Source organism: Saccopteryx bilineata, chromosome 1 (genome assembly GCF_036850765.1).
Source record: "Saccopteryx bilineata isolate mSacBil1 chromosome 1, mSacBil1_pri_phased_curated, whole genome shotgun sequence".
Taxonomy (NCBI): Eukaryota; Metazoa; Chordata; class Mammalia; order Chiroptera; family Emballonuridae; genus Saccopteryx; species Saccopteryx bilineata.
Genome location: NC_089490.1, coordinates 191,573,453 through 191,717,631, shown reverse-complemented (window position 1 = coordinate 191,717,631; position 144,179 = coordinate 191,573,453). Strand labels below are relative to the sequence as shown.

General features: G+C 42.2%; 2 protein-coding genes, 1 non-coding gene and 2 pseudogenes across 9 annotated transcripts; 4 read left to right on the top strand and 1 right to left on the bottom strand.

The window, feature by feature from the left end:
- Positions 1-16,210: 16,210 nt before the first annotated feature.
- On the top strand, positions 16,211-40,714 carry NOCT (nocturnin). The gene is made up of 3 exons (XM_066233101.1): positions 16,211-16,788; positions 36,936-37,205; positions 38,300-40,714. The coding sequence occupies exons 1-3, from the start codon at positions 16,608-16,610 to the stop codon at positions 39,133-39,135; spliced, it is 1,287 nt and encodes a 428-aa protein (XP_066089198.1). The 5' UTR covers positions 16,211-16,607; the 3' UTR covers positions 39,136-40,714.
- Positions 19,311-19,463, top strand: LOC136321420 (U1 spliceosomal RNA; annotated as a pseudogene).
- Positions 40,715-43,576: 2,862 nt separating the features above from the next.
- ELF2 (E74 like ETS transcription factor 2) lies at positions 43,577-143,902 on the bottom strand. 7 transcript variants are annotated; one of them, XM_066233084.1, is made up of 10 exons: positions 143,640-143,902; positions 118,449-118,533; positions 117,032-117,264; positions 89,271-89,436; positions 58,787-58,900; positions 55,723-55,860; positions 52,210-52,296; positions 47,384-47,576; positions 46,069-46,413; positions 43,577-45,767 (listed from the first exon to the last, which is right to left on the bottom strand). In XM_066233084.1, exons 3-10 carry the CDS (start codon positions 117,101-117,103, stop codon positions 45,140-45,142), a joined length of 1,743 nt encoding a protein of 580 aa, XP_066089181.1. In that variant the 5' UTR covers positions 117,104-117,264; positions 118,449-118,533; positions 143,640-143,902; the 3' UTR covers positions 43,577-45,139. The 7 variants fall into 7 exon arrangements, with proteins under 7 accessions (XP_066089181.1, XP_066089175.1, XP_066089179.1 ...); XM_066233078.1 differs by having other exon boundaries at positions 55,723-55,896; positions 143,640-143,900; XM_066233082.1 differs by lacking the exon at positions 143,640-143,902 and adding an exon at positions 143,163-143,182 and having other exon boundaries at positions 55,723-55,896.
- TRNAG-ACC (transfer RNA glycine (anticodon ACC)) lies at positions 86,054-86,129 on the top strand. The gene has a single exon. It is a non-coding gene; the product is annotated as a tRNA-Gly (tRNA).
- Positions 127,542-128,389, top strand: LOC136319437 (inorganic pyrophosphatase 2, mitochondrial pseudogene; annotated as a pseudogene).
- Positions 143,903-144,179: the final 277 nt, after the last annotated feature.

Genomic DNA, 144,179 nt, shown 5'->3' with positions numbered 1-144,179 from the left:
GTTGACAGGGGTGCAGGCCAGATGCGAAACAGCCCCATCACCACCAGGACCCCTCGTGGTGGCCTCAGCTCCCTCCCTCCGTCTTCCACCAAGGCAACCATTCACCTCTCCTCCTTCTCTACAAGTTTATCAGTACAGAATGATAAATGAAATCATATAGTATAAAATCATATAGTAGAGAGATTCATGCAGGTTGTATGAGTATCAGTGTTGGGCAGATAAAATATATTATGCTCACTTTGTTAATTATGGAGCTGCCCACGGGGAGGCCATTGCCCAGGTGATATTAATGTGTGCTGGGGGCTGGCTGTGGGCAGGCAGGATCATTGTAGCCTGGGGCTTGGTTTTGGGATTAAGCCTTTCCCACCCTTTTTAATGTGAAGTGGTACAATCCTATCATGCCTCAGATAAGTGACTTTGTATTAGAGACTTCCCTATTTTGTATATTGGATTAAAGGTTTGGATTTCTAAACTATAAAATAGGGGCAGAACGGGATCTTGCTCTCTTGGTTCCTGAGATTAGCATTAGAGAGCAGAGAGCAGAGAAAGGCCACGTGGAGGAGGCCAGGAGAAGCAGCCAAGACGGCGGAGTGTTGAGTGAGAAACCAGTTAGTGCAGAGTTTATGCAGGGAGAAGGAAGGAGATGGGGAACAGAGGTGAATAAGTCTGGTGAGCTCGGATAAGTCAGTAGCTTTGTGAGCACTGAATGTGAGTGGGTTTTGGAACCCAGTGTGTGTTTTTACTTGCCCGCCGGGTGCAAGCTAGAATTAAAGATGATAGCCTACCAGTTTTTGGCTCCGTTGTTTCTTTACCGACTGTCCGAATCCAATGCGAACCTGCATGGGCCAGGCTGCTGTGTTGGTGACCCTGGCAACTGGCTTTACATTTGGCGTAGTCGGCAGGATTCGATACAGTTTGGTATGGAGCAACCACCACCTTTGAGTGGTGGAGTAGAGGACTGCCTGCTGTTATGGTTCCCCATGGCTGTCCTTTTGGGGACCATAGGCTGGCTGACTTTTACAGCCATGCGTGAGGAAACTGAGAGCTCTGTGGAAGAGGCTGCCCGGGACCTGCCAACCGAGCAGTGGAAGGAGCTGGAGCAAATGCGGGAGAAACAGATGCTGACCCTGGAGCTGGAGGAAGTGCTGGAGGAGGCCGACCAGGTTCGTGACATTCACCTGGAAATGGTGCAGCCGCTGGAGAAGAAATCACAGGTTCGTCAGTTGCAGATTGCCCTGGATGTTGTGGAGAGCCAACAGCAGCAGGAGGTCGGGGCTGAGGCTGAGGCTGAAGCTGAGGCCGGGTCCGGAGCTGCAAGGTCTGCGGAGCAGAAGGTGGCAGTGGCCCGGGGCTCGAGCCCGGCAGCCGGAGCTGGTGTTTTCAGTTCCTCTTTGGAGGATGAGGAGAATCGGGCTGGAGTTGCAATCCGCAGTCTCCATAAGATGGGAGCCCAGCTGCAAGGAGCACCTACTACGGCCCCGGTTGGTCTGCAATTTTGGGACATAGGGCTAAACGTTATCATGCCCTCTGGAGCAGAAATGAAAATGCTGACTGCCATTGTCACATGCCCCTCTTTGGGACAGTGCCAGGATGGCAGGGATGAGGGGGGTGGCTGAGGTCTTATGTGCATGGACTGATTTCCTGGACTATGACCGGAGTGGGCATTGGCTCCTTTGTTGGATGGACTTACGAATTACGGATTTTGGACAATGTGAAATACCCTGATGGGGGTGGGGGGCGGCTTTGCTAGAAGCACTCCCCTGCCCCAGGAAGCTTTTCCCATGGCTACAAAGAAGGCCGAGGACATTTTGTGCTTTGGGCAAAGTGCTCAGATATTGGTGAAATGTACCTTGTAATTGTTGAAATTGTACGATTTGCCACGTTGTTGTATTTTGTGTAATGCGTCTAATTTCCTTGCACAGGGATGCCGGTGATGTAGATTGTGGGTAGTAAAGTGAGCATAGGGGTAGATTGTTGTGCAGATAAAATATATTATGCTCACTTTGTTAAAGATGGCGCTGCCCACGTGGAGGCCGTTACCCAGGTGATATTAATGTGTGTTGAGAGCAGGCTGTGGGCAGGCAGGATCATTGTAGCCTGGGGCTTGGTTTTGGGATTAAGCCTTTCCCACTCTTTTTGATGTGAAGTAGTACAATCCTATCATACCTCAGATAAGTGACTTTGTATTAGAAACTTCCCTATTTTGTATATTGGATTAAAGGTTTGGATTTCTACACTATAAAATAGGAGCAGAACGGGATCTTGCTCTCTTGGTTCCTGAGATTAGCATTAGAGAGCAGAGAGCAAAGAAAGGCCACGTGGAGGAGGCCAGGAGAAGCAGCCAAGATGGCGGAGTGTTGAGTGAGAAACCAGTTAGTGCAGAGTTTATGCAGGGAGAAGGAAGGAGATGGGGAACAGAGGTGAATAAGTCTGGTGAGCTAGATACCTTTGATTCTAGGAAACTCGGATAAGTCAGTAGCTTTGTGAGCACTGAATGTGAGTGGGTTTGTAACCCAGTGTGTGTTTTTACTTGCCCGCTGGGTGCAATCTAGGATTAAAGATGATGGCCCACCAGTTTTTGGCTCCGTTGTTTCTTTACCAACTGTCCGAATCCAATGCGAACCTGCATGGGCCAGGCTGCTGTGTTGGTGGCCCTGGCTACTGGCTTTACAATCGGTAGTTCTCTCCTTGTGTTGCTAAGTAGCATTCTACTGTGTGGACATATCACTAACTGTTTAACCATTTACCTGTTGGAGGACATCTGGGTGGTTTCCAGGTTTGGCCATTACTAATAAAGCTGCTATAAACATTCATGTACACATTTTTATACACAAGTCCTCATTTCTTTGGGATAAATACCCAGGAGTGCAATTACTAATTTACACCAAAGTATTTTCATTAAAAAAAAAAAAAAAAAAACTATAAATGATTTTGTAATTTCAATTTCAGTGTCTATATGTCCATTGCTGGCATATAGAAACCAATGGATTTTTTTATGCTAATCTTGTATCCTGTGACATTGCTGAACTCACTTAGTTCCAAGAGGTTTGTATTTATTTATTTATTTATTTATTTATTAAAATTTCTGGAGATGTTTTGGAATTTTATACCAAGAAGATCATGTTACCTGCAAATAGAGACAATTTTATTTTTTCCTTTGCATCCGTATGCCTTTTATTTCTTTTTCTTGTGTTATTGTCCTGGCTGGAACTTCCAACACTATACTTAGATAAAGTATCTTTGTCTTGTTCCCAGTACCTATTAAGGAGTGCTATGGGCTAAAACTGTGTCCACCTCCACCCCCCCCTTCCCCAAAAGTCATATGTTAAAATCCTAACCCCCAGTATTCAGAATGTGACTATACTGTATTTGGAGATAGCACCTTTAGTGATGTAAATATGTAAATGAGGTCTTTAGGGTAGGCCCTAATCCAAGGTGACTGGTGTCCTAATGAGAAGAGATTAGGGCACAGACTCATAGAGGGAAGCCACCAGCAAAAACAGACATCAGCAGGATGAGGCCTCAGAAGAAATCACCCCTGCTAACCCTGTCATCAAACCTCCAAAACAATGAGAAAATAAGCTTTTGTTGTTGAAGCCACCAAGTTTGCAGTAGTTGATTACGGCAGTCCTAGAGAAGGGGGAAAGCATGCATGCAGCTTTTCATCTTCAAGTAAAACATTGACTGTAGGTTCTTCATGAAGGCTCTTTAAAAAGTTCTCTTCGCCTGACCTGTGGTGGCACAGTGGATAAAGTGTTGACCTGGAATGCTGAGGTCACTGGTTCAAAACCCTGGGCTTGCCTGGTCAAGGTACATATGGGAGTCAAGACTTCCTGCTCCTCCCCCCTTCCTCTCTCTCCCCTCTCTGAAATGAATAAATAAAATATTTTTTAAAAAAATGTTTAAAAAGTTCTCTTCTATGCCTATTTTTCTAAAAATTGTTATCGAGCACGGGGGTTAGCTTTTGTGCAATGCTCTTTCTGCATCACTTGATAGGATTGGGTGATTCTTCTTTAGCCCATCAACATGGAGGATTACATCTGATTGTGTAAAGCCAGTATCCGCAACCACCCTTACAACCGCCTGGCACATGTAGGTTTGCATTAGATTCAGACAGATGGTAATGAAACAATGGAGCCAAGAACTGGTGGGCCATTAGCTTTAATCTTAGCTTGCACCCGGCAGGCAAGTAAAAACACACACTGGGCTCCAAAACCCACTCATTCAGTGCTCACAAAGCTACTGACTTATCTGATGTTGGGCAGATAAAATATATTATGCTCACTTTGTTAAAGATGGCGCTGCCCACATGGAAGCCCGTCGCCCAGGTAATATTAATGGGTGTTGGGGGCAGGCTGTGGGCAGGCAGGATCCTTGTAGCCTGGGGCTTGGTTTTAGGACTAAGCCTTTCCCACTTTTTTTGATGTGGGGTGGGTAATCCCATCATGCCCCAGATAAGTGACTTTGTATTAGAGACTTCCCTATTTTGTATATTGGATTAAAGGTTTTGATTTCTACGCTATAAAATGAGGGCAGAACGGGAGCTTGAGCTCTTAGTTCCCGAGATTAGCATTAGAGAGCAGAGCAGAGAATGGCCACGTGGAGGAGGCCAGGAGAAGCAGCCAAGATGGTGGAGTGTTGAGTGAGAAGCTAGTCTGTGCAGAGTTTTTGCAGGGAGGAGATGGGGAACAAAGAAGAATGAGGCTGGTGAGGTAGACACCTTTGATTCTAGGAAACTCGGATAACTCAGTAGCTTTGTGAGCACTGAATGAATGGGTTTTTTGTTTTTGTTTTTTTTGTGTGTTTTTTTTATTCATTTTCAGAGAGGAGAGAGAGAGGGAGAGAGAGAGAGACAGAGAGAGAGAAGGGGGGAGGAGCTGGAAGCATCAACTACCATATGTGCCTTGACCAGGCAAGCCCAGGGTTTTGAACCAGCGACCTCAGCATTTCCAGGTCGATGCTCCATCCACTGCGCCACCACAGGTCAGGCAGAATGAATGGGTTTTGAAGTCCAATGTGTGTGTTTACTTGCCCGCCAGGTGCAACCAAGGATTAAAGATGGTGGCCCATCAGTTTTTGGCTCCATTGTTTCTTTACCGACTGTCCGAATCCAATGCGAACCTGCATGGGCCAGACTGCAGGCCATGGCCACCTGCTTTACATCCGAGTTTCCTAGAATCAAAGGTTTCTAGCTCACCAGCCTTATTCACCTCTGTTCGCCAACTCCTTTCTTCTCTCTGCACAAACTGGCTTTTCTTTCAGCACTCCACCAACTTTGCTTCTTCTCCTGGCCTCCTCCACATGACCTTTCTCTGCTCTGCTCTCTAATGCTAATCTCAGGAACTGAGAGAGCAAGCTCCCGGTCTGCCCCACTTTATATGCAGAAATCAAAACCTTTAATCCTATATACAAAATAGGGAAGTCTCTGATACAAAGTCCACCCTACATCAAAAAGTGTGGGAAAGGCTTAGTCCTAAAACCAAGCCCCAGGCTACAAGGATCCTGCCTGCCCACAGCCCGCCCCCAACATACATTAATACAATCACACCAATCCCAAGCAATCACCTGGGGGACAGGCTTCCAAATGGGCAGCACCATCTTTAACAAAGTGAGCATAATATATTTTATCTGCCCAACACTCACTTATAGTTTGCATTGAGTTTGGGGGACAAGCTGTAAGCTAGCAAGACTCATAACCTGAGTCTTAGTTTGAAAACTAAGCCTTTCCCACCCTTTTAATATTAAGATCTTTTCAACATCTTTCTAATACTAAGATCTTCTCAAAACTAAGCTTTTCCTCACACCCTTGACTGTTGCATGATGTAGGTTGGTGCTCTCTTATGAGGAATCGCATTTATGGCTCAGATAAGTGACTTTGTATCAGAGACTTCCCTATTTGTATATTGGCTTAAACGCTTTAATTTCTACACTGTAAAGCCAGTGGCCGCGACCATCATCACAGCAGCCTGGCCCATGCAGATTCGCATTGGATTCGGACAGTCGGTAAAGAAACAATGAAGCCAAAAACTGATGGGCCATCATCTTTAATCCTAGCTTGCACCCAGCGGGCAAGTAAAAACACACACTGGGTTCCAAAACCCACATTCAGTGCTCACAAAGCTACTGACTTATCCGAGTTTCCTACAATCAAAGGTTTCTAGCTCACCAGACTTATTCACCTATGTTCCCCATCTCCTTCCTTCTCCCTGCACAAACTCTGCACAAACTGGCCTGTCATTCAACACTCTGCCATCTTGGCTGCTTCTCCTGGTCTCCTCCATGTGGCGTTTCTCTGCTCTCTGCTCTCTGCTTTCTAATGCTAATCTCAGGAACTAAGAGAGCAAGCCCCTGTTCTGCCCCCATTTTATAGTGTAGAAATCAAAACCTTTAATCCAATATACAAAATAGGGAAGTCTCTAATACAAAGTCACTTATCTGGGGCATGATGGGATTGCACCACCCCACATCAAAAAGGATGGGAAAGGCTTAGTCCTGAAACCAAGCCCCAGGCTACAAGGATCCTGCCTGCCCACAGCCCACCCCCAACACACTTTAATATCACTGTGGTAACGGCTTTCACGTGGGCAGCGCTATCTTCAACAAAGTGAGCATAATATATTTTATCTGCCCAACAATCCACCCCTATGCTCACTTTACTACCCACAATCCACATCACCGGCATCCCTGTGCAAGGAAATTAGGCACATTACACAAATTACAACATGGCAAATCATACAATTTCAATAATCACAAAGGTACACTTCACCAGTCTCTGAGCACTTTGCCCAAAGCACAAAATGTCCTCGGCCTTCTTTCTAGCCATAGGAAACGCTTCCTGGGGCAGGGGAGTGCTTCTAGCAAAGCCACCCCCCATCCCCATCAGGGTTTTTCACATTGTCCAAAATCCATAAGTCCATCCAACAAAGGAGCCAGTGCCCACTCTGGTCGTAGTCCAGGAAATCAGTTCATGCACACGGGGCCTCAGCCTCCCCCCTCATCCCTGCTGTCCTGGCAGGTCTTACACTGTCCCAAAGAGGAGCACATGGCAATGGCAGTCAGCATTTCTACCTCTGATCCAGAGAGCATGATAGCATTCATCCTATGTCCCCAAAATCAGAGACCTACCAGGGGTATAGTAAGTACTCCTTGCTGTTGGGCTCTCACCTTCTGGAGACTGCGGACCACAACTCCAGCCCAATTCTCCTCATCCTCCAAAGAGGAACTGAAAACACCAGCTCCCGCTGCTGGTCTGAAGCCCCAGTCTGCCACAGCCTTCTGCTCCACAGACCTTGCAGCTCTGGACCCGATCTCAGCTTCAGCCTCAGCCTCAGCCTCAGCCCCGGCCTCCTGCCGCTACTGGCTCTCCATAATGTCCAGGGCAATCTGCAACTCACGAACCTGTGAATCCTCCTCCAGCAGTTGCTCCATTTCCAGGCAAATCTCGCAAACCTGGTCAGGCTACTCCTCCAGCTCCAGGGTCAGCATCTTTTTCTCCCGCGTTTGCTCCTGCTCCTTCCACTGCTCAGTTTGCAGGTCCCAGGCAGCCTCTTCCACAGAGCTCTTGGTTTCCTCACACATGGCTGTAAAAGTCAGCCAGTCTGTGGTCCCCAAAAGGACAGCCATGGGGAACCATAACAGCAGCCAGTCCTCTACTCCACCGCTCAGAGGTTGTGGTAGCTCCTTGCCGATCTGTATTAATCCTGCCAACTACGCCAAATGTAAAGCCAGTGGCCGCAGCCATCATCACAGCAGCCTGGCCCATGCAGATTCGCATTGAATTCGGACAGTTGGTAAAGAAATAATGGAGCCAAAAACTGGTGGCCATCATCTTTAATCCTAGCTTGCACCCAGCAGGCCAGTAAAAACACATACTGGGCTCCAAAACCCACTCACATTCAGTGCTCACAAAGCTACTGACTTATCCAAGTTTCCTACAATCAAAGGTTTCTAGCTCACCAGACTTATTCACCTATGTTCCCCAACTCCTTCCTTCTCCCTGTACAAACTGGCTTCTCTCTCAGCACTCCGCCATCTTGGCTGCTTCTCCTGGCCTCCTCCATGTGGCCTTTCTCTGCTCTCTGTTCTCTGCTCTCTAATGCTAATCTCAGGAACTAAGAGAGCAAGCCTCTGTTCTGCCCCCATTTTATAGTGTAGAAATCAAAACCTTTAATCCAATATACAAAATAGGGAAGTCTCTAATACAAAGTCACTTATCTGGGGCATGATGGGATTGCACCACCCCACATCAAAAAGGATGGGAAAGGCTTAGTCCTAAAACCAAGCCCCAGGCTACAAGCATCTTGCCTGCCCACAGCCTGCCCCCAACACACTTTAATATCACTTGGGCGACGGCTTCCATGTGGGCAGCGCCATCTTTAACAAAGTGAGCATAATATATTTTATCTGCCCAACATACACTATAAAATGAAGCAGACTGGGGACACTCTTGGTCAGATCCTGCCATCAGCATTGCAGAGGAGAGGCAGCCAAGACGGTGGAGTGCTGAAGGAGAAGCCAGTTTGTGCAGAGAGAAGGAGATGGGGAACAGAGGTGAATAAGGCTGGTGAGGAGAATAGAAATCTTTGATTCTAGGAAACTTGGATGAGTCAGTGGATTTGGGAGCCCTGAATGGAAAGGGAAGTGTTTTCCCACTGTGTGTATTTCTTGCCTGCCAGGTGCAAGGTAGGATCAAAGGTAATGGCCCACCAGTTCTTGGCTCTGTTGTTTCATTACCGTCTGTCCAAATCAAATGTGAACCTGTATGGGCCAGGTGGCTCTGATGGTGGCTGTGGCTACTGGCTCTACAGTCTTCATTACTTTATTCTTTTGACTACTTACTAATGGACATATTTCCAGTCTTTGACAGTCTATGAACTAAATTGTGTCCTTTGCCCTCAAAATTCATATACTGTAGCCCTAACCTCCAATATGACTATATTTAGAGATTAGGGCCTTTCATAACGTAATTAAGGTTAAATGAGGTATGAAGGAAAAAAGGGGTTCTGTGGAAAGTATCCTCAGGATAATCTGATCATAAATTCCTAACTGAGCAAGTCATGGTGGATAGTCATTCCCAGACATAAAACTTTATAGGAAAAGTTTCATTTTTGCCCTTAAGCAAGTCCTGTCCATTGTTTTTGCGCATTTTGGTAAACACACCTTTGAAATAGGCTCGAACCAACCTCAAGAGAGCATGTAATCTATGACGTAATCCCTGTCTTCCTTTCCTATAATCTTCCCTATGTCTCCTCCTTCATTTTAAATGCTTAAAAGAAGGTGCAAAACTATTTTTCTCCCATGCATTTAAGATCTTGCTCCCTGGTAGATAAAGTGGCTGCTCAGCTGCCCTCTCGAGAACAATGCAGGCCCAGAGAGGGAGGGACAGCTAAGCCAGGGTACAGACAGTTTGGAGGAGCGGTGGAGCCATAACAGACGGAGGAAATTCTCTTGTGCCAACAGATGCAGCCACAGCAGCCGCCTTTGCCCAAGGCCCTCTGATTAGTCTATATAACCCCGGCCCCACCCCTCCCTCAGGGCTGACACCCTTGGCTGCTCTCAGCCTGCCTGCACCCAGGCATTTTTAAAATAAACTTTCCTTTTTGGAACACACTAGCCTTGTGTTTCCTCAGCCCGTGGTTTCTGCCTTTCACTCCCCAGCAGATGTTGTCAGTTTGACTTAGTTAAACTCATAAAAATTCTCTACGGGTTTGAACACTTTAAATCAGGAGTGCCCAAACTTTTTACACAGGGGGCCAGTTCACTGTCCCTCAGACCATTGGAGGGCCGGACTATAAAAAAAAAAACTATGAACAAATCCCTATGCACACTGCACATATCTTATTTTAAAGTAAAAAAACAAAATGAGAACAAATACAATATTTAAAATAAAGAACAAGTAAATTTAAATCAACAAACTGACCAGTATTTCAATGGGAACTATGCTCCACTGACCACCAATGAAAGAGGTGCCCCTCCCGGAAGTGTGGTGGGGGCTAAATAAATGGCCTCAGGGGGCCGCATATGGCCCGTGGGCCATAGTTTGGGGACCCCTGCTTTAAATCAACAGAGGTTACAAGGCATTAAAAAAGAAAACCAGCCTGACCTGTGGTGGCGCAGTGGATAAAGCGTCAACCTGGAAATGCTGAGGTTGCCGGTTCAAAACCCTGGGCTTGCCTGGTCAAGGCACATATGGGAGTTGATGCTTCCTGCTCCTCCCCCCTTCTCTCTCTCTCTCTCTTTCCCCCTCTCTAAAATGAATAAATAAAATCTTAAAAAAAAAAAAAAAAAAAAAAAAAAGAGAAAACCACAGGTCCAAAAGGGCATCACTGCACTAAAAACCCACCACACCTAGACTTACTACCTGATCTAATTGCAGCTTCAGTCTCTCCCGGAGATGTGATCTTAATCAAATGGTCTGGTCCAGCACCAGTAAGGTCATCAGTCTCTCCCAGAGTCCTCCTCCTCCATCCCCCATAGAAAGAAAAGGCAATCTGCAAGATGAAAACCCTTCCCCCTCTCTTCACTCAGAGATGTCCAGGGCCCTGGCAGAGTAGTCAGTTAGTGAGAGCATCATCATCCTCATACACCAAGGTTGCGGGTTCAATTCCTGGCCACAGTACATACAAGAGTCAACCAATGATGCATGAGTGAAGTGGAATGGCAGATTAATGTTTCTCTCTCCACCCTTCCCTAAAAATCAATTTTAAAAATATATATGTCCAGGCCCAAAACTAATCCTTTCTTTCCTAATAGCTCCCTTGCTTCATCTTTCTTCCTATAAAACTTTCCATTTTGTACAATTGCTCAACACGCCCTCCTAGTTGCCAAAAGGGGTCGCCAGGTCCTTAAAGCTAATTAGATCTTCAAATGCACCCAGTGGAATTTTGTTTTTTAACAAAGGGTAGGGCCTTTGTCCAGTAGGATTGGAAGCCTTACAAGAAGAGGAGAGGAGGTTTCCTTCCCCTGGAATTTGCCTGTGTTCTTTTTATACGGCTTCACGTCTGAGAGCTGAAGTTAGATGTTCATAAACAGAGCAACTGCCCAAAGTGCTGGGCAAAGAGCAGTGCTAAGCAGAAAGTCTCATGAGTAGAATAACTATAACTGAGGCCCTGGCTGGGTAGCTCAGTTGGATAGAGCATCATCCCAACATACCAAGGTTGTAGGTTCGATCTCTGGTCAGGGCACATACAAGAATCAACCAATGAATGCATGAATAAGTGGAACAACAAATCGATGTTTCTCTCTCCTTTATCTCTCTCTAAAATCCATCAGTAATGAAAATTTTTTAAAAAGAAAAACTACAACTTCCATGTATATTGGCTCCTTCTCTGCAACTTATATTTTGAGGTTGCTGCAATTTTAAGAGAAAAAAGACAACTCACCTGGTTCCTGATCCCACTGTTCTCTCATAGGTCTCCTGCCCTCTGGCCCCATTACCCACAGCAATCTGGTTTCCACCATCACTGGCCTGTCTTACAACTATGAGATACAAGCACCTTCTTCTTCTTTTTGTGAATGTTTTTAAATTATAGTTGACTTAACTATAGTTTCAGGTATACAACCTTGCGATCAGACACTCTCATAACTTACAGAGTAATCACCCTGATAAATCTAGTTCCCATCTGACACCAGACATTGTTATTAAGATACATATTATTGACTGTATTCCTGTGCTGGACTGGACATACCCGTGACTACTCTGTAACTACCCACTTGAACTTCTAAGTCCTTTCGCCTTTTTCACCCAAAAGCCGTCTTCTAATTGTCAACTCCAATTAATTCAGTCCCCACCTTGACCTCTTGGGAGTGTTCATCACTGTTACACCCTTCTAGAAACCCATTCTCTTACCTCTAAGACACCAATCTCTTCTTGTTTTCCTTCTCTGACCAGGTCTCAAGTCTCTTTCCCTTCTACCAGTCCTCCAAGGTACCTGGTCCACAGGAATTTCATCCTTAACACTTTTCTTTTTTCACTTAAAAGACTTTTGGTGGGTGATCTCATCATCCCTGGCTGTAGTTACGGAACTCTCAGAGGTGTTGAGCCCTGACCCTGCTACGAACTCCAGGTCCACAGTTTTATTTACCTGCAAAGTGACTCCACCGGGGTGTTCCCATCGTGATGATATGTGCCCATCTTACTCAGCATTGGTCCTCCTCTGAGGAAAGCATCTCCAGCAGTTTTCCTGATGTGGTACTGTTACCCACCAGTCACCCAGTCACCCTGAGCCTGTCCTCTCCTCCCTCCCTGGCCCCTTAGACATCTGTTCCTCACCCTGTGGTCTCCATCCCCTCCACAGTTCTTAAGCTCATCTCTTGTCCACCTTCACTGCCCCCAATTTATCTGGGAGTGAGCCCTGAGGGACAAGGCGGGATATGCACCAGGATCACCTGAATGGGGGGCGGTCTTTTTACCTAAACACCCGCCCTGCCTGCGCTCTGCCTATCTGCACTGCTTCTCCTCTACCCTGCCTTCCACACTGCCCACAGAAGGAGCTTCCAAAACCGCAACCCTGACAGTGCAACGTGTCTGCATCGTCTTTCAAAGGTCCCCAGAACACCCAGGATAGAGTCCAAACTCCTCTGAAAACCCTTCATGTGTTCCTTCTCGCCCACAGCTTCCATCTCATCTGCCCATCCGTGCTGCGCACTGGGAAGCAAGCCTTATCCAGCGTGGTGGTGCTGACTGTTCCCAGCGCAGCCCTCCTGCCCCTGCCTTGCTGTTCTCTCTCAGGGGACACCCTGCCTCATCCCTTTCTGATTGATTGGATGTCACCTTGTTCAAAAGCTTCTCCTGACTTCTGCAGACAAGTAGGCATTTCCTCGTCTGTGTTTCCACAGTACCTATCTTGTTCACACCATGAATCTATATTTTTTTTAATATTTATTTTTTTAAGATTTTATTTATTCATTTTAGAGAGAGGAGACAGAGAGAGAGAGAAGGGAGGGAGGAGCAGAAAGCATCAAGTCCCATATATGCCTTGACCAAGGAAGCCCGTGGTTTCGAACCAGCGACCTCAGTGTTCCAGGTTGACGCTTTTACCCACTGCGCCACCACAGGTCAGGCCATGAGTCTATCTTCAGTATCAGATATTATAAGTGGTTGTGTTTATGGAATATCTCACCCACTCACCTGTAAACAGACTTCATTCAATTCATTTTCCGTACACCCTTACATAATATGTACTAAACAAAAGCCTACTGAATACAGTTTTAAAGTGATAGTTTTAATTTATATTTTTCTGATTGCTTAAAGTAAGTGTAGGGGCCCTGGCCGGTTGGCTCAGCGGTAGAGCGTCGGCCTGGCGTGTGGAGGACCCAGGTTCGATTCCCGGCCAGGGCACAGGAGAAGCGCCCATTTGCTTCTCCACCCCTCCGCCGCGCTTTCCCTCTCTGTCTTTCTCTTCCCCTCCCGCAGCCAAGGCTCCATTGGAGCAAAGATGGCCCGGGCGCTGGGGATGGCTCTGTGGCCTCTGCCCCAGGCACTAGAGTGGCTCTGGTCGCAACATGGCGACGCCCAGGATGGGCAGAGCATCGCCCCCTGGTGGGCAGAGCATCGCCCCTGGTGGGCGTGCCGGGTGGATCCCGGTCGGGCGCATGCGGGAGTCTGTCTGACTGTCTCTCCCTGTTTCCAGCTTCAGAAAAATGAAAAAAAAAAAAAAAAGTAAGTGTTTAAGCCCTGGCTGGATAGTTTAGTTGGTTGGAGCATCGTCGCAATGCGTAAAACGTGGTAGTTTTGACACCCCCCCCCCCCCCCCCCCGTCAGGGCACATACAGGAAGAGATCAGTGTTTCTGTCTGTCCATCTCTCTCCCTTCCTCTTGGCTCTAAAATCAGTAAATAAGTAAAAATAAAGTAAGTCTTTAATATATAACAAACCAATATCACTTTCAGGATAACATGCTCTGAATTCTTTTTAATAATGACATGTTACAGTCGAACAGTACTTTTAACTATTCAAAACACTTTTTCCCCAACACTTGATTTCCAAACATATGGAAAAGAAAGAGAACTGTAAATGAACACCCCTATACCCATCAGGCATGCCTTGGAGATACTGCAGTTTACTTCAGACTACTTCAATAAAGTGAATCCTAATGTTTTTGTTTTGTTTGTGTTGCAGCAAGTAAAGCAAGAATTTATTGGCCATGCCGGAATACACTCAGAAGAGACCAAGCAGGCAAGCCCAGAGAATGAGTGCTCCTCCGTGAGTTACAGAGCTTGGGACAGTGAAGCAAGGAAGGGCCTATGAAAGAAGCGACAGGAGAGAGCCTGGGCAGGTTGCTTTGGCTCACTGGAAAGTCAGAGAAAAAGGGGCCTTGGAGACAGGAATCGGGAGCCAGCCCCAGATGTGCACCGCTGCCCGCTGCTCCCCCAATTTGCGAGTTTCCTGGGTATCCCAGAGCCTAGGGCAAAGACAGAGGCAAGGAAAACAGCCTGGGGAGAAGAAGAGGAGGGGGGAGGAAGAGAGGGAGGGGGAGGAGGGGGGAGGCAGAGGGGGAGGAGGAAGGAACAGGCATGCTCCCAGAGGAAGAACCCTAAAGTTTTTGCTGGTGGAAGGTCTTCCTTCCTTTCAGTTTGTTTAAAAAAAAAAGGCAACATTTGTGAAACCCAATACACAATGAAGCAGGATAAAGTGAGGTATGCCTGTGTCTGCAAAACACTTTTATGGGCTAATTTTAGTATGACCTTTTATTTCTAATGACGAAGGTCTGATTTTACCTGTTTTATGGCTAAGGAAACTGAAACTAAGAAAGAGGGTTTAATGACTTGCCAAGGAGCTTGCCTCTGTGGAGTTGTAATCTAGTGCCAATGGATTCATCCACACCTCCTAGGCATTAGATATGTTGATGCAAGGTCTGAACCTACAGAGTATTTTGTAACAGTTCATTTGAGCCAAACTGATGACATGCTGGGGAGCAGGATTTCAAATGCTCCAGAGAAGAAGTTTTGCAGTTTCTTTTATGCATTTGAAATGATGGAGGGGGGGAGGGGGGGCAAAGCCAGGATAGAATTACAGGATAGTTAGCAAGATGACTACTCTCTTAAGGGTAGCTACCATTTATTTCACAGGTGGGCAGCCTAGATGCATAGAAACAAAGAATAGAGCTTGCTTAAGGCAAAGGTAAACTTTTTACTAAAAGGTTATGTGCCTAGAGAGTGTGACTACCCAACATGACTTCCCAAATTAGAAATTTATAATCAGATCACCCTGTCGGGTTACTTTCCATAGAACCCCAGGTCTGAAAAAATAGGATAATCAGCAAAACCATGGGATAACCAACAAGAAAATGTTTGTAGCTCATAAGTCATTCAGCGAAGTATCCAGTCTTGGGTACCCTGCTCCTTATCACACTTCCATTCCTGGTTGGTCATCATTTCCTGCCTGATCGGTTTCTTCCTTTCAGCAGGTCTAGAATATCTTTCATCTCAGCTTGTCTACTCTTTCTTTATATGTGCCAGAGATACTGACCTGCAATTAAAACAGGGACCTAGTCACATTCTTGTCCAACTCACCAAACATAGCAGCTCACCATTTCCTACCAAATTAAGTCTACTATAATCTCTGCCTTCTCACAATGTAACCCACCCAAATATGTTTTCTTACTCCTTAGCTTCCATCCGACATAACTAAAAGGAGTTGTTTTCCCAAATACACCCTTGGCTTTCTGCTTATTTCCTTTCTTCGTGTATAAATTACCATGAGGCCCCTCTCAAATTCCACACGTGCAAATTCCTCCACGTTAAGGCCCCGCTCAAATGCCAATTCTCATAAACCTTCTAGAAACTCCAGGCCCGTTATAAACCCTATTGTGAGACTTGTGGCATTTTCTGGCATCGATCTTAATTTACCCTGTAGAGAGTTATGGTCTGATTTCTCTTAAGACCTTGTGCCCCCTTTGCCTGAATAAAATATCCTTGAGAAAAGGGGCACTCATATTCGCTATATATAGCCCACGCACACAGTAGGTGCTTTATCATGCTTAATTTCATTTAACGTAACATATTCCATCGGAAGGGTTGGGAACGGACGCCCTTAGCTGTAGTCACACACTCACTCACACGCGCACGCACACGTGCCCCCAGAACCCCAGCCCAGGAACCATCTCGGAACTCCCAGACTGTGGGCGTTTCCATTGCAGAAAGCGGAAGGGGCGGCGCGTTTCTTTAAAACCGCTCCATCAGATACCTTTTCCCTTAGACCTCCTACAACCTCTCCTCTACCACCATCAGAGGACGTCTCTCCTTTCTAAGTAAAATTACCTCGGTCTTTGGGACCCCAGCCTGGTCGCTCCGGGGTCTGGCCCCACGAGTTCCCCCTCCGGGGCCCGCTTGGTAGCGCTCGCTTTGTCAGCGCGTCGCGTTCATCGGTTACCCTCCAGGTCTGGTTCGCAGCCGGCAGTGCCTCCGCCGCCACCGCCGCCGCAGCAAAGCGCGCTGGGCTCCAGCCTCTCCCGTGGGCTCGCCTGCCCAGGACTCCTCCCAGGGTCTGAGCGGGGCGAGAAGGAGCTGGGAGCCTCCGCTCGGACCGTCCCGAGAGCCCGCTCACTCGGCTGTGCTCCGTCCCTCCGGCGCGCGAGGGACCACGCCGTGGAGGCAGCGGCGCCCGGCATGTATCAGAGCCCGCGGCGGCTCTGCTCCGCCCTGCTGCAGAGGGACACGCCCGGCCTGCGCTGCCGCCCCGGCCCCGGCCCGCGCCACCAGTCGTCCCTGCCGCCAGCCGCCGTCAGCCCAGCGTCCCCCCGGCTCCTGGCGGCGGCCTCGGGCGCGGCGACGTTGCGTCCCGGAACAGGTGAGTGCACGGCGGCTCCGGGCGGAGGACGCGCCTGGAGACGGCGCGGAATGAATGAATGGGAGCCGGGCTGCGGGCGGGCTGTGGGCTGTGGGTTGCGGGCTGCGGGCGGGAGGCTCCTGTCCCGCTCTCCGCTGCCCCCTGGCCTTTCCCTGCCTGGGACTTGCATCTGGAAATCGTGTTCAGGTTCATTGTGTTTGATCCTTGGGTGCCGTGCCTTCAAGATTTTTAGCCTGGAGCTACGTTTAATTTCCCCCTTTCTGAAGCCAAAAATGATTTGTGTTGGCTTTACGTCTTATTGCGCTAATTATGGAAACATTATGCTAAAAAAAAAAATCATTGAAAGTTACACTTATTTGACCACGGGGCTTACACGGCTTCTATGAGTGTTGTTTTTTTTTTTTTAAGTATGTTAACAATATTATAACACGGAATGACTCATATTACATCTGTTTGGATTTTTTTTTTTTTTTTTTTTTTTTTTTTTTTTTGAGCCTTCATCCTGAATACGTCATTCTGTGTCCTGGAGTCAGAGTTTGTCGAGATGATGCCTTCCTTTTATACATCACATACCTTGGACTTCCCCTCTTTTGCCACCTCGGTGGTTTGTGCCGAGGACACTACTGTGGCCACAAATTGCGCACAAGTTTAATCCTACTTTTAAAATGAGAAACTTTTTAAAATGAGAAACTCTCTTTCCAACTGGCGGTTACTTCATCACACACACAAAAAAAGTGTATTTTGGTTGTGCTCAAGTGAGGCTATTATTGCCCTTGCAGACATTTGTGTAACCATCGTATGCTATAAATATCTACATTTCGCTCCAAAAGTTTTGAAATCGTTCTAGAAAAACAAATTGAAAGAATGTGTTCAATGTGGCTTTTTAATTAATGAAAGTGATCATCAAAAATGTGACTGAAGCCAAGAGTACACTCTATTCAGATGACTGGCATATGTTAGGCTGAGGCATATACTTTTACAATTAGGATGTTCCACAGGTAACAGAGATTCTGAACTCTATATTGTTCTTTTAAAAGGGTGAACTTGACGGTCATTGAGATTTTTCCCTAGTTCTGTGGGATTGGCATACGGTGAAATAACTGTTAGAATGGGTACCACCTTACAACTTAGTTTTTTCTTCCTGACAGAAGTTTGTGAGAGGAAGTGTGTTAGGTTTGGGGTGGGAGAAGTAAAAGAAAACCAGTTGGTGTGGCCAGTACCAGCTTCCATAGAAGCCCTTCGGGGGAGAGTTTGTCCGTAGGTCCACCTGGAAAACACAGAGTTTGTGTAATACGTAGCTGTGCTGTTAGCTGAGGGAAAACATGGCACAGAAGCGTGTTCAGAAAACTTTATCAAGTCCTCTGAAACCACGTAGTCTTGCAGATAAGGAAATGATTGTGGTCCTTAAACTATTTCCGACGGTTATTACAAAATCTAGGCAACTTTTCTGTTTTCATGCATTTTTAGCTTCATCTACTTCTTAGAACACTAGTTCTCTCACTGATCACAGTCATAACAGAAATCTGCTGAATGTCTCACACACGGTAGGTACTTCTTTATAGGAGGTAACAGACTGTGAGCCTTAGTCTGCCTTTGAGGGTTTCACAGTTGCAGAAAGAAATAACTAATGAGATTAAACACCTTTTATTCTAAGAGATGAAGGTTTACATATGGCACAAGGGTGTAGGAAATAAGGAAGTCCCTTTCAGCCAAGGCCATATTCTCAGGCTCAAGAGGTTGCATGCTGCCCTGGCTGGGTAGCTAGCTCAGTTGGTTAGAGCATTGTCCCCATACGCCAACGCCAAGGTTGCAGGTTTGATCCCCAATCTGGGCACATACAAGAATCAACCAATGAGTACATAGACAAGTAGAACAACAAATTGATTTCTCTCTGTCTCTCAAATAATTTTTTTTGGTTTTTTTGTGGGTTTTTTTTTTACAGGGATAGAGAGAGAGTCAGAGAGAGGGGGGATAGATAGGGACAGACAGACAGGAACAGAGAGAGATGAGAAGCATCAATCATCAGTCTTTAGTTGCGACACCTTAGTTCATTGATTACTTTCTTATATGTGCCTTGACTGGGGGCCTTCAGCAGACTGAGTAACCCCTTGCTGGAGCCAGCAACCTTGAGTCTAAGCTGGTGAGCTTTTTGCTCAAGCCAGATGAGCCCGTGCTGAAGCTGCCGACCTCGGAGTCTTGAACCTGGGTCTTTCCACATCCCAGTCCAGTGCTCTATCCACTGTGCCACCGCCTGGTCAGGCTCTCAAATAAAATTTAAAAAATTTTTATAATTGAGTTTTCTTGGGGTGACACTAGTCAACATAATTATACAAGTTTCAGGTGCTGTATCCTATAACACATCTCTGCTCACCCTTCAAGTCGCCATTCTTCCACTTGCCCCTCCCCTAGCAATCACCACACTGCTGTCTGTCCGTGAGGGGGTTTTTTTTGGTGGGGGGGGAGGACATCTTTTTTTTTTTTTTTACTCTATTCCTCTACCATTTAAAAGTTTTTTTAACTGCATACTTACTTGGCAGGGGAGCTGCCATGATCAGGGAGGTGAGTTGCTCAGGACAAGGCTCTGTGGGTGTGCTGACCCCTGCGATTTCCCCAGATGTGGGAAACCCGACTGCAGAATTTGTGGTAGTGGGGGACAGCTTTTCCATTGTCCTCTGGGGAATAAAACAAAAAGAAATGTTGCATTTGAACTGGGCCTTGAAGCCTGGTTAGGATTGAAAGAGATCAAAAGGTTTTGTTTGGAAGAAGCCAGGAGCAAAGGGGTAGGGGGTGGGGCATGGATGCAGCAGCCTGAGGGAATGCACCTTGCAGAGCACCTTCCCCTGAGAGCCTCAGGGCCAGCATCAGGTGCTCTCAAAAACATGGAGGCTCATTGCGCTGCCTGTGTCTATTAAACAGAATCGTTATTGGTGGGTTCCAGATTCCATATTACTTAACAAAATAACTACCATAATAAAACTCCAGGTTACCCCCAGCCTGTGGTGAAGCAGTGGATAAATCATCGACCTGGAAAGCCGAGGTCACTAGTTCAAAACCCTGGGCTTGCCCAGTCAAGGCACATACAACAAGCAAACAATGAACAACTCAAGTGAAGCAACTATGAGTTGATACTTCTCACTTCCCTACCCCCTCTGTAAAATTAATACATTAGATCTTTAAAAGAAAAAAAAAATAACTCCAGGTTATTCTTACGTATCCCAAAGTTTAGACATGTGGCAAGAGAAGACTTCAAGGAGCTAAAAGCTACTGTTCTCTCCAGAGAGTCTTGAGGATTGGGGGGTATGAATAGTAAGTCCCAGCACCTGACCCCTTTCTGTGATCAATTCCTTCCTAACTTTGCCCCTTGGCCATCAGAGGTCACCGGAGAGATGACTACGGTCCTTTTTGGAGTCATCACATGCTAGTTACTCCAAAGTAAAGAGGACCTTGGAGATGATCTCAGTGTTCTGCCACCTTTTCTCACGAAGTGACTGCAGCCCCATAAAGAAACAGCAGTTGTTGCCTGACCAGGCGGTGGCACAGTGGATAGAGCATTGGACTGGGATGCGGAGAACTCAGGTTCAAGATCCCGAGGTCGCCAGCTTGAGTGCAGGCTCATCTGGTTTGAGCAAAGCTCACTAGCTTGGACCCAAGGTTGCTGGCTCGAGCAAGGGGTTACTCAGTCTGCTGAGGGCCCACGGTCAAGGCACATATGAGAAAGCAATCACTGAACAACTAAGGTGTCGCAACGAAAAACTGGTGATTGATGCTTCTCATCTCTCTCCATTCCTGTCTGTCTGTCCCTATCTATCCCTCTCTCTGACTCTGTCTCCGAAAAAAAAAAAAGAAATAGCAGTTGTTGCTTGACCAGGCAGTGGCGCAGTGGATAGAGCGTCGGACTGGGATGCGGAGGACCCAGGTTTGAGACCCCAAAGTCACCAGCTTGAGCATGGGCTCATCTAGTTTGAGCAGGGCTCACCAGCTTGGACCCAAGGTCGCTGGCTCGAGCAAAGGGTCACTTGGTCTGCTGTACCCCACCCCACCCCAGTCAAGGCATATAGGAGAAATCAATCAATGAACAACTAAGGAACCGCAACAAAGAATTGATGTTTCTCATCTCTCTCCCTTCCTGTCTGTCTGTCCCTATCTGTCCCTCTCTCTGACTCTCTCTGGCTCTGCCACAAAAAAAAAAAAAAAAAAAGAAATAGTTGTCACAGTCGCTATCCTGGACAAAATGCAGTCCGGAGTCATCGTGGACTTACAAACACTGCCCTCCAGGTCCCTGCTCCTCAGACAGTGGAGGGTTGGCTGGCTGAATGAATTGCTGTTCTTCACCACTGCAATGTGCTACTTTGCTCTTAGCACAATTTTAAGAGCAAATACCAGCTCATTTGAGGAGACGGCTTTATTCAGTATGTTCCCCAACTGAGGAAGCTGCTTAGGAGACAGAAGAAATGGGAAAGTGTGTAATTACCAAGCTCAAGCTCCTACAGAAATAAATTGCTTTCCTCATGGGAGAACTAAGGTATCATTTCCCTGTAGCGTTCAGTGGTAAGAGTTTGAATACTGCAAACTATCTGGCTTTTGAGTTAATAGCCATTAGTTCCACAATCCCATTCAACACACATACATGAACATTCCCAGGTCACATACACGCTGTCTCCTAACACTGGACTTCACCTAGAAGAAAATAAGATGCAATGATAATCGACTGACCTGCAAGCATTGAACACAGTGCATTTAAATGGCCAAATACACTGTCTCATGACTAATTGCAGCAGGAATTGAGAAGAAAGAAAAATCAGTGTGGCTGGATTTGGGGAGGAAACTTTGCTTTCAACAGGTGAAAGGAGGGAGAGAAGACCTCGCAGTGTCTGGAAGCAGGTGACAGGTGTGGGGGCAGTGACGAGCTCGGACAGAAGACAGGTGTTCCCGGAATCACCTGGGACACCTGTCACTATACAGTTTCTGCTCCTTCAGCCGTCTCCTGGACTTTGCTTTGGGGAGAAGCCAGGTGAGGTTGTGTGTTCACCAAGTAGCCCAGGTGCATTTTCCAGGAAGCTTGGGGAGTAATTTGTAAGCCCACTCCTTCTTTGCAAAGATATACTGATTCCTGGAAAGTTTGAGAAAACTGGGATCGGATTCTGGAAAAGTATTAATAAGAACTGCAAGCTTGGGGCCTAAGACATTTCAGGAGACCCTGGAGGAAGAATCTTGACCTGAACAAAAACAGGTGTTAAGAAAGAGAAGGAAAGGGAAGGACTTAGTGTATTTTTGGAAGTTTGGGGATAACTGGAGGTGGAAGTAACGGGCATGTGTGGGTGACCTACTTACAGAGTGATTTAGGGGGATAAATATAATGTCGAGGGTTTCTGTGATGTCCATGGAAAGGAAGTGAGTGAGGCAGTTCTGTTCTGGTTTCCAGGAAGGAGGAGGGAGGGAGGGAAGGAGGGAGGCAGAACAGTGCTGTGAGAAGTCACTACTCTTTTCACAATTCATAGACCTTGATCACCACTTGAATGGTTATTGTACTGGAATAAACAGATTCAAAGATGACATTCGCAGGTGTTTGGCTCTGTAGTAGAACCACCTGTAGTTTGATGAAAAACAGCTAAAAAAGTTTGGATTTATTTTTATTTTTAGATGGGGGGGGGGAATGGGCTTTCCCACAGGAAGGAGTGAGACCTCAACTGAAAAGCTAGCTGTCGTCTTGTCTCTGCGTGGTCTCAAAGTGACACTTGAAGCCTATCAGCTACCATGAGTTCATTGACGGGGATGTGGGCAGGAGCGCCCCGGGGAAAAAGCTGAAGAAAATTGTCACCATCAGAATTGACTGTTTCTGTCAAGTCCTTTTTGCTCCTTCCACTATCCAAAACAATGGGCGGGCCCCACTGAGATCTTCTGAAGTGTCACTGTCTGCAAGTGGCTGGGCATCTGGCCACTAAAGTATAGCCCAGGGGACAGCCACTTACTGACAACCCAGGCGGACAGCCAGGGAGGACACTTGTGTTGCTAAATTCTTAAGATGCCTGCTAGAAGCTTCTTATTAATAAAATTTCTTATTTTCTTAAGTCCCTGAAGTTACTGGCAGCCAAAATTACAGTAAAGAACTGTTGCAGCAGGATGTGTGGGTAGTGCCTGAGGCTTGGCACATACTCTCCCGCTGTCTTCCTGTCCCCTGACTGCACCCCCAGCACTCCGGCAGGGCCCTTTGCAGTCCACTGACCTGCCTGGGACTCATGGCACCTTGTCCAGCATCTGTGTGGAGTGAATAACTTCTCAGGTTCTAGTGACACCTCAGATATAATATATGATATATAGTTTTCTGTTTCCCTTTAACGCTTTGCTTTCTTGGATGTTAATTAACTGTCATAAAAAGATGGCAAGAGGAAGATGTCATCTTTCAAATGAGAGATGAGATTTAATTGATTTGGCTAAGATGTGTTTATTCTACACATGATTTCTTTCATGATTTTTTTAAATAAAAATTTTTGGCTTTTTACAGAGACAGAGAGTCAGAGAGGGATAGATAGGGACAGACAGATGAGAAGCATCAATCATTAGTTTTTCGTTGCATGTTGCAACACCTTAGTTGTTCATTGATTGCTTTCTCATATGTGCCTTGACCGTGGGCCTTCAGCAGACTGAGTGACCCCTTTCTCGAGCCAGAGACCTTGGGTCCAAGCTGGTGAGCTTTGCTCAATCCAGATGAACCCGCGCTCAAGCTGGCGACCTCGGGGTCTCGAACCTGGGTCCTCCACATCCCAGTCCGACGCTCTATCCACTGCACCACCGCCCAGTCAGGCTTTGTGGACTCAGTTTTGAGTTTCTTCAGGCTTCCTTCGGAAGAACCATGTTTCATTTCCCTTTGGTGGCTTGTAAATATTTTAGGGTTTGTAGATCGTAGATCTCTGTTACAGCCACTCAGCCCTGCCATTGTAGGGCAGAAGCCGTCCTAGATAACACATCAACTTAATTCATGGGCACTGAAATTTGCATTCCATAGAATTTTCACGTGTCATGAAATAGTATTGTATTTATGTGGTCCCCCCACCCGCCCCCAACTATTAAAAAATGTGCAAGCTCACAGGCAGCGCACATGCACAGGGCGCCAGGCAGATTGTGGACCCCTGGTCTAGAGGGAAGGACTCTGTGCTATCAGGATGATGTTCCTTTCAGCTTTCATATTTCCATTCATGCCTGTAAGAGATGCAGCATTTCCTTGAGTCTCCCAGGAATGTTACAGGTGGGCATTGTGTCCTGACTCACACCTGAGGTCAGAGTGGACCGCAGTTGTCCCACCAGCTTCCTTCCGTTCCTGTCTTCCCACATTCACTTCAGAGCATTCTGCCAGAAAAGCCCAGCTTGTGCAGGTGCTGGGCAGCCACCTAACGGCTGAGCACCAAAGAAACGTATACCTAAGCTTTTGTTGTGGAGGGGTTTCTTCTTCCGTGGTGATATTTTTCAGAGGCACCTGGCCTGCCTTGTTTGGAAAGCACTTTGGCATTCTAGTCTTTTCTGTGGCTGCTGCCTAGCAAAGAAAGGTCATCGGGATTGTCACTGTGTCTAGGTGCTTGTATTTTTAGACACATTAGGTTGAAAGTCCTGACCCTTCACTTGATATCTCTAGCAGTGCCACCCGGGGCGTTAGACCCTTCTGTACACTTCGTGCTGTGACAGCAGTGACGTCGGCAGGAGGAGGAGGTGGACTTCGGCCTCTGTGTATTCCCACGTGTGCTCTGGCCTGACTCGGTACAGTCAGAGATGCTGGTGGGCAGTCCAAGGTGCAGGCGGCTGTCTCCAGTGCCGACCTTGACCAGTTATGTAATCCCAAGGAAACTACATCCCTTTAACTGGGGTAGCCAGGACATGGTGACTCCAGGACCTGCTTGGGCTGCCGGAGGTTAACAGCCTTCTCCTTAATCCCTGTAAGCCAGCTTCACTAAATGGAACAGAGTGGCTACCACTCAGCCGGCCACTTAGGAAGTGCTGGGTGTGGCAGCAGTAACTGAATCCTCAGGGTAACCTAGTGAAGTAGGCTGCACTGACCCCGGGTTGAACAAACTGAGGCACAGAGAGGTTAAAAAAAAAAAAAAGTTGTTTAGCATTTTATTAGTAAAAGGGCATTTTATTAGTAAAAGGAGGAGCTGGATTTGAAACCAGGCAGCCTAACTTGAGTTGTGTGTTTGAACGTTTTGACTCTAGATCTGGAGCCCAGTCTTACTGGGCGAAGTTGAAGCTTCGACCATCAGGCACCGTCTGTGACTGGTGCTCAGTGATGGGCATTTGAAGGCTGGTCACTGGTGAAAATATCTGACCCTTACCAGAAAAGAGTATCTTCCTTAAACTGGCTCTTGGAATCATCCACTCTCCGGGACCCAGGAATTAATGTCCTGCAGTTTCACACTCTGCTGTAAAATAAAGCCCTGGGTTGGGTAAGCAAGGTAGACACACAGTCCCTGGCTGGGGAGTTTGGTCTGGTGAAAGGACAAGGCTTGTAGTTCAGATATCAGCATAGACTTGAAGAGAAACAGGCCAGCTGTAAGAAGGGCGACATGGACTTGATCCTTAAACCTGTGCCGGCAGGGGGGCTGGGAATCTTGGCTCATTTCTGCCACAAGTGTAAAGCGAAGCTACCACCTCTCCAGTATCCAGGCTGTTTTATTATGTCAGTAGTTCTCCTGTGAACAGTTTTGCTCACTGAGCTTGAAGGTGGTGGCCACGTTGATTCCGGCACCTACTCTAAGGAGCCTGGCGACGCCAGCTGCTGGCTTAGCTGCCTCCGTCCCGAGGTGGTTCCGCACGTGGCCGCCAGATGGCAGCATCGGCCTGCTCTCGCAGTGGCGCCTTCTGGTGACGTAGTCGTGGCCAGTGCTTGTGTACTTTACCGGTCAAGGTTTTCTTGGGCCGAAGGTTGGTCAGCTCCAGCAGCTTCCCAGGTGTGTACCCAGATAACCTTGGCTTTGGTTAAGTTAGGGGTTTTTAAATCGCGGGGGTTTTTTTGTTTGTGTTTTTTGTTTTTTTTTTGACAACCTACCATTTCAAGAGGCTGAGCACCAACTTCATGGTGAGAGCGGTGATGCCTAAACAGAAGCAGCAGCAATTGCTGAGTAACCGGGCAGCGTTGCGCACAGAGGTCCTTCTGCTGCGCTGTCAGGGCCACGGGGAAGGGGCCGTCGGGTTTGGGCTCAGCTGTCAGGGTTCTCATCCAGCATGCTAATCAATTAGTTAAGCCCTGGTCATCTCCAGCTGCTGGTGGTCTGCACTCCGGGAGCTGGGGCTGCGGTCTGCTTTTGCTGTAGGTGTAGTGATCGCATGTGTTCTGCATGATCTGAATTCTCTGCTGTCAGAGGCCATCTGTAAGGCCCAGAAGAATTACTTATTCCTTTAAAGTATAAGAACAGTGAGTATTCATGATAAGGCAGCGATTCCAAATGGAAAGACTCTTGCAGAATGGGGGCATGGCAAGGGACAGGATTGAGTGTTAAGTGGATAATAGCTAGGTGTAAGAAATAAAGGGTTTTAGCTGCCTGCTGCCTGTGTAAATTATATGACGTGTATCTCAGAGTGATGGCTGATACTTCTACTGAAGTGGCTCAGGGAAAAAGGAAGAAGTTTTGGCAAAAACCAAACAGAAAATGGGATCTAATAGAAAATACCCATATCCAAACAGACATAAAATTGGACCGAGAAGCCAGTATGAGTGCCAGATTCTGGCAGAGGTTTTGTATTTTTCAGTATCTTAATTACCTCCCGGATGAATTGTGTTATCTCGCCTCAGGAAATTGGCTGTCAGTGTTGAGCTATTCTGAACCTTTGACAATCTCTTTGAAGCTCTAAATGGCAACACCTGTTAAGGCATAAAAACTTAAGTAGAATGCTTTGAAATATGGAATCGGGCATGTGCTTATGTGTGAAGAGCTTTTTTTTTTTTTTTTTTTGGTTGATACTCTAAAAAAAAAAGTGAATGTTGTTTTTAAGAACTGGTGAGAGACAGAAACCTGTTACTAATTTATTTTTTTATCCTAAAAAGGGCACAAAGGTAGCTACCTCCTGGGATTGTGATGCTAGTTGAGAATATACTCAAAGCAAGCAGAATTTGTGAATGGTGCATATATTAAGTATTCAGTAGTCATAGCTGTACTGTCACCAGCATCATTCTTAGAAGAGAGGGGGGCAGGAAGGTGCCCCATAATGTTTAGCTTTCTTTTATTTTCCAATTTCAATAAATGGCCTTTACTGCACTGCAGGGGGCTTTTTGGTTGGTTGTTTTGGTGAGAGGAGGGGAGATAGTGAGGCAGACTCCCTCAATGGTGGGGGCCAATGCTCAAGTACCTAGCTATTTTTAGTGCCTGAGGCTGATGAGAGCCCATGGAACCCTCAGCACCCTTGGCCATGCTCAAACCAATCAGCTGTGGGAGAGGAAGGAGAGAAGGGGGAGGAGGGGAGAAGCAGATGGTCACTTCTGTGTGCCTTGACCTGGAATCGAACCTGGGACATCCATATGCCAGGCGGACGCTCTGTCCACTGAACTACCAGCCAGGGCCTACATTGGAGTTCTTTGGTTTTTGGTTTTTTTAATTTATTCATTTTAGAGAGAGAGAGAAAGAGAGAGAGAAGGGGGAGGAGCAGGAAGCATCAACTCCCATATGTGCCTTGACCAAGCAAGTGCAGGGTTTTGAACCGGGGACCTCAGCATTTTCAGGTCGACGCGTTATCCACTGCACCACCATAGGTCAGGCTAACATTGGAGTTCTTAAGAGGATCCAAGTCTTGGTACTGTGCCAGATCTGTAAAAATAGTATGTGAGGACTTTATAGTGCTCGCTTTTAGTTATTCTCTAGCCTGAGGGTTAATTCATTTGTCAAAGTCTGCATGCCTTCTTGTGATGTGAGATCCCTGCACCTCCAGGTGGATATGTTACATTTGCATACATTAAAGTTTATTCATTGTGAGGGATGGCTCTATTCTAAGGAATGTATAGAGTCATGTATCCACCACCCTAGTACTGCAGAGTGGTCAGATGACCCTAAATTCCCTCCCTCAATCTCTGACACCCACTAATCTATTCAGTTTTGCCTTTTCCAGAATGTCATGACCGGAATCACACAATGTATAGTTTTTAGGGTCTGGCTTCTTTCAGTTACAAAACGCATTCGCCCATGTTGCACGGATGAATCCTGCAAGTCAGGAGCTTTTAGTTATCGCTGCAGAGACTTGCGCTGTGTGGATGTAACCCAGTCATTCATCCATTATTAGCACAGTGAAGGGCATCTTGGTTGCTTCCAGTTTTTGCAATTATTAATAAAACTACTTACAAATATTTATGTGCATAGTTTTGCATGAACCTAAATTTTTCAGTTCACTCAGGTAAATACCTCGGGGCATGAGTTCTAGGCCATGTTAAATCTATTTAGATTATTAAAAAACTGCTCAGTTGTCTCCCTGAGTGGCTGTGCTTGAGAAGGAACAAACAGGAGTTTGTGAAGGATTGGTATTATTCTTATTTACATATTGGACAGACTGAGCAGTGAAGACATCGCAGCCTGGGCTTTTTCTCGTGGGAAGATTTTAGCCTAATAATTCGATGTCTGTGCTACCTGCCCTCGATGAACCAGTGCCACAGAGCAGAGGGGAGGAACATCAGAGTGGCACCGTCCTTACCTGAAGCTCCTGGCTTTCAGGAATACCAGCTTCCCAGCCTGTTGCCTGCCTTTGAAACAGCTGGTTTTGACAGTCCCACCCAGGTATATGGTTTGACTTCTGGGGAGAGGATTTGTCAACATCCCTGCACCTCCCCGGGTCCCCTCCCGCATCACCCATCAGCAAGCTGGCGTGTTCCTGCCTTCATCATCTCCAGCCACTATGTTTCTCTCCCCTGGGGGCAAATTTTCCTCAGAATACTTCCTGCTGTCCTGCTTCCATATCTCCCCACAACTCCACCAAAACTCTGACATCGCTATTGTTTGAGACGCCCAAGTTTTCCACGTTGCCAAGCCCAGATGTCCTCAGTCTTTATTCTCCTCGAAGTGTCTGTCCAGTAGCTCCTGACCCAGGATAGAACCACCTGCCCCATGAGCGGGCTCGCCTTCCTTTTCTCCCTTCTCTCTGGCCATGCCATCCTTACCAATTTCTGCCCTAGTCAGCCCCACACCTCAGTCCTGTGACCTCTTTTCTCTTTAAACTCACTTCAGGCTCCTGTGTCCACTAACGTCTCCCAACACCCGTGTCCAGTTTGCACCTGAACACGTCATGTCTAGCATGTCTAGTTGCCAAGCTCCTATTTTCTGCACACCCACCACTTCCTAACGGGAATGGGTAACTTCATCCCTCTAGTTGCCCAGCCGGCCACCTCAGTGGCCCTTTGATTACTCTTCTCACAGGCCATGTCCAGATCAGCAACAAAACTTGCCATCTCCAGTTCAGATGTATTCAGAATCCACCCGCTGTGACTGTGACCGCTAGCTCACGCTACCGGTATCTTTTTTCCTGGATTGTTTTAACTGTCCTCTAACATGTCCTACATTGGCCAGTGAGATTTTAATGTAAATCAGATTCTCATCCTGCCTAGTTTTCTCCAATGGCTGCCCCTCTCAGATAAAGACTGAGGTCTTTCAAGTGGCCTACAGGCCCTGTCTCCTCACTGACCTCACCTTCTAGTCACTCACTCTGTAGTAAGTCCCGCCAGTCTCCTCACCGTTCACCAGCCTCACCGGGCATGCTCCTCTCTCAGGGCTTCTGCATTTGCTGTTCTTCTGTCCAGAATGTCCTCACTCTGGGTCTACAGGAGACTGTTTACTGATGCATTTCCAGTGGGCAAGAGTCGTGTCTGGTGTCTCGTGGGTGTCTGTGTTTAAGCGAGGCAGGGGTGCTACGGTGGCTTTCTTGTTACTCTTGTCCATGCTGCTTGTTTGAACCCTATGATGCCCTAGCCCATTCCACGTAGTAAGCCTTTAGTTTTTCTCTCCTTAGTTCCTGTGTATTACTCTTTCTCCATTTACTTCCCTGAGGGAAGAGGTCAGCACTTACTTACTTGTGAAGTACCCCTCCCGAAACTCAGGTAATAGGGAGATAGGCATGTACAATTTACATGCCACAGAGTATCGCTGAGACTATGGATTAGATTAGATTGAGACTAGAGTTTTTCCAGTGACTAGCATCTCAGACAGTAAACTCACAGATGTGACCAAGCCCCAGTGCGTGGCGAGGGGAGCCTGGCACGTGGAGGTCCTTGGGTTTCCAGGGGAAAGGTGGACCAGTGGCAACATCTTTCAGGAGCATCAATGTTTCTCTGTCCCAAGTTCCTGCTTCCTGTGCAGTAGGCTGATTCATTCATCAGCTTCCAAGCACTTTAGTATTGGGAGGTACATCCTAGCTCATGTTGTTATTAAATAATGTGGTTTTCAGCCCATCATGAGGACTATCTTTGGGTTTCCTGTAAGACCTGAGGAGCAGAGACAGGACCTTAGTAAACATCCCCCTAACAACTCCCTTCTACAGTCTTTTATTCACAATGTAGCCTAACGGACATCCTTCTTGGATGAATGAATCTACAGTGAAATCAGGGCGATAGCTCTGATCCATTTCCAGTGCACCCTGTGCCTGAATGCTAATATCACACCTGACAGACACTGCCCATGCTAGGTCTCAAATGACAGAAATTAGTCATTTTGAGTGATACATGCAAGTTTTCTTAATAGAAATATGCGTTCTCTGGTGAAAATAGTAGGTATGTTTTTGAAATGGCTGCCAGTTCTAACTTAGATGCATATTCCAAATAAGAACTGGTGTTCTGAAGCCATGCCAGTCAAGGCCTCAGTACTTAGCCATGCTTCATCATGAAAGGTGGCAGAGCGAGAACATCAATTTGTTGTTCCACTTATTTATGCATTCATTGGTTGATTCTTGTATGTGCCCTGACCAGGGATTGAACCCCAAAACTTTGCGTATTAAAACAACGCTCTAGCCAACTGAGCTACCATGCCAGGGCTAAAGCTTGGTCTTGTGACAATAGATTTAATTTTTGAAAACTATTAAGTCTTTGTGAGTTCAAGTCACAAATAAGATAGATGATCAGATTTCATTACCTGTTCTTGGTCCAAAATGACTTAGCTTTTTTTTCTTTTGTATTTTTCTGAAGTTGGAAACGGGGAGGCAGTCAGACAGACTCCCGCATGTGCCCGACCGGGATTCACCCGGCATGCCCACCAGGGGGCAATGCTCTGCCCATCTGGGGTGTTGCTCTGTGGCAACCAGAGCCATTCTAGCGCCTGAGGCAGAGGCCACAGAGCCATCCTCAGCGCCCGGGCCAACTTTGCTCTAGTGGAGCCTTGGCTGTGGGAGGGGAAGAGAGAGACAGAGAGGAAGGAGAGGGGGAAGGGTGGAGAAGCAGATGGGCGCTTCTCCTGTGTGCCCTGGCCGGGAATCAAACCCGGGTCTCCTGCATGCCAGGCCGATGCTCTACCACTGAGCCAACCGGCCAGGGCCCAAAATGACTTAGCTTTAACGAGTGTTTTCCTTCAGGGTTATAACTAATAGCCTAGAAATGCTTTTCCAAATATGCACCCCCAAAAAGGACAAGGAATGACCGAATTACACTGTCCAATTTGCTTCACCTCACACTCACACAACAGCCTCACAATAATAACACTAATACTCCCACTAGTAATTATTACTGAAAGTTTAATTGAATATGCTTTTTTTTTTCTCATCCTGGTTCCTGCATTTCACACACACACCCTCGTCTTTTTGGTTGTACTAAATCTTCATATACTCACTGATGGATCACATAGCCATCATCTCTTCCTGTCCTCTCTCCTGTAACATCCTTTAGACTTGAATTTCTACGGAGCTTTGTGTTTAATGCTCACCACCATTCATCTTCGTATAGTAGTCTGTCTGGTCATTTTGGTCTGAAGCTTGTTCTCTAGTTCCAGGGATGGCAAATTTTTTCTAAAAGGTGTTGAATAATAACCTTTAGGCTTTGAGGGCCAAAAATGACTGACACATACTTGTGTGTCTGTGTGTGTTTCTGTATAACAACCTCTAAAACCATTCTTAGCTCAGGGACTGTACAATAATACCTCTGGCTGTGGTTTGCCAGCCCCTCCCAGCTTAGTGGTTTCCTCAAGCAGGGCTCTTAGGGTTAATGTTTCTTTTGCTGGATATAAAATTCGTGGGTCACATATAGATGAGCCATATTTTATGTCCTTACTGTTTTTGCCTAGATGCCCAAGGGGCTTTTTTTCTCTTTTTCTTTACAGTCCAGTTGGTGTTGGTCATTCTGGGTTGATATTCTCAGGTAGGTGGTGTGTTATGTAGTTTAGTAAAAAAAGACAAGACAAACCTTTATGTATTGGTGTTTGAAAATGTCCTTGATACATTGTTTAGCCTTATTTAATTTTTTCTTTTAAATCATTCTATTCCAGCTTTACTGAGGTATAATTAGCAAATAAAAATGACATATGTTTGGCCCTGGCCGGTTGGCTCAGTGGTAGAGCGTCGGCCTGGCGTGCGGAAGACCCGGGTTCGATTCCCAGCCAGGGCACACAGGAGAAGCGCCCATCTGCTTCTCCACCCCTCCCCCTCTCCTTCCTCTCTGTCTCTCTCTTCCCCTCCCGCAGCTGAGGCTCCATTGGAGCAAAAGATGGCCCGGGCGCTGGGGATGGCCCCTTGGCCTCTGCCCCAGGCTCTAGAGTGGCTCTGGTCACGACAAAGCGACGCCCCGGATGGGCAGAGCATCGCCCCCTGGTGGGCATGCCAGGTGGATCCCAGTCGGGTGCATGCGGGAGTCTGTCTGACTGCCTCCCTGTTTCCAGCTTCAGAAAAAAAAGAAAAAAAAATACAAAAAAAAAATGACATATGTTTGCCCTGGCCAGTTGGCTCAGTGGTAGAGCGTCGGCCTAGCGTGCGGAGGACCCGGGTTCGATTCCCGGCCAGGACACACAGAAGCGCCCATTTGCTTCTCCACCCCTCCGCCGCTGCGCCTTCCTCTCTCTCTCTTCCCCTCCCACAGCCAAGGCTCCATTGGAGCAAAGATGGCCCGGGCGCTGGGGATGGCTCTGTGGCCTCTGCCTCAGGCGCTAGAGTGGCTCTGGTCGCAACATGGCGACGCCCAGGATGGGCAGAGCCTCGCCCCTGGTGGGTGTGCCGGGTGGATCCCGGTCGGGCGCATGCGGGAGTCTGTCTGACTGTCTCTCCCTGTTTTCAGCTTCAGAAAAAAATGCAAAAAAAAAAAAAAAATGACATATGTTTAAGGGGTACCACATGATGTTTTGATATGCATATACATTGTGAAATGAATACCTCAGTCATGCTAATTAAATACTTGTCATCTCAGTTACCTTGTGTGAATGTGAGTGTGGTGAGATCATTTAAGATTTACTCTCCAAGATTTCAAGTATGTAATACTTATTAATTATAGTCACCATGTTATATATTAGAACTCGACAACTTAATTCATCCTGCATCATTGAAGCTTTGTGCTCTTACACTTTTATATTCATAGTTTTTGGTGTCTGTTTTGTTCGCAGGAATCACTGGTTTTCCTGTTACACCTGTTGTCATGTGTTGGCTCCCCTTTGCTTACAATAAGCACATACCACGTGCCCCTGGCTCGTGCTTCATCTCTTCACCCGAATTCTCCAATTCTGATATAGGCCCTTCTACCGGTTTCTTAATGACCTTCAGCTCACTTTGCATTAGTTTTGATTTGCTTCCTGGGCATGTCTTTCTGGCATGCTTTCATTGTCTGAACAGATGTTATTCTGGTCCATATTCTCTCTTATCTGAAGGTTTTCCTAAATTTTTAGAAGGAAGTGTTGTTCAGGGTAGTTTTTCTGGCTTCACTTTGGACTCTTATTGGACAACTCACCCTCTTTTTTTTTTTTTTAATTTTTTTAGAGGGACAGAGGGAGAGAGGGATAGATAGGGACAGACAGGAATAGAGAGAGATGAGAAGCATCAATCATTACTTTTTCATTGCAAGACCTTAGTTGTTCATTGATTGCTTTCTCATATGTGCTTTGACCGTGGGGCTTCAGCAGACCGAGTAACCCCTTGCTCGAACCAGTGACCTTGGGTCCAAGCTGGTGAGCTTTTTTTTTTTTTTTTTGCTCAAGCCAGATGAGCCTGCACTCAAGCTGGCGACCTTGGGGGTCCTTTCGCATCCCAGTTCGATGCTCTATCCACTGTGCCACCGTCTGGTCAGGCTCACCCTCTTTTTCATAGTCACTTTCACATACTTGTTTTGTTTTGTTTTGTTTTTCATAGTAACCACCCCAAAACTCAGCTTGCAAAGATAAGGTGTCATCAAAAGCATGTGGAACACAGACCAATCCTGTTGAAACTGAGCTGCACTGAGCTGGCAGTTTCTAGAGCCTGACAGATGTCAAGTATTGCTGTTTGTTTCCAAATTAAAATACTCCATTGTGCTCGTGGGAGTGTGGTGTGGTGCCCTGGGACCCTGTGGTCTACAGTGAGGCCTGTGACACTGAGGTCATGCTGATACTGCGGGTCTAGAGACCATACATGAAAAACCAGTAGGACTTTTACTGCTTAAAAAATAAAAATGTGGAAGTACAGAAAAGATGTTCTAAGTTGTGCGGGGTAAGGCCAGGGGCCGCTGCCATCGTGGCCATTCACATGCAGGTTCTAGGTTCTCACTGGATACAGGCAGACGTAAGAAACAACTGAGTCAGAGGATGGTGGGCCATTCTGTTTATTGGCATCTCACCAAGACAGGCAAGCCACAAGAGAAGCCGAGGGAAAAGCAGAAAACCCACTTTTCTCATGGAGGGCAAGGGATCAGGGAGAGAAAAGAAGTCGTCCCGCCTGCCCCTCTCGGTGGTGGGGCAGCCCGTCCCTTCCAGTAAACATTAGCTAGACAGTGGTCCCTCCCAAGCAGGAAGGCAGCCTGCAACCTCACAGACCACTGTAGCTGGCTGCCCAGCCCCCAATGCAAACTGTAAGCCAGTGAACAAAAATCATATTTACAAACTTATTTAACCAACATTCGGCCAGCCAAGAAAATTTCTTCCTTAGGACACTTGTACTTAGGCAAGCAGATTGATTAAAAAGAAAATATTCAAATCAGTTTGGAAACAGGTGTGTGTGTGTGTGTGTGTGTGTGTGCGCGCGCGCACAAGAAACAAATCTTGCTTGATGATGAACATACACTTAAATGTATGTGGGAAAATAGTTTCATTGCTTTAATCTAGTTTTCTTACTGAAAAAGAAATACTTGGAGTTGATGAAAAGGAGAGAGAGCATGCTTATTACATGCTTATTGGCCTTGATGTTTCAAGGACATTTGGTGGTAAATATTTGAATTTGCTTTTGTGACCTGCCACGATGAATTTGATTGACAGCTAGTTTCAGCTCTAGTCCATCAGCCTGCCAAATAATGTATTTTTCATGCTGTTGGGCAGATAAAATATATTCTCACTTTGTTAAAGATGGCACTGCCCATGTGGAAGCCCATCTCCCAGGTGATATTAGTTGCCCTTATGCTTGGAATGGGTGTAATTATATTAATGTGTGTTGGGGGCAGACTGTGGGCAGGCAGGATTCTTGTAGCCTGGAGCTTGGTTTTATGACTAAGCCTTTCCCACCCTTTTTGATGTGGGGTGGACTTTGTATCAGAGACTTCCCTATTTTGTATATTGGATTAAAGGTTTTGATTTCTACACTATAAAGTGGGGCAGACCGGGAGCTTGCTCTCTCGGTTCCTGAGATTAGCATTAGAGAGCAGAGAGCAGAGAAAGGCCACGAGGAGGAGGCCAGGAGAAGCAGTCAAGATGGCGGAGTGCTGAGAGAGAAGCCAGTTAGTGCAGAGTTCATGCAAAGAGAAGGAGATGGGGAACAAAGGAGAATGAGGCTGGTGAGCTAGAAACCTTTGATTCTAGGAAACTCGGATAAGTCAGTAGCTTTGTGAGCACTGAATGAGTGGGTTTCGGAGCCCAGTGCATGTTTTACTTGCCCACCGGGTGCAAGCTAGGATTAAAGATAATGGCCCACCAGTTCGTGGCCCTGTTGTTTCATTACCATCTGTCCAAATCCAATGCGAACCTGCATGGGCCAGGCAGCTGAGATGGTGGTCGTGGATACAGGCTTTACACATAGAGAAAATTTTCTGTCTTTCTAAAGGCGAAGAGAAGGATGTGGTAGGGAAATCCCGATGCCTTCATACCAAGATTCATCATGCACAGTTCTTGGAAGTAGTGCCAAGTGAAATTTGCCCTGACCTAGGCCATACTGAAGAAAAAAACCTGGCTGGCTTCTTAACAGCAATGATCTGCTTACAAGTGAGGCTGCAGGTACAACTTGGCAGTGCCGACTAGTGAAGGGTGTGCTCTGTTCTCCTTGGTGTCTTAGAATGATTGGGACAAAAGCCAAGGGCACGAGAATGCAGAAGACGGCGCACCCCCTGCACAGCGCCTCCCTTCTCCCTCCAGGACCCCAGGAAATGCGGGCAGCTGTCTCTTGCCCCTTTCTGCCTCTCAATCGCTGTTTTGATTTTTAAAAAACCTGGCAATTGACCAGATTATCAACTGTATTGCTCAGTGGGGGTTCACAGCTCTGCAGGAAGTGAGAGCCCTGCTTGGCAGTTAGTGTCTAAGAGAGAAATAGGAGATGGGTTTAATCCAGCCTTTTTTTTTCCCAGCAGAGGGGTCCGGACAGGACAGATAACTGCTCGGGCAACCTCCTAGAACCTAACCCCTTCTCCGGGATTAGGCCGGGATTTCTGACATCTGCCCCTTTCTAACATCTGCCTCATCACAAAGCTGGTCTTCCAGTTCTTATGTGACATGGAGAAGAAAGAATAGAGATTTTGTTTTAGCCATGCTTTCCTGAGACTGGGTTCCTAAATTATAAAGACAAATCATAGGGTAGAGGAGGCCATCAAGATCAAGGAATTTTCCCCTTAAAAGAATTATCTTAGTTCTCAAAGGCCAATTTTAACGGGTCTTTCAATGACCTGTCCTAGTACAAAGGGACAAGCTGGAAACTCCTTTAACCCGCCTCTGTGCTAGAGGCAGCATTGCCCTAAATTGAGGTCCTGACTTCCATAGACAGGCTTCCCCTCCTAGCTGAGCTGGTTGAAGAAGGAGGAGACAAGTGTGTAACCACTTTCCTTTCCCCTCCGGCAGCGTGTTCCATGGGAAACGGTACCAGCAAGCTGTACAGTGCTCTCGCCAAGACACTCAACAGCAGCGCTGCCTCCCAGCACCCAGAGTATTTGGTGTCGCCTGACCCAGAACATCTAGAGCCCATTGACCCTAAAGAGCTCCTTGAGGAATGCAGGGCAGTCCTGCACACTCGCCCTCCCCGCTCCCGGAGGGACTTTGTGGATCTGAGGACAGATCGCCTCAGCAGCCACCCGCCTATTAGGGTCATGCAGTGGAACATCCTCGCCCAAGGTATGCCCGCCGCTTTTGTGCCTGAGCAGTTGTTTGCGGCAACTGCCTTTCTGCTTCTGCTCATGCTGGTGCACTGACGTCCTCTACGTGGAGGCAAGAGGTGTGGGCAGATGGAGGGGTAGGATGGGGTGACGAGGGCAGCCTGAGCCCCCAGAAGGGGAGGTTAAGGCAGCCAGTCATCTAGTTTTCACCAATTCCAGGGACTTACTCCTTATCTCGTTTATAGGCTGTCCAAGCACAATGAGTCCCGTCTGCTTCCCAGCACATCAGAATCTAAGGGCCCCTTTCTGTTGTCTCCAGCCTCCAGCGCACAGCACTTAAGACAGCATGTGAAGGGAACGGGAGCTGCGCATGGGTGGTGGTGGGCCTGGGTGTTCTCATGGCCGGATTTCCATCCATTCGCATCTATGTAACTCCGAGACCGAGATGTCACTTCAGTCCTCTGCTTGTTAAGATGTAAGATTGTTCTTACCGAGAGGAATCCTTTCTTGGGTCAGCTGACTTAAAAAGATGTCAGTCAACTTCCTGTAGTATTCTCACGCAGCACTCAAAATTTTGAGAAAAAAGGGGAAAAGGCCAAATTTCTATCCTTTTCTCCCCTTACAGAAGGACATACTTGCTGACTTTCCAACCTTTGGTTCATTTCTTTTTCCCAGATGTTCATCCAAAAGTAGGAAAAGCTGTGCCTTTAAAACAGGCCCCATTCGTTCTGATTAGCATCGGGATTGATTCGTATAGCTTCTTACGGTCAGTATTAGAAGTATTATGTGGAGTTCAATATATATTTATTTCATCTGACAGTTTAGACCCCTGGTGGAACTGCAAAGAACACTATTTAAAGCTAAAACTTAAAATAGCATATCTATGAAATAGCTTTGATTAAATCAGTCGAGTGCCTCATCTGGGTGGTAAGAGACTTGAGTTGTAGTTTGGTGGGTTAATGTGGTTTAGCCGGGAAGAATCACCCACAACATCTGAAGCAGGAAGCACTGGGGGGGAGGGAGGGTGTCTCGAAGGCAAATCCAAGGAGACTCAGGTACAAGAAGTCTTGGTTCTGTAGTAGCTGACAACCAACCGGCATTTTTTCATTTCAGCTCTCGGAGAAGGCAAAGACAATTTCGTACAGTGCCCTATTGAAGCACTCAGGTGGGAAGAGAGGAAATGTCTCATCCTAGAAGAAATCCTCGCCTACCAGCCTGATATCTTGTGCCTCCAAGAGGTGGACCACTACTTTGACACCTTCCAGCCGCTCCTCAGTAGACTGGGCTATCAAGGCACGTTTTTCCCCAAGCCCTGGTCACCTTGCCTAGATGTAGAACATAACAATGGACCAGATGGCTGTGCCTTGTTTTTCCTCCAGAACCGATTCAGGCTGGTCCACAGTGCCAATATTAGGCTGACTGCCATGACACTGAAAACCAATCAGGTGGCCATTGCACAGACCCTGGAGTGCAAGGAGTCCCGCCGACAGGTCTGCATCGCTGTCACCCACTTAAAAGCACGGACTGGCTGGGAGCAGTTTCGGTCAGCTCAAGGTTGTGACCTTCTCCGGAACCTGCAGAGCATCACCCAAGGAGCCAAGATCCCCCTTATTGTTTGTGGGGACTTTAATGCAGAGCCAACAGAAGAGGTTTACAAACACTTTGCTTCTTCCAGCCTCAACCTGAACAGTGCCTACAAGCTGCTGAGTGCGGACGGGCAGTCGGAACCTCCCTACACCACCTGGAAGATCCGGACCTCAGGGGAGTGCCGGCACACCCTGGACTATATCTGGTACTCCAAACACGCTCTGAGTGTGAGGTCCGCTCTGGATCTGCTCACTGAAGAACAGATTGGACCCAACCGGCTACCATCCTTCAGTTATCCTTCGGACCACCTGTCTCTAGTGTGCGACTTCAGCTTTAATGAGGATCCTGATGAGCTTTCATAAAAGCTTATGTGTCTTTTTTAATCACAAGAGTCTTAATCGGGATGTTTCTGGAAACTGAGATAGGCTGAGAAGTTGTCTGAGGAAGGATCCCCAGTCTGTCTCCCTTCACGTTCAGTGTTTCCAGCATGTCCTTGGGAAGGAATCCCGCTGGTACATGAGCCTGTTCCATTAAACCCTACAGCACAAAGGTGTTTGCACTCCACTTTTGGCTTGTACAGTTTTTTTCCCCGTAGCATTACATTGAGATCAATTAAGGGCATTAAATTAGGCTTATTTTTAAGCTTTCAGGTTCATAATAATATATAAAAATTATTTTGAGTCTTCCACAATTAAAAAGTATGCAAGAGTGCCATGAACTTGTGCGGCTAGTAACTCTGTCCTGAGTGGGAAAGGCGCAGAATTAAGAAAATAAACTGCAAGAGAAATAGTGTGGGATCAGGAGGACTCTGCAAACTGATGGCAAGAACAGAGCCCGCTCTCCACCCCTAACCTTGCTTTATTTATAGGGCAGAGAGTCATTAGCAAATCAATGATATCACATTTCTAAGACAGACAACCCAAGAATTCTACCAAGTGCAGAAAACCCCCACCATACATAACATCTTAACTTCACAAAACAAAGGACTGCCTCAGTCTTTCTGAGGACATGGGAGATAGGAAGAGTATAAACAATCCAGCACCACAGCTAACATAACATGGAGGTGTGGAAAAAAACAGCCTTTAGCAACTTCACTAAGTGAGGTGGGGGGTTGGGCAGACTGTCAGCTTACTGCCCGTTCCCCACACCTCTCTGTCCCTCAAAAATCTAAACCACTAAGACCCTGTTGGCTTGCGGTCCCCAGCACAGGAGCAGTTTCTCTACACAGTATTCCAAGTTATTTTATTTGTGGTTCTATATGTCAAGATGTGCGTGGCAATATTTATTTTTTATATCTGTGTAAAATTAAATTATAAACATTTGAAAGCCATGCAAAACATAAGTTATAATTTATAGTAGTTTTCTTAAGGCTTTAAGGTGTCTTTATTTGGGGGTCTAACAAAATAGTATATAAAGGAACTGTTTAGCCTGGAGGCCCCAGAGTTTTAAGTAGGACTTTAAGGTCTTAATAATAATTCTTTTTGTGCCTCCACGTTCCCCCCATTATTATATTTCTTGACTCTTCAGGAATTCCATGGCCAGTCCATCTTCATTAACCACTATTAGGCATGTATAGTTGTCCATTGTAATGCTACTGGTGTCCATTTGAGGTCCCTTGGTGTCATTATTTTTACTGGATTGGGAGCTGTGATGTGGTAGTGGCTAGGAAAGTCAGCGGGACCTTCCTTTCAGAGATGGGAAAACTAGGAAGCCTGTCATGAGGCCATCACTGGAATTTCCTACTACAGCCAGGTGACTGGCTCAAAGCCCCAAGAAAGAATGTAAAAAGACAACCTGGAATTCTCTTTCATTGGGGAAAAAAGTGAGAGGTGACAGGTGGCACCCCTTCCAAACAAGATCCTAACAAATAACCTACTGGTAATAAATTATTTTAATCCATGAGTTGTATATATTTAAGATTAATAAATGCCCTTTTAAAACGTACTTCTAATATCTCGTCTTTTTAGTCCAAAAAGAATCCGATCTTTTAATACTGTTAACATGGTGGCTCTTTAAAGTGGACAAGGCGGATCTAGATTATAGCTGCACCATGAAGGTATCTTTGCTGTAGTTACTTACATATGTATCTCATATTGCCAAGGTTGGAATTCCCAAAACGGTTCACCCAAATACTCTGCATTGGAACCACTTTTGAAACAAATGGAAGTTCGCAGTGCATTGTATACATAAAATCTTGGGGCTACCTGGTAGGAATGACAAGGAGAATGAACATCTGTACCGTTTGGTTCAAATCTTAGCATGACCAATTAAACCATATGTTGCTGAGAAACACAGTACTAATTAGAAAACTTATAAATGGGCATTAAGTATTATTTACTCCAAAGTACTCCAGCCTGAAGAGAATTTATAACAACAGCTTTGAGTAAGCAAATATGAATGAGAAAGGCAAAATATTTTAATTTCAAATGTCCACCAATACAATTACCTACCACTTAATGATAGGGACACGTTCTGATAAATACACTGTTAGCTGGTTTCATCATGTGAAAACCATAGTGTAGTTACACAAACCAAGAAGGTATAGCCTACTACACCTTTCCCATTTAGGCTGTGTGTGTGTGGAAGGGAATAATGTTCCCTCCATCCTTTTAGGTTCTTGGTTGAGATCCCTGTAATAAAATATTAACAGGAGAAAAAGTTTAAAAACATGTCTACACCCAGTATACATGGGAAAAGACCCAGTAAAACTGAGTAACATCAAAATGGCTGAGGCCACCACCATGAATACCGTCTTCAGCTGAAATCAAGACGCTAGCGGAAGTGGGGAGTCAGCTGTGGGAGGTTACCAGGAAAAGCACAACAAATAAGAGTGAGGTTGTTGTGCAGGGCAAGGAGTAACAGGTTCCTGGCAACATCATTTATTGAGCTTAGAGGAACAGACCTTGGGGGGAAGAGTTCAATTGGACATTAAGGAACAAATAACCAGCTGGCACTAGATAAACCCATCTAAGGCTTCAAGTCTATGCTAGACCAATGTGTCTGGCAGTAAAAACAAGCTGGGGTGAGATTCATTATGTTGAGGCAAAATCGTAAACATTTAATAGAGGGCTTGCTATTTGACAGGTATTGGTTCCAAGTCCTTATCGTTATCTCAGTTCTTAAAACTACTCTGGGGAAAAGGGCCCCATGGATCTAAATGGGAAAGGTGAAGGAAAGCCGAGTCCACTCAGGTTGGTCAGCAAATGGAAAACCGCAAGAGGGGTGTTATGGAAAACCAAGAGAATTTTTTTTTTCCCTGAAGCTGGAAACAGGGAGAGACAGTCAGACTCCCGCATGCACCCTACGGCCCTACCGGGATCCACCCGGCACGCCCACCAGGGACGATGCTCTGCCCACCAGGGGGCGATGCTCTGCCCCTTGGGGGGGGGTCGCTCTGTTGCTACCAGAGCCACTCTAGCGCCTGGGGCAGAGGCCAAGGAGCCATCCCCAGCGCCCGGGCCATCTTTGCTCCAATGGAGCCTTGGCTGCGGGAGGGGGAAGAGAGAGACAGAGAGGAAGGAGGGGGTGGGGGTGGAGAAGCAAATGGGCGCTTCTCCTGTGTGCCCTGGCCGGGAATCGAACCCGGGTCCCCCACACGCCAGGCCGACGCTCTACCACTGAGCCAACCGGCCAGGGCCACCAAGAGAATTTTAAGAAGGCTGAGGCACAAGATCATTTAAAAAAAAATAGTTTGTCTTGACCACTGGGTTATTGGAGACCTCAGTGAGAACTGTTTGAGCCAGAATTCAGACTGCAAGTTACCCAAGAAAAGACAGTAATGGGCCACCAACTGTTGGAACAAGGAAAGCAAGATGTGAAAGGGAAGGAGGCCCCGAGTCAGGAAGGAGGCACAGCCTCTGTCCCCTTCCAGAGACGGCAGGAAGGCTGGATGCTTGAATAAGGCGATGGTCTTCTGTTCTATACAGCAAGGGTTCCAGAGCAAGGGACAGCAGCGCCTGGCCTCCACATGCTCTGTAGAGGTGTACTGGCCATTTGGTGAGCAGGGTGGTGAAGGTGGGGAGGAGGCCTGAGGAATAAATGGCCAGACTACTGATCGCTGTTCAAAACCTGGTGAGGCTGGTAAATATAGAAGCATCCAGCTATTGTCATGTGGTTCTTCTCCAATACTCCACACAGAAAAATCAAGTATAATGACTTAAGGTTCAAAAGGATTGTGATAAAAGCCATACAACTGGTAAAGTGAATCACCAGAAACCCTTCGATCAGTATATACTGTCAACATGTTTCCAAATCTAGGCCATAGATGTACTTATTCTGAAAGATACACAAAAATGTTCAGGTAGAGTGGTGGAGGAAGCTAGATAACTGGTTTAACCTAATTAGAACCATTTATTTTAGCAAAAGGGGAAAGAATTACTAAAAATTTAAGTTTCTTTAGCAATCCTCCACAGCACGTGACCTATTTTTAGCAAATGTTACAAAAATCAATAAATGTGTCTAACATGCTCAGCATTTGGAGAGGGGTATAGGTATGGTAAAATCTATAATTTGTCCTACAATATTATGGAAGATGTGACTCAACAAATGAAACTGCAGGACAAAAAATACAATTAATTGCCAAAGCAGAGTACAGGTCTCGAAAGCTGAGATACTTAGATAATGTTTAAAGAGGTAGATATTGAGATTAACTATCAAATGGGGTAAGAATCAGGTGAGTTTTTCTTTGAGCTTTTATTAAAAAGTTATCGGGTATGTTTACGGAAAAGAGTACAAAGGGAACTGTTATAAAAATCTTTTGTCAACTTAAGTAGTATCAGATGAAATGCACAATTAAAGGCCACAAAATATTAAGTATCTGTTTATTCAAATATCTAAAAGATGTAAAAATAGACAACTTCTCTGTAGTAGAAAGAGCATTAAGATGTGGAGTCACATGGCCTAGTTTGGTGTGAAATTAGGATATTCATGTAATCCCTCTAGTGGCTCCACCTCCTCATTTGTAAAAGGGCCAAAGTATAGCGTGTTCTTCCTAACCCTCGAAGAGTATGACAGTGAAACCAATGCTCTTGATTTAAAATATAAAATTTTTAAGTGTGGCCAACATTAAAATAGTAAGCTCATTATGGTAAGTAGAACATTACAGTTCACAGTAAATAGAAAGTGGCAACATGTAGATACTTGCCAAATATTAATATAATGGAACAAAACAAATAGGATTTCTTATGCAGTAGTTGGGGAAGGAGAAAAGTACTTCTTTCTAAAACGATGTCTCTACTCTAGCTTTTGAATATTGTTATAAATTATATCACCAGAGACCAAAACGCAAGATAAATTTCTATATTTCAGAAAACCTACTTGAATACACTTTGAAACAAGAGTACAACAAAATAGAATATACTTCAAATGTTGAATATACAAACTATTATAGTTCAAATCTGAACACTGGTACTTCCCCTCTTAAAACTTCAACTAAAAATAAAATAAAATAAAAAGAGAACTCAGGTATTAAGAGTTACCTGACAAAAATTCATGCTGAGCCTTAACTTCCAAGTGACAGGAGAACTGAAACAAATGTCTGCACAGATATCAGGGCTAGGTGAGTGACACAGGCATGTTACACAGAAGGCCAGGGCCCACTGTTTAATTTGTCCACAATTAAGAAACTGACAGACTTGAACTACCATATAAAATGTTACATGTAAATTCTATAACAATACTGTGCTAGGTACAAGATTTTTAAAATTTTTCTTTTAATAAAAAAAGCTTTACACAAACAAGCCATTAGCTTATTTCAATAAAGAAACCGAAAATTAGTCTAAGGCCTTTGTTTTAAATCAGCTTAAGCTATATTATATATAAAAAAAAAAATCTCACTAGATCTTTTTTGCTACCCTTTCTGAAGCTTTTGGATCCGTTCTTCAATTCACATTCTAAAATACCTATATTAGCAGAGTCTTCACATAGCACCAGTTAAGTGAGTTCTGTGTGAACACAGTAATAATTGCTGGTATGCATATAAAAATGCATCAAAAATTGCTATATGTAACAATGAGATCACCCATCCCAACCCCTCCCCACTGAAAACTGTAACCTCTTACAGAACGTTAGTGTTCCAAGTCTTAGTGTAACTTGATATTGTAGTGAGCTGCTTGGTCCCTCTCAATGCTTCTTATTGACGGGTTCAGTTGTTTCCTACTGTAAGAGGCAGTTTTCTGTCAGCATCTCAGTATGTAGTTCATTTCCCACTGAAACATGGGATAGGTAACTTATTTCCAGTAAAGTCTGATTGTTTTCCTATATGCAGTAAAAATGTTTTAAAGTCTCCTTGTGACTTTCCTTGGTGATATCCCTTGCGCACATTTGTGTTAGTACTAACAGTCTAACGTCCGCGGCCGAGCTGCCGTTTCATTTCTCACATGTCACTAGTCCTTCCGTTTTCATAGTCACAGGAAGGGCAATAGCTGAAGGCGCACTGACCACCACTACATGGGTCACTGTCTTATTTCCATCTGCCGGCTTTTCTTCTTGCACCAGCTGCAAAGTTTTCACCTCGTGTTCCTGCTTTTTTGCCACTGCCTCTGCCTTAACCTCCGGCCCCTTGATGAGCGCACTGAGGACTCGGGGAGGAGTCTGGCCAGATGCCTGCTGAGCAGGTACTGACAGTCTCATCACAGGTGCGCCGTGGGCTATGGAGACAGGAGTAAGCGCTCTCACTGCCAGGGGGGTTCCAACAATGTTAATGCTTCCCGACCCAGTCAGATTGGACTTGGTCTGCAGCTGACACTGTGCGAGCTGCGTAGCTGGGATGGTAATGATTTTGGCAGGCTGCATGGTGATCTTGTCTCCGTTTTCAGTAGAGGCTGGCATCACCGTAGGGATTGTCTGAATAACCACCTTTGGGGAGGTTGCTGTTGTGGGACTGGTGCTGCTTATTAACGGCGCACCTGCATTCACTGACTGAACTGCCACAGTTGAAATTTTCTGACCCAACGATGTCATTACAACAGGAACTTGCATCGCCACACGAACTGTCCTATTAAAATAAAAAAATATATAAAGCTGATTTATTCAATGTTCAATTAGAAAATAGGTCTCTTGAGCAAAAGATGAATGCAAATACAAAATGTATGTACTGACAATCCATGAAACCAATCCAGGTTAAACGAGACATCACCCACTTTAATAACAACAAAGTACATTTAAAATATCAGATATTTTTCAAAGTCCTGACCAACAGTGGTTCTCAGAATGCTACTATTAAAGAAAGAATATACTGTTGTGCCAAGTAGGTTTCAAACAGCAAAAACAACGGACAGTTTGTTTCCCTCACTCACCTCGGAGCTGCCGCTGCTGACACAGACGTGGTGGTAGGGGACCTGGATGGAGCATCAGGACCAGGGGAACTGATGTTCACCACTCGAGCCACACCCTTCTCTGCCCTGGGGCAGCTGAGGGGAGCCGAGTGTTTCCCACCGCGAAGGGAGGTTGCTTTCAGGAGACTTTCTGCAGACAGTGACACGCGTTCTAATGACTTTTCATCAGTAGCTGCTGCTAAATCTTCATTACAGGCTTCACTTTTGTCATCATCTATGACCACTATGTTTTTGGGCATGTCCTTGAACTGATATACAAGCCTCTGTCCTTCAACCTTTGCAAGAATCCCCCTTTGGTAATAATATCTGTAAGGGAAAAAATTCTAAATGAATCAAGTATATTACAGTTGTCCCCACAAACACACACCACCATGCAGATGTATACAAACAGAAACATTCACTTGTTTTGGTAAGATAAGAAGGAGGAGCTCTTCCTGCCTGGATCGTTTATAAATAGCTGAGAATCTAAAGTAGAATGAAGTTGGAGCTGGTGCCATACGTCCTATGACCTTGAGATCTATGAAGTAACTACAGGTTCATGCTTAGAGGATTAAGTAACTAATAAAAACCTAAGTCTGATTTATACAGGTTATAAAAATTTGATGTATATGGCCCTGGACAGATAGATGGCTCAGTTGGTTATAGCATCGTTTTGCAGCGCAGGGGTTGCTGGTTCGATCCCTGGTCAGGGCACACACAGGAGGAACTGATCAGTGCCCCTTCTCTAAAAATCAATAAAATATTTTTTAAAAATATGTGTGTGGAAAAATAAACTAAGCTCTGCTTAGTATAGATGAATTTGTAGTATATGTGAAACTTACACATAAATTATGTGTTCCTTTAGGAAATACCCTTAATTAGAAGAAGCCACTACAAGTTTTGTGAGTTTCCAAACTGACAAAACTTAAGAGTAATTTACTTGTCAAGATAAATCCATTATAACAAATTTGGAAGAACTGAATCAAATTAACTATCTGAAAACTATTTCATTTGGGTTTAGATTTCTTAAAGGTCCACAACTTAACTTTGTAATAAGGAATAGTCCTAAATGTAAAAAGCACATTTTCTGCAAAATGGATTTTTCAATCACACTGAAAGATTAGACATCCAGACCAAACTCCTCTCCCCCATCTATCTCCAAATCTGAGAAGCTCCTCTAGAGTATCCCCTCAAAATTAAAAGTTATAATAAATAGGGGGGTTTTCACAGCTTCTCTTTGAACAGCCAAGACAATATAAAGAGATGTAAGCTTTGTCTGAAAATTCTGTGCGCTTACCTCAAAGCTCGTCCCATAGTTTCATAGTTCATGTCTGGCTTGTTCTTATGCTTTCCCCAAAGCTTAGAGACAGCCTTTGAATCCACGAGCTTGAATATGCCTTTTTCTCTCTGAGTCCACTTAATGTACCGGGGACAAGTATTTTTATCTTGAAGTAGATCTAAAAGAAACTCCCACAAATAGGTTGTATTTCCTTTGAAAACAATGATAGATATTTATTAAATATTCATTAACATAATTAAGCACATATTTAAAAGCACATAATTATAAAAGAATTAATTTGTGCTTCAGTCTTAAAATATGAGCTTCTTAAATAAAAACGTGACAAAAGACAATTTGACTTTGGGTGATGGGTATGCAACATAATTAAATGTCAAAATAACCTGGAGATATTTTCTCAGAACATATGTACCCTGATTTATTAATGTCACCCCATTAAAATTAATAAAAAAATAAGTAAAAATAAAAACATGAAAAACATGGCAATTTCATAGTCAAATATTCATCAAAGATTAAACAAATATTTGATCATACTACTTGCAAAATTTAAAAATGACAAAATATTAAAATATTTCTTTATAAAATACTTATTTATCACATACTGTGCTTTACATAGTAGAGAATAAAGAGAAGCATTTAAGCCTGACCAGGCAGTGGTACAGTGGATAGAGCATCGGACTGGGATGTGGAGGACCCAGGTTCGAGACCCCGAGGTCGCCAGCTTAAGCGCGGGTTCATCTGGTTTGAGCAAAGCTCACCAGCTTGGACCCAAGGTCACTGGCTCGAGCAAGGGGTTACTCCATCTGCTGTAGCCCCACAGTCAGGGCACATATGAGAGAGCAATCAATGAACTAAAGTGCCACAATGAAGGTCTGATGATTGATGCTTCTCAGCTCTCTCCATTCCTGTCTGTCTGTCCCTATCTATCCCTCGCTCTGACTCTCTGTCTCTGTAAAAAAAAAAAAATCAATAAAGAAAAAATTTTTAAAAAAGAGAGGCATTTAAAACCTAGTCTCAGCCTCAAGAAATTTGTGACTTACATAGGGGAAAGCAGATGACAAGTTAAACAATAAGAAATAAATTTCACGTGAAACTGTAAGATGCATCACAAGGCAATGCATGATTCTATTTCAAATTAATGACAGAAACTAATGTCTGAAGTAAAAATAAAGTGGACTGGAAAGACATCATGAAGATGGCTAAGATTTTCATATAAAAGGAGGGAATTGGGGTAGGTAAAGTAAAAACAAATACAAGAGAAAAAAAAATCACTTTTTTTTCTTTTGGAAGGTGGGAAAGAGAAGTGGGCAATGGTGATAAGACCAGGCTTTATAGGCTACTGTTTTTCTTTAATTTCCTTTGTAAGCCTCTAGGTGCAAATGTTCTTAAATTGATAAAAGAACAGAAAAGGATCCTGAGAATAATATATAAGCCACCACAGCGTCCCCCGGTTACCTCGGCACCTACTGGCAATCCCTTTACTAATCTCAGATCCCGATCCAGGTTACAGGCTACATAAGAACCCCGAAGGGTAGAAGGGTTCCAAACCAAGCCAAGCCACTGCTCCTCAATCTAAACCTTAATGTTCTTCTCCAGAATTTCATTCTCACTCTGGAGTTCCATAAAAACTCAATAAATCTATTAACCCATAGCTGAATCCAGTGTGCATTTCTTTATCAAAAAAGATGAACCGCCCTGGCTGGTTGGCTCAGCGGTAGAGCGTCGGCCTAGCGTGCGGAGGACCCGGGTTCGATTCCCGGCCAGGGCACACAGGAGAAGCGCCCATTTGCTTCTCCACCCCTCCGCCGCGCTTTCCTCTCTGTCTCTCTCTTCCCCTCCCGCAGCCAAGGCTCCATTGGAGCAAAGATGGCCCGGGCGCTGGCGATGGCTCTGTGGCCTCTGCCTCAGGCGCTAGAGTGGCTCTGGTCGCAATATGGCGACGCCCAGGATGGGCAGAGCATCGCCCCCTGGTGGGCAGAGCGTCGCCCCTGGTGGGCGTGCCGGGTGGATCCCGGTCGGGCGCATGCGGGAGTCTGTCTGACTGTCTCTCCCTGTTTCCAGCTTCAGAAAAATGAAAAAAAAATAAATAAAAATAAATAAATAAATAAAAAGATGAACCTTCAGCCCTGGCTGGCTGGCTCAGTGGTAGAGGTTCAGTCCAGCGTGTATAAGTCCCAGATTCAATTCCCAGCCAGGGCACACAGGAGAAACGCCCATCTGCTTCTCCACCCCTCCCCCTCTCCTTTCTCAATGTCTTCCCCTTCCCCTCCTGCAGCCAAGGTTCCACTGGAGCAAAGCTGGTCTGGGTGCTGAGAACAGCTCCATGGCCTCCACCTCAGGTGCTAGAATGGCTCCAGCTACAGCAGAGCAATGCCCCAGGTGGGCCAAGCATCGCCCCCTGGTGGGCATGCTGGGTGGATGCCGGTCAGGCGCATGCAGGAGTCTGCCTGCCTGCCCTCCCACTTCTCACTTTAGAAAAATACAAAAAGAAAAAAAACCCCTGCAACTTCACAATGCTACATCTGTATCTCTGAAGCTCTATACATCAGCATCAATACCTAAAATGTCTCACTTTTTTTTAAAGATTTTATTTACTGATTTTAGAGAGAGGAGAGAGAAAGGCAGGGAGGAGGAACAGGAAGCATCAACTTGTAGCTGCTTATCATATGTGCCTTAACCAGGCAAACCCAGGGTTTTGAACCAGTAACCTCAGCATTCCAGGTCGACACTCTATCAAATACCACCACAGGTCAGGCATAAAATGTCTTACTATTAAACCATGCGTTAACTTTGAACTACATTACTGGCCCTGGCAGGTTGGCTCAGTAGTAGAGCGTCAATCTGGCACATGGATGTCTTGGTTCAATTCCCAGTCAGGGCATACATGAAAAGCAGCCATCTACTTCTCCACTCCTCCCTCTCTCACTTCTCTCTCTCTTCCTTTCCCACAGCCATGGCTCAACTGGAGCGAGTTGGCCCCAGGTGCTGACAGCTTCCACCTCAGGCACTAAGAAGAGCTGAGTTGCTGAGCAATGGAGCAATTACTCAGATGGGCAGAACATCGCCCCCCAGTGTGCTTGCCAGGTGGATCCTGGTTCAGGCACATGAGGGAGTCTGTCTCTGCCTCCCTTTTTACTACTACTATCCATCCAGATGGATAGCTGAGACATTGTTGTTTTATGACCAGGAGACTATCTGGTCCTATGAGCACATAGTACAACAAGGAAGCAGAGAACTTATTCTGAAAGAATTTTTATACAACATAGACAATGCCTTGTACATAGCAGGGACTTGAATGCTTCTGGATCTGTCCAATTATCTACATTCCTCAGGTTATCTTTAAATGCTCTATTCACATTCCCACCTCCAAGAAAAATTAATAAATTCTATTTCTGGTTTTAAGGAAAACAGAATTCAGAAAGGGAAGCCTTCTCTAATAGACCAGGAAGTTTATTAAACCTATGCAAAATTGTAATAAATGTTCAGTTGTATTCTGGTAATATGGTAACTAAAAATTTATCACTTCCATGAACAACTGTTTTCAGATTAATATTCAATAGTTGGATCATTTTGGATTAATATATTCAAATTTATTCCATCCTCAACAGAAGATACAAATTCTGCAGAAGAAGAAACACTGGCTGAATTTTTAATCCAGGTGTGGCTTTAATAATTTTAATCAACCAATGACTCAATATTAATAAAGGTCAAAATTTAAAGGTAATTTTATTGATAAAAATAGGTCATCACAAAGTTTTGCTCTATTGTTAAGCATAAGGTATTTGAATTTAGATACCACTGATGATGAGAATTAACAGTAATAAGTTTATAATAACTATAATTTAGCTTTCTAATATTTACTATTATGTAAGTTTTAAAGATTTCAATATAACTTAAAAAAATAAAATCTAAAGATGTTAGAAATGTAAAATGACCAAAGAGAGACAAGGAAATAAGTCTCCTAAATCCCTCCCAAGATGAATCATCAGCTCCTAATTAAATAAAGAGTTCACTGTAATGGAATATTTTTGGTCTAAATTTATTTCTTGGTAAGCTTATTAGAGACTTTTTATTTTTACTAGAGACTTAATTTTTGCTTCATTTAAAATTAGATATCAGACCACTTGTTGAAGATGGAATAAATCTGAATATATTAATCTAAAAGGATCAAATTATTAAATATTGGTCTGAAAACATTTATTCATGAAAAGGATAAATTTTTAGTTATCAGATTACCAAAACACACCTGAAACCATTGTTAAAATATTACTTGACATCACCTTACCAAAAATATTAGGAGAGCACAGAATGTAGGAGGCTTGTTAGTAGTAAGAATATACGAATTCTAAAGCAAAAATGGTAAATTTTTGTCCTCGCTCCTAACATGACTCATACTTGTTAACTGGGAAATTTAATTCAGCTTGCCTTGAATTATTGCCCTGCTTTCTATCAGTTAAAAAACTGTGTATCAAAAATAAGTCTTGGATGTAAACTTAATTTCAATTCTAAATGGCTCTAAGTGAAGATGAGTGTTGTCTGGCTCAAGGGTGTCCATCAGATTGTACTTAGGCCCTTTCCCGAATATGAACGCCCATCCCTTCGCACCCCCTACTACTATGTACCTACGGCTCAGCATCTCAGCAGGCTAGGGAGCAGGCACAGGTCGTCTGAAGCTCCCTGGGTGCTCACACATTCCTGGTAAAAGGACTACCTAAAGACAGTACCCCACAGGGCACATGCTAGAAATCATTTTCTCACTAACGCAAAAATATCACCTGAATAAACAAAAAATAATCTTGCCTCCAAAGTGGCCCTCCTCAAATTACCTTTTCCTTCTCTGGGTTTCTTCTTTATACCCAACTCAGGAGACCCATTGGAAATTGGTGACTGTTGGGTCTTTGGTTTACGGCCAACTGTAAAAGTAATATATGGAAACCACACATTAAAAACAAGAATAACAAGCATGATTAGTAGACTCTTTGATAACACATTATTCGTGAAACTGGACATTAATTTGTAGATTAATATACTTAGTACATATAAAAAGTCTCCTTTTAGGAAGAGCATTAGTGCCTGACCTGTGGTGGTGCAGTGAATAGTGTCCATCTGGGATGCTGAGATCGCCAGTTCGAAACCCTGGGCTTACCTGGTCAAGGCACATATGGGAGTTGATGCTTCCTGCTCCCTCCTCCCCCCCTTTTCTCTCTCTAAGTGAATGAAAAAAAAATTTTTTTAAAAGAACATTAGGAGCACTTGTACAATTTTAGATTACAACAGTTAGTAGGTAGTAACCTCAATATATATGGGAAGTCAGGCACTATACGGCCCTATTATTGTACATGGTCAGAGCCTCAACTTGCTAGCTAGCCTTTTCCAACAATGTGGCAATGGAAACAGATTCTAGTACTAACTTCTTAGTTTTCTGTTCTAAGGACTTGTTAGAAAAAGCTGTACCTACCTACTGCCAAGGGTTTGATAATCTGTGAAGCCCTTTGAGCTCAAACAAGGAAAGGTGAAAAACAGCATTTTATACACTCTGTTCTGAACCAGTCAATTCACCAGAATTTAAGCATAGTGTTGATATTTCCCCACCTCAAACATGCAGGTAACATTAGAAGGGTAAGAAAACCTTCCAAGTAATTACTTTACAAGTCGTCTAGTGAATGTTCATCTCCTTACTGTTGTTTCCCCTCGCGTTGGTCAGACGGCTCTCCGACTAGCACCCACCGTAAACAGAAAAGCAAGAGCTATACTTCTCTACCCGAAAGAAGGCGCAAGACAGACGCATTTTAGTCCTCAGCACTGAGAATGAATGCTGGCAAGAGATCGGAATGCTCAGAGAAGTTGGGACTAGTCGAGTCCATTACCCAGTAGTACCCCCTTATCTGCTGGGGGGAGGATATGTTCCAAGATCCCTCGTGGCTGCCTGAAACCATGGGAAGTACTGAACCCTGAATACGGAGGTAGGCAAACCTAGGTCTACAGATGTTCGTATGGAAAATACAATAATTAATAAATAATAAATTGTTCCGCGTACTCACAACTATAAATCTACGTTTGCTCACCCCTGTACACTATGCTCTTTCCTGTACCTACACACCTCTTCACTTAAAGGAAGCACTTACCAGTTTCTCTTTGGCATGTCTGAACTGCCAGCATCACTACTCTTGAACTTTGGGGCCATTATGAAGTCAAATAAGGGTGACTCAACACAAGCACTGTGATAACACAATAAACAGTCAGTCTGATAACTGACTATCAAGTGATTAACTGGTGGTAAGCATATACATACAGTGTGGAGACACTGGACAGACCAAGGGAGGATTCACATCCAGGGCTGGACAGAGTGGGAAGGCCCCAAATTTCATCCCATTATTCAGAACTGCGTGCAATTCAAAACTTATGGATCGTTTATTCCTGGAATTTTCCATTTGTTTTCAGAATTGCATTGACTATAACTAAAAGCATGGAAAGTAAAACCACAAACAAGGGGGGGCCTACTTTATTTTCAGATTAAATACAGACACACCTTGTTTTATTGCACTTGGCTTTATTGTACTTCACAGCTATTACACCTTTGTGTTTTTTTTAAGTGAGAGGAGGGGAGGCAGAGACAAGACTCCTGCATGTGCCCTGAACGGGATCCACCCAGCAAGCCCACTAAGGGGCGATGCTCTGCCCATCTTAGGGCCTTACTTGGCTGCAACTGGAGCCTTTTAGCAGCAGGCCTTTTAGCAGCAGGCCTTGGAGCCATCCTCAGCACCTGGGGCCAACTCACTCCAATCAAGCATTAGCCATGGCTGCATGAGGGGAGGGGGAGGGGGAGGAGGAGGAGGAGGAGGAGGAGGAGGAGGAGGAGGAGGAGGAGGAGGAGAGAGAGAGAGAGAGAGAGACAAGAAGCGAGAGGAAGAGGGGTGGAGAACCAGGTGGGTGCTTCTTGTATGTGCCCTGGCTGAGAACTGAACCTGGGACATCCACACACAGGGCTGGAGCAATACCACTGAGACAACCAGCCAGGGTCCACTTTTTTTTTTTTTTTTATTGAGGCACGGAGGCAGAGACAGATTCCTGCATGAGCCCCAACCGAGATTCACCCAGCAAGCCCCCTACAGGGTGATGCTCTGCCCATCTGGGGCCATTGCTCCAGTGCTTGGCAACCAAGATATTTTAGCACCTGAGGCAAGGCTATGGAGCCATCCTCAGCACCCGGGGCCAACTCACTCAACCCAATCAAGCCATGGCTGCAGGAGAATAGGAGAAAAGAGAGAGAGAGAGAGAGAAGGGGGAGAGGGAGGGGTGAAGAAGCAAATGGTTGCTTCTCCTGTGTGCCCTGATTGGGAATCAAACCCAGACAACCACACACCAGGCTAGCGCACTACCACTGAGCCTACAGGCCAGGGCCAGATAATACACATTTTTATAAATAGAAGGTTTAAAGTCAAGCAAGTCTATTGGCATCATTTTTTCAACAGCAATTGCTCATTTTGTGCCTCTGTGTCACATTTTGGTAATTCTCACAATGTTTCAAGATTTTTCATTATATTTGTTATGGGGATCTGTGATCCTTGATATTATTATTGTACTTGTTTTGGGGGCACCATGAACCACACCCATTACTGGCAATCTTGGTATTTAAAAGAAGGTGTGGAAAAGAAAACTGGGCTTTTATTTTTATGCCCACAAAAGAGTAGGAAGATAAGCTTATCTTTCTGTGTGTCCAACACCTGTTATAATCTCATTTTCAGGCAACTACTTTTAGGGCTTAAATATATCCTAATGACGGCCCTGGCCGGTTGGCTCAATGGTAGAGCATAGGCCTGGCGTGCAGAAGTCCCAGGTTCGATTCCCAGCCAAGGCACACAGGAGAAGCGCCCATCTGTCTCTCCACCCCTCCCCCTCTCCTTCCTCTCTGTCTCTCTCTTCCCCTCCTGCAGCCGAGGCTCCATTGGAGCAAAGATGGCCCGGGCGCTGGGGATGGCTCCTTGGCCTCTGCCCCAGGCGCTGGAGTGGCTCTGGTCGCGACAGAGCGACGCCCCGGAGGGGCAGAGCGTCGCCCCCAGGTGGGCAGAGCGTCGCCCCCTGGTGGGCATGCCGGGTGGATCCCAGTCGGGCACATGCGGGAGTCTGACTGTCTCTCCCCGTTTCCAGCTTCAGAAAAATACAAAAAAAAAAAAAAAAAAAAAATAGAAACCTCAATTTGTTGGTTCTTTGAGAATATCTAGTTAAGATAACATCAATCATAAATCTAGAGTACACATTTCCTACATCCCTAGATGGCAAAAATGATACAAGAAAAAATTTCACCCATGATTATCCAGAGATTTATAAAAATATTCTACCTTTTTTCTTTCTCATTGGTTCCTGGCTGTCCGGTGACGTGGGAATTGGCGAGGTGTCCATTGGTTCCGATTCTTCGGTTGACACCTCCACTACAGTTTCTGTAATGACGTCTGGCCTCATAGCAGCATGGATAAATTCTGGAGTTGATACACAAGGAGGGACAAACACTTCCACTATAAAAAAAAAGTTGAAAAATTAAAATTTCCCACTCCCATTAATACTTCTTAACATGGACAATTCAATATTCAGTAGAAGGTTTATTAATTCATCAAAGCAGGATAAAAGCTTGAAGTTAATTTGCTGAATATGCAATATGATCTGAAGTATGTAAGAAAATATAAATGCAAGAAAAATCAACTTGAAGGAAATGTTAATCCTCTGCGTAAGGGGGGAATGAGTAGTTCCCTCTGTTCTTCATTTGTTGATGGGTGGGCAAAAGTAGGTTTATAGATGTTTGTATTGAAAATAATAGTTAATGGCCCTGGCTGGTTGGCTCAGTGGTAGAGCATCGGCCTGGCGTGCAGAAATCCCGGGTTCGATTCCCGGCCAGGGCTCACAGAAGCAGCGCCCATCTGCTTCTCCACCCCTCCCCGTCTCCATCTCTCTCTTCCCCTCCCGCAGCCGAGGCTCCATTGGAGCAAAGATGGCTCGGGCGCTGGGGATGGCTCCTTGGCCTCTGCCCCAGGCGCTGGAGTGGCTCTGGTCGCAACAGAGCGACGCCCCGGAGGGGCAGAGCATCGCCCCCTGGTGGGCAGAGTGTCGCCCCCTGGTGGGCGTGCCAGGTGGATCCCAGTCGGGCGCATGCAGGAGTCTGTCTGACTGTCTCTCCCCGTTTCCAGCTTCAGAAAAATACAAAAAAAAAAAAAAATATATATATATATATATATATATATACAAAAAAAAGAAAGAAAATAATAGTTAATAAATGATAATACAAGAAGGAACTCTGTTTTGCGTACTTACAACTGCAAACCTACTTTTTTCCCACCCTGTATTTTCAAGTTTATTGTACAAAACTTTGCATTATTTTGACAATTCGGAAAATATTTCAAAATAAAATGAGGTGTTTTTGCCCTGGCCAGTTGGCTCAGTGGTAGAGCATCGGCCTGGCATGCAGAAGTCCCAGGTTCAATTCCCGGCCAGGGCACACAGGAGAAGCGCCCATCTGCTTCTCCACCCCTCCCCCTCTCCTTCCTCTCTGTCTCTCTCTTCTCCTCCTGCAGCCAAGGCTCCACTGGAGCAAAGTTGGCCCCGGTGCTGAGGATGGCTCCATGGCCTCTGCCTCAGGCGCTAGAATGGCCCTGGTTGCAACAGAGCAACGCCCCAGATGGGCAGAGCATCGCCCCCTGGTGGGCATGCCGGGTGGATCCCATTCAGGTATATGCGGGAGTCTGTCTGACTGCCTCCCCGTTTCCAACTTCAGAAAAGAAAAAAAAATGAGGTGTTTTTTTGTGTGTGACAGAGAGAGAAGGACAGATATTTATTGATTGCTTTCTCCTGTTTCTTGACCGGAGGGCTACAACAGAGTGAGTGACCCCTTGCTCGAGCCAGCAACCTTTGGGCTCAAACCAGCAACCATAGGGTCATGCCTATGATCCCACGCTCAAGCCAGCAAGCCCATGCTCAAGCTGGATGAGCCCGCACTCAACCTGGCAACCTTGGGCTTCAAACCTGGGTCCTCTGCATCCCAGTCCAACGCTCCATCGACTACGCCACCACCTGGTCAGGCTAAAATGAGTTCTTTAATCATTACTTTCCTTCCATATATCCATCCATATTCTCTAACTGGGTAATTCCTACACATAGTACAAAATTTAAAATATCTAAGAAATGTGATTTCAGTGACAAGCACTTCCAATTTATTTTAAAATAATGAAGAAAAGAAAAAATCTGCTCGTTGCAGCCTAATGAATGTCATCTTTCAAGATTTAAAACTTTATTTAATGGAACAGTCCTGAATTTTGGTCACTAAAACAACACATACAGACTGCTATTTGGTACTCTACTACATACAATAATGTTGTTCTGGCTTCCTTCCAATGTGCATAATCAGGATATGTCATTTCTATTTCAATTAAGAGACAGCTAATACATACTCTCGTGGACTAACACATTAACCAACATGTTCTAATTTTCTTCTATCTGTGAATACATAGGATTCCTATTCCACTTTAAAAGTCTAGGTGCTGTTAATATTTATTGTAAAAAACCTACAAGAAGATGGTCCAAACTTACTGTATCAAGTCAAATTAAATTAATACCTGAATATTAAAACCAGTACAAATAAAAATTAGAACATTACTCTCAAAGGCTGTCCTCAAGAAAAAATGGGGGGACTGACTGGTGGTTGGCACGAGCATTGACCTGGGACACTGAGGTCCCAGGTTCGAAACCCTAAGGTTGCTGCCTTAAGCACAGGATTATCAACATGATTCTAAGGTCACTGGCTTGAGCAAGGCGTCACTGGCTGAGCTAGAGCCCCCCCCTCCCCGCCCCATCAAGGCACATGGAGAAGCAATAAATGAACAACTAAAGTGACACAACTACAAGTTGATGCTTCTCATCAATCTCCTTCAAAAATAAGGAATAAAAAAATAAAGAGACCAAAAAAGAAAAGGAAACTCAGAGTCTGAAAGGAGTATAAGGAAACAGTGGAGGAGCCCTTGTCTCCACAGGGACAGTTCCCTGGAGTCACTGCCTATTTAACACTGAGTAATAAACTGAATGTGGTCATAGGAGGTATCCGCCCCCACCTGCCATTTGCTTAGTAACTACTGTACAAGATTTATAAATTTATAAGTTATTAAGGAAATCAGGCATGATAGTATAAGTAACAACTTAATAAACACCTGTCTGTCTATGGTGGACGTTTATTTCTTATGCAAACTAAGTATTTAAGACTTGGGAACTCTGACAAATAAAGATCGATTACTGCTGTCACAGGTATTTATGTATAAAAGATCCTGATAACACCAACAATCTCCTTATATTTAAAAAAAAAATGTCCTTCTAGATACATGAAGTGATGTGACACGTTTAATATAAAAAAGGTAGTTCACATACCAGGACTTCTTGAATCCCTCAGGCAGGTAGGAGACTCCATATGAAGCAGGGCTTCGGCAGCCTCAATGGTCTTATCTGTACAGTGTACATTGCTGCTGTGAACTGACGCTTCCACTGAGAGGAAAACAAGTCCTACTCAATTAAAAATGCACTGAACACATTACTAAATTAAAACACATTGCTGTAGAAGACAAATATAAATTAACTCTCATGTGTATAACTCTTAAGTCACTGGTTCAAATTAGTCTATATAAATTACGTACAGAAACACTTTAAAGACCAAAACAATCTAGTACTGTCATTTTGTCAAGTGAACGTTGATTATAAAGCAACTTTTGAGAATAACTAGAAATTACTGAGAAATTCCTGATCTTATCTAAAATAAAACGAAGAAAAATCCCTGAAATTTTAAACCTGTATTAATTTGAGACCAAAATCAACCCAGGGAGAAAAAGGATAATTGTGTATTAACAGTCTAATTAAGGCCAATTACCTATATTGATATACTGTTACTAAAATCAGGGTAGTATGTATCAGAATCAGTCAGCAACATGGATTTCTAGTGAGTTCAGTTCCTACAGAGCCTCCTGGGTGAGTGCAGTAGCTGCAGCACCAGAGCACTTGGGAATTTTCTTCACAATAACCTTGCTCTCTCTCCTTCAGGACCTCACTAGACTTTGCTGGTTTTACCAATGAAATATTTTTTTAAGAATTTTTTTATTTTTATTTTTTCCCATGAAGCCTTTTCTAACTTGAACACCTTTTGTAATTCTCTCCTAGCACTTACTTTTATGCTTTGCTGATTAAATCATTTGTGAAGCAATAAAATACACAGCAATGGTTTGGGCTTGGAGGCCCAAAAGCTTGGGTTTAGTCTCTGCCATTTATAATTTCTGTTATCCTAGGCCTAAGTCAACAATTTAATTTCTTGGAAAGCTGGGTATCCTACAGGAGTATTCCTTGCCTCATATAATCGTGAGAATTAAGAGAGGTGACTCCCACAAAAACAGACACATAGATAAGAATTCAATAAACAGTGTTCATTTCTTATCACTCCTATAAGATTATAAACTCTTTGAGACCAGAGGAACTATATTAATTCATCTTTTTATCTGTTATAGTTCCTAACGTGGACTTTTCATATACTGGGCATGCAAGTATGTCCTTTATGTATTGAAGTTAAGAACAATCCACTGACATTAAACAGGCAATTTCAAGCACAAATTTATTATCTTAATGAAATATTAATTTTACATCCTGACTTAAAATACTGAGTGTTTTACTTGGTAAAAGGTTCTGAAACACGAATATGTAACAGTTCCTAATTTGAGAGATTTTCCTCAGGATGTCTTCTTCTAAAGGAATTAAAAGAAAATATTTATACAAATTCCATAAAACCATATTACAAATTCACAAGTTCTACATACTAAAGATATGAATCTTTTAAAAACTGTATCCAGGAAACATTTAATTGGGGGGGGGGGGATTTCACTTCATCTCAAAATTCCCCAAAGGCTAAAGGCTCAGCCTTAAACACCAGTCATTTGGAGAGCATTTATAAAAAAAATCCAGTGACTGTTTCACCACCTGTTGCACATCATCCACACTCTCAACCAAGGTACTGGATCTCCAGTTGCTCTTTCCATTTATGGAAATCTGCTCAAAGCTAAACGGTCCCAGAGAGGCAGCCAACCCTCTAACTAAATCTATCTTTAGGTGACCCTGCTTACTCTTATCTGCAGCTTCACTGAAGCAAAGGATTCAATCAGTCCTTCTAGCTCAACCTTAGGAAACTCAGTATTAGTAAGTACAAAAGATATTACAATTCTCATGCAGTTTTTTTTTTTTCAAAGTACCTCCCTATAATACCCACATACACTAAAGAACCTGGGTGAGCAAATCTTCATGTTTTTAAAATTTATACTAGGAACTTCATACCCTTTAAAGTCTGCTTGTGTTGCAATTTAGCTGTTGTCTTAGGTGCTAATAATAAACCATCCTGGGTAAACTAATTCCTTATGTAATTGTATTAAGACACACTGCAAAAACTACAGTATTAAAATCAGAGCTTCAAGTATTTGATAATAATACAGCAATAGAATTTTACCAGCTTTTTAAGTTATAAAATAAAATAGTATTTCCTTAACAATTATGCTGCCATAATTTCATATTAGTTATGTCAGTAGAAATTACTTTGCTCATATCTGACATCAAGGTATTATTTATTACATTATTTCCCAGAAATACTTTATATTTACAGATTAAAACAAAATGTGTACAAGATTAGTAAGAAAATTTACTTATTCATATTTTATTTTATTTATTTTTTTGTATTTTTCTGAAGCTGGAAACGGGGAGAGACAGTCAGACAGACTCCCGCATGCGCCCGACCAGGATCCACCCGGCACGCCCACCAGGCGTGAGGCTCTGCCCACCAGGGGGCGTCGCTCTGCCTCGACCAGAGCCACTCTAGCGCCTGGGGCAGAGGCCAAGGAGCCAACCCCAGTGCCCGGGCCAGCTTTGCGGCAATGGAGCCTTGGCTGCGGGAGGGGAAAAGACAGAGAGGAAGGAGGGGGGGTGGAGAAGCAAATGGGCGCTTCTCCTATGTGCCCTGGCCGGGAACCGAACCCTGGTCCCCCGCACACCAGGCCTACGCTCTACCGCTGAGCCAACCGGCCAGGGCCAACTTATTCATATTTTAAATTTAGGATGAGGATTTAGAAAGGGCATACATTTTCTATGACATTTCAATCAGAAGATTTAATACTCTGTACATTCAACCAATGGTGCCAGACCCTATGCTATAAACGAGATACAAGCGTGACTAGATCCCTGGCCTTGTGAAGCTTATACTAATAGTTCAGAAATGAAAATAAAATATTTCAAAACTAAATAAAAGTACAAAATTTATCTAGTTACTCTGTAAACAGTTTAAGAAAAGCACTGATTTTTTTTTATGCTGACTTTATCTTTTGTCATTTTTATTTATTAAAATAACCCTAAACACATTTTAAAAAATGAACACTGAAGAACTCATACTTAGGTCAATTTACAATAATGAACCCATGATATAGTTCCCAAGAATATTTCACCCATTTTGTAAAAGTGAGCACTATCTCTTCTACTGACATAGGTTGACAAGTCATTTTTGATAATAGAAAATTTAAAAATATCTCTCCTCTTACAAAACAGAAACAGAGCCATGGTCACAGGGAACAGATGGACAGCTGTCGAAGGGAAGGGGGAAGAGGAGACTGGATCAAAGGTGAAGGGAATAGCCAAAAACATGTATACATAACATATATATACAGGCAACACGGTAGCAACAGCTAGGGGGAGGGGGGCCACCAGGAGTAGAGAGGGCAAAAGGGGAGAAATGGGGGAAGAGAAGACTTTGCATGGGGCAAGGGGAGGCAAGATGCGGGGTGTAGAGGGTGTGATACTGAGAGGAACACTTGAAATCATGTCAACGCAATAAATTAAAAAATAAAGATTAATCAAATAAATACCTCTCCTCTTCAAATATCTGTAATTTTTAAGAACTTTTTAATACTAGTTTGTTTCGATCAATAACTCAAACACAATTTAAACTAAAAATTTTACACAGCTCTTAGGATAAAAATGAACTTTAACAGTGTTGTGCAATCAAAGTAAGCAAACTGTAAGCACAGGCTGAAAATTCCTTTTTTCTTACTTAAAACCTGATTTACTGGTGTCTTTCTAACACCCGTGTATGAAAAATATGGGAGAAAATAACAAGCAGCTCATTTTAAAAATAGAAACAATGACACTAAAAGTAATCTAACATACTTTTCAGTTAACACTAGTAGTTGATATTGCTGGTTAACACTCCTTGAATAAATAAATATATCAAATAAATTTCAAAACTCTTAATTTTGGGGATAGATGGTGATGGAGGGAGACTGACTTGGGGTGGTGAACACACAATGTAATGTGCAGATACAGTGTTGTTGAGTTGTGCACCTGAAACCTATAATTCTGTTAGCCAATGTCACCCAATAAATTCAATAAAAACCTTTTAATTTTAATCATAACGCCATTAAATGTGCACATGCCTTCCTTTGCTATTGATAAGTGTTCCTGTTCTGTTTCCAGCTTTCTAATCAACTGGTGTTTGTATCGCAGACTATTCCAGACTCACTCAGCAGCTGTTACTAAATACCAAACTTGGTAATTAAGTCTGACAAGAGGCATACCTCTCAACTTTGCAGAATGCTGGCAATGAACATAGTTTATAACAATGTTCTTAAAGTCAAAAATTTATATTAATAGAATTTAGTTCGAGAGAGCAATGGGAGAAAAATTAGAAAACACTTAATTGGGTCACGGTGGTATTCCCCTACAAGCAAGACCTTAAACTAACATTACAAAGTCATCCCTCAACTACCACACCTGACTTACCCTCTAATGCCCCAAGGCTGTAACATAACAGGTGAGTGAAGAATACAAATAAGTATCAAGAAGAGAAGGAAAAGGGAAAAGTCTGGGGCACTCCATCTTTACCTGTTCTCCTGATTTGCTAATCAATACAGTTGTGTTACAAGGTTTAAAGGGAAAGAAAATAAAATTATTTCCTAAAGTAGAGCTGCCTGATAAAAATATTGCATGAGCTACATATAATTTTTAAATTTCCAGTAGCCACGATGACATTAATACCTTTCATTTAATCGAGTATATTCAAGATATTGTCATTTCAACATGTAATCGACAAAGTTTTCCACTGCTTCCGTTTTTACATTTAAATTAAAAATTCAGTTTCTCAGCCACATTTCAGGTATTCAATAGCCTCATCTGGCTAGTGGCCACAGTACTAAGAAGTGTTGACTATACAAAACAGTATGTTTCAGTTATTCTCAAACTTTTTAGTAAAAGGTCCTTTCAGACCCAAATTATTCAGGACCAAAGAGATTTTGTTTGTATAAACAGTCCTACATATATGTATGTAAAATTAAATGAAAAAAAACCTTTAAAATATATTTAGCTCATTTAACACAATATTTATAAATATAAGTAATATTTTTATGCACAATAATCATTCTAAAACAAAAGAAAATTCAGTGCATAGCTTTGTTTTACATTTTTAAAAATCTTTTAAATACATGGTGGAATAGTTGGACTCTCATATTTGCTTCTTCTTTCAATCTGTTGTAACACCAAGTCATGCAGCCTCCAGAAAACTCCTCTGAACATATGTGAGTGAAAAGGTAAATAATGTCTTAGATTATGAAAACAATTTTGACTGCAGACTCCTAGAATCCCCAGACCAGATATTTTAGTTTTCAGAACTGCAGCTATAATTCTTTATCAGATATAATTAATAAACACCCATGTCTACCCTCCTGTTTCTGTAAGTTTTAGCTTCTAAACATAAACATCAACATATAAATGAAAAATGATTCCATTTCCATAAGCACAACAGTATTTTGTCCACTGACACATAAAGGATCTTTAAAAAGTTTTTCATAGGCCCTGGCCGGTTAGCTCAGTGGTAGAGCGTCGGCCTGGCGTGCAGAAGTCCCAGGTTCGATTTCCGGCCAGGGCACACAGAAGAGCCCATCTGCTTCTCCACCCCTCCCCCTCTCCTTCCTTTCTGTCTCTCTCTTCCCCTCCCGCAGCCAAAGCTCCATTGGAGCAAAGATGGCCCGGGCACTGGGGATGGCTTCTTGGCCTCTGCCCCAGGCGCTAGAGTGGCTCTGGTTGCAACAGAGCGACGCCCCGGAGGGGCAGAGCATCACCCCCTGGTGGGCGTGCCGGGTGGATCCCGGTAGGTCAGGCGCATGCGGGAGTCTGTCTGACTGTCTTTCCCCGTTTCCAGCTTCAGAAAAATACAAAAAAAAAAAAAGATTTAAAAAAAAAAAGTTTTTCATAAATATTTCTTTGCATCCTTTTGAACATTTAATCTACAGATAATATAAGGAGTTTAAACAATTATCAAGAACACTCTCATGCCTGCCCCTCTCCACTAACCAAATTTGTTCCTGGAGGACATTATTTTTTGTTGACTTATCCTGATTGACCCACTAATGTTAGACTCTTTAACTCAGTTTTTATATAAGTTTTAATACTAATGCTACAATGAATTCTGAAGAATATTTTCTTAAATATATTTTCAAGTAAATTTTTTAAAAAGATGCTATTCTTTCAGTTTTATTTCAATACATGCTTCATCTTTCCACATACTGCTAAACTTTTTCCAAATCGATGCTCTTTTCAAGATTTATACTAGATAGCCCAATATGTAGTAAATTATAAATGATTTACAAGTTCAGATTTCATGATGAACTCTGACAAACCAGATACATTTGTTTTGTCAGTGAAAATACTAAGGCTAAATTCCCAGAAAAAAATGTCCCTCCCCTCCATTTAATAACTGCCTTAAATTAGAACAAAGCTTCTGGGGACACTGTATCTCAATCTCAAATTCTCAGAGAAAGAACAAAGAAAACAGTCAAGGAAAGTATATTTAAGAATAAGAAGGCAGACTATTTTAAATTGAAAACCTTCCAGAAAATCCAGACAATACGTACATAAAACTTTCACATTAATATTAAGTAATGTTCGTTTTCTTTCCCATAGGCACCCATTTTTCCTATAAGCTATATATATATATATATATAATTAGAAATGAGCCTAATTATTAAATAAACTATACCATAGTCCATAGTCATATTCAACTTCTAATTTAGCACCAAGACTGGCTAAAAGAAAGTAACATCCCAATTACATAACCTCAGACATACTCATTCACATGGTATAATATAAAGAAATGAAAGAAACAGAAGCCTTCACCTTCCATTAAATATTTCTGAGCCACTTAAATTTTAGAACTTTAAAAGTTATCAGAGATCACCCAATTAATCCTGATGAAGCCTTAAAGAGGTTAAGTTACTAGTACAGAGAGTTTGGTGACAGCTAGATTGTAGACCCTCATTTCCTGACTTGGTTTTTATGATTTTTTCTGGTAATTTTTGCATGGTTTTTTTTATCATCTCCTGTCTTAAAGGTTAAGGCGCTTTCTCAAATATCATATTGTCAGTGACAGTTTTATAAAGTATGTCAAGTCTTCACAAAAATATTTTGTATGTTAAAAGTGATTTTTAATAACAGCTTATTTACTTTGTTCTTTATTCAAACTCCTCTGACAGCATAAATGTTTATAACTAAAGCTGAAGTTGGTAACTAAAGTTGAAAGTTAAGCCTCTAAAGAAGGAAAAAAGGCAAAATATATTCTCTAGTACCTTCCCATATTAACAAGTGGTAATATTATGTGCTTCATACTTGCTTACAAAAAAAGTTACACTAACAATATTCAACTTAAAAGCTTACTCCTCCTTATATTTTTTTAGTATCATTCTTCACAAGTCATCAGTCCATTATAGCAATCACTGTATATTAACACATTTACTTACATATTATTATTGATCTTCATTTGTTTCCTCAATTAGACTGTAAAATCTTTGAGGAAGAATTATGTGTAACACCTGATTAACTTCCTGCATAGGTATTTTAAAATGGTACTCTGTCCATTTTACAAATACGAACATTACAAAGTACTCTCCCACCATCATGGGAAACTGGCAGCAATAAAAATTTAAATCCATGGCTCTCACATTTTCTGGCCACCTTTCTTTCCTCTTCAACTTTAACTCACTTAACAAACTTTAGTTAAATCAGCAAAACCTATCTCAAATTCCCTTCTAAAATAGGACTTAGAGCTTCAGATTACATGAACATGATTGAGGAAATAATCTGCAAACAATGATTATGAAAAACATATTCTTCACAGGACATTAATATAAAACAAACTTCGACTGTAAGGTTTGTATGTTCTAAAGAAATGCAAGAGGGCTGGAAATGGGCAATTAAAAAAAAACACACCGTAACAAAGCGATAAAATTTTTGTATTTTCAAACTGTAGACTGTGTACGTACCCACTCCAAGCAAAATATGAAGAGGTCACATTCAGTTTCACTAATAATTCCAAAAGCTTATGAAAATATACCTTCCATCATTAAAGTTAAGCCTTAATAATTTTCAAAATTCTCACTGCAGGGGTTATTCTAAGGTTCTCTCGGTTTGTTCAACACCACGGGAAACAGTGCTTGAAATGTACATGTTTATCACTCACAGAAATATCACCCGATCAATCATATAAAGCCAAAGATTCTATCCCTTAATTTATATTAGCGGACTGAGCATATACAAAGTTCTCCCAGTACTCTGCCTCTTCTTTCTCTGATCAGAAAATAACTGTCAAATGTGTTTTAATCACTACTACTCGGAAAACCGTGATTTTTCTTTGGGACCTTTAAAACATTTAGTACTACATTTTATAGAATAAAGGCTGGTCACTCGTTATGTTCTACAATACATATGGTTACAGCATTCCAGACTTCATTTAAACTTAGTCTTCCGTTAAATTTAGTGATACAGGTGTTCATGATTTCTTCCAATCGAAGAGAATCAGTTTCATCAACCAAAGTTAATTTCACGTTTCCTTACTAAAAACAATGGATAGAAAACAGAAGACAAGATCTTTCACAGAGTTACTCTTTGAAAATTTCCCATCTTCCAGTTCCCATCGATGGCAATGTGAACCAGAACCCGGGGAAAGGAACATGTATGTTTATTATTCCAGTAAGTAAATAGGCTGCAAGCACCGCCACATCGATTCCGGGGCCCCTCGCTGCTCTGCCTATAAAGTAAAGCTCCTTTTTCTATGTAACTTAAGTCCGTGCCCTTCCGCTGCAGCAGTGGCGCTGCACATCCCCCACCCCCGCGGCTACTTCCGTGTTTACACTCCTCTTCCCTCCAATTCCATGCGTACATTGTCAGCTTCACTCCCGCCCAATCTTCATTGGCCGGGCGAGAACCCGAAGTCCCGCCCCCAGAAATCAACGTTCTCATTTGGAACATCTCGGCGAGTAGATTGGAACCCGAGGCCTGTCAATCCGAGCCGCTCTGTCCTCTCCGAGGCGCTTCCGCTATGGTGGGAGGTGTGGGGGGGAGGGGGAAAGGGGGCAATTCCGTGCTGAGACTTCCATGGGGCCGAGACTCCCTCCCGCCGCCCCATGGCTTCGCCTTCACCCACTGTTTACAAAAATAAACCTTCCTCTCTGCCGCCCCAGCGCCCGGGTCAGGGGTACACGCGATATCCCGTGTCCTTCCCTTGCTACCCCTAAAAAACAGCCCACGAGAGAAGGGGCACAAACCTACTTGTTCCCGGCCACCCATTACAGGCGGGGAGCAGGCCGCCGCGAGGCACGGCGCCCCGGTCTCCGCGGAGATCTGCCCAGAACCGTTACTCCCCAGGCTGCCCGAGGCGGGGACGGGAGGGAGGGTCAGGCATTTTTTTGGCGGGTAGCGGTCTCCCGGCCGCGGCCCCGGGCCGCCTCGTCCACGCGGAAGCCGGGCGTCTGCGGACGGGGGCCGCGGAGAACGGGGCGGGGGTGGCGAGCGTCCCCACGGAGCCCAGCGCCCCCGGCCGCGGCCAGCGGCGGCCTCCGGGCCAGACAGCGTGGCAGGCGCCGCCGACAGACAACAGCCGCACTCACTTCCTGGTTCCTCGGCAACTGGGGCGAAGCGCACAACTTGCCCGCCCCCGAGTCCCCAACTTCACCGCGGCCCGGAGCCCCGGCAGCTGCCGCCGCCGCCCAGCCCGCCCCGCAGCGACAACGCCGGATTCGCGGCAGGTTACTCTCCAAGGTGATCACTTCCTGATTCGTCGCCTCCATTACTTCATTCACTACCCCCCGCACCCCACCGCCCCGGCGACGGCGGTGGACACCGGCCCCCGGCACTGCCCCCGCCGGGGAGCCACCCGCCCCCCGTGCGTCCCCCGCCCGCGGCGCCGATGCACGGGAGAAAAGTTCCCCTGTCCTCACCAGCCCGGATGAGCAGATCCAGCTGGTTTGTGGGTCCCTCATGCAGAGACGTCGCCATGTTTATCCCGGGGCTGGAGCTGCTGCTTCACATTGACTTACACCGTGAGCAGCGGCGGCAGGGGAGGAGGCGGGCCCCACGGCCGGAGACACGCCGTGCGACCGACACACACTCACGCACTCGCACACACCCCGACGCCGAGATCCTTGCGCGTCCTCCGACAGGAAGCCGAAGCCGGCCCGCCTCCCGCCGCCGGGCTGAGAAACCCCACCACCTAACGGCAGGGGCGGCGGCGGGGCCGCCTCGGCTGGCAACGCGATCCTTCCGCCCCGCGCCCAGACAGGAAGTCCCGGACGCCCGCCCGGCAGCGGCCCGGCCCGCGGGGCACGGACACCTGAGGCTGCGCGCGCGGGGGCCGGACCAGCGCGGGGCGCCCGGCCTGAAGGGGCGCATTTCACGCCCTGCGGAAGAAAAGTCTGCAATTGTCCTCGCTCTGGAAAAGAGCCATTAGTCAAATTTTCTTCCTGGAAAAGATCTAATACCTAGTCCCGCAGCTGTAAATAAAGGTGGCTATTTAACTTGGTTTGGCCGTTTCAGAGCTTATGCAACATATAACCCGTTCGCTGGAAAAGGCTACACTTCAAAACAGGAATACCAACCAAAAAATTCATACCCACAAAATATTCTAAAAGCTGTACTTGGGAAGTAAGGCGCTTCCAACTACTTTCAGAGAGCGACTGTGTCCTTTTTTCCTCCGTTAAATGCACACTAAACAAGCATTTATTAGTAAACAGAACACGACACCAACCTCTGGAAGATTAGATTATCCTTCCCCAATTTGCTAGTCATGAAATTCAAGGACCCTTTCATTTCTATTTGGTCCATTTAGGAACAAATAAACATTCATTTAAAGCATCACCTACTTTTAAAAATCTTTTTTGATAGAAACCTTATTACAAAAAAAGTTCATGTTAAAACAATATATTGAAAAGGAAGACAGATTGCCATTCGAGGACTACATTTATAACACAAAATCAAACCAATAAAGTGACTCCGATGAGGCTGCTTTAAAAACAAACAAAACTGCTTCCCTGGCTTCAAAAGTTCACAATATAAAAAATGTTGGAAACAAAACTTGCTCTAACGTTCTTACACAAAATTTAGGTACAACAGTGCCTCCTACACAGTAAATGCTCAGTATTTGCTGAATAAACACAAACAAGATTTGGCAGTTACAAATTTAAAATAAAACATAATTTTTACATTCTGAATTGAATAAATTGCACTGATAATCTAGAAGAAATTTTTTTCTGATGGTAATATTAATGCAATATCATTTTACAAGTATTTGCCAACATTTCAGTGCAACTTAATAATAAATTTATATAGCCATGACTATTTCTTTTTATTCCTTCTATTCATTATTCTCTTGGCCCTTTCCCTTGGCCCTACCACCATTAACTCCATCCTCCCAAAAAAGAACGTGCCGGCCATTTACAAAGCACAACTCCCCTTAAAACAAGGACCTCTTTTCTGCTTTAGGTAAACTTGCCACCATTGGACAAAAGGAAGTATATGACTGATAGCTTTTATCTTTTATTTCTAGTCAGTTTAAAATAAAGATCATCCATTGATAGGCAGCATCTAAGTTTCCAGGTCTTAGATTATAAGGAACACAAAGGTGTAACTGCTGGCTTTCAGTTGTTAGATCACTGAAATTAAAATTAAAATTAAAATCTGAATTTCCACTCCTATCAGTGGTTTTTCATGTACTTTACTTAGAATGGAACAAAGTATTTATAATATAAGCCAAAAGTTTATTTTTTTTCTGGATGTGACAGGTAAGCCTGACTCAAGAAGGAGCATTCACTTCAACCATTTTGCTTCTTGATGTGTATCTTAGGAAGTGAATAGTGTGGAGCCCTGGCCTGTTGGCTCAGTAATAGAGCGTCAGCCTGGCGTGTCCAAGTCCTGAGTTCCATTCCCAGTCAGGGCACACAGGAGAAGTGCCCATCTGCCACCCCTCCCCCTCTCACTTCTCTCTCTCTCTCTCTCTCTCTCTCTCTCTCTCTCTCTCTCTCCTCTCTTCTCTTCTCTTCTCTTCTCCTGCAGCCATGGCTCTATTAGAGCAAGTTGGCCTCAGGCACTGAGGATGGCACCTTGCAAAGTGAGTTAAAATAGTTAATCATCTCTATATTTTAAATAACAGAACACTTATTTCAAGGGCTTGGGTTCTTTAGTATCATTAGAGAATATTCAGTATCTGGAAATCTTTTTTCAATTCCTGTGAAACTTTACAAGGGCAAATACATGATTCTTTTTCAGCATATTTATGAAAAAAATTTACAGTGAAGTTTGTTTGTTTGTTTGTTGTTGTTGTTTTTTTCATTTTTCTGAAGCTGGAAACAGGGAGAGACAGTCAGACAGACTCCCGCATGTGCCCGACCGGGATCCACCCGGCACGCCCACCAGGGGCGACGCTCTGCCCACCAGGGGGCGATGCTCTGCCCATCCTGGGCGTCGCCATGTTGCGACCAGAGCCACTCTAGCGCCTGAGGCGGAGGCCACAGAGCCATACCCAGCGCCCGGGCCATCTTTGCTCCAATGGAGCCTTGGCTGCGGGAGGGGAAGAGAGAGACAGAGAGGAAAGCGCGGCGGAGGGGTGGAGAAGCAAATGGGCGCTTCTCCTGTGTGCCCTGGCTGGGAATCGAACCGGGTCCTCCGCACGCTAGGCCGACGCTCTTCTGCTGAGCCAACCGGCCAGGGCTACAGTGGAGTTTTTAAATAAACATACCAGAACTCTAAATTAAATTCTATTTTGATTGCCTGACCAGGTGGTTGCACAGTGGATAGAGTCAACCTGGTATGCTGACCAGGTTCAAAACCCCGAGGTCACTGGCTTGAGCACGGGCTCACCAGCTTGGCGCGGGGTCACCAGCTTGAGCCTGGGATCATAGACATGAACCCATGGTTGCTGGTTTGAACCCAAAGGTCTCTGGCTTGAAGCCCAAGATTGCTGGCTTGAGCCCAAGGTTGCTGGTTCAGCTGGAGCTTTAACCCCCCACCCCAGTCAAGGCACATATGAGAAAGCAATCAGTGAATAACTAAAGTGCCACAACTCTGAGCTGATACTTCTCATCTCTCTCCTTTCCTGTCTGTCTGTCTCTCTCTTAAAAAAGAAATCTACAAGAGGAATATTCAGATTAACTAATTTCTCCACCCTTGAAATATAGCTTCTGTACCCTACCTCTTGAGAGATTCCTCAAAGGTCAACACTGACTCAGTGACCTCCTGTTGGTCTTCATCTGACTCTACCTTATCCAAACAAATGGCATTACTGACCATCCGTTAATTATATCCTTCCCATCATTTGATTTTCATAATAAACTTAAAAACTCTCAGGCTTTGTTTTTATTCCTTTTTGTTTCTTTTCAGTTGATTTCACCCACTTTTAAACAACCCTTAATTGTGACTGTTCTCCCAAAGTGTCACACTTGGTCCCCTTCTCTTTTCATTCTCTGTTCTATCCATGGTATTTTGTATCCATTCACTACTACCAGGCTTTCAGAATTATTTCTGTACTGTCTCAAAAATCAGCATCTCCAGGCTTGACTGACTTACTTTTTTAGCTCTAGGTTCTAATTTCCAGTTGTATGATAAGCATCTTTACTTGGAAAACCTACTGACACCTACAGGTCTTTTATCTATAAATGTCCTTTGTTTCCTCTATCAATGACATCGCTATCATCCCAGGCTAGAAATGAGTGATCTGTGTTTCTAGTTTAGAAACTCATATAATTTTTGAGAGGGATTTAAAACATGCATAAAATCACAAAAAATAATATGACAAATAGTCACATTCCCAGAACCAACTGTTCATTATTTATGCTTTAGGATGGGTTCTCCCAAGAAATAACATATTACAAGAGAAGACAACATCTTTGACTACTACCTCCAGTGCTTATTCACCATTCCATCTCTTCAAAGATACCACTAACATCAGTTTTGTATCTATTCTCCCAGTATATTTATTTTACACTTAGGTTTTTGGGGTGTATATATGTTTGTAGCTGTGTATGTGTGTATCCCAGAATGATATATAGTATTACTTGCACTCTGGGTACATAAATGACATTATACTATATATGCTATTCTAAAATTTACTTTTCTCATTCAAGATTTATATTCTGTACATGTTGGTATGAGTAAATATAGCTATGCTTTTTAGAAGCTACAAAGTATTCCAGTACATGCTTCCATTTTTCACTTTCATAAACAATGCTGCAAAAAAATCTTATCTATTTTTTCTTAAGCATGGTTGTTAAAGTCTCTCCACAGTTTACCTGTAAATAGAATTTTTAGTTCAAAGAATGCATTTTTAATTTTATGTTACTCTCTCCAAAGTATATGTGTAAGTCTAAAATCTCACCAATGATGTGTGAGAGTTCCCATTTTTCTCACATTCTTACCAATAAAAAATATAAGACTTTTAAAATTTTTGCCATCTGTTGGGTGACTCGTATTAATTTGCATATGCTTAATAAGTACTAAGGATAGATTTTTTTTCCCCACATACTTATTGGCTATTAAAATTTCCCCTATAGCCTGACCAGTGGTGGCGCAGTGGATAAAGCATTGACCTGGGATGCTGGGGTCCCAGGTTCAAAAGCCCAAGGTCTCTGGCTTGAGCCAAAGGTCACTGGCTTGAGCAAGGGGTCATGAGCTCAGTTTGAGCATTCCTCTTGTCAAAGCAATATGAGAAGCAATCTAAATTGCTTATTCATATCCTTTGTCATTTTCCTATGACATCTTTTGTCTTACTGACCTGTGGAATATTAACATATTCTAGATAATAATTCAGATATAAGTAGCAAATATCTTCTGCCAGTCTGCTGTCTGGCTTTTAATTTGGTTGGTCTATATCCTTTGTCCTATAAAAATTTTAAATTTTGATATAGTTTAATTAATAGGTGTTTTCCTTTACAGTGTATGTTAAGTAGTTTTTGGAATATAAAAGGAAATCAAAGTAATTAAATATTTGGAGCTTAATTGCAATAAAAACACAACATGCCCAACTATGTGTGACATAGCTAAAATAATACTAGAGGTCAGGAAATTCAAAGTTTAAAAAGTAAATAAGCAAAGCACATTAAATTCACAAAGATGGGAAAATGAACAGAACAAACACAAAGAAACAAGAAGGAAGGAAATAATGAAGAGCAGGAAAAGTGAAATAAAGAAATATAACTTTAAAAAACAAGATTCACAAAACCAAAGATGATTTTGAAAAGATTAATAAAATACCTAGATGCACCTTGGCAAAAGTTATCAAGAAAAGAAGATGTAAATGTAATATGAAACAAAAGGGAGTAAAATAACTATAGATACAATATAAAAAATATTAAATCAGTATTGTGAGAATTATAATCTAATAACTAAAATCTAGATCAACTGTATCAAGAAACTGTATAAATTGTATAAAGAAAAAGATTGAATAGAATAGTAAGTAGGAAAAAAATTAAAATGTAGTCTAAAACCTTCTCTCCACAAAATGAAATCCCTTAAATGTCCCTTGGCAAATTCTTGCAAATTGTAAAATTAATTCTTATCTTATAGAAATTGTTGCAGAAAATAGAAGAGAAAAATAAGTGAAAGCAACCTGGATTATTTAGGAGCCCAGTGTAATCTTGATTCCAGATAAAGACAATACAAAAAAAAATTATAGTTCCATTATCACTGATGAAAAGCCCTTAATCTGAAGATAACCAATACAAAATGATGAACATGTATTCACAAATGCAAGGAAAGTTCGATGTCTGAAAATCTGTCAATTATATGATATTCATAAAGGAGAAAAATCATGGCTTATCAAAGAATGCCAAAAACGCATCTGTTAGGACTCCATATTTATATGTGTGACTACCACAAAAAGAAAACCAAAGGAATAGATGGGAATTCCTTAACTTGATATAGGTTATATAGTAAAATCTACAACAAACATGACACTTCGCATTCAAATTTCAGATACATTTCCTTCAAGATCAGGAACAAAACAGGGATGCTGTTTGGTATAACTATTCCTTCACTTGATGTTCCTGTCCAATATCGTAAGGAATGAAAAAGAAATATGAAGACTGAAAGAAGAGAGAAGGAAGACTAACTTGTCCGAGCCAAGGTCCTCCTAGATCAGTAAGTTCCCAGCTGATCCACAAATAAAAACAAATAGGGCAGTAATCCCAGTCCATTTCAGTAGAACCATAGAGCTAAGCCATAGGCTTGGGAGAAACAATAACTGGATCTGGTTTCACAAGCCAATAAATTATGGGTGCTTTGTTATGCAGCAATAGCTGACACAAGAAAGGAGTGATGGGTATCCATTACTAGGCAAGTAGAAAGGTAAAATGTGGACGTCTACCAAGGAACACTGTGCAGCAGTTAGAAGCAACATTAGATATATACAAAGCAACATGCATGATATTAAGGACAGTGACTACTAAATAAATATGAAACAGAGATACATAATACCATTTATATAAATAATGCCATTTACATACATTTTAAATATATACCATAGGCTATATACACCCAATACAGTAAAAAAAAAATACCCATTAACCAAATTAGATTTGATGCTTTTATGGAGGGAGATAGGATTGTGTAGAGAAAGAGAAGAGAAAGAAATAAATCAACAAAAATTAAACAAGAGGGTATGAAATACAGATCTAATATTAATTTTCTCTCTATAAAAAGCCAAACCTAATACAATTTATTGAAAAGTCCACCCTTTACCACTGGTTTAAATTAATGTCTGTTATATACCAGGTATAAATATATATATGCTTATTCTGTTTTGGGGCTCTCTAATCTATCCTACTAAATGATTTATCTATGGGCCAATAGCACATTTAAAATTTTTCTATAGTTTTAGAATCATTCTTTATGGATAGGAGGACAAGTACCCACACTTTATTCCTTTCCAGAATTGTTTTAGATCTTTATCTAAGAGTTTGTCTAATTCTACCAAAAACAAGTCCTCTTGGAATTTTGACTAAAACTGTACTGAAAATATATATTAACTGGGGAAGAATTAACAGCTTTACCATGTCCAGTTTTTTTTAAATATTCCAGAAATCAAATCGTTTTGGTCTGCCTATGTTTTCTATTTCCTTTTAAGATTTTTTTTTTTTTTGTGACAGAGGGACAGATAGGTACAGACAGACAGGAAAGGAGAGAAACGAGAAGCATCAATTCTTCATTGCGACACCTTAGCTATTCATTGATTGCTTTCTCATATGTGCCTTGACCTGGGGGCTACTGCAGAGTGAGTGAGTGACCCCTTCCTCAAGCCAGTGACATATGGGGGTTGATGTTTCTTGCTCCTCCCCCCTTCTCTCTCTCTCTCTCCTCTCTAAAATAAAGAAATAAAATCTTAAAAAAATATAAAAGAAAAAAAGCGTTTAAAAAAAAAAAGGGAAGGGGAAGGGGCCTGGTCCCCAGTGTGTCAGTCTACCTGGCTGCACTTTCTGTTTTCATCTACTGACTGGATGGAAACTGACCAGCTATCTCCAGCACTGAGGAAGGACTGCAATTTCTTGGTACTATAACATCAAAGCACTTGGCAGCATTTTTATTATTAAATAAATTCCTCTGATTGAAAGATTTTAGCCCTGACCAGGTAGCTCAGTTGGTTAGAGCGTCATCCCAATACACCAGGGTCGCAGGTTTGATCCCCAGTCAGGGCACATACAAGAATCAATCACTGAATGCATAAATAAGTGGAACAACAAATCAATGTTTCTCTCTCAAAAAAAAAAGGCAATAAATAATTCAAAAATTCTTAATTACTTTTATGCCTTCCTCTCACTGCCATCGACACCATCTCAGTCTGACAAGTAGGAAAAAGCAGAGGTCCCATTAGGTTCCATCTTGGGCTTCAAGCCAGCGACCTTAGGCCTCAAGCCAGTGACCTCGGGGTTTCAAACCTGGGTCATCGGTGTCCTAGTCCACTCCATCCACTGCGTCACCACCTGGTCAGGCTTTCTTTTTTTATATTTGATCAGTTTTAAGGTTAAGGTTAAACTAATATCATAAAATAAGTGAAAAAAACTTTTCCTTTTTTACTGGTTTTCTATAATTTGTATATGATAAGGATTATGTATCCCTTGAAATTTTTGTAATACATCTGGTCTGAATTTTATTTCAATGAGGGTATGCATGTGTGAAATAAATGGTTATTGAGTTGCTTAGGTTTTCTATTTCTTCTTCTTAATTTAGTTGTAATTCATTTTTTTTAATTGTCCACATCACAGGTCTTCAGGCAACAGGCTATTCAGTGTTCTCTAATGATTTTAAAACCCTCCCATCTAACGGTCATACTTTTGGTCTTCATAGCACTCATTTTTCTTGATCTGTCTTTACGAAGGTTTATCCATTTTTATTAACTTCAGGGTTTTATTAATAATGTATTCTTTTGTATTTTCTATTTTATTAATATTGATATTTATTAATTTATTATTCTTTCTTGTACTTAGAGTTTATCCTACTGATCCTTTATTAACATCTAGCATCAAACACATGATCAAAAAATACATTTAGAGCTATTAAATTTCTAGTGAATTGTGCCTGTCACATCTCATATGCAATGCTTTCATTATTTTTATGTAATGCTTTCATTATTTTTAGCTGTCAATATTTTATAATTTTCATTTCCTCCTTCATCCATTAATCAACTAGTGAGTTTTTGGTTGCCAATTTTGATGTACTTTGGTCTTTTCATTGTTGATTTCTAATTTTACTGCATTATAATGAAATAATATATTTTGAATGATATTGATTTTCTGGACCTTGTTGAGATTCCCCTATGACCTAGCACCCAGTTAAAAACTGACCTATATATAACTGAGAAAATGAACAACGTTGCAATTTATTGGATTAGGGTATAATGTTCTATGGACCTGCAGCTTATGGAAGTTGTCAATCTTGTGGTTCAGGGTCTTTGATGCCATTTTTAATTGTGTCTGCTTGACTTTTTAACATTGACAGAGATGTGTTCAAGTCCCAATGTTTTGTCAACATGTCCACTTCTCTCTGCAGTTCTGAAAGCTTTTGCTTTAAATGGTAGTTTAAAGCTATGTTGTTAGATACATATAAGTTTATGAAGATTCTGTTCCTTTTTAGCAGTTTGAAGAGTCTGTCTGGATTAAAGATTTTCACCCTCAATTTATTTTATTTTATATTTTATTTTATTATACCAGCTTCCTTTGGCTACTGGTTTTCTGATGAATATATTTTTCTATTCTTTTTAATTATTTTTGCTTTGTGTACCTGTTAAAAACAGCACAGATTCATGTTCCTATCACAATAGGTGATTTTAATATAAATACTGATGTTTGAGACTTATTTCTACTATCTTGACTTATTTATATTTTCAGTCCTCCCCTCCCCCTTGTTGCCCTCTGTTAGATTAGCCCAGTTTACTATAACACCTGACCTACGCCCCACCTTCGTATTTTGGACGCTATCCCTTCTATCCCTATTATTTTAGTATGCTCTAGTTGCTTAAAATAAATGTCCTTCTTTTCACTTCTCATCTTCTCCAGATCATGTTTCACATGGTTCCTGTTTTATTCAAGGGCCACCACAACCTGGTTGTACTCTTATCTTTCTAGTCTCTCAAACAGATATCTCTACAAAGCCTAATCTCAAGTTAAATTGCATTATTTGTCGGTCTTCAAGTCAAATACAAAATTCCTGGTGTTCTGTTCTGGTTCATGATGTCTTCTTGTTCACTCCCTCGTTCAACAAATATTTTACTGAAAACCTAAGTCATATTTGGCTCTGACCATATACCCGTGAACACAACGAATAAGGTCTCTGGCTGCATGAAACATTGTGTGGAAACATTAAACAAATAAACATAAATATAAATATAATAGAGTAAAACGTCATGTACATGAGTTCAAGAGACCTGGTGATCACCTCCCATCTTCCACTCTGTCCTCAAACAGCAGTCACTGGAGTACACACATGCCACCAGGTGGCACCAAACCACAACCAGATCTTCAACTCACTTGGCTAGCTGCCTGAACCCTGGAACCCTGAACCCTGAACCTTGGAGCCCTGATTCCTGGAACTCATTCCACACACACTTCCTCCTTCACACAGCAGACACTCAGGTTATTTTTTAAAACTCCCAATAATGCCATATTTTAAACGATTGGAATTTTTGGAATTAATTACTGCTTTAACGTGAGAGTTTACTGTATCACAAGTTGTAGCTGCCAACGAAATAAATAAATAAATATATATATATATTTTTTTTTTAAACAATGGGGGGCTATGACAGAAGTAACAGAACAGTCGCTACTGAGATTCAAGAGTATTAACTAAAGCCTCTCTCTCTAAAAAAGCGACATTCAAACTGAGATCTAAGGGATGACCAACCAGGAGTTAGAATCTGAAAAATGGAAAGCAGGATGTTCAGAAACAACAGCATAGATGCGCAACCTGTGAAGGTGAAGTGTGCATTAACAAAAGGGTAGGTATGTTCTGGAAGAAGGGCTACGATATAATCCATCATAATACTTATGTCCTTGGGATCTAGAGCTCTAGTTACCATTTCACTTTAACTCCTTGCTTCACCACTTAAATAGATGTCTAGCCTTGGAAAAGTTCTTTAGCCCAGGGCTGATAAAGAGTATGAAGAATGTCAATATTAAAGCCCTAAGAACTATTTCTGGCAATACAATAAAGAAATTTTAAATGTTAGGAGTTTTGCTATTGTCATTATTGTTGTTATTGTTTCTAGACAGATGAAAAGAGCCAAATTATTCAGTGTCTTAAAATATCCTGCACACTATCCTAAGTGACTCAATTTATATTTTTTTTTTTACAGAGGCAGAGATAGACAGGGACAGACAGACAGGAACAGAGAGAGATGAGAAGCATCAATCATCAGTTTCTCGTTGCGCATTGCGACTTCCTAGTTGTTCATTGATTGCTTTCTCACATGTGCCTTGACCGTGGGCCTTCAGCAGACCGAGCAACCCCTTGCTGGAGCCAGCGACCTTGGGTCCAAGCTGGCGAGCTCTTTGCTCAAGCCAGATGAGCCCGCGCGCGACCTCGGAGTCTCGAACCTGGGTACTTCCGCATCCCAGTCCGACGCTCTATCCACTGCGCCACTGCCTGGTCAGGCTCAATTTGTATTTTTAAAGTCACTTTCGCTATTATGTTAAGAATGGATTGCTTGGGGTGGTAGGAAGAAGGGACAAGAGTTAAAGCAAGAAGACAATTAGAACGCCAAAGGCCAACACAGTCCTTATACAAAAAATATAGATTGGACGAGGCTAGTAGCAATGGAGATACAAAGAAACTAGTAGATTCAAGATATAATTTGAGGACAAAACTGACACGATTTGGTAATGTTATAGGAGGTAAGATAGGAGAAGGTATAAATGATGACTTCTCAACCAGAAAAAAAACTTTACTAATGACAACAACTCTTTGTCTACCAAACTTAAGTCCGGACCTCGGACCTTCTCTTAGACCCATCTGTGTACTTCCTTATAAAATCAAGTTTTATCAGTGACCAGGCTAAGTCAATTTATTTAGATATCAGAATACTCCATTCTCCATGTCTACGACTATCAATATCTAACTAAGTTCCTTACCCTCTACCACCCCCCAGGTGATGTCTGATCACGCCCACCTGTCTTCAGCATGAATCTTGTTAGATCAGTTAAGCCAGAACCGCACTTACTCCTGACGTTTCCTCTTGTTCCACCCACAGATCCAGCCCACTCTGTGGTTATAAATCCTCGCTTGTCCACTGTATTCATAGTTGGACCCAATCTCAATCTCCATCCCTCACTGAAAAATTCCAGTGCAGTGGTTTCTATACCCATCATGACAGACCCCCTTGAATCAAGTTTTCCTTGCTGTGCCTTAACAGCTGTCATTAAATTTTTTTCTTAACACTTCCCAAACAAAATTTTATTTTTTCTCCCAAGCCCAGCTAAAACATGAACTTTCCATCACAATAGCTAACAGCTCTCTTCTCACTCTCACAACACTGATTTTATTAAACCTTGGGTTACAAAGAGTTGTTTTCTTATATATGTGCCCTAATAGAGAACCAGCTCCTTTACAGTAGGGACATACCTAATTTTTTCTTCTAGCTCCCCCCAGCTTTACCCCCCCTCTCCCACCCCCACACACAAAGTGCCATCCACACCAAAGGCAGTCTCAGCTAACCCCACAACTGATTTCAGGGCAGAGCGAGCCCTCGTCCTTTTTTCCTTCCTTTGGTAAGCTCAAGAAGTCAGCCTGTTTTCTTCTCCTTTTGACTATTCTATCTTTTGAAATTCTGTTTCCCCTAAGACAAACTGCAGAATTAACCAGCAGTCTCTCATTAGCCTCCCTATTTCTTATGGCCTCCAAAAATGAGTGTATAGGGGTTGTGTTAAAGCTGCAAGGAAGAACGGACGCTTCTCATCTCTCTCCCTTCCTGTCTGTCCCTATCAGTCCCTCTCTCTGACTCCCTCTGTTAAAAAAAAAAAAAAAAAGGATCAATGAACTAAGGTGCCGCAACAAATAATTGATGCATTGATGCTTCTCATCTCTCTCCCTTCCTGTCTGTCCCTGCCTTCCTGTCTCTGTCACACACAAATAAGGAAAATTCTAGATTAGAAGCAGAAATACCAGAAATGAACATTTTAAAAGGCCTGAAGAAGTTCAGTAATAGTTTCCAAGGAAGTGAAGCCATGAAATAGCCCTACAACTTTATGGACAAAAAAAAAACACAAGTATTAGGAACATGACAGGGAAGAACTCAGATCGCAAACTGTTCAGGAGGAAAATTACTATATATATGTAGTATTATTTCTCTTTCCTTCAGGAGGAATCATTGTCACCCTTTAAATAAAAATACAGTATAGCGGGTTCAAATAATTATAATTATATGTAAAATTATACATATTCTTAATAAATTAAGAACGACCTGCCAGCACTGTCTTCCTCCGGGCTCAATCTGTTTCACCTCAGGTAACCCTGGGAAGGGACTCCTTTTCAGGTTCCCAGTTTTTCATGTTGATCTTCTACCTCTCTGTGGCAATGATATTTTCTGATGAAAAGAGTCCCTTTGTGTCACAGGGAGAATTTCTGATAATATAACAAATGCAAAAATTATCACAGCTCATCATGAAGCCAACTTAAGTCTTGAGATTCTTCAAGAAAGAAATTGGATTCATCTTATTTTTTAAAAGAGCAATCTGGTTTTATTTTCTTATACTGTATTTTTATAAACCTAAACTTTCATTTACTTAAAAAACAAGGTACTGCTTTCCTGTTGAATTATATAAAAATTCTTATTATTCATTGGCCTTTTCAACTAATCTCTGAACACAATTTTGTTGATCACAAAAAATGTTTTCTAAGTTTTCTTGATAATTATTTACGAAGTCCAAGTTTTTGTTTTAATACCTGGTTAAAAACCAAAGTCCTGCTCTCAATGATTAGAGGAGAAAAGAAAGAGGCTACCAGACCCTTTTCAGCCAATGTCTGTTAATAAAGATTAGTAGTTCTATTTGAATTGCATAACACAGTGTTAGTTATATTTCAAAGGAACATTAGAAAGAAAAAGGCCAGCAGGGAGTGTAGAAAAGCCTCTCTCTGGTTAGGATTATGGGTGATTTTCACTATTTGTTTATTCTTTGGAATACTTCTGAATTTTTCCAATGAACATGTATTGCTTTCATTGTAAGAAAAAAAAAGACAAATGTAGGTGTACAAGAATGATTAAACCTACTATGATTTCAATATAATATTAATCTAAGTATGACAACATTATGACTGATATATTTTAGATGACCATATTTATGTCTTTTGGATGACTACATTTTTTTTTATTATGTGGGAGGCGGGGAGGCAGACAGACTCCCGCAGGCACAGGGACCCAGATCCACCTGGCAAGCCCCCTACAGGGCTATGCTCTGGCCATCTGGGGCTTGTTCTGATGCTTGGCAACCGAGCTTTTTTAGTGTCTGAGGCAAAGCCATGGAGCCATCCTCAGTGCCCAAGGCCAATGTGCTTGAACCATTTGGGCCATGGCTACAGAAGGGGAAGGGGGGGGGGGAGGGAGAAGTAAAGGGGAGAGGAAGACGGAGACGGGAAGAGTAGAGAAGCAGATGAGCACTTCTCCTGTGTGCCCTGACCAGGAATCGAATGCAGGAATTCCACATGCCAGGCCAACGCTCTACTGCTGAGCCAACCAGCCAGGGCCTTATATTTTTATGTTTTTTAAATAACCCTAAGGTAATCAATATTTAGCTTATAAACAAAAAATATTTAAGATTTTACATAGATGGTACTTGATTAAATGGCAATATAAGTCAAAACTTAATTTGTTTCAGTCTGTACTTCCTAACAGCTATGTGCTAACCCAGGCATGGCCAACATACGGCCCACGGGCTTAATGAGTTTATGTGGCCCGCGATTAAATTTTTAATATTCTCTGCTACTTTAAAATTTCAGCTACTCAGAAGCGGAAGCCTCTTTGATTATCAGAAATCGAGATATTTAAGAAGATAGTGATACACGGAAAAGAATTCCACGTGTGACTAATCTAGGGTTAACTTCCAATAATTGGTCGAATAGATTCGCGATACTTATTTTTTTTAAAATTCCACTATAAAGATTTACAACTTTTGTACTCATCTGTACTCGATATGAATTGTTTGACATTTAGCAGCGATGTGAAACCCACATTCTTTTAGGCGGAGTTTGCCAGTGCGCACCCAAGGTCAAACAACTCGTTATTTTTGTGGTCAAGTGTGCTGAATCAAGTGGGACTGACTGTAGCATAGACAATAGCTGCAGTTGATAACTGAAAACGTGTCCAAGCTGTTTATAAAATGAAATAATTGTTTTATTTGCAATATAACCCTTTCAAGCTCATTCTATTAATTAAATATCGTTTCAATTGATTGCGATACAGTTTGGATATTTATAAGGTATGTAATTATATTTTATTAAAATATTGTAATTAAATTTTTTTTCACTAATTTGATAAACAAATTACATAATAAAATTTTGTTTACTTAAATGAATCTTTTTTGTATTTAACATTTTTTAATTTTAGTATTTAGTCCGGCCTGTGAAAAAAGTTTTCTTTCTAATCTGGCCTGGGGGCAAAAACTGTTGGCCATGCCTGTGCTAAACACTATATTATACACTAATATTTGACAGAATTTAAAAATACAATCTCTGTCTTCAAGGGACTTATACACTCGCTTTGAAAACAAAGAGTTAACGCACAAGAACAGTGTAAGAGATTGCATGGTCAGGTGCTTAAACCCAGATGGCCCAACTGTTACAGAGATCAGGAAATGGTGTATTCTAGGGGGCCACAATCACTGTGGAAAGTTTCATGTAGCCAGGCCGGAAAGAACAGGTAATACCTCAACTCACTCTTGATAGGAAACTATTTGAGCAAAAGCTCAGAGGCATAAACAGCAAAGTCCATGCCAGGGACAGTAAGAAAAACAGCAAGACACTGTCTCAGTAGGTAAGGAGGCCAAGTTAAGAAGGAGCTATTTCTGGCTGATTCTGTGGGTCACCTAATTTGGCAGAGATATGGTCTCTGAAATCTGATAAAGAGCTTCAGGAGGATGGTAAATGTAGTTGCCAAAGCACAGTGAGTTAAGGAAGAGAGAAGGAGGAAAAAGTAAGGACTTGGAGGTACAAAGCATTTGTTCTTTAACAAGTGGAAGTGAAAGGAAAGAGTAAAGTGTAACAGAAATAAACAAATGTTCTGTTTTAATGCACTAATAGACCTTCTCCTACCAGAAGGCACATGGAAAGGTATAAATGAAGTCAAGAAAACACCTATGGAACACTTACTACACCACAAGCACTATGCTTTACATATGTAATTTATGTAATCCTCGCAACCCTGATGTCCTTTTGGATGACAGTGAGACAGACTCTGAGAAGATTAAATACTGCCAAATAAGTGATAAAGTGGCACTCTTCAACCAGACCAACCAATCCAATCAATAGTTTTCCCTTTCCTAATAACAAGAGCTACTAAAAGACAAAAAGAAAAAGGGGGGAAACCCTCAGGAATAGTCACCCAGAATTTTCTGATGACTCTTTAGCTTCTTGTTCCTTGAAATGTAAATACTCCCTAGAGTTAATTCCTTAATTTTATGTTCTTTGTTCTTGATCACAGAGACAAACATCGGACTTAAATATCTTGTCCCTTGGGGAAATCTCTCCAATACTATTATTCCCTGTGGGGATTCCATTTATTTCCATGGCTTCAATTAGAGTGATTCCCACATCGGGCTCCTTGACCTTCCTTGACCAAGCTCCAGTGGTACTCGATAGCTGCCCTCTACCCCTCCACATCAAGTCTCCCCCTTCCTTCTGTCTGCCCCGGGTCCCAGGAGGCTAACTTCGTCAGCAGCACTCCATGGGCTCAGACTGGGTTAGTTCAATGGAGCAACAGGAAGGGGAGGAGAGGGACAGAAGGCAACACAATCAGAGCCCTTGTTCCCTGGTTCCTTCGTAAGGCATCACCCTCAAGCCAGCTGTGTCCTTGGACTGCTGATCCCAGGTTCTCCCAAGATCACCCTCTCCCCAGGGCCCTCTCCTCCTAGGTGTTGATAACCCTTCCCTCCCTTTAGCCAAAGCACCCAAGGACAGAAGCAGCTCTGTCACTGCTGGAGCTGGAGCACCGCCCTATCGCCATGGCCACCACACGCTTGCCCACATACGTGGAACTAGCCATTTATTAAAACATCCCTTAAATTATCCTAATTTGAGAATGCCTTCCCTTTTGTCACGTGACCTTTTTTTTAAAATTTTTTTTAATTTTTAATTTTATTTTACTTATTCATTTTTAGAGAGGAGAGAGAGAGGGAGAGACAGAGAGGGAGAGAGAGGAGAGAGAGACAGAGAGAGAAGGGGGAGGAGCTGGAAGCATCAACTCCCATATGTGCCTTGACCAGGCAAGCCTAGGGTTTCGAACCGGCAACCTCAGCATTTCCAGGTCGACGCTTTATCCAGTGCGCCACCACAGGTCAGGCTGTCACGTGACCTTGACAAAACAGTTGTTCATCTTTAAATACCCGAGTATGTCTTCATCAATGTTCTGCTTCAACTCAAAATCAACACACCTGTTACCAAACTTACCTGTCTGCCACAATAGTCATGCCTTCCTCAAATCCCAATAGCAGTGGTCCCCAACCTTTTTTGGGCCACAGACCGGTTTAATGTCAGAAAATATTTTCACGGACCAGCCTTTAGGGTGAGACAGATAAATGTATCACGTGACCGAGACAAGCGTCAAGAGTGAGTCTTAAGGCCCTGGCCGGTTGGCTCAGCGGTAGAGCGTCGGCCTACCGTGCGGAGGACCCGGGTTCGATTCCCGGCCAGGGCACACAGGAGAAGCGCCCATTTGCTTCTCCACCCCTCCGCCGCGCTTTCCTCTCTGTCTCTCTCTTCCCCTCCCGCAGCCGAGGCTCCATTGGAGCAAGGATGGCCCGGGCGCTGGGGATGGCTCTGTGGCCTCTGCCCCAGGCACTAGAGTGGCTCTGGTCGCAGCATGGCGACGCCCAGGATAGGCAGATTATCGCCCCCTGGTGGGCAGGGCGTCGCCCCTGGTGGACGTGCCGGGTGGATCCCGGTCGGGCGCATGCGGGAGTCTGTCTGTCTCTCCCCATTTCCAGCTTCAGAAAAAATGAAAAAAAAAAAAAAAGAGTGAGTCTTAGATGGATGTAACAGAGGGAATCTGGTCATTTTTTAAAAATAAAATATTGTTCAGACTTAAATATAAACAAAACGGAAATAATAAGTTATTTATTCTTTCTCTGCGGACCAGTACCAAAAGGCCCACAGACTGGTACCGGTCCACGGCCTGGGGGTTGGGGACCACTGCCCTACAGGATACCACCATCACTTAGTGTCAAAAAGCAAAGTAATATCTTAACTGTGCCTCTCCCCTTAATTTGTCATGTCTTGTTAGACCTTAAATAGTTGTATAGCTTATATAAGCTCCTTCTGTTACTATTGCTTCTAACTTTGCTTTAATATTTCTCAAGTTATTCCTGGATCCATACTACAATGGCTAGCCTTCCTCTCTCATCTTTCCATCAACAATTCATCTATCTACTGAAATACTAAACACATAGTACTTTCCACTAAAAACCTTCCAAATCTTTCTGTATTTTATATAACTAATGACTAAGTCTCAGGTTCATATCACAATCTAGTCACAACTCTTAATAGAACCTCTGTCAATGTCTTATTTATTCAATACTGTCTAAACATACCTTGAACTTCAATATTCCACCCATTCGTTAATGACACTTTCTTTACAGTGCCTTTTGCCTACTTCCTATCTGTCCATCCAAATCCTACCAACCATCTTCCTTCTTCGCTCTCTCTAAAACATTCCATAATCCTAAAAATTGAGCTTTCCTCTGAAACATATTAAAAACAGTGCTCTTGCACATAAAAAATGCAAAGCTGGCACTGGCCGGTTGGCTCAGCGGTAGAGCGTCGGCCTGGCGTGCGGGGGACCCGGGTTCGATTCCCGGCCAGGGCACATAGGAGAAGCGCCCATTTGCTTCTCCACCCCCCCTCCTTCCTCTCTGTCTCTCTCTTCCCCTCCCGCAGCCAAGGCTCCATTGGAGCAAAGATGGCCCGGGCGCTGGGGATGGCTCCTTGGCCTCTGCCCCAGGCACTAGAGTGGCTCTGGTCGCGGCAGAGCAACGCCCCGGAGGGGCAGAGCATCGCCCCCTGGTGGGCAGAGCGTCGCCCCTGGTGGGCGTGCCGGTTGGATCCCGGTCGGGCGCATGCGGGAGTCTGTCTGACTGTCTCTCCCCGTTTCCAGCTTCAGAAAAATACAAAAAAGAAAGAAAGAAAGAAAGAAAAATGCAAAGCTTATTAATATAACCTCATAAATTTAATCAAAAGGTTAAAAAGGTAAATATAGTATGTTAAGGTATAAGATGAAGAGGCAGATCCTATACAACTCAATCTTCTCAGACAAGTCTCCTGTACATTTATTTTTTTTTCCTTAGGTAAAAAGCAGGGAGGTAGAGTGACTCCCGCATGCATCCCAACCTGGATCCACCCAGCAAGCCCCCTACCAGATGATGCTCTGCTCATCTGGGGCCATTGCTTGGCAACCGCGCTATTTTAGCACTTGAGGCAAGGCCATGGAGCCATCCTCAGCACCTGGGGCCAACTTGCTCCAACTGAACCGTGGATGCGGGAGGAGAAGAAAGAGAGAGAGAGAGAGAGAAAGGAGAGGGGGAGGGGTGGAGAAGCAGATGGTCGCTTCTCATGTAAGCCCTGACCGGGAATTGAACCCAGGATGTCCATACGCTGGGCTGATGCTCTACCACTGAGCCAACCGGCCAGGACCTCAAACAAGTCTATCAAAACTTTCTATTATTAATTCCATTGGCATAAACTTGTTACTTTTCAAATAGTAACCTGTAACAGCCTTTTTTTGTTGTTGTTTTTGTATTTTTCTGAAGTTGGAAATGGGGAGGCAGACAGACAGACTCCTGCATACGCCCGACCGGGATCCACCTGGCATGCCCACCAGAGGGCGATGCTCTGCCCATCTGGGGCGTTGCTCTGTTGCAACCAGGGCCATTCCAGCGCCTGAGGCAGAGGCCATAGAGCCACCCCCAGCGCCCAGGCCAACTTTGCTCCAATGGAGCCCTGGCTGCGGGAGGGGAAGAAAGAGACAGAGAGGAAGGAGAGGGGGAGGGGTGGAGAAGCAGATGGGCGCTTCTCCTGTGTGCCCTGGCTGGGAATCAAACCTGGGACTTCCACACGCTGGGCCAATGCTCTACCACTGAGCCAACCAGCCAGGGCCAAAGATAAATTTTAATGTTTATTATGAAATAGTTGCTACAATCCATTGGATAAAATACTCTTATTTTCTTTATAGTCAATAGCAAAAAATAAAAGGTTTCTCCAAGACTTATACATACTAACCCCCAATTAAACACACAATTATCTCACCATGGAACGACTTAAACACCACAATTCCTAAGAAGACAGAAAGGGAACAAGAATCTGATAGACTACTTCCAAGATGCTTCAGACCTAAGGGGAAAAAAATCATACTGCTCCACCAACACTGATTCAAAGAAACTATTAATCTGTTATAAAATGAGAATAAAGTATTTATTTTTTAAATAAAAAAAATACCCTCATATGCTAGCCTACTGAAATACCTCTGTTAGTAAATAACAACTAGTTAATTTGCACACTCCCTGAAAAAATTGATACAAATAATTTTATTATTGTGGGCCTATAATTTTTTCCATGGGGTCCATGATATGGGATTCTGTTATACCTCAAAAAAATTACAATGGAGAACTTCTTACATTCATACAAATTCCCTTAAACAAGAGATGTTGTATGAGTTTCCAATCTATACTAACTAGCATTAAAAAGAGGGTTTATTTTTTTTGTATCTTATTCATCTGGCAATAGTAACGTTGACTATAACAAAATGAGAAAGTTATAAAGAATAAACATTTGGTGAGATGTCTACCTGTTTCCACATTCTCGGTCTCAACTTCTTGTTCTTCTGCCACATCTTGCATCATAAAAGTCTCATCGTCATAAACCAGCACCTGGGCCGCATAGCCCTGCTCTAATCTGGCACTTGGAACTGGCTCCACAATCACTGCTGGATAGTCAGAAACCTTTCCACTTTCCTACAAGAGCAAATTTAAAAAACAATCAACCTTTTTATTCACAAATGCTGGAGTCACTTATAGCCCCTTGAGTTCACAGAGTCTCAAGGGGTCCACACAATGAGTTTCATGTACTATCAATATGAATGTGAAAACCAAACCAAGAGATGCAAAGGGCTATCTTTAATCATCTGTTCAGGTCTTAAGAGGTGAGCTATCAATTAAACTTTTTAAATAATCAGGGCTTTGGGATGAGGGTGGCAAATTAAAAACATGTAAATAATTTCACTCTATCATGGAAGCAGCAAGAGACTTTTAGACATAACCCTGGGAGGAGAAGAGAGAGCAACAATGCAGAGAGGTTAGAGCAGCAGAGAAGAGAGAAGAGTGACAAGCCCTCGGCAGACAGGAAGTGGGGTGGGAGCCAGCACTGGTGAGCGGTTCAGCAGCCCCAGGTAGCCCAACAGCCCGGCAGGCGGCAGGGGCAGCGGAGAAACGCAAACCTTGGCCGGAGAACCTCCGGGAGGCAGTCCCAGCTACTCTCGGACTCCGACAGGGACAGGGACACGGAGCGGCGGCAGGTGGCAGAGACAGAGGAAGAGGGTCCACCAAGGAAGTTCCCATTACACCTGTTTCAGAAGTACTTTGACTCCGGCCCCCACTCGCCCTGCCAGGATGCTCGGAGGCCAGAGCTGCCCCCTCAGCAGAAGCTGGAGAGGGAGCAAGAGCTTCTCTGGGGCTCATCAGGCCCACCTGCCAGTATCAGTGCTACACCCCAAACCGTTTCCAGTCGGCTTTCCAGTCCTCGACCTGTAATCACGAGCAGACAAGCCACGTATGACCAGTTCTCTAGACGCAGAATGTATTTCATATTCCTCACAGAGATGAGAAGTTGTTATGGCCATAAAACAAGAACAGAACACAATCAACAACATGAAAAATAAAGAGTTCTTAGACATTAAAAACAGTCTTCCAAGTAGCAGAGAAGAAAGCTAAAGCGACAAGAAGTAGGAGAGAAAGGAGAACAGTAGGACAGGGCTGGTCCAGGGGCGCACTCTCTGAATGAGAGGAGCTCCAGAAAGGGGGAGGGGAGGTACGGAAGGCCGGGAAAAATCAGGGAATTCCGGAAGTCTGTCCCAAGCTGAAGGGCGGGGCCGCCCGCGTGAAAGGACCAAGTGTATGAAAAAACGAAGGCAGACCTACACTGAGGCACACAGCTGGGAAAACATCATAATACAGACTTGGGCAAAAGGAAGATTTTAGAAGCTTCTAGAAAGAAAATACACACCACACACAAACACTCAGAACTGAGGTCAGTCTTCTCAACCATCATACTGGAAGGAAGGCGATCACGGGAGCCACTGCTTCAAAATTATAAAGGAAAATTATTTCCAACCTAGAATTCTTCACCTAGTCAAACAATCTCATGAAATTAGAAGAAATGTTTTCACAGACATGCAAGAGCTCAAAACATTTACCTTCCCTGCGTCCTTTCTCAAGATGATTACCATCAAAAAGAGAGAGAGAGAGAGTACATTTTTAATTTTAAAAAAATGACTCAGGATACAGAACAGAGGGGAGCCAGCAGGGAAGACAGACGACAGTGACCCTTGGGGAGGCCTGGGCACAGAAGTCCCTGAACACCTGCTGCACACAGGGTTTGAAGGACAACCAGTCAGGACTGTAGCAATGTGACTCCTGAGACAGCACGACAAACTGTCATCTTCTAGGGACACCTTGACCTTGTTCTTAAGCACAGAACACCCCGATGAGCCTATTCCAGATGTTTCTTCACACGCAGCTAGCCTTGCTCCCTGGGTCAGTTAAGCACAGGTATTTCACCTCCCCACTGTGTTCCGCTGCGCTGCACTGCGCTCCTCTGTGCTGACACAAGACCACAGAGAGTTTAGAAATTAAAAACAAAGACAGCACTCTTTCCCATGCCCATAGACCTGCTGAGCAAACACGTAACGCGGGGTCCACACGGCAGCCCTGTCAGATTCCTGACCAGGGTGGCCTTGTTTCCAAGAACTAACTCCTGACACACTTAACTGGAAGCCTGAGCAGAAGCCCTTGAAACTCATGATGAACTTGATGAACTTGAACTTGATGCCAAACCAGCCGGCCCTTTCCCTAGAAGACTTCATCTAACAGGGCAGGTGCTGCGCTTCCCTAACTCAGCTTGTCACACTATTCATTTTTTCAAAGTAAACAGCATGTCATTTAGGAATATACAGACAGTAACATATCTTATAGAGAAAAGGGATAGTGGCCCTGGCCGGTTGGCTCAGCAGTAGAGCGTCGGCCTGGCGTGCAGAAGTCCCGGGTTCGATTCCCGGCCAGGGCATACAGGAGAAGCGCCCATCTGCTTCTCCACCCCTCCCCCTCTCCTTCCTCTCTGTCTCTCTCTTCCCCTCCCGCAGCGAGGCTCCATTGGAGCAAAGATGGCCCGGGCGCTGGGGATGGCTCTTTGGCCTCTGCCCCAGGCGCTAGAGTGGCTCTGGTCGCGGCAGAGCGACGCCCCAGAGGGGCAGAGCATCGCCCCCTGGTGGGCAGAGCGTGGCCCCCTGGTGAGCGTGCCGGGTGGATCCCGGTCAGGCGCATGCAGGAGTCTGTCTGACTGTCTCCCCCATTTCCAGCTTCAGAAAAATGCAAAAAAAAAAAAAAGGGTAGCATGTAAGTCAGGATAATGGCAACTCTGGGGACAATCAGGGTGGGAATATGAGAGAAGGACACAGTCTTCTAAAATACTAGTTATTTCTGTTTCAACCTGAGTAATAGGTAATATGTATTCTTTTTTGTTACTTTTAGGCTGAAACGTATGTATTTTATACACTCTTCCGCAGCATCAAACATTTCACACACAAAATTTAAATAACAAAGATATAGCAAATTAAAAAAAGAATATGTTGAATATTAACATTGAATTTCGTACTCTATAAAAGGTAAAAAATGTGAATACAATCTTTTACCATTAAAAAATATTCTTTCCCTGAAATTGAATATCATAACCGTGGAACCACCAAGCCTCTTGCTCAGCTTTATAAGCAACCCAATCACGGCCCAGGCAGCACCACCAGCTAGGAAATAGCTCTTAAGGAGAAGAAGCACGGGGCAGGTCAAGACTGATGAGGTCTCCGCTCACTAGAAACTCAGAAAGCAGCATCCTAAATAGCAGCCGAACTAGTAACTTTAACCCAAGCAGTAACTATTTTATTTATATATATATAATCCAAGGGACGTATAACTTCTTTCATTCCTTAAAAATCTTAAAAGTATATTTAATAGTAACATTAATCTGAGATTATTTTATATTGTGAACCACCCATCTCCCACCCTACCAGTAGAAGATAAGTCAAATTTTCTAAACCATTAAATACTTGAGGACTAGAATTCTGCAGAAGACCAGTACTCTCTTCCCCACCAATTAGGATTCTGGAACCACTCTTATCTTTGTTTTAATGTGTATTTCAATGGTTCCTTCCATTTAACCATAAAAAAAAAAGAATCCTTTTTATTAAAAAAAAATTTGAGCCCTGGCCAGCAAGAAAGAGTCAGCTCAGCTTGTGGAAGTCCCAGGTTCGATTCTTGATCAGGCACATAGGAGAAATAATTATCTGCTTCTCCACCCCTCCTCCTTCTCTCTCTCTCTCTCTCTCTTCTCTCTCTTCCTCCCTCTCTCTCTCTCCCCCCTCCAGCAGCCATGGCTCGAATGGTTCAAGCAAAATTAGCCCTGGGCACTGAGGATGGCTCCACGGCCTCGCCTCAGGCACTAAAATAGCTCGTATGCCAAGCAACGGAGCAGCAGCCCCAGATGGGCAGAGCATCATCTGGTAGAGGCCTTGCTGGGTGGATCCTGGTCGAGGCACAAGCAGAAAAGTCTGTCTCTCTGCCTCCCTGCCTCTCACTTAATAAAAATAAAAAAAAAGAAAAAGAAAACATCTCTTCTTTCACCAAACTCCAGATCCTTATCCCTACATATACCTCTCAAAAAGACGGTCCAACTCCCTGACTCATTTGCTACATATGCCTTGTAATCTGGATTCTACCAGCTCACTGAAACTACTCACTCAAAATGTCAATTCCATTTCAATTTTCATCCTCCTTTGCCATTCTGCAAACTATACACTAACCATTGCCTCATTTAAAAAATTATTTCTTTTTTTTTTTATTGATTTTAGTGAGAGAGGAAGGGAGAGAAAGAGAGACAGGAACATAGATCTGTTGCTGTATGTGCCCTGACCAGGTTTGAACTGGGAACCTCTGTGCTTCAGGATAATACTCTAACCAACTGAGCTATCTGGCCAGGACTTCTTCCATCTTTTTTTCTTCTCTTGCTACCGGCTCTACTTTTAAGCATCTCCTCTGACTCGTCTCCCAACTCCAGTGGCTCAAATGTAGCCAACTTACTAAGGTTCTGTCCTCAGCATCTCCTTTCTTTTTATCCCTGACTGTAGACCATCCCAGGCAAGCTTGCCCATTCTTACGGTTTCAAACAGCATGTCTATAATGATGATTACTAAATAGTTGCTTGCCATTCTGACCCATCTCCTAAACTCCAGACCCGAATTTTAAACTACCAACTCTTAACATCACTACAGCAATATTCAGTCAATACTTCAAGCTTAACAAGTCTCACTGGAACAAGTTACCAACATCTCTCTTCCTCTCCTCACCCAGTGTTTTTCTCTAAACCTCAGTTTCTTCATATTTAAGAAAGAGAGATTATAATAACATTCACATTTAAAGTCCATCAAAAATTAACTATGCACAAATTAGTGACAACTATTTTACATTGTAACAACAGTAGACAAACATACTATACCATCCTCTCAACTTTGGAGGGCACCTTTCCACATTACAATCATAACTTTGTATTACTTCTTCGTGCAAAAAGCTGTCACGATTCCCATCTGTCTAAAAGGAAAGTTTAACGTACTAAACAATGGCTCCTTATACTCCTTGAAATATAGCCCTCATTCCACCTATTCAGGGTTGACTGTGTTCCCCCAAATATGCTGAAGCCCAAACCACCAGTACTTGTGAATTTGAGCTTGTCTGGAAATAGGGTCTTTGCAAGATGATCCAGTTAACATGAGATCATTAGGATAAGCCCTAATCCAGTATGAGCAGGCACTTATAAAAAGGGCAAATTGGGACATAAAGAGACTCATACAGAAGAAAGACAATGTGAAAACACAGCGGAATGCCATCTACAGGCACAGGAAGTTACCAGAAGCTGGGAGAGACATGGGAGAGATTCTCCCACACAGCCACCAGAGGGAACCAACTCCGCCAGCATCTTGACTTTGAACTTCTAGCCTCCAGAACTGTGAGACAATAAACATCTTCCATTTAAGCACCAGGTTTAAGGTACTTTGTTACACGACCCCAAGGAACAAACACACCGCCTTTACTGCCTTACTTCCTCAATTACATTACATAGCTGTTGGGTCACTTGCTTTGGTTCTAATTCCCAAACATGAGACCTTCTATGACTTTTTTTTTTTCATTATTTCATGGCCCAAAATTACCTTCTATAACTATCCAAACCCTTTTCATCCACTAAGGGCCAACTTCCAGGGTGCATTCTATAATTCCCCAATCTGTGTTTCCATCCAAGGATTTCCAGAATGAGCTGTCTGCCTCATAGTACCACTGTTCATTATCCTGTATTATAATTACCCGATTATATATCCAACTCCCTGACAAGACAGTAAGATGTCTGGGAGCAAGAGTGCTGATCTTAGTCAACTTCTATATCCTCAAGAACATGCACTTCATATAAACTCAAGTGTCATTTAAGTATCTGTAACTTGGTTCAAAGAATGATAAAGCTCAACACATTTTAATATTAACAGATACAGTACTCATACAATAGATTTGTTTGCTAATGTCCAATGCCAAGTAACTTCGTGAGCTTTTCCTCTGCCAAATGACAGGGACCAGAGCCCACTGATGCAGGTGTGCAGGTCGTTACTGCTTTTTACTGTGTACAGGAGTTAGCTATTTTTACTGGGGAGGAAGGGTGGGAAAGAAAAGAATCTGGAATCTTCGTTTTATAAGAACACAGAACAAACTCACACATCCACTAAGTTATTATACTTAGAATCACTATAATCTGGCTCAAGTCATAAAAATATGCAATCATTAAAATGCATGAAATCCACATTCAGTGGGGCTTGGCACAATCTAGCTAGTTCCCCATAAGTTAAGGTTGTCAGACTGAGCAAATAAAAACACAAAATGCCCAGTTAAGTTTGAATTTCAGATGAACAATGAATAATAGGTATAAGGATGCTCCATCCAAAATTTGCGACATTCTTTAAGTAAAAAGTTATTTGTTGTTTATCTGAAATTCAGACTTAACAGGACAGTCTCTATTTTATCCAGCAACCCTGCTATAGGCAGTAACAGTGATCTCAAAAACTCCCCTTCAAAGAGAGAGATCCTTAGTGTAAGAGGCAGGACAAGTGCAACACCGCGGTGTTCACCTAAAAAGTGCTCTCATGACACATTCAAGTCACTGCTCTCAGGGTAGCAGAAGTTTCCAAAGATAAATACCATAAATGGCTGAAGGCAGGGATACTGTAATCCTTTTACCAGTTAGAAATTCACTGAAAGACATGAAATTGAGGAGTATATTAAAAATACGTAAATCTGTTACACATTTCTTCTTTTGTGGTCGAGTAAGGCCACCTTCAAATTTATCAAAAATAAAACATAATCTCTCAACTGTTTGCCCCCAGAAGGCATGCCAAATAAATATGTCAATAAAAAAAATGCAGTGTGCTTGCTATTGCAAACACAGTTTTAGGAAAAGTCCCCTAACCAAGATGGTCATAATGCAAAAAGAAAGAAGAAAAAAAAAAAGGATAGCCATCAGAAATGGATTGAATCACTACCATATATTCACACAATTAAACAATTAAGGTACATATATCTATGTGTCATCACAGAAAAATATCAGTGATATAAATAACTTGGTGGGAAAGGTAACAGGAGAATATTGTTATATAATTCTATTTATATAAATACTTATTTTACATATTCACTAAAAAGTTTGGAAAAAATAAGTTAAGACAGATATACTGAGGTAAAAGAGGGATCTTCACTTTCTCAGTATGTCTGAGATTACTGTTGTTTTAGCAGTGATCCTACATAACCAAGAAGAAAACTCAAAATATATATTTTTTATTTAAAAATAACAAATGGAACAAGAACAAAAAAAACCCCTAAAGCATATAGGGGTAATTTGAAAACTTTAAAAAGAAATATGATGTGCATAATACAAAACTTGTGGGAAACTCTATCTCAACAAAGAAAATACGTCAGTTATTTTTAGTCAACTTTAGGTATTTTCACAAATGTAGACATTCCTGCAGTTACCATCACAATCAGGACAGAATGTTTGCATCATACCAGAAGGCTCCTGTGCACCCCTATCAGTCACACCCTCACCACTGCCACCTACCCAACCCACCTAAGCACACAGGCCCAGCGACTGCCAGTCTGCTTCCTATTTCTATAAATCGCCTCTTCTGAAACTTTATATGGAATCAACTGTTCATGCTCTTTTGGGTCCAAGTTCTTTAAATTAACATAATATTGAGATTTGCTGCATGTATCAGGAGTTCATTTCTTTCTATTGCTGAGAATTCTATTGTAGGATATGCCCTGTTTCTCTCTTCACCACGTTCATGTGGCTGTGAGGCTCCTGTCCATGGCCTGCCCACTCCCTCCGTTCCATTCCGTTCTGTTCCATCCCATATTTTTTACCCACAAGTCAAATTACCGGATCCTACAGTAACTGTACATTTCATTTTAAAAGGGCTGTCAAACTGCTTTCCAAAGTGGTTACTTTATATTCCCACTAAAAATGTACAGGAGTTCCAGTTGCCCAACATCCTTTCCAACACATGGCATTACTCTTCGTAACACCCAGCATTCTGTGTAAGTATGTAGGAATACCTCCTTGTGTTTTTAATATGCATTGCCCTGATTGGCTAATAATATTGGGCATTTTTATGTGTGCTCATTGGCCATTTCTATAATTTTGTCTTCAAACCATTTTCCCATTTGAATGAGTTATTTCCAACCTATTATTTTACAAATTCTGAATTAAGTTCTTTGTCAATATACATTTTCAAATCTTTGGTTTGTCTTTTCATTTTCTTAATGGAATTTTAAGAAATGTTTTTAATTTAAATGAAGTTCAAGTCACCATTATTTTTTTTAAAAGTTCACTTTTTTTTTATGTCCAATCTAAGAAATCATTGACTCTTTCAAGGCTGAGACAATTTTCTCTTGTTTTCTTCCAGAAGTTTTTATAGTTTAAACATTTAATTCTACAATCAATTTTGAGTTACTCACTGTAGACAATGTGAGAAAACGGTGTAGTTCATTTATTTGCATATGTATATACAGTTGTTTATAACTATCAATCATTTAAAAGACTATTCTTTCTCCAATGCCACACTGTCTCAATTACTGGAGCTTTACAGTATGTCTTTAAATCAGGGATAGAAGCTCTCCAACTTTGTTCGTTCTCATAAGTCTTCCCTTCCATAAACATGCACTTCTCTCCATTTATTCAGGTCCTTAATTTATCTTGACATTTTGTAGTTCTCTGGTACAGACATTTTACTTACTTAATTAAACTTATCTCTATGCTATTTTGATGCTGTTTAATAGTACTGCTTTTTAAATTTCATTTTCCAGTTATATTTTTGCTAGTATAAGTACATTTGATTTCTATGTTCATGAACAAATCATTTAGAAATACGGTTTTATTTCTTCTTTTCCAATCCATAGGTCTTTTCTTTTTCTTGCCCTGTAGCCATGTTGTCAGTGCAGCGTTGAATAGAAGTGACTAGAGCAGACATCTTTGCTTTGCTATTAAGCTTAAAAGGGAAACATTGTCTTTTGCCATTAAACATGATGTTGGCTGTAGGTTTTTCACAGATGCACCATCAGGTTGAGGAAGCTGCCCTTTATTACCAGTTAAAGTATTTGTACAATAAATAGGTGTTGAATTTTGACAAATAGGTTTTCTGTGACTATTATCACATGGTTTTTCCTCTTAATATGGAGAGTTAAACCTATCTTCCTGGGATAAAGCCCATTTGGGACATACGATCCCTTTCATGTGCTGCTGAATTAGATTGCTAGTATTTTATCAAGAATGTTTGCTTCTGTGTTCATGAACATAGAAGTCTGTAGTTTTCTTTCTCTGTATCTTTGTCTGATCTTAGTATAGGGCAATGCTGGCCTCATCAGTTAGGAAATGCTCCCATGTCCTATGCTTTCTGAAAGTGGTGTAGGATTGGTATTATTTCTTCCCTAAATGTTCGGTAAAACATCAGTGAAACCAGCTTCTGCTTTAGTTTCTCTATTATTTGTTCACTTTCTACTTTACTGATTTATTTGTATTTTTAATAATGTAATCTTCATATATTTGCCTGTTAAGGTGAGAACTTAAATGATTGATTTTACTTTTCTCCTTTGCTAATATGAGCATTTGAAGCTATAAGTTTCCCTCTAAGCACTGCATTAGCTGCACACCTAAAATTTTGATATTTTCATTTTTCATTCAGCTTCAATATTTCCTCATTTCCCTTGTGACTATTCTGTAATCATGGGTTATATAAAAGTGAGCTGTTTAATATTCAAATATTTGGGGATTTTGCAAGCATTTTTTTTATTTTTTATTTTTTTAGATTTTATTTATTCACTTTAGAGAGAGGAGACAGAGAGAGAGAGAAGAGGGGAGGGAAGGAGGGAGAAGCAGGAAGCATCAACTCCCACATGTGCCCTGACCAGGCAAGCCCAGGACTCCGAACTGATGACCTCAGCGTTCCAGGTCGACGCTTTACCCACTGTGCCACCACAGGTCAGTGCAGCATTTTTTTATTATTGATTTTTAGAGAGAATGGCAGGCAGAGACAGAGAGAAAACATCAATTTTGTTGTGTCACTCATCCTTTTTTTTTTTTTTTTTTTACAGAGACAGACAGAGAAAGGGATAGATAGGGACAGACAGACAGGAACGGAGAGAGATGAGAAGCATCAATCATTAGTTTTTCATTGTGACACCTTAGTTGTTCATTGACTGCTTTCTCATATGTGCCTTGACTGGCAGAGCCTTCAGCAGACCGAGTAACCCCTTGCTCGAGCCAGTGACCTTGGGTCCAAGCTGGTGAGCTTTGTTCAAACTAGATGAGCCCACGCTCAAGCTGGTGACCTTGGGGTCTCAATCCTGGGTCTTCCACATCCCAGTCCGACGCTCTATCCACTGAGCCACCGCCTAGTCAGGAGTTCCACTCTTTCTTGCCATCATTGGTTGATTCTTGTATGTGCCCTGACTGGGGATCAAACCTACAACCTCAGTATTTCAGGATGATGTTACAACATCTATGCTAGCCGGCCAGGGCCTGCAGGCATCTTTTTGTGCTACTTTCTAATACTTCTGCTTTAGTCAAACAACTTGCTCTGTATGATTTCAATCCTTTAAAAATTATTGAGATGCATAGCCCAGCTTATGATCTATCTTGGTTCACTGTCCATTTGCACTTGAAATAAATGTGTATCTGCTGCTGGTAGGTAGTGTTCCATAAATATCCATTAGGTGAAGGTGGTTAATAATGTTGTTCAAGTTTTCTATATTCTCATTGATTTCTATCAATTACCAAGAGAGAAATGCTGCAAATCTCCAACTAATGCTGTGGATTTACTCATTTCTTTTTTCAGATCTGTCAATTTATGCTTTATGTATTTTCAAGCTCTAATACTAAGTGCAAACACATTTAGGGTTGCTAAGTCTTTCCTTTTTTACGTGAGAGGCAGGGAGGCAGAGACAGATTCCCATATGTGTCCCAACCGGGATCCCCCTGGCAAGCCCACTAGGGGTGATGCTCTGCCCATTTGAGGCCACTCTTTCACTGCTTGCAACCAAGACATTTTAGTGCCTGAGGAAGAGTCCATGGAGCCATTCTCAGTGCTTGGGGCCAACTTGCTCAAACTGCTTGAGCCATGGCTGTGGGAGGGAGGGAGGGAGAAAGAGAGAGAAAGAAAGAGAGAGAAAAGGTAGGGGCTGAGCCTGACCAGGCGGTGGCGCAGTGGATAGAGCATCGGACTGGAATGCAGAGGACCCAGGCTTGAGACCTCGAGGTCACCAGCTTGAGCACGGGCTCATCTGGCTTAAGCAAAGCTCACCAGCTTGGATCCAAGGTCGCTGGCTCAAGCAAGGGGTTACTCAGTCTGCTGCAGCCCCACAGTCAAGGCACATATGAGAAAGCAATCAGTGAACAACTAAGGTGTCGCAACAAAAAAATTGATGAATGATGCTTCTCATCTCTCTCCATTCCTGTCTGTCTGTCCCTATCTATCCCTCTCTCTGACTCTCTGTGAAGGGAGAGGGGGAGGGGGAGGGGGAGGGAGAGGGAAAGAGTAGGGATTGAGAAGCAGATGGTGGTTTCTCCTGTGTGCCCTAACTGGGAATCAAACCCAGACTTCCACACACTGGGCCATGCTCTACTGCTGAGTCAACCAGCCAAGGCTTAGGGTTCTTAAGTCTTCTTGACAAAAGGGTCCTTTCATCATTTTATAAAATGTCTAGGTTTATCCCTGGTAATAATCTTGTCCTGAAACTACTTCAGCCTTTTTATGATTAAATTTGCATGGTGTAGCTATGGTTATAGTTTTACTTTAAAGCTGTGTTAACACTTAAAATTAATTTCTGGTATGAAACATAAATTGGTCTGGCTTCTTTCTAAACCCAATCTGACAATATCCACATTTATTTGGACTGGTTATTCTGTCTTCCTCTGAATTGAGTAATTTTAGTATCCATTTTAACTCAAATATTGGTTTATGTATATTTCTTTGCTTTATTTTTAGTGGTTCTCTAGATTTTATAATATGCTTCTTAACTTACCAAGTTTATCTACAAATAATGTTAATTTATGTGTAATATAAAAAGCTTACAGTAGTATTCTTCCAATTCCCTCCTCCCACCCATCCTTTGTTCTGTTGCCATATCTTTACTTCACATTGTAAGCCAGATGGAAGACGTTCACACAGGGCAAGATATTTAGAAAAGGGCACAGAATTTTCATTCTTTGATATCTCCACGTGTTTACCAACCCAGATTCTCTCCAAACCCTGTTCTTCTGGGTTTTTACGAAGGTTTCATTACATAGGCTTGATAAAAGGATTTCTAGTTACCCACAGTTAGCTATTTCTCCAATGCTTTTCATTCCTTTATGGATATCTAAGTTTCCATCTGGTATACCTAAGTTTCATCTACTTCTGCCTAAAGAACTTCTTTTATTATTTCTTATAATACAGCTCCCTGGTGACAAATTCAGTTTTGCTTCATTTGAAGGACATTTTTACTGAATATTAATTGTAGCTTGAAAGTTTTAGTCTTTCAGCATTTTAAAGAAGTCATTATCTTCTGACTTGCATAGTTTCAGTCAAGATGTCTGCAGTCATTATCTTTGTTCTTCTATCAATATATGAGAGGAAACTGTCTCCTGAATACTTTTAAGACTTCCTTTGTGAAACTGGCTTTCAGCAATTTTATGATGATATGCCTCAGGGTCTATTTGTTCCGTGCTTTTCCTGTTTGGGGTTTAATATTCTCAGATCTTTGAGTTTATACTTTTTGTCAAACTTGGAATTGTTATAGCCATTATTTATTCAGTTTTTTCCTCTTGTCCTCTCCACTCCTTCTGGAACTCAGATTACATGTGTTAGACAACATGGTACTGTCTCACAGGTAACCAAGCCTTTGTTTTTATGTTTTGCGTTTTGTTGGTGTTGTTTGCTTTGCTTTTTCTCTCTGTGCTTCATAATGTAGTTTCTATTGTTCTCTTCAAAGTCCCTGGTCCTTTCATTTGAACTATCTAATCTACTTTTAATCCTATTCAGTAAATTTTCCTTTCAGATAATATATATATTTTTTATTTCTGGAAGTTTCACTTGGTTCTTTTATGTCTTTTATACCTCTCCTCTGAGGTTCATGTTTTCTTTCTTTCTTTTTTTTTTTTTTTTTTTTTTTTTTGTATTTTTCCAAAGCTAGAAACCAGGAGGCAGTCAGACAGATTCCCACATGCACCCGACCGGGATCCACCTGGCATGCCAACCAGGGGGCAATGCTCTGCCCATCTTGGGGCATCGCTCTGCCACAATCAGAGCCATTCTAGCACCTGAGGCAGAGGCCACAGAGCCATCCTCAGCACCTGGGCCATCTTTGCTCCAATGGAGCCTTGACTGTGGGAGGGGAAGAGAGAGACAGAGAAGAAGAAGAGGGGAAGAGGTGGAGAAGCAGATGGGCGCTTCTCCTGTGTGCCCTGGCTGGAAATCGAACCCGGGACTCCTGCACGCCAGGCCGACGCTCTACCACTGGTCCATGTTTTCTTTTAACTTCTTGAGCAATACATATGCTCAAAAACAGTGGTTTTGAAGTCTTTTCTGTTAATTCCATCATCTCTAGCTTGTGTTTCAATTTTCATCAAGTTTTCTTTTCTCCAAGTTATAGGTTTTACTATTCCAGCTTACTTGCATTTAACATGGTTGTGTGTTTGGTATGTAAATTTTACAGTTAGGTTCTACATTTTGCTGTCTTATTTTAATAATATATACTATGACAGACACTTATGATTACTTTCAAGGCCTGCTTTTAAACCTTTTCAGGGAAAGTATGCTGCTCACAGAGCTGGAAGCTAGAAGTCCAAGCTCTGGGTGCCAGCATGACTGGTCACAGACTTACTGTCATATTTCCACACAGCAGAAGCAGCAAGGGATCTCTCTGGAGTCTTTTTATAAGAACACGAATCCCATTCATAAGGATTCCTCCCTCATAACCTAATCACCTCCCAGAGGTCCTACCTCCTACTGCCATCATCACTGGGGGTTGGGAGTCAACATATGAACTTGGGAGGGACACAAATACTCAGACCACAGCACCACTGTTTCAAAACAGTAGTTTCATATGTTTGTTCATTTTTCTAGTTATTTATAGTAGGAGTATAATCTGGTCTGTTATTCCATCAAAATCTGAAGTGGAAAAATGTACAATCCTGTTTGTCTGAAAGCAGATAACTGCTAGACCTTGTATTCACTGTGTTTTTAAAAATATATTTAAAAATATCCCCCCCCTTATCCCCGTATCAGTCCTTTATTTCTATGAGACCTATATGCTACACGTTTCCTTTTCAAACAGTGCTCTAGCTACTTCTGCATGTAACCATTAGGGTTATATAATCACTTTTCCCCCAAGTTGCCCTAACATTTGATAGAGATGGAATATACGGATGCATTGAAGCACACTGACATCCTCCACAACACTGGCTCTTCCTGTCTCTCCTATCCAAGTATAAAGTATGTCTTTGTTTCTTAAAGTCTTCCTTCATGCACTTCATTATCAATAATTTTCTTCAAACAAGTCCCATATATCTTTTATATTTATTCCTCAACATTTTATATTTTTTGTTAATTTTCTGGAAAAAGTCTTATTCTCCATGATCTTTTCTAACTAATAGTCCTTACAAAATAAAGTTAAATATATTTTGTTAATTTTGTACCTGCCAAACTTTTATTAGCTCTAATGACTTTTTATGGACTCCCTCTGGTTTTTCAGGTGGAGTATCATATTATCTACAAATAATAATTTGGTCTCCTTTAAAACAATTATATATATATATTTTTTATAATAATTTTATTTTTTTAATGGGGTGACATCAATAAATCAGGATACATATATTCAAAGATAACAAGTCCAGGTTATCTTGTCGTTCAATTATGTTGCATACCCATCACCCAAAGTCAGATTGTCCTCTGTCACCTTCTATCTTGTTTTCTTTGTGCCCCTACCCCTCCCCCTTTCCCTCTCCCATTCCCCCCTCCCCCCCCCCCCCCGTAACCACCACACTCTTATCAATGTCTCTTAGTTTCACTTTTATGTCCCACCTACGTATGGAATAATGCAGTTCCTGGTTTTTTCTGATTTACTTATTTCGCTTCGTATCATGTTATCAAGATCCCACCATTTTGCTGTAAATGTTCCGATGTCATCATTTCTTATGGCTGAGTAGTATTCCATAGTGTATATGTGCCACATCTTCTTTATCCAGTCATCTATTGACGGGATTTTTGGTTGTTTCCATGTCCTGGCCACTGTGAACAATGCTGCAATAAACATGGGGCTGCATGTGTCTTTACGTATCAATGTTTCTGAGTTTTTGGTGTATATACCCAGTAGAGGGATTGCTGGGTCATAAGGTAGTTCCATTTTCAGTTTTTTTGAGGAACCACCATACTTTCTTCCATAATGGTTGTACTACTTTACATTCCCACCAACAGTGTATGAGGGTTCCTTTTTCTCCACAGCCTCTCCAACATTTGCTATTACCTGTCTTGCTAATAATAGCTAATCGAACAGGTGTGAGGTGGTATCTCATTGCAGTTTTGATTTGCATTTCTCTAATAGCTAAAGAAGATGAGCATCTTTTCATATATCTGTTGGCCATTTGTATTTCTTCCTGGGAGAAGTGTCTGTTCATATCCTCTTCCCATTTTTTTAATGGATTGTTTGTTTGTTTGTTGTTGAGTTTTATGAGTTCTTTGTATATTTTGGATATGAGGCCCTTATCTGAGCTGTTGTTTGAAAATATCATTTCCCATTTAGTTGCCTTTCTGTTTATTTTGTTATCAGTTTCTCTTGCTGAGCAAAAACTTCTTAGTCTGGCCTGACCAGGTGGTGGCGCAGTGGATAGAGCATGGGACTGGGATGCGGAAGGACCCAGGTTCGAGACCCCGAGGTCGCCAGCTTGAGCGCGGGCTCATCTGGCTTGAGCAAAGAGCTCACCAGCTTGGACCCAAGGTCGCTGGCTCCTGCAAGGGGTTACTCGGTCTGCTGAAGGCCCACGGTCAAGGCACATGTGAGAAAGCAATCAATGAAACAACTAAGAAGTCGCAACGCGCAACAAGAAACTGATGATTGATGCTTCTCATCTCTCTCCGTTCCTGTCTGTCTGTCCCGGTCTATCTCTACCTCTGTAAAAAAAAAAAAAAAAAAAAAAACAACAAAAAAAACTTCTTAGTCTGATGTAGTCCCATTCATTAATTTTTGCCTTTACTTCTCTTGCCTGTGGAGTGAAATTCATAAAATGCTCTTTAAAACCCAGGTCCATGAGTTGAGTACCTATGTCTTCTTCTATGTACTTAATTGTTTCAGGTCTTATGTTTAGATCTTTGATCCATTTTGAGTTAATTTTTGTACAGGGGGAGAGACTGTAGTCCAGTTTCATTCTTTTGCATGTGGCTTTCCAGTTTTCCCAGCACCATTTATTGAAGAGGTTTTCTTTTCTCCATTGTGTGTTGTTGGCCCCTTTATCAAAAATTATTTGACTATATATATGTGGTTTTATTTCTGGACTTTCTATTCTGTTCCATTGGTCTGAGTGTCTATTTTTCTGCCAATACCATGCTGTTTTGATTGTCGTGGCCCTATAATAGAGTTTGAAGTCAGGTATTGTAATGCCCCCAGCTTCATTCTTTTTCTTTAGGATTGCTTTGGCTATTCGGGGTTTTTTATAGTTCCATATAAATCTGATGATTTTTTGCTCCATTTCTTTAAAAAACGTCATTGGAAGATTGATGGGAATTGCATTAAATTTGTATATTGCTTTGGGTAATATAGCCATCTTGATTATATTTATTCTTCCTAGCCAAGAACAAGGTATATTCTTCCATCTCATTATATCTTTTTCGATTTCCCTTAACAATGGTTTATAGTTTTCATTATATAAGTCCTTTACATTCTTTGTTATGTTTATTCCTAAGTATTTTATTATTTTGTTGCAATCGTGAAGGGGATTATTCTTTTGAGTTCGTTCTCAATTGTTTCATTGTTGGCATATAGAAAGGCTATTGACTTCTGTATGTTAATTTTGTATCCTGCGACCTTACTGTATTGACTTATTGTTTCTAGTAGTCTTTTTGTGGATTCTTTGGGGTTTTCGATGTATAGGATCATATCATCTGCAAAAAGTGATACCTTTACTTCTTTTCCGATATGGATGCCTTTTATTTCTTTGTCTTGTCTGATTGCTCTGGCTAGAACCTCTAGTACCACATTAAATAAGAGTGGAGAGAGTGGACAACCCTGTCTTGTTCCTGATTTAAGGGGGAAAGCCTTCAGTTTAGTGCCATTTAATATGATGTTAGCTGATGGTTTATCATATATGGCCTTTATCATGTTGAGATATTTTCCTTCTATACCCATTTTGTTGAGAGTCTTAAACATAAAATTGTGTTGTATTTTATCGAAAGCATTCTCTGCGTCTATTGATAAGATCATGTGGTTTTTGTTCTTTGTTTTGTTGATATGGTGTATTGAGACCCTCCTTGAGATTCTGGGATGAATCCCACTTGATCGTGATGTATTATTTTTTTAATATGTTGTTGTATTCGATTTGCTAGTATTTTGTTTAGTATTTTAGCATCTGTATTCATTAGAGATATTGGTCTGTAGTTTTCTTTTTTTGTGCCATCCTTGCCTGGTTTTGGTATGAGGGTTATGTTGGCCTCATAAAATGTGTTTGGTAGTATTGCTTCTTCTTCAATTTTCTGGAAGACTTTGAGTAGAATAGGAACCAAGTCTTCTTTGAATGTTTGATAAAATTCGCTGGTATAGCCGTCAGGGCCTGGACTTTTATTTTTGGGGAGGTTTTTAATGGTTTTTTCTATTTCTTCTCTACTGATAGGTCTGTTTAGGCTTTCTGCTTCTTCTTGACTCAGTCTAGGAAGGCTGTATTTTTCTAGGAATTTATCCATTTCTTCTAGGTTGTTGAATTTAGTGGCATAAAGTTTTTCATAGTATTCTACAATAATTCTTTGTATATCTACGGTGTCCGTGGTGATTTCTCCTCTTTCATTTTGGATTTTGTTTATATGAGTTCTTTCTCTTTTTTCCTTGGTAAGTCTTGCCAAGGGTTTGTCAATTTTGTTGATCTTTTCAAAGAACCAGCTCCTTGTTCTATTAATTTTTTCTATAGTTTTTCTAAAACAATTATATTTTTTAATTATCTTGTCTGACTGCAGAAAAATAAAAAATAATATATTATAGTAATGGTAGTACTTTACCTTACCTGCTTTCCAATTTTTTTTTGTTTTGTTTTGTTTTGTTTTTGTTTTTTTGTTTTTTAATGTCAGAATAAATTTAATTTTGTCACGCTTGGACTTTAAATATCACCACAATCAAGGTGATTAACATATCCATCACCTCACATAGTTAGTTCCCTACTAAAATTTTAAATATATACAAATAAACCTTTAAAGCATAATGAACATGCACTCTATTGAGTCAATCTTCTAGATACTTACATGCCTGGAAACATTCTTGCTACTTTTACATTTACCAGTTAGAATGAGTATAAAATTATACAATGAAAGTAATTTCCCCCCAACTCCTTACATATACTTACTAGTTATATTCTACCACAAACTTTTGGTTGTATAAGACTGCTAACATCTTCCCTGGCAGGATAGCTCAGTTGGTCAGAGCTATGCCCCAAAGTGCAGAGGTTGCCAGTTCCATCCCCAGTCAGCGGTAACAGATCAGTGTTGCCATTTCTCTCCCTCTCTCATCAATAATTAAATAAGCAATAAATTAAAAAAATAAAACAATAAATTTCATAAAAGACTGAAATCAATCTGATATTTGTTCCTTTATAAGTGACCCAGTTTTTCCTCTTTAGGTGTTCAAATCTGTTTTTCATTTTTGATACTCTGATGCCAGATAATGATATATTAGATGAGTACCTTTCATATTCATTGTGTTGAACACTTGCTGGTTTTTTTCAGCCTAGAAGTTCATGACTTTGAATTCTGGGAAATTCTTTTATTATGTCTTTGAAAATTTCCTCCTATATATTTTATCTAAGTTTCTCTTTTCTGTCTAGCTAAATCATGAACTTCCTACATGAAGCCAACACCATTTCTTTTCTGACACATTCCTTCTCTTTGGTTTTGATTTACATTCTACCTTAGATCGTCAACTTGACTTTCCAACCTTCCTACAGAACTTTTTAGTTTCCACAAACTCATTTCTAGTTTTTTTTTGTTTTTTTTTTAATATTAATATTTTTTTATTAAATTTAATGCAGTGACATTGATAAATCAGGGTACATATGTTGAGAGAAAATATCTCTAGATTATATTGACATTTGATTGTGCTGTATACCCCTCCCGCAAAGTTAAATTGTCTTCTGTCACCTTCTGTCTGGTTTTCTTTGTGCCCCTCCCCTCCCCTAACCCCTCTCTTCTTCTTCACCCCCTCCCCCCTCCCCCAACCCCCCCGCCCCTGTTGCCATCACATTCTTGTTCATGTCTCTGAGTCTCATTTTTATGTCCCTTCTATGTATGGATTCATCTCAGTTTTTTTTTCTGATTTACTTATTTCACTCCGTATAATGTTATCAAGGTCCATCCATGTTATTGTAAATGATCCGATGTCATCATTTCTTATGGCTGAGTAGTATTCCATAGTATATATGTACCAAAGTTTTTTAATCCACTCGTCCTCTGACGGACACTTGGGCTGTTTCCAGATCTTCGCTATTGTGAACAATGCTGCCACAAACATGCGGGTGCGTTTCTCCTTTTCGAGCCGTTCTATGGTGTCCTTGGGGTATATTCCTAAAAGTGGGATAGCTGGGTCAAAAGGCGGTTCGATTTTCAGTTTTTTGAGGAATCTCCATACTGTTTTCCACAGTGGCTGCACCAGTCTGCATTCCCACCAGCAGTGCAGGAGGGTCCCCTTTTCTCCACATCCTCGCCAGCACTTTTCTGTGTTGTTTTGTTGATAAGCGCCATTCTGACTGGTGTAAGGTGATATCTCATTGTGGTTTTAATTTGCATTTCTCTAATGATTAGTGATGTTGAGCATTTTTTCATATGCCTATTGGCCATCTGTATGTCCTCTTTGGAGAAGTGTCTATTCATCTCTTTTGCCCATTTTTGGATTGGGTTGTTTGTCTTCCTGGTGTTGAGTTTTACAAGTTCTTTATAAATTTTGGTTATTAACCCCTTATCAGACGTATTGTCAAATATGTTCTCCCATTGTGTAGTTTGTCTTTTTATTCTGTTCTTGTTGTCTTTAGCTGTGCAAAAGCTTTTTAGTTTGATATAGTCCCATTTGTTTATCCTGTCTTTTATTTCACTTCCCCGTGGAGATAAATCAGCAAATATATTGCTCCGAGAGATGTCGGAGAGCTTACTGCCTATGTTTTCTTCTAAGATGCTTATGGTTTCACGGCCTACATTCAAGTCTTTTATCAATTTTGAGTTTATTTTTGTGAGTGGTGTAAGCTGGTGATCTAGTTTCATTTTTTTGCAGGTAGCTGTCCAATTTTCCCAACACCATTTTTTAAAGAGGCTGTCTTTACTCCATTGTATTTCCTTACCTCCTTTGTCAAATATCAGTTGTCCATAGAACTGTGGGTTTATTTCTGGGTTCTCTGTTCTATTCCATTGATCTATATGCCTGTTCTTATGCCAGTACCAGGCTGTTTTGAGTACAATGGCCTTGTAGTATAACTTGATATCAGGAAGTGTGATACCTCCCACTTTATTCTTCTTTTTTAAGATTGCTGAGGCTATTCGTGTCCTTTTTTGGTTCCATATAAATTTTTGGAATATGTGTTCTATATCTTTGAAGTATGTCATTGGTATTTTAATTGGTATTGCATTGAATTTATAAATTGCTTTGGGTAATATAGACATTTTAATGATGTTTATTCTTCCTAACCATGAGCACGGTATATGCTTCCACTTGTTAGTATCTTCCTTGATTTCCTTTATCAATGTTTTGTAATTTTCCGAGTACAAGTCTTTAGTCTCCTTGGTTAAGTTTACTCCTAGGTACTTTATTTTTTTGGTTGTAATTGTGAAGGGGATTGTTTCCTTAATTTCTCTTTCTGACTGTTCATTGTTGGTGTATAAAAATGCTTCTGATTTCTGAGTATTGATTTTATATCCTGCCACTTTGCTGAATTTATTTATCAGGTCCAGTAGTTTTTTGACTGAGACTTTAGGGTTTTCTATATACAATATCATATCATCTGCAAATAATGATAGTTTTACTTCTTCTTTTCCAACTTGAATGCCTTTTATTTCTTCTTCTTGTCTGATTGCTGTGGCTAGGACTTCCAGGACTATGTTAAATAAGAGTGGTGAAAGGGGGCACCCCTGCCTTGTTCCTGATCTTAAGGGTATTGCTTTTAATTTTTGCCCATTGAGTATGATGTTGGCTGTGGGTTTCTCATAGATGGCTTTTATCATGTTGAGGTATGTTCCCTGTATTCCCACTTTGCTGAGAGTTTTGATCATGAATGGGTGCTGGATTTTATCAAATGCTTTTTCTGCATCTATTGAAATTATCATATGGTTTTTTTCCTTCTTTTTGTTTATGTGATGAATCACATTGATTGATTTACGAATATTGTACCAGCCTTGCCTCCCCAGAATAAATCCCACTTGATCATGGTGTATGATTTTTTCCATATATTGTTGGATCCGGTTTGCTAATATTTTGTTGAGGATTTTAGCATCTATATTCATCAGAGATATTGGCCTATAATTTTCTTTCTTTGTGTGGTCTTTGCCTGGTTTTGGAATCAGAATTATGCTCGCCTCATAAAAGGAGTTTGGAAGTCTTCCTTCCTCTTGAATTTTTTGAAATAGTTTGAGAAGGATAGGAGTTAGTTCTTCTTTGAATATTTGGTAGAATTCCGTTGTGAAGCCATCGGGCCCCGGACTTTTCTTTGTTGGGAGTTTTTTGATAACTGTTTCGATCTCCTTTGGTGTAATTGGTCTGTTTAAGTTTTCTGATTCTTCCAGATTGATTTTTAGAAGATTGTATGTTTCAAGGAATTTGTCCATTTCATCTAGGTTGTCTAGTTTTTTGGCATACAGTTCTTCATAGTATTTTCTTACAATATTTTGTATTTCTGTTGTGTCAGTTGTTATTTCTCCTCTCTCATTTCTAATTTTATTTATTTGAGTCCTCTCTCTCTTTTTCTTGGTGAGTCTACTTAAAGGTGCATCAATCTTGTTTACCTTTTCAAAGAACCAGCTCCTAGTTTCATTGATCCTCTGTATTGTTTCTTTAGCCTCTATGTCATTTATTTCTGCTCTGATCTTTATTATTTCCTTCCTTCTACTACATTTGGGCTTTACTTGCTGTTCTTTTTCTAATTCTTTTAGATGCAGGGTTAAGTTGTTTATTTGAGCTTTTTCTAGCTTCTGAAAGTGTGCCTGTAGTGCTATGAACTTCCCTCTCAGCACTGCTTTCGCTGTGTCCCATAAATTTTGAGTTGTTGTATGTTCATTGTCATTCGTTTCTAGGAATTTCTTTATTTCTTCTTTGATCTCATTCTTAATCCATTCATTATTTAACACCCTGCTATTTAGTTTCCATGTGTTTGAGAATTTTTGAGCTTTTCTGCTGTGATTCATTTCTAGTTTCATGCCGTTGTGATCGGAGAAAGTGCTTGATATGATTTCAGTCTTCTTAAATTTGTTGAGAGCACTTTTGTGCCCTAACATATGGTCTATCCTAGAGAATGTACCATGAGCACTTGAAAAGAATGTATATTCTGCTGCTTTAGGGTGAAAGGTTCTGAAGATATCTATTAAATCGAGTTGATCTAGTGTTTCCAATAAGTCTGCTGTTTCTTTGTTAATTTTCTTTCTTGAGGATCTATCTAGTGATGTTAGTGGGGTATTGAAATCCCCTACTATTATAGTATTGCTGTTGATCTCGCCCTTTAAATCCATCAAAGTCTGTTTTATATATTTGGGTGCTCCTATATTAGGTGCATAGATATTTATAATAGTTATATCTTCCTGTTGGATTACTCCCTTTATCATTATGTAGTGGCCTTCTTTATCTCTTACTATATCCTTTGTTTTAAAGTCCAATTTGTCTGATATAAGTATTGCTACCCCAGCTTTTTTTTCATTTCCATTTGCATGAAACATTTTTTTCCATCCTTTTACCTTCAATCTGTGTGTGTCTTTTGTTCTAAGGTGTGTCTCTTGTAGACAACATATGTATGGGTCCTGTTTTCTTATCCACGCAGCTACCCTATGTCTTTTGATTGGATCATTTAATCCATTTACATTTAAGGTTATTATTGATATGTAGTTGTTTATTGCCATTTTCTTCTTTAAAGGTGTATTCCTTTTTCTTTTCTTTTTTTTTTCTGTATTCTTTTCCCACTTTATCTGTTTACACCAGGCCCCTTAATATTTCCTGCAGCATTGGTTTGGTTGTAATGAATTCCTTGAGTTGTTCTTTGTCTGGGAAGCTTTTTATTTCTCCTTCAATTTTAAACGATAGCCTTGCTGGATAAAGTAGTCTTGGTTGTAGGTTCTTGTTCTGCATTACTTTGAATATTTCTTGCCATTCCCTTCTGGCCTCAAGTGTTTCTGTTGAGAAGTCAGATGTCATCCTTATGGGGGCTCCTTTGTAGGTGATAACTTTTTTTTCTCTTGCAGCTTTTAATATTTTCTCTTTATCGCTTAGCTTTGGTATTTTAATTATGATGTGTCTTGGTGTAGGTTTCTTTGGGTTTCTCTTTAATGGAGTCCTCTGTGCTTCTTGGATTTGTGAGAGTTTCTCTTGCATTAATTTAGGGAAGTTTTCAGCTATGATATGATTGAACAAAGTCTCTATCCCTTGTTCTTTTTCTTCTTCTTCAGGAACCCCTATGATGCGGATGTTATTTCTCTTCATGTTGTCACAGAGCTCTCTAAGAGTTTCCTCTGACTTTTTGAGTCTTTTTTCTCTTTTCTTCTCTGCTTTCATGCCTTCATTCCAGTTGTCTTCTAACTCGCTGATTTGATCCTCTGCTCTATCTGTCCTGTTTTTAATTCCTTCCATTGTGGTCTTTATTTCTGATATTGTATTTGTCGTCTCCAACTGATTCTTTTTTATACTTGCTATTTCTTTATTTAGGTTTTCAAACTCCCCCTCCATTGTTGTTCTAAGATCCCTAAGCATCCTTACAATCATTATTTTGAACTCCGCATCTGGAAGTTTGATTATTTCCATATCACTCAGTTCATCTCTCAAAAGTGTCTCTTGTGGTTTCATTTGGATTGCACTCCTTTGTTTTCTCATCTTCTTTTTTTTTTTTTATTTGTAGAGTTGATTGAGTCTAGGCTTGGTGTTGTCTGCCTCCAGTTTTCAGTTGTGTTATTTTTAGGTCTTCGTGGGTTGGTATCAGCTATTATTTGTAATCCACTTTCGGATTTGGGCAGCTTTGAAGTCTTGATTTGTTTGTTTTCTTAACAGGTGATAGTCTTGTTAACTGATCTCAGCAGGGGGCTTCCTTGAAACTGTATCCAGGAATGCTGTGGGTGTAACCTGAGACGCTGAAGGTCTCTTCCTCCAACTAATCTCACTGGGGGCAGGGTTTTTTCTCTCAGCTTCAGTAGGGGGAGGTGTATCTCAGATCTCCATGGAGACCTGAGTTACTGCCCCTCCTCCCCACTTGTTTTCAGCTGTGTCTTGTTGTGCTGATTGGAGCTGGATAGATGTCCGGAGATCTCTGATCCGGAAGCACTTCAGCTCTGTTTTGTGAAAGGTTCAGTCCCTCCCCCAGCTATGGCCGCCTCCAGCACGAATGAGTCAGCTTTTTTATTTTGTTTCTTGCATACCTTAGCCCCTCACAGTCTGTCCCTCTCCCTGTCTTTTCCACTTGGGAGATAAGCTGGTCTTTTCAACCCACCTTGCTCCCTGGTCGCCAGGTAAGTGGCTGTGAGCAGTAGTTTCTGCTCTTTTTCCTCTGTGAAATCCTCTCTGGGCTCTCAGCCTCACCCCCCTCCTTCCCTTCCTGTAAGCAGAGGAGATTCAGGCACTCCTTACCAGGATTATTGTGGCTTCCTCTTTGCTCCTTGGTTTTTGAGAGCTGTTCTTGCAGTTCAGTGTTGGTTTTTCATGCTGATTTTTTCTAAATTGATTTGTATTCCAGTTTGGTATTGAGAGCTGGATGTCTGTGCATCCGCCTACTCCGCTGCCATCTTCTCTCCCTGCTTTCCAATTTTAAAGAAAATCCTCCAGGATTTCACCATTAAACAGAGCTGAGTTATGTTATTTTTTATAATATTAAGAAAGTATACACCTATATTTATATTTTAAAGAGTTTTTATCAGGAATGAATAAAGAATTTCAGAAAACTCCATTTCATTATTTTATTCCTACTAATATGTCATATGTTATATGTCAGGAGATATATTAATGGTTTTCTTAATATTGAATTATCCTTGTATGATATATCTAAATCCTATTTAGTAACTGAATTTTGTATATTTACTACTATTTTATTCATGATTTTTACATCTATACTCACAAGTATAATTGTAGTTTTTTTGGGGGGGAACTTTGTCAGAAACAGAGTTATCCTAATTTTATAAAATCTATTACTTTTATAAAAGTTATAAAATATAAAGCCTGGAAAACTATTAATAATTCTCCAAATGCCCACCACTTCTTTTTAGCTAACTCCTATTTTTTAAAATTTGTTTTTCAATTACAGTTGGCATACAATATTAGTTTCAGGTGTACAGCACAGTGCCAACCACTTTTTACATATTTATTCTTCAGATTCTGAAGCCATGATTATAAAATGTTGACAGGTTGTTTTTTCACCTCTACCCTACATTTTAGGTATGGATATTATAGATATAATCCTGAAAAGTTGCTTATAAGATAAAAATCTATCTTTCAAATATCACTACCTCCAAAACTCCCTTTGTAAAATTAGAAGCTATTTCAGAGACTAGTGGCTTTTTCTTTCTCCTGGAACTCTCTTTCCCCAGAAATTCCTATTGCCCAATACCTTATTTTATTTAGGTCTAAACTAAAATACTACCTCTTCAGAGAAGCCTTCCCTGACCACCTCTCTCCATCCATCTCTAACCCTGATTATTCACAGCCATTTTATCCCTAGTGCCTAGAAAAGTACTTGACACAAGGCATGTAGTCAGTTAATATTTGTTGAAGAAAAAGTTCCCCAAGAACAGGTTCCCCTATTCTGGTATCACACTACCTAAAATGCTTATGACCACCCTGTAAGGCTACCACATAATCAGTAGTCAATAAGGCCTTGGTAAAATGACTTCATTTATTAGATTCTTTCTTCCATAATATTCAGTCGTCCAGGTCAAGAACACCCAATAAGTCTTCTCATTGGTCTTCCAGAAATAAATTATTGTACTCTTTTCTCATATTGACAGCACTCAATTAGCACAAGGTAAATATATTCTGCTATCATTCTTAAAAGCTCTCTTTGTGGGATTAAATATCAATAGAGTAAAACTACACTACGAAGAGAAAGCTCTTGAAGAAGAAGCAATAAACGGTTTGGGTGATATGGATGGAAGTTCCACAAGTTTGATCTCTTTGGCAAATCACACCTAGAAGTGATGATACAAAAAGCGAATCTTTAAGGAAGACGCAGACATTGATTACGAGAATAAAGTATGTTCTGTAGCCGTGGTTTCTCTTAATGGGCTTGAACCAGCTTTAGCTTTCAATACAACAGAAACATTTGAGTTCCCAAGTCCACTGGAAACAAAGAAAAAGTAGCAACCTTTGCTTTGTCTTCTTCCCACTGAACTTGCCCATAGCTATCTTGGAAGACTGAACAGACACCATGCGAAGAAGAAAAAGAACCCAGACTCCAGGACACATATCTAACCTGTGTCTCAGCCACGTCACTATAGCACCGTGCTGGTACTGAGTGCTGCTGAACAGCAGTATTTGTCACAGAATACAGAGAAAACGGATTTTCTAAATACAGCCAACCCTCCATTTTCCCACCTCATCTCATCTCTTACCAAACTTTTTTCCATTAGGGTCCCACTATTAGTATATTTTAACTCAGCTCCTTTTCAATGTCTAGTCTTTACTGAGTGGTGGGAATAAAAGCCAGGCTCTGGAAGTCCATGTTTCTGGTACTATTATTTTTCTACTCCCAAGTGTTATTAACAAGAAAATAACCAAAAATGCTAAAATGTAAAAAAATTCTACATATATGAAATTTCAAAACCTGGATTTCTTTTGATTTACAAATTATCAATTATCTAAAGTATTAAGTATATATATTAGATTAAAATATTATGAATCCCCACACTGAATTAAATAGAACAAAATACAAAACAAAGTTAACAACTAAAAGAGATACAAAGTTCTAATTTAAGAACTTAATTTAGGTACAATATATATCTATACTCTCTATCATCCAAAACAATACATTTTATCAGAAAGGTAAATCTCTTAACTAATCCTGCAGTATTCTTTCTATCAATTGGTTCCTCCCATTCATTCCAACATACCCATGCTCCAACAGCTCAGGTGGGCCTGGAGTAATTCCCTCAACCTTCTCTTTTCTAAATTACATGAGGACACGTGACATGAACGTGTACAATATCATGCATTATACATGTCTACTCTCAAACACCTGTTTCCCATTATTTTCAAAACCAGTTCATGCATTGAATTCTGTGAACAAAACAGTAATATAATGCATTGGATGCCTAACCTCTTGATTCTCTATTCCATTGCTGGAAAGCTCCAATACAGAACCTCCGTTGTCAACCACTGCTGATGTCATTGTTTATTCCCCGAGAAAGCTTGAAACGCTATTAATCAGTGTAATTAAAGGTTCATGGACGATTGCCAGTGTTACAGGTTTGCATCATGTCTTCAAAGTCAATAGAAGATTGGAGTAGATATCCAGAAATCCAGTCTTCTAAAGATGATTAATGAGAGAGCCTAAAAAAGGAAAGAAGTTAAAAAGTTATTAAAAATAGGAAAGATATAAAGTACAACCTCTTCTGCAACCTAATTTTTAACATTTGTATAAACTAAGAAAAAAGAGATAGGCTTATAAAACCCTGTGTCAAAAGAGGGCAGTAATGAGCACTCTACTTCTTAGCATTCTCCAGTTAATTAACATACTGAAACTAAGTTCTCACCAAGGTACTGCACATTCATGACATTATGATATTTACATTCAAAGAAGCAAAATGTTGTAACTTTCTATCTTTATGAAGATGTACTTTTATTCCTGAAATATTTTCATAGAAATTTTTGAAATCTTTCATGCATTAAAAACAAAATGTTTGGCCTATATAACAAATTTCAAAATTGACTGGTTTGTAAATACTTCACTCTCCTTCTTTGGCTCAGTTTGTTTATTTACTTGAATAACTAGAACTGTCTTCTGCTATGGCAGCAAACTCACTTTGTGTTCACATTGGGACTACAAGAACTATAAAACGATTCACTGGACTTGCTTATACTTTCAAATAGTGGTTTGAAAACAAAGTTGTGAAATCACTTGGAATGCTTAATATTATTTTATCATTCTTTCCTTGGTAACTTTTTTTGCTATTGGTTCAACATGCAATATAGCAAATGGTTTCAAGTCAACAGAAGTCAACTTTGCCCCAGTAGAGATGAATGTCAATATGTACATCTAGATTTATGCATTAGATTATTCTTAGAAAGTGACACTTTGATTTAATTTTTCACGGAGAAATTAGAAATTTATTTCTAACAGGATTTTTTTCACATAAAAGTTAAAGAGTGCAGAAATATTAAATATAAGGAAAAAATACATTTCTAATAAATCATTTCATTAATATTATGTTCTCTATTAACTATTGGCACCATACAGATATGGAAACAAAATAATAAAGAATTTCCATAAACTCAGACAAGAAATACCTGGAAAAAAAACAGAAATTTCACCTCACTACCTAAGACCACTCAGAATTTAGTCTCCTTTTTGATCTTATCAACAGAAAATGGAGAAAGTATTTGTAGTTTAAGAATAAAAATTAAGAAATTTCCACAGTCCCACACACTGAAGCTCATCATTTTCATGTAAGCTGGCTATTTTCAGTTTCTGTTTTCTAAACATATAGATAATAGCAGAAATAAATTTTACTTACAATTTGAATGTTAAGTCGTCTAAGCATCCTTCACTGTTTTCACAACTTGGCAAGAGCTAAAACATAAACCAGCAATTCTCTGGAACTAGTAGTGGGGAAAAAAAGACAGTATTAATATAATTCTATTAAAAATATTTTTCCCCAAAATTAGTGTGATTCAGACAGTGCATAGTTATTACAAACCATCACCAAAGCCTGATGACATACATTATATAATGCACATAATGACAACTTATTTCCAGGCTATTGAGGAATCAGAACTTTTTATCAAATTTAAAATTGCAAGTTACCTGTAAATAATAACTAGTGAGTAAGGACAGGGTCACCATACCTAGCCTATGCCCCACATCAGGGCTTATATTTGAAGTAGCAACACGTATAACCACCCCCCTCCCCGATCCCCAGAAATATAAAATCAAGTTTTTAAAAACTAGCCAAAGAAAACTACTCTGCAGCAACGCTGACAATATATATTGCCTGTTCAGTCACTTTCCTGCCTCCCCCTCCACACTTACATTCCAAACACATGCACACATCCCAAGACTGCAAGCGCCCTCTCCTTCCAAAGGCTGATCAACTGACCTGTGCACCGGAGTTCCAGCCTCGCTCCACCAACTCTTTCCTCTTATTTCTTAACCTTATCCTTTTTTATCACGGGGTCCTTTCCCTCGAGGTCTAAACGTTTACCAGACTAAACGTGGCCAAGTCCTCCTCCTTGACCCTGCATACAGCCCTGCAGATGCTGCTCCAGTTCCTCTCTGATAACATTCGCGAAGAAAGATCATCTATACTGTCTCCACTTCCTAATTTCTCAGGTACTCCTCCTTCTATGGAGGTTTGTCATCCATCACCACAAAGTGAAATGTTTCCTGAATCCTAGCTGTCAAATTCACGGGACCCATTTCTGTCCCCACGGCACTGACTGTCTCCGAAGCACGGACACTGTGGCTCATACTCCCCTCAAAGCTCTGCCTGAATTTACTTCTCCCTCTCCAGCTCCTCCTTTTCAACTCCTCTTACGGACCCCCACCCCAATTTTCAAGGAGGTTGGAGCAAGATTACAAATGAAAACCTGTATATCACATGTATAAATATTTTAATGTTAGAAATCGACCTTGACATGTGGTGGTGCAGTGGATAGAGTGGCAACCTAGAATGCTGAGGTCGCTGGTTCGAAACCCTCTGCTTGCCTGGTCAAGACACATAGGAGAAGCAGCTACTATGAATTGATGCTTCCCACTCCTCCCCCTTTTCTTTCTTTCTCCTCTCTCTGAAATCAATAAATCTTTTTTAAAAAGTTATTAACCAAGCTAACAAGGTATTAAATTATTCTTCTTTCAATCTTGACATATACACTTTTATAACATACTAAAAGGCTAAGCTCTGGCTTGGATTTCTCAAACTGCCTCGTGTTCTATGGGGGCATGGGAGAACCATACCCCCACACCTGGCCTGCAGCCTGTCTTCTTCTCTTCCAAACTCTGGCTCCACTCCATCCCACAGTAGCTGCACATACACACCTGTGGACATCCCAAGCTCTGGCCACATGCCTGCAAACTGCTACCCTTTGGCCATCTCTTGGACCTAGAGAAGCTCATGCATGTAGTACAGTCGAGAGAAGAGACTCAGAAAAGAGGCCCATGAAGGACCGTGTGGGCACGGGTTCAACTACTCAGAAATGGGTAACAGATGGACTAGTGCCCTCGGCTACCCCCAAATCCTGATCTTGTCAGGAGGGGTATAGCTGGAGGAAGGCCAGATGAACAACTCTAAAGCACAAGGCCCAGAGCAGTCTTCCCCACATGGCTAAGTCTAGGGACAATCCTACTCTCTGGTCAACCCCCACATGGAAGTATTTCCAGGCCACCCAAGTCCTCTTCTGACTCTACGTTCTCTAAGCTGCCTTCTGTATCACCATGACTTCACTCCAATCTCAAGCATTTCATGGGCTCCAGTTTGTCTTCTAGACACTTTCTTGCCTCTATTTCTTTATGAAATTAAAGAGGGTATAATAAATCATAAGCATCTATTCCAGCATATCCCAAGCACATCATTAATTAATCCAGTAACAAATATTAACTGAGCACCTATTATACATTAGTATAGTTTTGGGTGCTATAGGTACAACAATGAATAAAGCAGAAGTCCTTGTCCTTATGAATCTTAAATTCCAGTAGGGAGGGATGAAAACAAACCCAGTATGTATAGCACATATGTAGATGGCGATAAAGGCTAAGGAGACAAAGGAACCAAAGAGGGAGAATGTCAGGCAGGGGAGAAGGCTGCAATTTCAAATTGATGGCCAGAGAAAGAGTCACTGAAAAAGCCACATATGACTAAAGACCCAAAAGTAGAAGTAAGCTATGCTAATAACTTGGGAAAAAGCCTTTTTCAAAGGAAAGATAAAATTCTAGATCTGCAACCGGGAGTATACCTATTTCACAGATCAGCAAGGAGGCCAATATGGCGGGCAGGAAGTGAGCAAAAGGAAGAAAGAACAGAATATGATAACAGAGTAGTAAGGGCCATGCGAGCCTTCTGCAAGGACTGACTTACTCCAGGAGGAAAGTTTTATGTACAGAAAAGACGACCTGATTATCATAAGGATCATTCAGATGCCACACTGAGGACAGACAGGGGACAAGGGCAGAAGCAGGGACATCAGTTAGGAAGCTACTGTAATAATTGGGTGAGCAATGGCTACAATCAGCATGGTAGGGCCCAGAGAGAATAAAATGTGGTCGACCTTTAGATATTTTTGAAGGTAAAATGGAAAGATTTGCTAGCAAACTGGCTGTGGGTTGTGAGAGAAAAATAGTCAAGAATGACTCCAAAGCTATGTCACATGGAATGGGGAAAGTATGGGAGGAGAAGTTCAGTATGTCCCAAACTAAACCCATTTTTTTCCTGGCTTAGCTTCCCAAAAGTAGAACCTCTCCTACTGTGCTTAGCTTAGTAAGCTACCCCAAAACCCACACAAGCTGCCTAAAAAACCAAGATCCATGACTCTTTTCTCCATCCACACCATCGTACTCTCACTCTTGACCTCTTCCTTCTCTATCCAGTATCTCGTATCCTCTGCCCTTGTTGAGGTCCTTACTGTCATTTCTCTGTATTGCTGAGAGACCCTCAGAACTTGGCTCTTTGCTTCTAATCTTCCCCCTCTTCCAGGCCACCACCTGCAATATCAGGGTGATCCGACATGGAATAATGTCAGGGCCCTCTTAAGTCTTCAGTATTCACTCATCACTTGCAAGATGAAATCCCAACCTCTTTGCAAGCACCCTGATTTAGCATGAACAAGCAAGAGGTCTAGGTCTATTTGTAGAAGTTATGGAACGTCCGTTCTGGTATGCTCAGGCATTAAAATCATGTATGTCATCCACGCTCACCTGTCCGGCCTCACCTACTTTTCCTACTGCATTCCCTTTAGACCCCAGTTGTCTGTGGCTCCCTGTATCCTTCTCTCGTCCTGAACGTCCTTCCCCTGCGTAGCCACTGGGCCAATTCCTAGCTGTCTTACAGGTCACAGTTCGAAGGCAACCTCATCCCCTCAGAGCTCAATATCATTTTCTATAACTCTCTTCCTCCAATCACATTACAGACCACCCTCACTGAAAACACCCAAGGAATGACAGCCTCCAGCAGATCATCCACTCGCCACTTCCTGTCAACTGCACCAAGCCCAGCGCCTACACCTCTCCTTCCATGTTCCCTGGAGCCCTGCTCCTCTTTCCCTCCCTAATCTACTCCCTACACCATTCCCAAAGCACATTTTAAAAACCTATGCATCTGGATTTTAAGATCTTTGGTTTTACTACCTAAACCAGGGCCTTTCACATAGTAGGTACATAGTCAAGACATGATGAATACAATAAGCAAACACGCTCCAGTCAGGCAAGTACCTCCACTGTTCAGGGCACACACTGGATTCATTCACATCCCTGTCACCTTGCCAATGCCCTTCTGTCACAGGGAATGCCCTCTTCACTTATTTAAATTTCACTTGCCGGCCAAGAACAACTTTTTCCCTACAGTGACATAACCTCTCTCCCATCTCTTCCTGCACCAGTTCTTCCAATATTTATTAAGCACTTACTACATACTAAACACCACTATGCCAGAAATGCAAAAAGGGAGACAAGACTCAGTCTTCAAACAGACTGTGGAGTCTGGGAAGGAAAAACACCCAGAAGCAATTACAGTGTCAACGCTATAAAGGAAGCTACAAAGTACAGTGCAGTGGGGACATACAAAAGGAGCACCCAAGTCAGCTCTGGTGGGGGATGGTTCTAGAGACTCCAGAAAGGAACCACCATTAGGTGTGGGCCTGAGAAGAAAGAATAGGTGAAAACTGGCATAGCAACAGTGAGAGACACAACTTGGAATAGTGAGTACTAAGTGATTTCTCAGGACTGAAGAAAAACTCTACGGGAAAGGGTAGCAAATCTAAGTACCTGCCAGAAGAAAATTCTGCTCAGACTATAATTTAGTCGCCTGGAGTACAGACCACATTCTCATCACAAAGTTTATGTGTATCATCTTATGTTTATAAAATGCAAAACCAAGGAAAACGCCATCTATGACAATAGTAGACATAGGACACTACACCACAAAGGGCTAATATTACCAATATATAAAGAACACTTAAAAGAGGAGTAAAACACCAAAATCCTCAAGGAAAGTAAACAGTTCACAAAAATAGATATACAAAGAGCCCTAGCCCTGGCTGGTTAGCTCAGCGGTAGAGTGTCGGCCTAGCGTGCGGAGGACCCGGGTTCGATTCCCGGCCAGGGCACACAGGAGAAGTGCCCATTTGCTTCTCCACCCCTCCACCGCGCTTTCCTCTCTGTCTCTCTCTTCCCCTCCCGCAGCCAAGGCTCCATTGGAGCAAGGATGGCCCGGGCGCTGGGGATGGCTCCTTGGCCTCTGCCCCAGGCGCTAGAGTGGCTCTGGTCGCAACATGGCGATGCCCAGGATGGGCAGAGCATCGCCCCCTGGTGGGCAGAGCGTCGCCCCTGGTGGGCGTGCCGGGTGGATCCCAGTCTGTCTGACTGTCTCTCCCTGTTTCCAGCTTCAGAAAAATGAAAAGAAAAAAAAAAAAAAAAAAAAAACAAAGAGCCCTTAAACATATGGAAAGATGTTCAAATTCATTCATAGAAAAATGCAAATTTAAAAAAGATATACCATTTCTATCAAATTAATGACAAAATGTATGACATATTGTTGGTAAAATTGGTCAAGCTTATGCACTTATTTACTAAGCACTGAGAAGACAAACTGATACAACACTTTGAGAGGAGAATTTGGCAATATCTAACAAAACTGCATATGCGTTTGTCATTTTTTAAACAGCTTTACTGAGACATAATTGACATATAACTTCACCCACTTCAAGTGTATAATTCAATGGTTTTTAGTATAGTCACAAAGTTGTACGCTATCTACACAATCTAATTTTACATTTACAGCACTGCCCCCAATGCCACCTCCATTAGCAGTCCCTTCCCATCCTTCCCCAGCCCCTAGTCCCTAGCAACTACTAATCTACCTTCTGGGTCAAAAGATTTGCTTGTTCTGACCATTTCATATAAATAGAATAATATATGCAGGTTTCTGTGACTGGCTTCTTTCACTTAATATAATTATATGTTTGCAATATTCAACTATGTGTAGAGTGCATTTGTTTTTTTTTTATTGTTTTTTAGAAAGAAATGTTGACCTGCAATTCTGTACTAGCAAGAAATGATTCTTAAATATAGGCCTTATATCCTAATTCAAATTGACCCAAATTTCAAGTAAAAGAACTACGTGGAACCAAAACATAAACTTTTCCATAGTGTTAAATAAAACAGTCTTCTCTGAAAGCAGCCAGAAGAGTGCACCTAGACTCCCATTCAACTATTTATAAGATTTATCTTCCTTTGCCTAATTAAGCCAGAGGTTTACAGCTTCCTCCATAGGGCCTGGATCACGGCACTAACAGACCTGCAGAACACAGAAGGAATGGATGAACAAACGAATGCATGCTTATTTTTATTTGAGGGTCTAAATAGCATCTTCTCCATTGCACCTGGACTCTAATCACCAGGCAAAGGAAAACAGAGTTCTTCCATAGAGGTTAGAAAATACAAATCTTCACCCTCAGCAGGGCAGAATCTTTTAGTCTTGAAGAGGTATGTCAGGGGTCTCACGGAATCCAGCGTATTCTTGCACTTATTGCTAGAGTAAGAACATACCATGGGTCATAAAGGGAAAAGGTGGAATTTGGAGGAATCAATCTTCAAGCTTCCTCTGCTCTCTCCTTCCCAGGAGAGGTTAGGCAGAGCTCACTCCTCCCTCCAGCAGTCAAATGCGCCAGTGTGTGTGCAGTGTTTCTGTCCAGGCGTGCCCATCAGACACTCAGCACCCAGTTTCACAACAGGCAGGTCACAGGGGCACCCCCAGAAGGAAAGCAGGTGTTCAACATAAACCATACTGTTTGCACAAACATCTAGGCACAGTGGATCCCACTTATCAGTTACTGGGGACACCCTGAGAGCCAAGTTCCCAGATGGCAGCCACGGGCCAATCTTGCAAGCAGGCCTTTCTAAGGAGAGCGTTTCAGACCTGCTATGTTAACCATTTTCTGAAGAGCAAGTAATTTAACTTTCTGAAATCTCAGAAACCATAATGATCTGGAATAAAGAGGACACAGACAACATCTTCCCTGGGTGTAATATATGGGATGTTTAAAATGCTTTATCATTACAGAATGATCTCACAACTGAGTTTAAATGCTTAGACATAACATAGGAAGAACGACATCTCCACATCCAAATATTACGTAAAAATTCATGAAGGCCAACTTCCTGGAACATTCTCATCTCATCCAGATTATTAAATACTGTAAATCATAAAAGGTGAACTTGCTCTGAAAGTTTATCTAAGCACACTATGAGAGAACAAAAAATGTAAGATGAAAATATTCACTAATCCTTTTTAAAATGAAGAAGCTTTCTAGTTCTAATTGTAATCTAAAATTAAGTTTAGATGACCATGAAATTTAAGAGTTTATAGAATATTACATGTTTAACACAGAACTGAGTTTTATAAGAAAAACCTACATTTTTATTCATGTATTCTCAACTGTACCCACTGCAAGGTTATAAATATAATTATTCAAAATTTGGTCAGGTTATTCAAAAAACATTGGGACTTTGCCCTTCAAATATATATAAGACCCCAAATATCCTGAGTTATTTAATATTAATTCCATAATCACTATATTATGTGTTTGTTATACCCCCAATTCATGAATGTGACTTTTTTTCTTACATCATTTATAAAGCTTAGCCCTATAATCAATCTACCACAATGCTCCTCTAAGCTTCCTCATTTTCATTTCTTATGGTTGAGTAGAAGTCTATGGACCACATAAATGATCAGATTAGAGAAGTTGTTTTCCTTTCGGTTTTGTTCTTTAGCCACATTTATATCCAATAAAGTAAATAGACATGCGAGCTTGGGAACAAAAACAGATTAGCTTTACCCTATTTTAAATGAGTCATATGGAGGACATTAAAGATTTCAGACAATAAAAAGAATATTTTGTAACTGTCTGGATTTTATCAGCTTTTTGTCTTTCTTCCACAATGAAGAACAAGGTGAGATTTTTATTTATAGTAGTTTCCCCTTCTCCACAGGGAATACAATACTCTCTACGACTCCCAGGGGATGCCTGAAACCACCAATAGTACTGAGAAATATATATATACTATATTTTCCCTATACATCCATAGCTTTGATAAAGCTGAATTTATAAATTAAGCACCGTCACAGGTTAACAATAGTAATAAAATGGAACTATAATATACCACAAAGTTATGTAAATGTGGCATTATTAAGTAAAATAAGGGTTATTTGAACACATGTGCTGATACCTAGACAGCAGATCTAATAACCAAAGGGCTGCTCAGTGAGGATGGAGGGGGCGCGTTCAGCGTGGATACGCCAGACAGAAGGATGATTCACGTCCTGGGCTGGATGGAGCATCATGCTTCTCAGACTAGCACACAGTTTAGACTTATGAACAGTTTCTTTGTGTAATTTAATATATATTTTTGAGCCACAATGAACCAACCGTAGGTAGCTGAAACAGTGGAAAACAAAACTGTGGATAAGAGGGAGATTACTGTACATGCTTATTGTAAATCTTTCTATCCACCCCACCTACCCAAATCAAAATATACTGCATTTCCCCATGCATAAGACACACCTTTTCCCAAAACTTTTGGGGTCTAACAACTGGGTGCGTCTTATACATGGTTGTAGACTTTTTTTACTTGCATTTCCCACTTTTTCGCACTTGTTTTTGCGCTCATTGTTGAAGACAGTGATTCGTCATCAGACACAAATGAGGACAAGCTAATGGATGGGAGTTTTGACAGTGATAAGGAGCTGTATGAATTTTATGATGAATAAAACTTGAGTTCAATAACTTTGTCATACATTTTTTTTTCAAAATTCAGGCCCCCAAACTAAGGTGCATCTTATACATGGAAGTGTCTTGTCCATAGGGGAATATGGTAAGCTCCATTAGAGCTGGCCTGTAATTTTAATCACCATTGCATATATACGTCGCAAAACAGTGTCTGGCATATAATAGACAACAATGTTAAGCCTTGGCTCAACTTATTCTTGTTCCTGGTTTCTTTCCTCTATTTTATTATCTGTAATATCTACAGGCAGACCTCAGAGATATTGCGGGTTTGGTTCCAGATCACTGCAATAAACTGCGTAACACAAGAAAGCCAGTCGTCATATTCTGCTGGTGGAGGGTCTTGACGTCAATTTGTAAAAAATGCAACACCTGTGAAGTGCAATAAAATGAAGTATGCCTGTGTGTGTCCTTAAACCACTTTAAATTGTTTTGCGGAGAAAATAAGTACCTTTTAACCAGACACAATACTGAATAGTCAGAGTAAGTGTCTAGTGAATAAAGAAACAAGAAACATATTCAGATACTCACTGTAAATCGATATTAACACAGACTTAGAGTAGTCCTGCCTGCCAGAGGGAGTGAGTGCAGAGCCTTGTACCACATGGAGGAACATGGCTAGCCCCACCTGCTGTGACAGCCTCTTTAAGAACAAAGCTCATCACTACATTTCCCCTTTCATGATATTCCTCTGAAAGTGGACTCTTTAGAGAAAAATGGTATTTCTACAAAGAAAGCACAAAATGATATGAAAATGTAACATCGTTATCAAAGGATCCCAGTGTACAAACGCTAAAACAGACATTGTCACAGAGGAGCCATTGAATCCCATTAAACAAGACATAAAGGATGGCAAGCTATATACCATGTGGCAAATATCTTTCCTTCCGAGGATTACATATGGAATTACTGGGCTCTCCCTCAGACCTAGGTGGGACAATCCCTATCGAAAAGCTAAGAGCACAGACTGTTGTGGAGATGATCCTATTGATGTTTGTGAAAAAGGCTCAAAGGTTCTTTCTTGTGGAGAGACTCACATGAAGAGCCTGGCAACTTTGGCTCCTCTTCCTCAAGGTGAAACAGACTGGAAATTAATCGCTACCAATGTCAGTGATCCAGAAGCCTGAAAATTCCATGATATTGACCGTTAAGAAATACAAAGCAGTTATTTAGAAGCAACACTTAATTCATTTTGATTTTTATAAGGTGCCAGAAGGAAAAATCAGAAAAAGTTTGCTTTTAATAGAGAATTTAAAGACTTTTGCTCTAAATCTACTCATGAATGTTGGAAAGTACTGCTTATGAAGAACTGTGATGGAGGGGCTATAAATTGCACAAACATGCTGGTATGCGATAGTCCTTCCCATTGGACTCAAAAGGAAGCAGGATCATTAGCTGAATCAGTATCATCTCCACTAAATAAAGTAATGAAGAGCAAGGGTGGAACTTCCTTGGCAAGTGATGGGAACATTTGCCATCAAGATTCCAATCTCGCCTGACCTGTGGTGGCGCAGTGGATAAAGCATCAACCTGGAATGCTGAGTATGCCGGTTCGAAACCCTGGGCTTGCCTGGTCAAGGCACATATAGGAGTTGATGCTTCCTCCTCCTCCTCCTCCTCCTCCTCCTCCTCTCTCTCTCTCTCTCTCTCTCTCTCTCCTCCCTAAAAAAAATGGAATAAATAAAGTTTAAAAAAAAGATGGCCGCTGTGCACGTGGGGTGGCTGATTACTTTAAAAAAAAAAAAGATTCCAATCTCACCTGACTGGGCGGTGGCGCAGTGAATGGAGCGTCGGACTGGAATGTGGAGGACCTGGGTTCGGGGCCCCGAGGTCGCCACCTTGAGTGCGGGCTCATCTGGTTTGAGCAAAGCTCACCAGCTTGAGCCCAAGGTCTCTGGCTCGAGCAGAGGGTTACTCGGTCTGCTGAAGGCCCGCAGTCAAGGCACGTACAAGAGGGCAATGGATGAACAACTAAGGCAGGGGTCCCCAAACTTTTTACACAGAGGGCCAGTTCACTGTCCCTCAGACGGTTGGTTGGAGGACCAGACTATAAAAAAAACTACGAACAAATTCCTATGCATACTACACATATTTTATTTTAAAGTAAAAAAACAGGAACAAATACAATATTTAAAATAAAGAACAAGTAAATTTAAATCAACAAACTGACCGCCCTGGCCGGTTGGCTCAGCGGTAGAACGTCGGCCTGGCGTGCGGGGGGGGGGGGGGGGGGGGGGGGGGGGGGGGGGGGGGTGGGGGGGCCGCGTTCAATTCCCGGCCAGGGCACATAGGAGAAGCGCCCATTTGCTTCTCCACCCCCCCCCTTTCCTCTCTGTCTCTCTCTTCCCCTCCCGCAGCCAAGGCTCCATTGGAGCAAAGATGGCCCGGGCGCTGGGGATGGCTCCTTGGCCTCTGCCCCAGGCGCTGGAGTGGCTCTGGTCTCGGCAGAGCGACGCCCTGGAGGGGCAGAGCATCGCCCCCTGGTGGGCAGAGCTTCGCCCCTGGTGGGCGTGCCGAGTGGATCCCGGTCGGGTGCATGTGGGAGTCTGTCTGACTGTCTCTCCCCGTTTCCAGCTTCAGAAAAAAAAAAAAAATCAACAAACTGACCAGTATTTCAATGGGAACTATGGGCCTGCTTTTGGCTAATGAGATGGTCAATGTCAGGTTCCATATTTGTCACTGCTAGCCGTAACAAGTGATATGGAGCCGTGAGGCGTGCATCCCGTGTCCCTGGAAGTAGTACTGTACGTGAGCGACGCTGCGCTTTGCAGGGCCACCACATACAGTACTGACCACCAATGAAAGAGGTGCCCCTTCTGGAAGTGCAGCAGGGGCCGGATAAATGGCCTCAGGGGGCTGCATGTGGCCCGTGGGCCGTAGTTTGGGGACCCCTGAACTAAGGTATCGCAACGAAAAACTGATAATTGATGCTTCTCATGTGTTTCCGTTCCTGTCTGTCTGTCCCTATCTGTCCCTCTCTCTCTGTCTCTGTAAAAAAAAAAAAAAAAGATTCCAATCTCTAAAAACTATGAGAATCTGCTGACTTTCTGTTGAAATTTCATTTTCCCCCAAACTTTCTGAGATACGCATTATTTAATAAACATTGGAATTTAAAAATATATATTGGAGCCTGACCAGCAGTGGCACAGTAGACAGAATGTAGACCTGGGACACTGGGGTCCCAGATTTGAAACCCCAAGGTCACTCGCTTGTGCACGGGTTCACCAGCTTGAGCGTGAAATTACTGACATGATCCAATGCTCACTGGCTTAAACCCAAGGTTGCTCGCTGGCTTGAGCAAGGGGTCACTGGCTCAGCTGCAGTCTCCCCACTACCCCAGTCAAGGCACATATGAGAAAGCAGTCAATAAACAACTAAAGTGCCACATCTACGAATTGATGCATCTTATCTCTCTCTCCCTTCCTGTCCCTCTCCTGTGTGCGTTAAAAAAAGAAAAAAATAATTGGACTAATTTGAAAATACCTTCCAAATTATGGTATACAGCTGATCCTTGAACAATGAAGGGGTTAAGGGTGTAGACTCCCACAGTTAAAAACCTGCATATAACTTTTAACTCCATAATGTTGACTGGAAGCCACACTATAGCACAAACAGTTAATGAACATGTATATTTTGCATAGTATATGTATTATATATTGTATTATAATAAACTAGGAAAAACAAAGTATTAAGAAAATCATAAGGAAGAGATCATAGATTTACAGTTCTGTATATATTTACTGGAAAAAATCCATATTTAAGTGGACTTGTACACTTCTTTTTTTATATAAATTTTTTTAATTGATTGTTAGATGGGGGGGTGGAGAAGCAGAAAGCATGAACTCGTAGTAGTTGCTTCCCGTACGTGCCTTGACCGGGCAAGCATAGGGTTTTGAACCGGCGACCTCAGCATTCCAGGTTGATGCTTTATCCATTACGCCACCACAGGTCGGGCAGTGAACTTGTACATTTCAAACCAGTGTTGTTCAAGAGTCACTTGTATCTGGCTTGATTTGCTATATCTGGTTTACCTGAAACATATTTGGTTTCCCTAAAGAAAGGTGTACTTTAAACATTAAAAATGTGTGACATGCCTGACAAGGAGGTGGCGCAGTGGATAGAGCGTCAGCCTGGGACACAGAGGACCCAGGTTCAAAACCCTGAGCTCTCTAGCTTGAGCATGGGCTCATCCAGCTTGAGCACGAAGTCACTGGCTTGAGTGTAGGATCATAGACATGACCCCATGGTTACTGGCTTGAGCCCAAACGTCACTGGCTTGAAGCCCAAAGGTCGCGGGCTTGAGCAAGGGGGTCACTGGCTCAGCTGGAGCCCCTCCCCCCAGTCAAGGCATATATGAGAAAGCAATCAATAAACAACTAAGGTGCCGCTACAAAGAATTGACGCTTCTCATCTCTCTCACTTCCTATCTGTCCATCCCTATCTGTCCCTTTCTCTGTCTCTCTCACTAAAAAAATAAAATAAAATAAATAAACGTATGACATTATAAAAAGAAATATTAGCATTCGCTCTTCACATTATAAAAACCATACGTGGTACTTCGAAAAGGTAGCTAATCTTCAAAAATTTTATTCACATAAAGCTTTGAAAGATTCTATTCCACAATATCTAATCTGAAGTAATTTGAAGTTATAATTTTGTTAATATTAGTTAGCCAGACAAAAATAATTGTTTTTACTAGTGAAATAGTGAAATAAAAAATGTTCACACTCCAAATTATTTAGAAAGTCATTATACAACTACATAAAGTTTTTTGTATTTTTTAGCCCATAATTATAGTTGAAATAATTTTATAATACTAATATAAATTGGTTAAAATTGTTATCACAAGAAACTTTGCCATTGCTATAATTGTACTACAAATTTAAGGTTTTATACATATTGGTGTTTATTTTATTCTGAGAGAGTTAAATTTCAAGGAAGAAATATCAGGAAATAGTTGTTTTCCCTGCTATTCTTTATAAAGCTAAAATCATTTTTTTAAATCCTACATATATTTATTCAAACTTGGAAACTGTTAAAGAAAAAAATTAAATACTGAGCTGTAAATAAACTTTTAGTCAAGTATCAAGATCATTACAATATTTTTGCAGTAGGTTCCCACCACACTTTAAAAAAATCAAAACTCTTTAATATGGTCTATATAAAGACCAACCCAGAGATAGCCCACCCAACTTCTCTGACCAAGTTCATCCCACATCTCTCCTTTCACTGGCTTACTGAGCTCCAGCCGCACTGGCCCTGTTCCTACCACACAGCAAGCTTCCTCTGAACCTCCTGTTCCGGGATACAGGGCTCTCCCCGATGGTGGACAGACAGGGTCCTTCCTCCTCACCGAGCACGCAGAGCTCACTGCAATACCTGCCACTCAGAGAGACATTTCCCTCTGGGCTCCCCTCCCCCAAATTACATTCCATTTTCATGTAGCTGCCCCGTCATTCTCTATTTAATATCACATTACCTTATTTTATTTCTTCATTGTATTTACCACTCTCTAAAATTATCTTATTTGTTAATATGTTAACGTCTGCCTCCTCTACCAGAATGTAAGCTTCGTGAGAAAAAACACTGCATTTACCTTGTTTACTGCAATCTTTCAAGGACCTAAAATGAAATGAACACTATACCATTGTAGTAAATGAGCAGGCTGATAAGAAGATTTTGATATTTTGTAATCATTCTAACACATTATATTTCTCTCTTAGGCTTCTATTGTGCTGTTTTCCTACCCATGAGCACCTACCATGAGGGAATTAGTTAACAAGAACTATGAACAAGTAAATGTTATACTGTATAATCATTTCAGAATTAATGGCAGGTCTTTCAACCTATACAATTATCCTACATATCTATAAGCATTAGTAATTATAAGTAAATTGTTAACTGTGTTCAAATAAAAATTATCAGATAAAAGTTAGCATTTAAGAGTAATGTACTAGCAGTGGTAGAGCATAGGCCCGGCATGTGGATGTTCTGGGTTCGGTTCCAGTCAGGACACATAGAAGTGACCATCTGCTTCTCTACACCCCCTTCTCTTTCTTCTTCTCTCTCTCTCTCTCTTCCCCTCCATAGCCATGACTCGATTGGAGTGAGTTGGTCCTAGGCGCTAAGGATGGCAACAGAGCATCACCCTTTAGTGGGCTTGCCAGGTGGATCCCAGTAGGGGTGCTAGTGGGAGTCTGTCTCTGCCTCCCCTCCTCTCACTTAATAAAATAAAAACAAAAACAAAAAGCGAACAGAACCTCAGAGACTTACGTGATACCAGAGAACATACAACAACATATGTGTAATGAGAGTCCCATAAAAAAATAGAGGGTGGAGGGAAGGACATAAAAAATATTTAAAGAAATTATATTCAAAAAATTTCAAACTGGTGAAAAATATTAATCTATAGATCTCAGTTTATTTATCCCAAAATAGAATAAACACTAAGAGATCCACACCTAGACACATGATAGTAAAACTGTTGAAAACCATCAAGAAAATCTTGAAAGCACAGAGAAAAACAACTCATTGGAAACAATGGATCAGAAAGCAGGAGATGACATATTTAAAGATGCTGAAATAAAAAAATCTTTAACAAAGAATTCTATATCCAGCAAAACTATTCTTGAAAAATAAAGGTAAGATAAAAACAATCCCAAGAAAACAAAGACTAAGATAATTCACTGGTAACAGACCTTACAAGAAATCCTAAAAGAAGTCCATCAGGCTAACAAAAATAACCTGATCATAACTCAAATACACACACACAGAAAAAATAAAGAACACATTAACGTAAATATATTTGCAGCTCTGGCTAGATAACTCTGCTGTTTAGAGTGTTGTCTCCATAAGCAAAGGTTGTGAAATTTTTTTAAATAGTAAATATACTAAAAAAAAAAAGTAAATATACTTGCAAATATAAAAGTTTAAATATTTTTACGGTATTGTTGGGCTTCTAATATTTGCAAATGTAGTATATATGACAATAGTAACAAACAAAAGAGGGGAGAAAATGAAGCAAAGTTTCTATATTTTACCCTAAATAAATTAGGGTCCATCTGAAGTAGACTGTGATAAATCAAGATACATATTATAATTCCTAGAGCTACCTAAGAAAACTCAATATCTAGTTAAAAAAATAACAAAGGAAAACAAAATCCTGGAAAATATCTATTAACTGTAGAAGAGGCAGAAGATGAATAAAGAAAAAAAAAAGAAGTGAGACAGATGGAAAATAACCAGCAAAACTGCAGGCATAAATCTGACTACCAATGATTACATTAAATGTGAACAGATTCAAGTCTCCAATCAAAAGGCAGATATGGTCAGATTTTTTAAAAAACATTTTAGGCTCTGGCCGGTTGGCTCAGTGGTAGAGTGTCCGTCCGGTGTGTACAAGCCCAGGTTCGATTCCCAGCCAGGGCGGGCACACAGGATAGGTGCCCATCTGCTTCTTCACGCCTCCCCCTCTCCTTCCTCTCTGTCTCTCTCTTCCCTCCTGCAGCCAAGGCTCCATTGGAGCAAAGTTGGCCTGGGTGCTGAGGGTGGCTCTATGGCCTCTGCCTTAGGCACCAGAATGGCTCCAGCCACAATGGAGCAACGCCCCAGAGGGGTCTCCACCTAGCCTCCTGGTGGGCATGCCGGGTAGATCCCGGTCCAGTGCATGCGGGAGTCTGTCTGACTTGCCACCCCACTTCTCATTTCAGAAAAATACAAAACAAAAAAAAAGCATTTTAACTACATGGGGTCTATAAGACACATTTTAAATTCAAAATATAAAATAGGTTGAAAGTAAAAGATAGAAAAAAATATGCGCCCTGGCCAGAGCTGGGCTGGGTAGAGCACTGTCCTCGTACACAAAAGTTGCTAGTTCAATCCCCAATCAGAGCACATACAGAAACATAACAACGCTTTGGTCTCTCTCTCTCTCTCTCTCTCTTCCTGTTTCTCTAAAATTAATAAGTCAAAAATAAAAAATATGCAATGTAAATAATGAGCATAAGACAGCCAAAGTGGCTACACTTATACCAGACAAAAAGTTACAGACGACCTGACCAGACGGTGGCACAGTGGATAGTCAGACTGGGATGCGGAGGACTCAGGTTCGAGACCCTAAGGTCACCAGCTTGAGCACAGGCTCATCCGGTTTGAGCAAAGCTCACCAGCTTGGACCCAAGGTAGCTGGCTTGAGCAAGGGGTTACTCCGTCTGCTATAGCCCCACGGTCAAGGCACGTATGAGAAAGCAATCAATGAACAACTAAAGTGCCACAACGAAAAACTGATGATTGATGCTTCTCATCTCTCTGTTCCTGTCTGTCTCTATCAATCCCTCTCTCTGACTCTCTGTTGTTGTTTTTTTTTTAAGTTACAGACAAAGAGGGATCTTTCATAATGATGAAAGGTCAATTTAACAGTAATATAAAACAGTTATATATGTATACCATACCTATTGCCAGAACCCAAAAAACATGAAACAAAAGTCAATAGTACTGAAAGGAAAAATAAACACTTCAATTATAGTTCAATATCTTACTCTGAATTATTGATAGAACAACTAGACAGAAAATCAGCACAGACATAGGAAGGCTTGAAAAACTGTCAACCAACTTGACCCAACACCTACACAACATTCAGACCAAAAACAGCAGAATATACTCTTTTCTAGCACAGATGAAACATTCCTCAGAATAGATTACATAGTAAGCCATAAAAATGTCTTACTATTAAAATGTCTTACTATTAAATTAAAAATGTGAAAAATCACACATAGTATGTTTTCCTACTACAGAGGAGTTAAATTAAAAGTCAAGAACAATGAAATCTGGGAAATTCCTAAATAATTGGAAATTAAACAATACATTTTTTTTTTTTTTCTGAAGCTGGAAACGGGGAGAGACAGTCAGACAGACTCCCGCATGCACCCAACCGGGATCCACCCGGCACGCCCACCAGGGGGCGATGCTCTGCCCCTCCAGGGCTTGCTCTGTCTCGACCAGAGCCACTCCAGAGCCTGGGGTAGAGGCCAAGGAGCCATCCCCAGCGCCCGGGCCATCTTTGCTCCAATGGAGCCTCGGCTGCGGGAAGGGAAGAAAGAGACAGAGAGGAAGGAGAGGGGGAGGGGTGGAGAAGCAGATGGGCGCTTCTCCTGTGTGCCCTGGCCGGGAATCGAACCCGGGACTTCTGCACGCCAGGCCGACGCTCTACCACTGAGCCAACTGGCCAGGGCCATAAACAATACATTTCTAAGTATCCTATAGGTCTAAGAATAAATCACAAAGGAAATTTAAAAATACTTAGAATTGAATGAAAATGTTAAAAAGCAAAAGCATAAAAAAATATATGGGGGCCTGACGGGTGGGGGCGCAGTGGATAGAGCATCAAGCTGGGACGCTAAGGTCCCGAGTTAGAAACCCCGAGGTCATCGGCTTGAGCACAGGCTTGCCAGATTGAGTATGGGGTCACCACCTTGAGCATGAGATCACTGACATGATCCCAAGGTCACTGGCTTCAGCAAGGAGTCACTGGCTCAGCTGGAGCCCTCTATAATCAAGGCACAAATGAGAAGCAATAAATGAACAACTCAAGTGACACAACTACAAGTTAATGCTTCTCGTCATCTCTCTCCCTTCCTGTCTCCCTGTCTCTCTTTCTAACCCACTAAAATAACACACACACACACACACACAAAATATATGGGGTACAGCTAACAGTGTTTGGAGGAAAACTTGTAGATTTACATGCCTAGATAAGAAAAGACCATCTCAAATCAATAACATCAGCTTCTACCTTACAAAACTAAAAAAAGGCAAACTAACCCCAAAGCAAGCAAAAGGAAAGATATTAGAAAGATTAAACTGGAAATTACTGGAATAGAAAATAAGAAAACAATGGGAAAAAAATTAAACCAAAACTTGTTTTTTTTTTAAAAAAAAACAAAAATGACAACCTTTAGCTAGACTGACCAAGTAAAAAAAAGACACATGCTATTGATATTACAAATTAAAGAAAACATCACTGTCTACACTAGAATTAAAAACATATATAAGATTATGAACTGTATGTCAAAAATACTAAGTAACTTAGATGAAATGGATAAATCCATAAAAATACAATTACTGAAACTAACTCAAAATTAGCAGAAAATCTGAATAAACCTACAACAAGTAAAGAAATTAGTAGTTCGCCTGACTAGGTGGTGTCGCAGTGGGCAGAGTGTCGGACAGGGACACGGAGGACCCAGGCTCAAAACCCCAGGGTTGCCAGCTTGAGCACGGGTTCATCTGGTTTGAGCAAAGTTCACCAGCTTGAGCCCAAGGTCGCTGGCTTGAGCAAGGAGTCACTTGGTCCGCTGTAGCCCCCCCCCTCCCGTCAAGGTACATATGAGAAATCAATCAATGAACTGAGGCGCCACAACAAAAAATTGATGCTTCTCATCTGTCTCCCTTCCTGTCTGTCTGTCCCTATCTGTCCCTCTCTCTGTCACCAAAAAAAGGAAAAAAAAGGAAATTAGTAGTTCAAAATTTTCGCAGAGAAAAAACCAGGCCCAGATGCTCTCACTGGATTAATTCTATCAAAAATATTCAAGGACAAAAATAATACCAATCCTTCAAAAACTCTTAGAAAGTAGAAGGAACACATCTCAATTCATTCTATGAGTATTACTGCTACAAAATCCAAAGACATCACAAGAAAACTACAGACCATAGCTTTCATAAACATAGCCACAAAATTGTTTGACTAAACGCTAGCAAACTAAATCCAGCAACATAAAAGATGATATTCAATAAGCAAGTGAGCTTTATCTCAGGAATATAAGGCTGGTTTATTATCTGAAAGTCAATTAATATAATACACCATATTAATGTAATAAAAGACAGAAACTACATAATCATCAGATACTAGCATGACCAACCATACTGGTTTGTCCAGAAATGAGTGTTTTCCCAAGATGCAGGACTTACAGTGCTAAAAAGAGGACAGTCCTGGGCAAACTGTGACAGTTAGTTATGCTAACAGATGCAGATACAGCATTTGACAAAGTCCAATGCCCCTTCACAATAAAAACTCTGAAGACACAAGGATTAAAAAAGGAAGCCTCTGGCAAACACGGAGATCTGCTATAAAACACTGTGCCTATTATAGCCTGACCTGTGGTGGCGCAGTGGATAAAGCATCAACCTGGAAACACAGAGGTTGCTGGTTCGAATCCCTGGGCTTGCCTGGTCAGGGCACATGTGCAAGTTGATGCTTCCTGCTCCTCTCCCCTCCTCTCTCTCTCTCTCTTTCTCTCTCTCTCTCCTCTCTAAAATGAACAAATAAAAAAATATTTTTAAAAAACACTGTGCCGGCCCTGGCCGGTTGGCTCAGTGGTAGAGCGTCGGCCTGGCATGCAGGGGACCTGGATTCGATTCCCGGCCAGGGCACACAGGAGAAGCACCCATTTGCTTCTCCATTCCCCCACCCCTCCTTCCTCTCTGTCTCTCTCTTCCCCTCCCACAGCCGAGGCTCCATTGGAGCAAAGATGGCCCGGGCGCTGCCCCAGGCGCTAGAGTGGCTCTGGTTGCAGCAGAGTGACGCCCTGGAGGGGCAGAGCATCGCCCCCTGGTGGGCAGACCATCGCCCCTGGTGGATCCCGGTAGGGCGCATGCGGGAGTCTGTCTGACTGTCTCTCCCCGTTTCCAGCTTCAGAAAAATACAAAAAATAAAATAAAATAAAAATAAAAAAAAACACTGTGCCTATGACCTGGCTAGAGTGTCTTGGTTAGAGTGTCATTCAGATACATCAAGGTTGTGCGTTTGATACCCAGTCAGGGAACATATAAGAATCAACCAATGAACACATAAATAAGTGGAATATAACAAACAGTTTGTTTCTCTTTCTCTCTCTCTCTCCTCTAAAAATCAATAAATAAAAAATACTGTGTCTATACTTACCAATATTATGCACTTAAAAAAGGGGCTAGATCTCACTGTGTTCTTACCACAATGTATAAAGTTTGTATACTGAAAACAACAAAAACACTACTGAGAAAAGTTAAAGATCAATAAGTGGAAAGAAATTTTCATGTTCATGTATTAGAAAATTCAATATTGTAAGGTAGCAGTTCTCTCTAAACTGCCGTGCAGATTCAACGCATTTCCCATCAAAATTCCAAGACTATTCTGCAGACATTGACAAGCCAATCCTTTTTATATAGAACCCAGAATAACAATTTTTAAAAACAAGAACAAATTGGAGAATTAACACTACCTGGTCGCGTAAGTTACTATAAAGCACATTAACCCAGACCTAATGGTACTGGCATAAGAACAGACATATAGATAATGGGAAAGAATTAAGAGTCAGAAATAAATCACCATCTATAGAGAAATGACCATCTTTTCAACAAATGGTGCTAAGATAACCAATATGCAACTGACCTTTATTTCACACCATACATAAAAATTAACTCAAAATAGATCATAAACCAAAATATAAGAGCAAAAACTATAAAATGTGTAGAAGAAAACAAAGGAGAAAATCAAGACCTTGCATTAGACAGAGTTCTTACGACAAAAGATTAATCTGTAAAATAAAAAACTGGAAAATTAAACTGCATTAAAACTTAAAACTTTGCTGAAAGAAATTAAAACTTTTGTGCTTCACAGCATTCCATTAAAAAGAAAATGAAGACACGCCACACACACTGAGATAAAATGTTTTCAAATAATGGGTCTAATAAACTAGCATCTAGAACATATAAAGAATTGTTAAAACTAAATAATAATAAACAGGCAAAAGATTTGAATAGCTATTTTACTAACAAGTATATATAGATGGATAATAATCATGTGAAAAAATGCTTAACACCTTGAGTCTTTAGGAAAATGCAAGTTAAAACCACCAAAATTAGTTAACCACTTCACACCCAGTAGAATGGCTATAATAAAAAAGACAATAACAAATGTTGGCAAGACTGTGAAGCTGGAACTCTCTCATACATTGTTCTTAGGAATGTAAAATGTACAGCCACTTTAGAAACAGGTTGACAGTGTCTTAAAGGTAACCAGATGACCCCAAAACATTTCTTTTTTCTTTTTCTCTATTTTTTTTTTATTCAGTGAGAGAAGGGGAGGCAGAGACAGGCTCCAGCATGTGCCATGACTGGTATCCTTCCCCTGCCCCCCCCCAGCCGTCACAAGCCCACTAGGGGGCAATGCTCTGCCCATTTGCAGTATTGCTCCATTGCTCAGCAAGCCAGCTCTTCTTATCACCTGAGGCAGAGGCCATGGAGCCATCCTCAGCACCAGAAGCCCAAAAGCCAACTCACTCCAACTGAGCCATGGCTGCAGGAGAAGAGAGAGAAAGAAAGAAGGGGAGGGGTGGAGAAGCGGATTGGCATTTCTCCTGTATGCCCTGACCAAAAACAGAACCCAGGACATCCACACGCCAGGCCGACGCTCTACCACTGAGCCAACCAGCCAGGGCCCACCCAGCATTTCTATTCCTAGGTATCTACCCAAGAAAATGGAACCATTTGTCCACATAAAGACCTGTATTCAAATGTTTAAGCAGCATTTTTGCAACAAAAACTGGAAACAATTCAAATGACCATCAACTGGTCAACAGATTAAAATGTTGTATATCCATATAATAAAATACTATTCAGCAATAAAAAACAACAAAATACTATGATACATACAATAAAAATAAACTCCAAAAATATTATAACTGAAAGAAGCCAGATGCAAAAGACTATATAACGCATGATTCCACTTATGTATATAAAAATATTCAGAAAAGGCAAATCTATAGATAAAACACATTATCAGTGTATTCCTGGGGCTAGGGGTGAGAATAAGGATTAACTACAAATAGGGTGAAGGAAATTTTTGGAAGAAACAGAAATGTTCTAAAACTGGCTGTGGTGATAGTTTCACAGTTCTAGATATTTACTAATTGAATTGTGCACTCAAAATAGATTAATGTTTTGGTATTAAATAACTCAGAAGGCTGATTCTCCTTAAAGTGTACATACCCAAGAGAAATGAAGACACGTCCACACAAAAAACTGCACACAAATGTTCATAGCAGCATTATTCATAATAGCTAAAAAGTGGAAATTCAAATGTCCCTCAACCAATCAATAAATATATAACATGTGGTATATCCACACAATGGACTATTACTTAGCAATAAAAAGAAGTGAGATAATGACACATGCTCCAACACAGATGGATGTGCTCTGCAGACTTGACTCTAAGTGAAAGAAACCAGTCCGGAAAAATCAAATGCGCAGAACAGGCAACTCTACAGGCAGAAAGTAGATTAGCAGTGCCTGGGATGGAGGGTGTTAGGGGAAAATGGAGAGAAGTGGCTGCTAATCGGTATGTACTTCCTTTCAGGGGTGATGAAAATGTTCTAACGTTAGTCATGGTGTTGGCTGGCACAACTCTGTCAACATATTAAAATCCACTGAACTGTACGCTTTAAACTGGTGAACTGAATGGTATGGGAATTATATCTCAATAAAGCTGTTACCAGCCCTGGCCGGTAGGCTCAGCGGTAGAGCATCGGCCTGGCGTGCAGGAGTCCCAGGTTCTATTCCCGGCCAGGGCACACAGGAGAGGCGCCCCTTTGCTTCTCCACCCCTCCCCCTCTCCTTCCTCTCTGTCTCTCTCTTCCCCTCCCGCAGCCAAGGCTCCATTGGAGCAAAGATGGCCCGGGCGCTGGGGATGGCTCTGTGGCCTCTGCCTCAGGCGCTAGAATGGCTCTGGACACAACAGAGCGATGCCCCAGAGGGGCAAAGCATCGCCCCCTGGTGGGCACGCCGGGTGGATCCGGGTCGGGCGCATGCGGGAGTCTGTCTGGCTGCCTCCCCGTTTCCAGCTTCGAAAAAATGGAAAGAAAAAAAAAAACCCAGGCTTGCCTGGTCAAGGCACATATAAGAAGCAACAATTATGAGTTGATGCTTCCTGCTCCCAACCCCCCTTTCTGTTTCTCTCCTCTCTCTAAAATCAATACATAAAATCTTAAAAAAAAAATAAAACCCAAAACCTCAAAGTTACATATTCTTTCCAAAGAAACTCTCACTAGTTTGTATGTATGACTTAATGAGAAGCAATAATTAATCAATTACTTCAGATGTCCGTATTTCAACTTTCTACTTCATGCATTTACTAGGAGATATTTCAATGACATTCATATGAACATACTGTGTAAATGGTTGCACTATATATAAAATTATTTACTCCTAACTTCTTTTAAATGTAATTCATCAGCTTCCAGTCTTTATTAAAGTCATTCTATCTTTGGAGGAAAGGAAGAAACTTTGAAACAAAAAACATCCATTCCTATCCTAGTAAGGGGTGTACAGTACACTCTCCAAAGCTTCTAGCACTCTTCCAGAGAAAGTGTTTCATTTACCTCTCCACAGAGACTCACCGATAAAAAGAAAAGCAAATCTGATTACCAAACACACGATTACTGTTCTCTCATCACTGGATTAAAATTTAAACCACACAGTTTTAAGTAAATGTTCACGTACCGAGAAAGGAAGAAAATTCTACAGCTTTACAACTAAGTGTTCCATCTTACTCATTTAACGAAGTACTAAAAACTTAAAGGTTATTCCGCACTGAATCCAGCTTCTAGAAAAAGAGAGCTCAGGATGCCGGCCCATGAGAAACATTAGAAACTGTGCAATCTGGATTACTCTCGGCGTTTTAGAATATTTTCTCCATCTTCTACTAACACGGAATATAAATGCCCTACTGGAGAACGAGGAGCTCCGCTGCCCTGCCCGCCAAGCTGCCAGAGCAGTCTCCACCAGCCCCTGCAGAGCCCGCCCCGAGCTCCTCCTGCGCTCCCCGGAACAGACCGTAGCACGGTCCCCGAGGGCCAGCTTCGCCGAGAGGATCCAGAAGGCGGTCACTGGGTGCGCGTGTTACAGAGCCCGTTTTTGTTTTGTTTAAAAACAGATCCGTCACAGAGCCAAGCTTCCCTAACCCAGGGGAGCAGGGGAAGTGGCAGCAGGGGGCCCGCGTGGAGCGCGAGAATAAAAGAATGAGCGAGTACAACCTGCCGGGCAAGCTCGCAGCCGAGGGAAGGAAGGTGAGAGGCGGCGGTCAAGCCCGCGGGGAAGGGAACTGCTCGCCAGCACTCCACGCCACCCCGAGCGGCTCGAACCGCCCAGGTCCCGCCCCGAGCTGGCCGCCCTGCCCCGGCGCCCGCCGCAGCCTCCCGCCCTACCGGACCCTCCCAGGACGCGCTTCCTCCGGAGCCGGACCCCCGCCTCGGCTGGCCTCCCCGCAGGAGAAGGCGGGTCAGTTCGGTCCGCTTCTCGGCAGAAGTGACTCGCGCGGCGATGTAAACACGGCGAACCCAGCTGCGCGCGGCCCATCCCCCCCGCCGGGGTCCGTAACCCGGTCCCTCAGCCCAGCCCCGTGCTCCGCGCCCCGCACGCCCCGCACTCCCCGCGGGCCGGCGCGCAGCGCGCCTTCCCCTTTCTCCTCTCCTCGACCGTTGCCCGCCCGCACCAGCCCCCTGCCCCCGCTCCCGGCGGGTGTCACAGCCACAGCCTCTGGAAAACCCCTCCGCAAAGCCTAGAGCAAACAACACAGGCGCGGGGCGGGGGACGCGGCGGGAGAAGGCGGCACACGGGACGGCGAGACTGCCAGCCGCGCCCCCGGCGCTCCCTCCCGCAGCCTCGGCTGCCCGCACTCTTACCTGCTCTCCGCGTCTCCCGGGAAGACCGCGGCGTCGCTTTCCCTCCTGGCAGGGCCGCGGACTCGCCGCCGCCGCCGCCGGCCGGGCGTCCGAAGGGAGCCGGGGCCTCCCCGGCAGCCCGAACCGCTCCACTGGGAGAGGAGGAGACAAAACAGCGCGCGCCGCCCGGAGCAGCGCCCCCCCGCCCGCGCCGCCCCACCGACCCCCAACCGCCGAGGCGACGGCGGCGACACAGAGCCCGGCGCGGGGAGCAATGGTGGCCCCCGCCCTCGGCCCGCTCTCCTCCCTCCACCCTCCTCCACCCTCCTCCACCTCCCCACAAGTCGGCTCCTCCCCCTCGGCCTCCTGCCGCCGCCACCAGGACACTCGAGTCCGCCTCCCCCACCCGGCCCGCTCCGGGTGCTCCTCCCCTCCCCACGCGGCGGGTGCGGGGGGGGGGGGGCGGCACCGCCAGTCACCGCAGCGCCTGTCAAAGCGGGGCCGGCTATTTATACATCCTGCAGGGCCCGCCGCCCTCGGCCCCCACCGGCCCGCCCAAAC

Coding starts and splice junctions, on each gene's coding strand:
- ELF2 (XM_066233078.1), bottom strand. CDS start 117,103: ATGACATCAGCAGTGGTTGACAACGGAGGTTCTGTATTGGAGCTTTCC. Junction 58,901..89,270: donor GACCGAGAATGTGGAAACAG/GTAGACATCTCA, acceptor TTTTCCTCTCAG/TGGAAGCGTCAGTTCACAGC. Junction 55,897..58,786: donor GAGGGATTCAAGAAGTCCTG/GTATGTGAACTA, acceptor TTTTTTTTATAG/TGGAAGTGTTTGTCCCTCCT.
- NOCT (XM_066233101.1), top strand. CDS start 16,608: ATGTATCAGAGCCCGCGGCGGCTCTGCTCCGCCCTGCTGCAGAGGGAC. Junction 16,789..36,935: donor GACGTTGCGTCCCGGAACAG/GTGAGTGCACGG, acceptor CCCCTCCGGCAG/CGTGTTCCATGGGAAACGGT. Junction 37,206..38,299: donor GTGGAACATCCTCGCCCAAG/GTATGCCCGCCG, acceptor TTTTCATTTCAG/CTCTCGGAGAAGGCAAAGAC.